General features: G+C 35.8%; 4 protein-coding genes and 1 non-coding gene across 6 annotated transcripts; 1 reads left to right on the forward strand and 4 right to left on the reverse strand.

The window, feature by feature from the left end:
• Window positions 1-49,397: 49,397 nt before the first annotated feature.
• LOC125228124 (troponin C, isoallergen Bla g 6.0101-like) lies at window positions 49,398-55,191 on the reverse strand. The gene is made up of 6 exons (XM_048132581.1): window positions 55,083-55,191; window positions 54,961-54,988; window positions 53,448-53,591; window positions 51,887-52,015; window positions 50,204-50,335; window positions 49,398-49,684 (listed from the first exon to the last, which is right to left on the reverse strand). The coding sequence occupies exons 1-6, from the start codon at window positions 55,083-55,085 to the stop codon at window positions 49,656-49,658; spliced, it is 465 nt and encodes a 154-aa protein (XP_047988538.1). The 5' UTR covers window positions 55,086-55,191; the 3' UTR covers window positions 49,398-49,655.
• A 4,885-nt stretch (window positions 55,192-60,076) lies between these two features.
• Window positions 60,077-66,437, reverse strand: LOC125228135 (troponin C, isoallergen Bla g 6.0101-like). Of its 2 annotated transcripts, XM_048132592.1 has the most exons (6): window positions 66,375-66,437; window positions 66,026-66,053; window positions 64,297-64,440; window positions 62,870-62,998; window positions 61,112-61,243; window positions 60,077-60,397 (listed from the first exon to the last, which is right to left on the reverse strand). In XM_048132592.1, exons 1-6 carry the CDS (start codon window positions 66,375-66,377, stop codon window positions 60,369-60,371), a joined length of 465 nt encoding a protein of 154 aa, XP_047988549.1. In that variant the 5' UTR covers window positions 66,378-66,437; the 3' UTR covers window positions 60,077-60,368. The 2 variants fall into 2 exon arrangements, with proteins under 2 accessions (XP_047988549.1, XP_047988548.1); XM_048132591.1 differs by lacking the exon at window positions 66,375-66,437 and having other exon boundaries at window positions 66,026-66,059.
• On the forward strand, window positions 63,716-63,787 carry Trnah-gug. Its single transcript has one exon. It is a non-coding gene; the product is annotated as a tRNA-His (tRNA).
• An 11,270-nt stretch (window positions 66,438-77,707) lies between the features above and the next one.
• LOC125228285 (troponin C, isoallergen Bla g 6.0101-like) lies at window positions 77,708-98,778 on the reverse strand. Its single transcript, XM_048132783.1, has 6 exons — window positions 98,617-98,778; window positions 98,303-98,330; window positions 95,552-95,695; window positions 88,819-88,938; window positions 83,652-83,783; window positions 77,708-78,010 (listed from the first exon to the last, which is right to left on the reverse strand). Exons 1-6 carry the CDS (start codon window positions 98,617-98,619, stop codon window positions 77,976-77,978), a joined length of 462 nt encoding a protein of 153 aa, XP_047988740.1. The 5' UTR covers window positions 98,620-98,778; the 3' UTR covers window positions 77,708-77,975.
• Window positions 98,779-116,749: 17,971 nt separating this feature from the next.
• On the reverse strand, window positions 116,750-119,644 carry LOC125228061. Its single transcript, XM_048132508.1, has 4 exons — window positions 119,563-119,644; window positions 118,683-118,902; window positions 117,024-117,575; window positions 116,750-116,818 (listed from the first exon to the last, which is right to left on the reverse strand). Exons 1-4 carry the CDS (start codon window positions 119,625-119,627, stop codon window positions 116,750-116,752), a joined length of 906 nt encoding a protein of 301 aa, XP_047988465.1. The 5' UTR covers window positions 119,628-119,644.
• Window positions 119,645-121,896: the final 2,252 nt, after the last annotated feature.

Genomic DNA, 121,896 nt, shown 5'->3' on the forward strand with positions numbered 1-121,896 from the left:
CATAAATTCTTTGGACGAATAAATCGTCAGGTGACAACCAACACCTGACGAAAAATAAACACAAGACATGACCTTAAGAATTGACGGTTTTATGTCACGCCAAGATAGTTTTAATTGAATTATTATAATGTTTACTTGTTATATTAAAACCATAAGTCATTTTTATAAGCAGATAAAATAATCTCGTAAGATATGTATCGTAAAACTCGTGACTGCAGTAAATGAGATTTTTTTATTACGAAACTATGACTAATAGATGAAATAAACTAGTAGATGTTGTTTGATAAATATTTCTACTTTTTGCATTTATTTACTTGTACTTGTAGTGTTTGACTGTAAAAATGGTAGTGACCCTGCCTGCTATGCCGCGGTCCTGGGTTCGAATCCCGGTAAGGGCACTTATTTGTGTGATGAGCACAGATATTTGTTCCTGAGTCATGGATGTTTTCTATGTATATAATATAAGTATGTATTTATCTATTTAAGTATGTATATCGTCGCTTAGCACCCATAGTACAAGCTTTGCTCAGTTTGGGGCTAAGTTGATCTGTGTAAGGTGTCCCCAATATTTATTTATTTATTATTTATTATTGAAGTGGGTACAAAATTGGGCGTTTTCCAAAATACATCTCGAATATCGAATTTGACCAGATCTTGACGTGTTTGGGATCATTCTTCTCAGAATCACGAGCTGATTCAATTCCGACGATAAAAAATGTGTTCCAAATTTTCCATACAAAATTCGAGTTTCCAATACGTCGTGCTCGTAGTAAGTTTATACTAAAATCGTGACGTATAGGAAAAACAAAATGAGGATACATTTTTAATCGCAAGGATCGAATCAGCTCGTGATTCTGAGAAGAATGAGCTCAAACACGTCCAGATCTGGTGAAATTCGATATTCGAGATTTAGTTTGGAAAACGCCCAATTATGTTATTTTGGTGAAGGTTTTTTGTAAATAAATATCATACACACAGTAACACATGGAAATGTTTGACCCAGTGGTTGGTTGATTGTACATTTCTCTTTAATTGCGCATTAAAATTTCAATAAATAAAATGGTAGATGTCACGGCGAAATTTATAGTAAAAAAAGTTTGAGAAATAACCGATATATTTTCTTTATCATCACTACATAGTATAAAACAAAGTCGCTTTATCTGTAGCCCTATGTCCCTATGTATGCTTAAATCTTTAAAACTACGCAACGGATTTTGATGCAGTTTTTTTTTTTAATAGATATAGTGATTCTAGAGGAAGGTTTACATGTAGGTATAGTACCCGTGCGAAGCCGAGGCGGGTCGCTAGTACATCATAATAGAGATCTGTAGTAATGGCGATAAGTCAGTTCAATATTTGAGACGGAAAAAATAGAAACAATCCTAACCAAACTGCCGCAATACAGTGAAGAAATTTAAGTTAATGATGACATCGCTAATATAATAATATACTTATAACCGCTTCTCATTATACAATAATTTGACAAGGTACCCACTTAGTGTGGTTCAGGTTAGGTAACGACATGTGGGTGTCCTGATTTAGTTTATTTAGTAATGTTCTTGGTCACGAGTATTTAATTATTTCTTTACATTACATTACCAAGACAATCGATTGTGGCAATCGCACTCCGGATCGAATTAGGAATTCTTGAAGCCGCAAAACACACCTCAAATTACATTTTAGTAGTATAACCTAACCAAACCACAAAATTAAAAGAACCCCGACCGAGACATAGTGGACCGATTTTCATGAAACATGGCTAAGAACACTCGCGACTAATTCAGCTTTTAAACAAAAAAAAAACTATATCTAAATCGGTTCATCCGTTCGGGACTTACGATGCCACAGACAGACAGACAGACAGACACGTCAAACTTATAACTTATAACACCCCGTCGTTTTTGCGTCGGGGGATAAAAATAAATAGTAGCGGCTATGCGTACTCTACAGTACTTTAAGGGTTTCAGATACTAATTTCCAGTTTGCGAAATAATAACACAAAGCCAAAATAATATATCCTTCAAGAATTCTTCGAATTGGATTATCATTTATTTGCACGAGAAAACAATATGAAACTGCGATTTTTCAATTAAGCACCTAGGTTTTACACTATAAGTTACAGTAAGGTAGGTACAGCGGGGCAAATTTCGACTGGGGCGCAATTGTAACTAATCCATTTTGGACATTGGACACATTGTAAAACATGAAAAAAATGGATCAGTTACATTTGCCCCCCAATTGGGATTTGCCCCGCTGTACCTTAACTCATAATGATCCAGAACAAGTATACCTATTTCCGATTGAACGAAATTATTACAATAACGAGTTTTAATTTTGTCACGGCCATCGGGTTACTTTTACCGAATAAACCAACATTAAAGGTATCGTACGTGGTATCGTGACTGACATATGCGTGTAATGTTGTCACTGTTACAAAACAGTGTCAATTCTTGACAGGTTAAGAAAACGTTTTAGTCTGTAATGATTTTCGTAAAAAGGTGCCGTATTATTATTACACATAATCATACATACATACATATAATCACGGCTGTATCCCATAAAGGGATAGGCAGAGCACATGGACTTGTTTCAGTGCCACTCTTGGCAAAAAGGGATTGAAAGAAATCCAAATTGTGACATTGCAGTGACAGGTTGCCAGCCTCTCGCCTACGCCACAATTTAACCCATATCACACAGTCGACTTCTACGACACCCACGGGAAGAAAGGGGGTGGTGGAATTCTGGACACATAATCAGAAGACGAAAAAGTCATAAAATTGATATTTTAAATCATATTTTTTCTATTCACGTAAGGTAAATTTCTAGTGCTCGATGCGCTAATGTGACACCTTTCTGACACATTTATTGACAGTGATTTAAAATGTAAACATTCAAGACTAAATCGAGATCAAATTAAAATCGAGAACAAATCACATTCTTAACTATAACAATTGACATCTAAATATATAAAAGAAGAAACTGACTGACTGACTGACTGACATATCAACGCACAACCAAAACCGCTGGTCCTAGAGATTCCAAATTTGGCACGTAGGTTCCTTATAAGGTGTAGAGGAGCACTAAAAAAGGATTTGTCAAAATTCACATTCTAAGGGGGTGAAATGGGGGTCCAAAGTTCAACGATTGGATTACTTTTAGTACGCGGGCGAAGCCCCGGGAAAAATTAGTCAAAATCATAACCAGTTTAATATTACAATCATCATACACCACTAGGTCGATTCATAAAAACTTGCAATAGTAAAAATATGTCAATTACTGTAATAATGTGTCGCGCTACCATTTGTGAATGCATAGAATTAAAGTTATGATCAATCTATGAAATTATGATCATTGATGTCTAAATGAGTGTTACATTTCTTTGTCACTTTTCAACAATCAAGGTTAATTATGAACGACTTCAAGGTTCTGAAATTACCGCATCCGGCTAGTAAGTCTGAAGAGGAAGGAAGTGTAAGCTGCATACCAAAGCCTTCGATCACGGTTTTGTATTATTATTTGAACATAGTTAATATAGTTATGCATCACCGTTAATGAAGTATTTTTATTTTAGTATTTTTTCTTCGCGCGAATGTCGATTTGTTTAGATCTTTTTGCTGGTTTTGTTTGGATATATTTATTTATTATAAAGATTAGGCATAGGCATACCCTCTTGTTTGTGGCCAAAGAAAACTTAAGATATTTATGAACTTTCGATTTGATATTACGTCATTAGAACCAACGGTTAGACATTAAAGAGAAAAAAAATAAAAAATAAAACGATAACATAATGATTGACAAAAACATTGTATTGTTATAGGCACATACCGTTTGCGGATTTCTGGTTTAAAATATACTTACCTATAAGTAAAAAGTTCCGGGACAACCCACTTATAACTTATGTCGCCAGAGCTGACGTGTGCATGTAGGCAAGTCGGTAAAATAGCTTCGGGGTAAATGTCCGCCTGGTGGACCACTGTGGGCAAAAAATATGACTCATAATGGGACATGAACGTTTGTATGATGAATCGGGGCATTCCAGAAAAGTTTTTGATAAATATATGGTATGATAAGGTTCGATATTTTTTATGGATTTTTATTACAGATTTGATCTTTTGTTTCTTCTTGGGGGCTTCGCCCCCCAAGCCCCCTTTATTTTTGCTCTTAAGGGTCACAAGGAAACCCTAACCCAACTTCTTTTAAATACTACGTTGGTCTTTCTTTTTTGCAACAACAGGTTACAAAAAGCGTGTCGGGCCACGCTCAGTGTAGGGTTCCGTAGTTTTTCGTATTTTTCTCAAAAACTACTAAACCCATCAAGTTCAAAACAATTTTCCTAGAAAAAATGAGACTTTTTTGTGGAATGGCCTGAAACTAAACATGAGTTTCTTCAGCTACTATTACTTGTTTGTGTTCTGTAGTGCATGTCCACCTTTTTGGTAAGCAAATCTTTTCTTTTTGGGAATTAGTTTCTAAATAGGTACCGGCGTTTTAATATATGTGTCATAAGTTTTTTTTGGTTTTTTCTTTACAAAAAAAATTATCGTTTTCTTTGAATGGTTGTGTTTCTAATACTAACATGAAACTCAATTAAAAAACAGAGGCTGCTACGCTGAATAACATTTCAATTTCATTTCACATATCAATTGGCATAAACTAATAGCAGTAATAATTATGTAGTGCGCCATTGAAAAAGTGAGCCAATTCGTAACAGCAACCATATCAAACGATAAATCTAAATAAACACCCGGCAATTACCAAAAATAACATTATTAAGTTACCAAATCGATAATTGTAAAGGCGGACGCCCGCGCACGCCTACGGCTAAAATTTAAGCCATTCATAGATACTTTAGACGTTATTGTGCGATGTATTGATTTCAAAATATCAATACCGTCACTGTTTTGTAAAGCAAATACGAATAATATCCTATTTTTATGTTCTATGGTAAAAAACGGTGTATTACGGAATATTGAGTCAATTTGGCTATCATTATGTAGATATTGTAGATATTATATTATACGACCGGTCTGGCGCAGTCGGTAGTGACCCTGCCTGCTGCGCCGCGGTCCCGGGTTCAAATCCCGGTAAGGGCATTTATTTATGTGATGAGCACAGATATTTGTTCCTGAGTCATGGATGTTTTCTGTGTATATAAGTATGTATTTATCTATTTAAGTATGTATATCGTCGCTTAGCACCCATAGTACAAGCTTTGCTTAGTTTGGGGCTAAGTTGATCTGTGTAAGAAGATGTCCCCAATATTTTTATTTATTTATTATAAGTATTAAATGCTAAGTAACTGAAACGTAAATAAGTCGTATATTCATTGACATTGCTAGCTCGCAATAGCAGTGAACAGTGACAAATCCAGTTCTGTCTCTTTCTCAACACAATTTCAGTCTGACATAATTATGCTTGTATGTGACCTCCCCTAGACCTGGTTCATGTCCAGCCCAACTGGTCAGGTCGGGCTAACAGTTTCAATGACACTGACCCGTTCACAACAAGACATCAATTATATTTGTCATTTTTCCGCATTTTGTTCCAGGGATCGGAACCCGTTCCCAAATACCATTTGATTTCGTTCGCAAAACGGTTATAAATTTCGTTCACTGGGAAGAAAATAATTTCGGTTTCGGTTCTTATTTCGTTCACTAAAAGAACAGTTGCTTACAGTAACGTTCAAATGAATGAACAGAATTTTAGCGTTCTTAAAACCATTATTATTTCGTTCCGAGCCGCGGGGTAGTAGGTAGCGTGCGAACGCACGTTTCCCTTTGAAGATTCAAAAATATGCCACAGAATTCTGACGCATTCAACGGCACCTTTCATCTCAAAAACTTTAGCACGCCAAAGAAATAGACATTCTGCACTCAGACAACATTAGTCTTCTTGATATATCGAGTACAAAATATTAATTATGATTATCTAGAGAAGTTACGTTCAATTTAGTTCCTGACATACCTAAGTATACCTACCTATATTATATTTTGTGTAAATTATGCTTTTTTGTTCCTTTTGTTTCTTCTTTTGTATGTTATGTTACCTTCCGTGATTTTTCTCACTTAATGGTCTCACCGGAAGACCAGCGCTGGAAGTCGCCAGCAATAAAAAACACAATTAAAGATACTGCACATAAGTAAATTCCATTCGAAAAAAAAGATTACTTGCAGAACGCCCTGCGGCGGTGACATACCCTTCACAAAAGCAGTTCTGTCTCAATTCCGACCTGACATATGTATGTGTGACCCACCCATGTCCAGTTCAGCTGGTCAGGTCGGCTAACAGTGTCAATGTCACTGACCCGCTCACAGCGGCCATAAATCATTCAACAAATTCCATCAGCAATTTAGTCATTTAAATTGGAGCAGTCGTTTGAATCAATCATGTGGGCTATCTGATTTGCCTTTGAGCATTAAAGGTGATGTAAGCACAAATTAGTTTGTTTTAGAAATTCAGATAGCAATGATTTTTTAGAGGACGCTGTTACATACCACAGTCGAGCAATTATCCACTCTGGATATTATCTAGGTACATTGTGGATATTGTTTTTAGTAAGTTACATGGTTTGTTTTACAAGTTCGCAAAGTAGTACATTTCTTAGGTCGAAACTTGAAAGGGGCTTATGTGCTAAAGAACGTCGTACGATACTTGTGCGAAGAGGGAATTCGTAATCCGTGCCAATTTTGACCACTCCCTTCAGTCGTGTATAATGTTATTGTTGTTGTTGTAGTCCTAAGGCACCCCAGAGGTGCACAGGGCCTTCACAAGCTCGCGCCACGACTTCCTATCTTCAGCGACCCTTGTGGCCTCGTTCCAGCTCAAACCAGCCGCTCGTAGCTCATTTTCGACGGACCGCTTCCATGAGTGGACAGGGCGCCCGGGGCCACGGCTTGCATTCTGCGGTTTCCAGTCGAAAACAATGCTCGCGTTATTTCTTTCCCCTCTCCGAAGAGTGTGTCCAATCCATCTCCATTTTCGTGTCGCGATTTCCTCGTCAATGGGTGTTTGCTGGCATATACTCCACAGGTCTTGATTTCGGATAGTATAATGTATAATGTACTGTCCGGTAAACCTATTTTAAACTATATGGGATGCATTTAGACTTACTGTGTTATGTTATAACTTCAAGTAGTTGTGTGAAATACGATATGATCTCAACAAAGTGATCTCAACAAAATTATTACTTTTAGCTTTAATTATTTTACATAGTTTCTATTTCGGAGTGTTCATATGGTATCTAAGTTCAGCAACAACATTCATTCCACAGAACATGCTACTAAAAACCTTAAGCGGGCTGTTTTACTATGTGCTTTGATTTTCTGATTAATTTATACGGCACAATCATTTAATTAATAGGTTGTTATCTAACTAGCCGTAAATCGGAAAATCAAAGGCAATCCTATTAACATTAAAGGCTCATTGGTAATGAAAATTGGATATGTACCGTACCAGTCCAATTAATTAACAAAAATTTATTATACGAATATATTTAGGTGAAGTTTATGACAGTCAAGTTTTGAGGTCAGTAGGTAATAACTTGCGTTTGCGTGCCGACTTATTGTATAGTGATTAAATACTGCTTATAGTCAATTAAACAGACCTTCAAACCTTCAATAACAGGGCGTATGCCCATCTTAAATAATTAAATAATAAATAACATTCTTACATATCAGACAACGATATAATTATTTAATAATTATACAAATACATAGAAAACATCCATGACTCACAAACAAATATCTGGTGCCGTAGCCGAATGGCATTTCTGCAACGCGAAACGAAAACGAATCTCCACGAAAGGTAGTCTGGCTCTGTCGCGCCAATACGCAAGAGCGATAGAGATAGATATCTACGAGCGTTTCGTTTCGTGAGCGTTTGTGTCATTAGGCTACGTACCCTGCGCTCATCACACAGATAAATGCATTTACCAGGGATCGAATCCAGGACCAGCGGCTTAGCAGCCAGGGTTACTACCAACTAGGCTTGATTGGTCGTCAAACTCGTCAAATCTTGAAGGTCAGTAATGCACATAACTTCTTTGGTGTTTCAGGTGGCCATGAGCGGCGGCAATCGCTTACTATCAGGCGCCAGCCGGAGGTATTTGCTCATTTTCCTCCTATATTAAAAGGACGAAGAAAGAAGATTTGTGACCTGTCGACTACTGAAATGAAAACTTTTACTTATATATGTGACATTATCTGGGTAAAGGGACCTTATTGTCGATGGCGCTTACGTTTATAAGTGATGTTCGTGTACAAATGCGACGCCGCGGGACGTAAGCGCCATCGAGAATAAGGTCCCTTTACCCAGATAACGTCACATATAGGTAGTTCATGTGGGATCGAAAAATGTCTTCAAATACATAAAGGAGTTATAGTTATTCAGTTTCAGTCAGCCAGCCAAGCCAGCCAGTTTTCCTGCCAGTCTGCCAGTTGTTATATAGTCATGATTCATTCCCTTCTGTCTTGTTGTTATTATGTGTATTTTGTCTTGCCTGTGTTCACGAATAAATTTTTATTCTATTCTATTCTATGCCTATTTTATATATCTTGCTCAACTTGGCGGACCACTACCGTGCTTGTAGACTAACCACTCGCCGTAATCCAAGATAACGTACCTATACCTACTGCTGTTAGATCTAGGTTTTATTAGGGACAAACAAGTTTCGCAAAATTTGAAAGTTGTTGCAGTGGTTGAAAGGTGTCACTACGTATTTTTTATAATAGGCGAGACGACTAAAAAAAACTAATTACTTAGTCCGTCAGTTAGATTATCAAAGAACTTTAGACACGTATTTTTGTTTTTTTCTCGTAACCGAAAAATGACGACGGTACAGTGTGTTGAAGTGTCGCGTGACGTCACGCCTAGGTACAATTTTACTTAGAAGTGACGTCACAAGCCCCCACTCCGGAACTTTGATGCTCCATAAATCTTTGTATTTTTTCATTAATTAGATAAAGCGAAAAATATGTGTTCAGTATTTTTGAACGATCTAACTGACGGACTAAACAGAATGCCATTTTTTTATGTAGTCGTTATCCCTATTCAATACAGGCTTTTACTTTTATCTTTTTTCGAAGTCAATACATGACAATACCAATTTTTTTTTTTTATTTCAACGATATTAAAATCAGTTGTACCTTTTCAGAAAGTATTTTGAAAGATACAATATACAGAAACAGAAATTTAAAAATAGAGGTATTACAGAATAAATACAATACGTTTTCGTCACCTGCAATAACCACAAAATGTACCTATTTACTTACAAAATAAGCTGTTAATCTGACATGTGATATCAAGTTCATATCGCCTGTCAAGCCCTATATTAACCAAAATGTTACTTCCAAAAAACATTTATCAATTAGATGTATCTTTCCTCTTTAGTTAGTTTGTTAGTTGCTATAATAATGATTTATTTCAAATAGTTTTTGTTTATAAAATTGGTAACTGACAATTTTTATTCATCATAAACAGAACTTCGATAATCCAGAAACATCAGCCATATTGTCAGGGTCACACAATTTACTGGATGTAGCCGGTCGCCTTTACTAGTACTCAAGTCATTAATGTTATTCTACTCATAGTAACTCAAGTACTATATCAATTCAATGGTCAATAAACAATTCATTGGTAATTAGACTATGGACTTTCAAAGTTTAGATTGAAATACAATATTTATTATATACATTTACGTTTTCTAAACGTAGGTGCATTCGAAACGTAGTGAATCAAAATCAAATCAAATGTTCATCCACAGCTCATACGAAATATTTACAACATAATGTTAATATTGACAACGTTCCAAATAAAATAGCAAATACTAAGTCTCTGCAAAAAGCAAACGTAACTGCGGTAGTTGCAATAATATATTTGCCAAAATATTTCTAATAGTTGAGTAGTAAAGTCCTTAATAAGAAAATGGTTCTCATTCAGAAAATAAGCATTGGACATACCAATAGTACGCTGAGACACAAATCGATGTGATAACATCTACGGACCCGTTTGAGGAGACACTAATGGGCTTAAATTGGAGCTGAATTGCATGTTAGAAATATTTAAACAGGTATTTAATACAGTTCTGGTTCTGGGCAAGAGGATCGCGGGGTATGAGCAAAGATACGGGTGTTGCGAATCGAGGTCAGTTGAAGTATGAGTATCACAACAATGCTATTTAATAAATACTTACTGTCTCTGTAGTAGACAGTATTGCATTGTATTAAGTTAATTTACATAATTAAACTAATTTAGTTTTCTTTAGCGTACAATCTTTTTAACTGGCAATCCAGGAAAAGTGACATCCTGCGATTCAGGCATACCCTTGTGCAGGTGTTACAGGCAACATCTATATTTTAAATATTTAGCAGTGTTTAGCTATAAGTAATATTGTAATATAACATGTCTAATCTTAAGTTTCACTGTATCAATAAACTATTTTGATTTTTTGATTTTGATTTTATAAATATTTCTAAATGTTAGCTATATTTTTTTAAAGGCAACAGGAGTGAAAATGCTAAGATGGAAAGGAGTCCTCCTTTTAATTTGGGAACCAATCGGAACGAAATTGTCGAATCCATACTAATAATGGGAAAGTGTGTGTCTGTTTGTTTGTCCGTCTTTCACGGCAAGACGGAGCGACGAATTGACGTGATTTTTTTAAGTGGAGATAGTTGAAGGGATGGTGAGTTCCCCCCCCCCCCCCCCCCCCCCACTTCCCTAAAATGAAGGGTGGGAATTTGTATGGATCATTCCGCAATTTTCGAATTTAACGCGAGCGAAGCCGGGAGCAAAAGGTAGTTTAAAATATAAATATCCTTAAACCACTCTCGCGAGCAACTTGCACACATTAATCCTATTCAAATTGCGGTCAACAGTTTCCGGCCTACAGTTGACAATCAACCAAGATTAAACACAAACCACATCAACTGTCTCAGAACGACCTCAAAATTTGGAAATCGTTTATAAGCAATTCCCGATAAGTTTGTTAATTTGCATCACGTCTCCAATTTGGATAAAAATTGGTAGGCTGATAGAGTCCATGACGCTGAACAAGATCCTCTAGGTTTCCCAAAATGTCCTAGGTTGATTGTATGAAACATTCCTTTTTTTGTTACCGAAAATGTATAGAAATCGGAGACGTGATCCAAATGTACAAATTTTTCGGGAATTGCGCATAGAATTTTTCAGTACGGGTGATGCTTTTTTTACGAACTAGTGCGAGAACTGTTCATTTCTTGTCGGGTCGAAACTTCGGAGGGCCATCTGTACTGAAAAACGTCGTACGATACACGTGCGAAAAGGAAATTCGTACCTTATTCCCTTCGGTCGTATTCTAATTTATCTCCACTCGTTTCGAACTTCCTTTTTTCGGCACTTGTATCGTAATGTACTATTTTACACGCGGCAACACACACTGAATCCATAGGCATTTTCATCCATTCACAATATTTTTAGTGTTCTAAATAAATGATTGTTTTTATTAAGTTTTGAAATTATGTGATCATAAAACAACATTTTACTGCGCAGAACTGAGGTTCCTGTTAAATACATCTGACACCATGGTTGTTCTGAGTTTGCCGTATGAGATGGCGGAGGTTTGTATAAATGAAGACTATATAACTTAACCTAGGCATTAAATTGGGATCAACTATTGTATATAAAATCTGCTAAGCCATTTCCGTCACCAGAAGAAAACGCCAATAAAAAATATTGGCTCATAGGTGTAGGTACGGTCAGCCAAGAAAGTGGTTTACTTACCACTTTTCGACTCTATTTTTAAACTAATGAGGTCGAAAAGTGGTTAACCACTTTTTTGGCTGACTGTACCTCCCATTGAAAATTTGTATTTCGCTCTATTTTCTAGTGACACATTTGTGACAAGAAATACTGGATCTGTACACCGCTCGCAAACTGTTCCCTAATCATAGTATTAATTACACTACGTTTGCTGCCACAAGGTTCACTATTATCTGGCAGAAACTTTTTACGCATATATTTGATTCGTATAATATTGGCAGAAGTCAAGTTTGGCAGAAACACCTTACGCAGAATATGCTTTGGCACAAATCATTTCGCAGATTTTTGTAATACCGAATCGTCTGTTGTCATAATGTTGATGAGCATAATAGTCTTCTCGTCGAACAATACATTTGCAGATAATATTTGTGCATAATATTTAGGCGGCATAAAGTTGTAATTTGATATTTGATAGCGAATTGGGTGTGTTGGGGATGCAAGATACCTAACACTCCTCCTCGCTTCGCTCGTCGTCGTTCCTAACGGTGACTCTGGGGCGGTTTTTCTTTTCTGATAGCGAGTAATAATTCTGCTAATGTAATATTATTCTATAAGATTATTATGGTACATACAATTATGCTAAACCAAAGTCGACCAAAGTAATGTTCTGTAAAACAATATTCTGCCAAATGTATCTTATGCGTGGTAGTAATAATGCCAACTAAGTTTTCTGCAAAATTACCATTCGACCGAAAGTGTTTCTGCCAAACATGTTATGCGAAGTGTATTTCGGAGTAAAATTATTCTGCCAGATGAGGGTAACCCGCTGCCACAAAGATAATTTGTATGCTGAGGCTGCTCTAATACGAAGTTTTTATAGTGTGTCCACATCCTTAAACGAATTTCGCAAACACCTTTCATACGCGTAGGCAATTTACTCTTATTCAAATTGCGGTTACCACCTTCCGGCCCGCACCTGCCTATTAACAGTTCACCGTATAGACAGATAAAGTCTAAGAAAAAAACGTACCTCAGTACCATACAGAAAAAGGTACGGGGGCCTAGATGGCATTACACCTTTGGGGTACGCTCAGCTAGATGGCGCTTATTTATATTAATATTTGACATTTTAACACATATCAAGCTAAGAATGTGGGCCAAATTGTCACAGGTTCAAAATTTTTAAGCCTGTGTCAAGAGATGGCAGTCTATGCACTGTGATTACACATTTTACTTCGACAGTAACTCTCTATAATACTCGATCCTCTTTGCCGTCAACTTACATTAGATACAGCCACATCAACTCTCTCAGAACGACCTCAAAATTGGAAATTGGTTAGGGAAAGATTTTTGAAGATAGGAAAATAATATTTTTTTCTAATAGAATACATTATAACGATCACGGAAAGGTGTCTCTTTTATTTTTATTTCGTATTATTAATTAATTCTTTTTTAAGAGACCGAAATGACGTTTGTGAAATTTAATGGCAAATGAGGTGACAATGCCTTTGCGCGTGCAAAAATTTATGAAATTAGAAAAAAATCGATATCAACTGTCAGTGTCACTGTCAGCTGTCATTGGTGTTTTTTTTTTATAATTTCATACATTCAGAACGCGCAAATGCATTGTCATCTCATCCACCATTACATTTCTCAAACGTCATTTCGGTTTTTTAAGTGACCGAATTAATGAATAATACGAAATAAAAGAGCCACCTTTCCGTGATCGTTATAGAGTATTCTACTTATCAGAAATAGTACATTACGATACAAGTGCGTAAAAAACAATCCCTTCGGTCGTGTTTTAATTTATCGCCACTCATTTCGAACTTCCTTTTCGCACGTGTATCGTACGACGTTTTTCAGTACTGATGAGCCTCCAAAGTTTCGATCTAGCATATAATGAACCACTTCTCGCACTAGTGCGTAAAAAAAACACCATCTGTACTGAAAAATATATTATTTGCCTATCTTCAAAAAACTTTACCTACCCAATTGTTATCAGATTCAAGCGTTTTTGAAATGTATCACACGCGGAAAGCACTAATTACATCCATAGGCATTTTTTCCAGGTACTATAAACCTTTTTAAATCTTTCGATCCCATTGTTATGCAGTTTTGAAATCACACAAGACTTCAACAGTGCTTTTAGTTAACTTCGCAGAAACTGCGGTGCTAGTATTGGTTAAAACGTCTGTTAGATTTTCCTGACACTATCATTTTGAGTTTGCTGTATTATGAGACGGAGCTTCGTCTTCACGAAAAATAGTTGTTGTCGAGCATCAGTCTTAAATTTGGAGCAAATGTTTTTTGCAAGAATTCTTTTCTAAGTATAGTTGACGACCGGTCTGGCGCAGTCGGTAGTGACCCTGCCTGCTGCGCCGCGGTCCCGGGTTCGAATCCCGGTAAGGGCATTTATTTGTGTGATGAGCACAGATATTTGTTCCTGAGTCATGGATGTTTTCTATGTATATAAGTATTTATATATATTATATATATCGTTGTCTGAGTACCCATAACACAAGCCTTCTTGAGCTTACCGTGGGGCTCAGTCAATCTGTGTAAGAATGTCCTATAATATTTATTTATTTATTTTATTTATAGTGTTTTTTCGATAGCTATCAAAGTTTACTACTATCTGAAATGTCTTGGCTTGCTGCACACAAAGGACAATTTTAAACAATGTGATATTTCTCTAATACGAAGTTTTTTTTAATCATGTGCCCACATCCTTAATTCAACCTAACAGATATCTTGCACACATTACCTACCTCGTATTCAAATTGCGGTCAGCAACTTCCGCCCGCACCTGCCTAACAGTCCACCATCAAACAATATTAGACACAGCCATATCAACTGTCTCAACGACCTCAGACTGACCCAATTGTGAAATTGAAGTAACAAATGAAATGATACGCCTGAAATGCAATTAAAACTAAGTGGTTCCGCTCAATTCATTTGCGTTCGGTTCTGTTCAATCATTCGAGTTGATCGGATGTTTTAAAAGGCGGTTCCGGTGTTCTTTTGCAAATTTATGCGCAGGTATGCAAGGGTAAAAACTGTTATGAACTATTATGTAGAACTCTTCAAATGCAGATCAGTGAGTACTGAGTAGTATGTATTACACTTGTCATAGGTAATATTATCTCGGTTCTGTTAAAAATAAATAGATGTATGATTATTGGTTCAGTTGTCTCATAGAAATTTAGTAAACTACTAACTAGTTAAAAACAGTTCGATATGAATTACAAACATACATCGCTGCTGTTAAGTTACCTACTCTTAAATTATTACTAATTTGTTTAGCAAATAAGAAATTGTGGTTCACGGATTCCGTTAATAAATTTTCTAGTGCTTTGGTTTTAGCACATTGTTAAACATTCATTTTTTTTAAGTATACATATTTTACAACTACAGATAATCCTTGGTTGTATTATTTTTGATACTTTATATTTATCTACTTTTGCGTCAATAAATTATTTTTTTGATTGGTAGTCAAATAATTTTGAGTCTCCAGAAGTTTACCCCATCCATCGCGTATTTAAAATCTTCATACTGTCCCCCTAAACAGTTGAACGGGACAAAAAATGACGACAAAACACTGACGATGACGCTTAGACAGACTGGATGATTAAAAAACTACGCCATTTTTGCCAAACTGTTGGAGCGTGCAGCATTACATCTTTTCTTTCAATCTATGGCCTAAATAACTGGATTTTGGTCTGTAACTATTGACAAATATTATACAATAACTATTGGTAATTGAAGTAACAAAGTGCTTAGAACCAGTCACAGTTTTTGCACAAGTGTGTACCTATTTTAAAAAATCTGCCAATTTCGGCATGATATTCGACGAACCTGTAAACACATATGTTCAAGTAAAAGGTTACCAATGGAAAAAATAATAGAATAAAACTTTCCTCAAAAATAAAAAATGTTAATATGTATAACGCTTTTGTCACATGTTCAATCAATAAATAAATAGTTTCCGGCCGGCCACATACTGCAGGTAAAAATGGCCTATTCAAAAGCCTCTTTATGAAACGAATGAGAAGTAGATTACTTACTGCCTGTATTCCGACGACGACAAATGCGAAAATGAATTGGACTGGTTTCCAATTAAGTTATAACGCGCATTAAATTACAACGAAACTTTCGTCATGCTTGCGTTTACATGCGAATGCAGATCTTACTAATCCAAGTTCTATTCATCAAACAAGCAAGTATGGTCGCGCGATAAATGATAAAACATGGGGCCGTCCCTATCTCACTTACAAATAGTGCGATGGTAATTGTTACAATCACCGCGGTCGCCTTTGCCCTTGTAAAGAGTGACGATATTAGCGGCACGCAGCCTTGTTCCCAGCATTTGGTCAGGTGGCTATGAAGGACAGGAAGGATGCACTTCAACTTGACGATTTCGGTGTACGACTGTACACTACGTCTTTGCCCGGAATTTTGCCATTTTTAGCTGCTTGACGGCCTGGTAAAGTTCCTCCTTCCTTCCTTTCAGTCTTACACAACTTATAATACCGATTTGTAGGGAAATGCGATTAAGAAATAAGGAATAGATACTAAAAAGTAGTCAAAAGGATTCGATGCATTCCTCATGAGAATAAATTGGATCTTTATGATGTAATAACTTCAATAGCTCTGCATTCTGCATAAAATCTGCATGAAGTTGATATCCAATAATGCATTTAGATTGAAATATTACGGTTAGATTCACTGTATTGAACTAACGAACAACCAAAACGGGTCACTTTACGTATAATTTCCTTACAGATGCGACCCAAGTTCACTGAAGTTGAGTATTTTTTGGAATAACTGTCTATACTAAAACCAGACCGAGTTGCCCAAGAATGCCCTTAATTTAAGCATGTCTGTCAATTTTATTGGGAAATAAAATCAAACCGCCTCTGCACTTTATAAATCACATACACTTTAATGGATACTAACTTCATTTCATGCTATGTTATGTGTAAACGATGTGAGATTGATATGAGAAAATATAATATGTTAAGAAAGACTTTATAACTAATGTAAACACATTAGTTATAAAGTCGGTCCATATATGGGTTGGTTTAGAGCAACTGTATAGAGAGAAGATTAAACAATTTAATTAAATTAGGTTTCTAGATTAAATTATGGCGAAATTGATTAATGTGATGAAAAATATCGCAATGTAGGTTTATTTTTTATTTATTTTATGTAGAAGACGATTCGTTTCAACGTTGCTTTATAGTTCATATTATTCATATAAATTATAATAATGGTATAAGACTCAATTGGCTATTGTATTCATCGATTGTGACGTTTCAAAACTGTCAAATAATCCCAAGACGATTTTGAGCTAGTTCATATGATTACCGCGTGTGAATTCGTATTATCGCGTATCTGTCATTTATGATTAATTTTATATGTAGGTATGTAACATTTATGCCACGCATTATTTACTGTATATTATTCCTATGACCTTTCCTCTAAACATTATTATTAACTACAAGCCACGAAATGTAGATTATATTGAACAATAAATTTTACCTCACTAAACCGTGTAATTATGTCAAGAACTTTCAATTGGCCAAATTTATTCGACCATGTTCGCTAATACCTAGTTGGAACATGGCCAACTAAAAAAAACGAAATAGCAAAATGCATTTTCAGGGTTCCGTAGCCAAAATTACAAAAGTTCGATGTATCGAATGAATCAGTTTGATGCTGTAGATCCCGAGCTATAAACAGGTTTCGTTGACCAATCGTCTCCCGTGTGATAACTTTATAACTTCGCACAATTGTTAATGGCCAACAATAATCTATCATAGAAGTCAGCTGGAGCTGTGTTGGTGGGTTGAGGAAAGTGGGTCTCCCTCGGAATCCCTAATAACGTTTGTTCGAAAATCACTTGGCCTAACTCATTTGGCCGAATTATGAAATGCCTAACGCTCTTTTGGCCTAACGATCATTTGGCATAATTTAAATTTTGCCCCAAAAATGACATTACCCAGAACCGATTCTCTGTTAGAAAGGTAGGTTTAGGTTAGGTTAGAACCGTGACCTCACACAAATCCGAATCGCTTCTAAAAAAGTGGGTTTAACGGCGTTAGGCGAAACAATATTAGGACATTTAAATTAGGCCAAATGATCATTATGCCAAAAAATATTAGGCAATGTAAAAATAGTTCAAAAAACTTTAGGGATTCCGATATAGATCCGAGGAAAGTCAACTACCGAAACACGTAAAAACAGTCATATAGTCAGTATCAAAAAGACAAGTAGTATCGTGGAAGAAAAACCTACTATAAGAAGAACGCGTGGAACACGATGACTAATTAAATTTTCTCCTGTCCCGCGGTTTATTGGTAACGGTATATCAGTAAGAAGTAAAAAGTTACAGTGTTAAATACAACCTGGCAAAAAGAGCAGAAGTTAAAACAATATCGTCATGCCGTCTCGTTTTGTCTCACATATTGATAAGAAAGGAATGACAAGACGATGCCACTTGACTCTTTCATTTCTACTCTTTTTTGTCAAGCTGTATCTAACAGGCCGTTGCCGTCCGTCACCCAGTGTGCTTTTTCTCCGTGTATGTAATATTTTATGTAGGTACAGCCACTTGGAAATTACCAGTAGCTAATTTAAATACACATTTTTTTTGTATTATTATAATTAAATTAATTACAGATAAGTATACCAACATCCGGTCCTAAAATTAAACCAATATTACTATCCGATTATAGCTCACGGTCAAATTTAATCTTATAAAATTATGACCATAGTCACGATCGCCATAAACTCAAAGGCCTCAAAAAATGTCGTAGGTAAGTAATTAATATTCGGAAACAATATAGGCTTACTTTATAAAGAATTTATTTATGTGGCCGAAAAGTGGGTTGGATCTAGGCCATTAGCTTCCGGGCATTCGTGGTTGGTCACGAATCAGGCGAGCTTGCAACACCGAGCTGTTCGGAGTCCTGACAAAATTGGATTATGTCATAGTTTTCATAACGACAACGCTTCCGTTTTGCTGAAAACAATTGTGTTACATTTATCTGTATCAAAATATATTATGAAATTGTTTTGTTGGATAATGTTTGTGTCACAAAGATGGATTGACGATAGCTCACAGGCAGCACGGTTGATAACTACTTAACATATTTATCTGAACCGCGTACCAATATATCTGGAAATGAAGGAACGCTCTATATAATTCAAATGCGCTTTTAATTAGTTGCGGTCTGTTGATGTTACATAGTACGTTAAATCAACACACTAATCAAACACCATAATGTAATGAAACTGGCATGCGAGATCTCGCACCGTGTAAATGGGGCTTAGTTGTCGCTCACTACGTCTGATTAGAACGTACCTTGAGGCTTTCTTGACAGAAAAAAAAACTTCTGAAAGCCTCTTTCGGATTACATTCGAGTTACGAATATTTGCGACTTAGCTGTGAAAAGTGTGAATGGGTAGGTGAGTATGTGCTGACCATGGAGCACAGGGATTCTACAAGACATATGCTCAAAAATACGCTCGACTAAACAACTAACGTGGTCCAAACTAGGTCTAATTTTTCTTCAGTATTTTTTATTTGTGACCGGTGGCCAGTTGCGGTTACGTTACGCACCGTCACCTTCGTTTTGCATACCTCAATGAAAGTATACGCGATCGCGTGGGTATCTTGCAGCTAAACCGGCTTAATGAAACAGTTCACTCAATGAAATTTTAGTCATGGATAATGAACTTTATTTATTGTATCGTCGTTCATCTTTCTTGATGTAGGATTGTACGCAACTGAAAATATAAGTGCAACCACATCTTTGAAATTTATTTTTCGGGCAGAAAAGTAAGAACTTTGTCTTCTCCAGGGGCCCATTTGTCGAAACTACAAGCACAGAATATATAATAGTACAAGTACAGAAGGCTCACTCTTTTGATGTCTTAAAAAATGCCGCCATTCTAAATTCTTACCTACATTAACAAACGGACCGCACGCGAGCAGACGACATTGAATTTTATTGTGTCGCGCGAAGGTCGTTACCACTGAATGGGCCGCGAACTCGCGGCCGTCGACATGTACTAGTATAGACGGAGAGCTGGCAGGATTTTGGAGTAGGTCCTTGAGGCAACCTGGAAAGGTGCTCAGATGCTTCTCTGATCATAGCCAACATCAGGTCTGCAAGTCTGGCAGCTGGGGAGCGGGGCTTTATCGAGCTATGAATTTTTAAAGATTTAATTTTTTGAGGCCCAAAAAAGGTGTTTGAGGCAACCTGGAATTATTAAAAAGTGAAAATAGAGTTCCTCAGAAGTCGCATAGTATTTATGCCAGATCATTTGGCCGGGTCCTTCACCGTGCCAGAACGGTACAAAGTGGTAAAAAAAAAAATTCCAAAAAAGGTTCTTGAGGCAGTCTGTCATTTTTACCAGTGAAAGATGAGGGTCTAAATAGCCATGGAAAAATAATGCCATGACATGAGGTGGGGTCCGTACCCTGCCATTCGATCTTGAAAGTCATTTTTTTAGTTTTTCGTAAATAACTCGTAAACGGTGGCCCACAGCAAAAAAATATGTTAAACAGAAAATATCTACATACAATTTCCTACAAGAAAGGTTATGTACGTTTTTTCGATAGGATCAATATATAAACGGATAATTTAGTAAGAAAGTTTTTTTTAATCGATTACATGCTCCGTTTTTCATCAATACCTCGTAAACGGTGGCCCACAGCAAAAAATTATGTTAAACAGAAAATATCTGCATAAAATTTCCTATAAGAAAGGTTATATAACTTTTTTCGCTAGGATCAATTTTTTAGTTGGAAAGTATTTTTAAATAAATATTTGAGCCGTTTTTTGTTGATAACTCAAAAACGGTGGCTCACAGGCAAAAATAATGTTAGACAGAATTAATCTACATAATATTTTCTACAAGAAAGGTTCTATAAGATTTTTCACTAGGATCAATATTTTAGTTGGAAAGTATTTTTGAATAGATTTCATGGGCCGTTTTTTGTTAATAACTCGAAATCGGTGGCTTACAGCCAAAACTAATGTTTCACAGAATTAATCTTCATAATATTTCCTACAAGAAAGATTCTATAATATTTTTCGCTAGGATCAATATTTTAGTTGGAAAGTATTTTTCCAACTTCCCGGACCGCCGGCGAGTCGATCAGGGACGCTCCGGGCCTTAGGCCCTACACGGAGCTCGGCCTTCGGCCTTCGCTCGGCTCCGAAGCTCCACCGTCGGGACTTCAGCCCGCCGGTTACGCTTGTTTAAGACACTTTTGTAAGGAAATTGTATGGGAGCACTTTATGCCCGCAGTGAAATTACTTGGATTTGGCCCGGGTGGGAGCCTAAAGGTGAGCTCCGTTCCTGCGGCCCTCCGCGGGGTCGGCCTTCGGCCTCCCACCCTGAAGCTCGCCCTTAGGGCTCGCGAAAATACTAGAAAAATTTATTTTGCCATAACGGCGGCCATCTTGGATTTTCGATAAAAATTTTTTGACATTTGTATTCTAGGGGCCCATACCTCTCCGCATGCAAAATTTCAGCGCGCTCGGACCAACTTGAAAAAAAAAGTCGGCCATTTTGAATTTTTTTGATGCAACTTTTTTCTACTCGGGCTCCTGTATGACATTTGATCGAGCACCCCCCGGCTATCTCTTACGGTTTAAAAGTTGCCATACAAAAAAAGTGGAATTTTTTTTCACATTTGTAGCATTTTTCAAAAAAATTTTATATCATTTTATTCTAGACCCTAGAGAGATTCTATGACCAAAATCTGAGCACTCTAGGATAAACTTGAAAAATCGACAAAAAAAAAGTCGGCCATTTTGAAAAAAAAAAATAGCGGCTTCAAAAACTACCCAGGGTCTTCTATGACATTTGGTCGAGCACCCCCCCCAATATCTCCCCCCGTTTAGCCAGGCCGTCCAAGATTTTTTGACCCAAGAGTCGCAGACCAGATTCCATATTTTTCCCACACGTCTCCCCGCTCCCTCTATACAAAGACACTTCGACCGTCGAAATCGGTTTAGCCGTTCTCCAGATATAGGGAGAGGTTAGAAATCAGTGGGGTTGCAGCTATATATAAGACCGTATGCCTGTTTGCCACCCACGGGATCAAGATTTGTTAAGTCGCAGTATACAGCATTTCTCGGAACTATCTAGCTACTTACGAAAGCAAGGAGCGCCGGACGATCGAACGCAAGTCCGTTGTCTGCGAGCGCTCGGCGCAGACTGAGCGGGCCCGTATCAACAGTGTATTTTATTCGAATTTTAGGTGCTTTAAAAAAATGTCTGTCGACAGAAAGGTATGTCCTATATGTATAATTTTTTTCTTATATGTCAACAAGAAGTTCTAGTTTAGGATAATATTATTTAAGAGTTACAATAAATGCAGGAATCGCAGGAAAAATACATAATGTAAACCTCTTTTTATCGAAAAATTGGGGAAGATACGGAAGGTTATTTATCCACCATTTCAAATAAATCTTAAAATGTCAAACTATGATTACCTCGTACAGCACGGGGAGCATGGTCGCGCGATAGACGATAAAATAGCAGGCCGTCCATCGCACTATTTGTAAGTGCGATATCCGGACGGCCTGATATTTTTTCGTCTATCGCGCGACCATGCTTCCCGTGCTGGATATAACAAATAGGATTGTGATTTGTGATCATTTATTACCCCAAATAACATATTTAACAGCACAATCACGATTCTAAACGAGTGATCCCACTACGAAATTTGAAAACGTCTACCGAAAAAACGGATTTGTTTTAAGTATAAAAAAACATATTTTAAAATATTATATTATGATTAACTAGCTTAAGATATGTTCTTTTAGAAACATTATCAATTGAGTCTTGTAAACAAACTTCTGAAACTTCAGTTCAATGTTGACAACTGTGCGGTTATGTTTTAGGATTCCCACCTTAACTTTCATGAGCACATGACAATGCTTGCTGCAGACTGTTACCGCAGGCTTGGGTTTGTTGTCCGCAACGCCAAAGAATTTGACAATCCCAGGGACATAAAGCTTCTTTATACTACCCTGGTGAGAAGTAAGCTTGAGACAGCCTCAGCCGTTTGGAATCCCCATGAAGCGCCCTACATCCTGCTGCTCGAAAAGGTCCAAAAAACATTTTTGCGTTTCTTTTATAAAAACCCCGTACATGTTTTTATAAAAGAAATTTTACCGATTCTTGTACCCAACAAAATTCCTTTTGGGGACGTTGGGTTTCTTCTCGTTAGAAGTTAGGCGTAATGTCGTGCTGATGTCTGTTGCATGTGGTATTTTGAAGGGGGAGTCAGATTGCCCGGTTTTAGTATCCCAGCTGGTAAGTCTATTTGTTCTCTCTGTGACGAAATATGCTTTTCGTGAATGTAGGTACCCCCTACTGGCGGTGCCGGCCGCTCGAACCGTGTTTTGCCGCAAGTAACCGCTAGTTCGTGCACTGCAAATAGTGAATGAGTTTTTAGACGTGGCACCTAATGTTGATATTCTTGCGAGCAGATGGGCGTTTATACGCGTTTATATCGCATTATACTCTAATTTGCTTCTGACATACGCATTATACAATAGTAGGGCAATTTTCACGTCACTGAATTGTGCGGCTGTTCTCATGATAAAATCTAACGTCTTGTTAGCCTTCTTGCAAATGCTTATGATGTGATCGTGCATGTTGAGCTTAGTATCCAACCCAATACCAAGATCTTGGATGGCGGAAAAGTGCTCCAGCGGAACGCCAGAAAGATGGTAGCTCGCTGTGATCGGGTTTTTTGACCTAGTAAATGTGATGGCTTTACATTTCTTAGCGTTAAGCTCCAGCTTGTTCTTAGCGCTCCACCGTGACACTGTATCCACCATCTGCTGGAGAAAGTCGCAGTCCAAGGAACTATCTATTGGCAACATTAACTTGAGATCGTCAGCAAAGAGGAGAAAATGCGCCCCAACAATACTACTGCAAAGGTCGTTTACCATAATAACTGTGTCGGACCCAAGTTGCTCCCCTGGCTAACTCCCGAACGCGTATAATATTCTCTAGACCGGAAGTTCGACATTTGCACGTATTGGCTACGATCTTTCAAGTAATTAGCAAAAAACGACAAGAGCTTTGGGGTGAAACCGAGTGCTGCAAATTTCTGCAGTAGTACGTCATTGTCGACCAAGTCGAATGCCTTTTTGAAATCGAAGTATATCGCATCTACTTGGTGGTGCGAGTCCATCTTTTCCAACATGTAATCAAAAAAACAGATATGGTTCGTGGCAGTAGACCGGGCTATACGAGCGTCATGTTTTGATTTTGCTGTTTATTTAATATTTAATTTTGTGTTACTTGTTGTAATTTTTATTTAAAATTCACGGTGCTTTAGTTTTGTATACTGTCATACTGTGTAATTTTCTTTGTGTAAATAAATAAATAAATCTATTTAAATATTATTGATCCTAGCGAAAAAACGTACAAAACTTTTATTGTAGCAAATTTTATGTTTGTTATTCCCGTTGAAGATTGATTTAGCTGTGGACCACCGTTTTCGAGTTATTTGCAAAAAACGGCTCGTGTAATCTATTTAAAATACTGTCCTACTAAAATAATGATCCTAACGAAAAATCTTACATAACGTTTCTTGTAGCAAATATTATATAGATTATTTCTGTTTAATATTATTTCTGGTAATGGGGCACCGTTTTTGATGTTATTAACAAAAAGCGGCCCATGTAATCTATTTCAAAATATGTACTTTCCAACTAAAATATTGATCCTAGCGAAAAAACGTATAGAACCTTTCTTAAAGGAAATTTTATGTAGATTTTATTCTCGTGAACATTTTATTTAGCTGTGGTCCACCATTTACGAGGTATTTACAAAACCGGCCAAGAGCGTGTCGGGCCACGCTCAGTGTAGGGTTCCGTAGTTTTCCGTATTTTTCTCAAAAACTACTGAACCGATCAAGTTCAAAACAATTTTCCTAGAAAGTCTTTATAAAGTTCTACTTTTGTGATTTTTTTCATATTTTTTAAACATATGGTTCAAAAGTTAGAGGGGGGGGACGCACTTTTTTTTCCTTTAGGAGCGATTATTTCCGAAAATATAAATATTATCAAAAAACGATCTTAGCAAACCCTTATTCATTTTTAAATACCTATCCAACAATATATCACACGTTAGGGTTGGAATGAAAAAAAATTTCAGCCCCCACTTTACATGTAGGGGGGGTACCCTAATAAAACATTTTTTTCCATTTTTTATTTTTGCACTTTGTCGGCGTGACTGATATACATATTGGTACCAAATTTCAGCTTTCTAGTGCTAACGGTTACTGAGATTATCCGCGGACGGACGGACGGACGGACGGACGGACGGACGGACGGACGGACGGACGGACGGACGGACGGACGGACAGACAGACATGGCGAAACTATAAGGGTTCCTAGTTGACTACGGAACCCTAAAAACGGCTAACGAAATCTATTTAAAAATATTTTCCAACTAAAATATTGATCCTAGCGAAAAATCTTATAGAACCTTTCTTGTAGGAAATATTATGACGATTAATTCTGTATATCGTTATTTTTTGCTGTGAGCCACCGTTTTTGAGTTATCAACAAAAAGCGGCCCATTTTAAAATACTTTCCAACTAAAATATTGATTCTAGCGAAAAAACGTATACTTAGAACCTTTCTTGTAGGAAATCTTATGTAGATTTTTTTCTCGTGAACATTTTATTTAGCTGTAGGCCACCTTTTACGAGGTATTTACAAAAAACGGCCCATGAAATCTATTTAAAAATACTTCCCAACTAAAATATTGATCCTAGCGAAAAATATTATAGAACCTTTCTTGTAGGAAATATTATGAAGATTAATTCTGTGTAACATTAGTTTTGGCTGTGAGCCACCGATTTCGAGTTATTAACAAAAAACGGCCCATGAAATTTATTTAAAAATAATTTCCAACTAAAATATTGATTCTAGCGAAAAATGTTATAGAACCCTTCTTGTATGAAATATTATGTAGATTAATTTTGTGTAACATTAGTTTTGGCTGTGAGCCACCGATTTCGAGTTATTAACAAAAAACGGCCCATGTAATCTATTTAAAAATACTTTCCAACTAAAATATTGATTCTAGCGAAAAATGTTATAGAACGTTTCTTGTGGGAAATATTATGTAGATTAATTCTGTATAACATTATTTTTGGCTGTGGGCCACCGATTTCGAGTTATTAACAAAAAACTGCCCATGAAATGTATTTAAAAATACTTTTCAACTAAAATATTGATTCTAGCGAAAAAACGTATAGAACCTTTCTTGTAGGAAATATTATGTAGATTAATTCTGTTTAACATTATTTTTGGCTGTGAGCCACCGTTTTTGAGTTATCAACAAAAAACGGCCCAAATATCTATTTAAAAATACTTTCCAACTAAAAAATTGATCCTAGCGAAAAAAGTTATATAACCTTTCTTATAGGAAATTTTATGTAGATATTTTCTGTTTAACATAATTTTTTGCTGTGGGCCACCGTTTACGAGGTATTGACGAAAAACGGAGCATGTAATCGATTAAAAAAAACTTTCTTATTAAATTATCCATTTATATATTGATCCTATCGAAAAAACGTACATAACCTTTCTTGTAGGAAATTTTATGTAGATATTTTCTGTTTAACATATTTTTTTGCTGTGGGCCACCGTTTACGAGTTATTTACGAAAAACTAAAAAATTGACTTTCAAGATCGAATGGCAGGGTACGGACCCCACCTCATGTCATGGCATTATTTTTCCATGGCTATTTAGACCCTCATCTTTCACTGGTAAAAATGACAGACTGCCTCAAGAACCTTTTTTGGAATTTTTTTTTTTACCACTTTGTACCGTTCTGGCACGGTGAAGGACCCGGCCAAATGATCTGGCATAAATACTATGCGACTTCTGAGGAACTCTATTTTCACTTTTTAATAATTCCAGGTTGCCTCAAACACCTTTTTTGGGCCTCAAAAAATTAAATCTTTAAAAATTCATAGCTCGATAAAGCCCCGCTCCCCAGCTGCCAGACTTGCAGACCTGATGTTGGCTATGATCAGAGAAGCATCTGAGCACCTTTCCAGGTTGCCTCAAGGACCTACTCCAAAATCCTGCCAGCTCTTGGACCAGTAGCGCGGCGATAGAATCGCGGAGTGAGCCGCCCATGCTACATGTAACAATTTACAAGCGGTAGTCAATGTCTAATATGACAAGTTGGAAAGAGACTTCTGCTTGTAATTTGTAACTTTCAGCTTTGAGTAATGGGCCCCTGATCCGAAAACAAGGCAGGATAAGGCACAAAGCATTCCTATATTTAAATTTACGTACTGGGTGAGAGGTCTTAGTAGAGTATCATTTATTTAATTTTTCTGCTCAACAGAGCCCAAAAGCGGCAACTTCCATCAGCGCAGACCGAAAGTCAACGCTCAGATTTCAATGCTACGCTACGCTACAACGGTCACAATAACAATAGTTGTTTGTTATACAAGGGGGCAAAGTTGTATTTTAACGCCGAGTGTGAAATTGAAAAACGAGCAAGTGAAAGGATTCTATAGTTGAACCACGAGCGAAGCGAGTGGTTCGAGAATAGAATCCTGAACTTGCGAGTTTTTTAACACACGAGAAGTAAATAGCGAGGAAACTACAACGCAAAAAATGCGTTTATCACTGCTTCCAGTAGTTCCACAGGTGGTAAATCATCTTTATTACTAGATTCACTTACTTTTATCAATTTTAAAGCAGTTAATTTGAATTCAAATAGATATCATACACGAAAGAAAAAACGACAAGGCCCACTGGTGGCCGAGCCGGGAATCGAACCCGGGTCTTCAGCTTACGCGGCTAACGTCTTCACCACTAGACCACCCGCCCGCCGCCGCCGCAAAAATATTCAACAAAATAATTTGATTTGTTCCCTAGTCGTGCAGTTAATTTGACTTTATTCAAGGTCAAATTACTTTACCCACTAGTGGATAAAATGCGTTTTTACCCGCTGGTATTAAAGGACAAAACACGTGTTTCCGAGCTAGTGAGGGGAAAAATATATATTTTTGAGTATTTATATATTTCACCAATAGGTACCTAAGTCTATTGGAAATCAAAAACTGCTATTGCGATGTAGCAAACTTTCTAGGAATCCATGTTCATAGAACACAACCACTTTATCATAAGTATCATAAGCCGGATAGTATCGCATTCTGCTTTTCCTAATGCCATTAAGTCATTGGAAGCTACACTATTATTCAATGCACCACAATAATAGTGTGGAAGTACAACTCTCAAGAAAAGGTTATAACGACTTATAGGTTTCTTAAGTAGTTACAACGTTTTTCATTGAAATGTTATGCGCGTTTACTTCCAAGCTATTAACAGTGGGAACTTTCTCGTCCATTACCGTATTAAATTGATAACAGATCCGGCACAATGCTTCGTAGGTTTTAATAAGATGATATTAACATTTTTGAATGTTTGTTGTGCAATAGGTTGTTGTTAATGGATGTAAGTGCGAAATTTAATCAAAGACATTCCCACGATAAGCATTAATAGAAAGAAGAAAACCGGCCAAGAGCGTGTCGGGCCACGTTCAGTGTAAGGTTCCGTAGTTTCTCGTATTTTTTTCAAAAACTGTTCAACCTATCAAGTTAATAATGATTTTCCTAGAAAGTCTTTATAAAGTTCGTTTTGTGATTTTTTTATATTTTCTAAACTTATGGTTAAAAAGTTAGAGAGGAGGGTGGCATTTTTTTAATATAGGAACGATTATTTCCGACAATATGAACATTATCCGCGGACCGATGTACGCACGTATAGACATGCGAAACTATAAGGGTTCCTAGTTGACAAAGGAACCCTAAAAAGTGATTTGTACCAAAATTGGATGTGGCTTTGACAATGGGTAATATTCCGATACAAGCGGAAAATAGAAAATCAGCAACGAGTCGCGATACATTTAAAAATGTACCTATTTAGTTTACTCATCCATGTCATAACTTTAAAGGATAACATAATTTTATTAGTTAGTTACATTTACAACGTTTTACAGTTAGGAACCTACTGAGGACCTATGTACACTATTGTACACGTTCGAGAACATACGTATTGTGAGTCTCACTACATTGCGCTATTTAATCAGTTTGCTGCATGTTTGTTGTTGTGTGACCTCAACAGTCCACAATGTACCTAACTAAAATCACATGCGAGTTCGTTCGCAGTGTCAATAGTCCCTAACAGAGTCATAAAAAATAAAATATGATTCGCACTATGCGTGGATGGGAAACTTGACAGCGGAATGTATGTTTCTCTGACGAGTTTTTAATTAATGTGGGTTTTGAGTCAAGTGTGAGAATTCTGGTCGCGCAACTATGCCTAATTGGTAGCAAATTGTGGACCCTGGCTCTGACGCGTTGCGAAAGTTTGGAAAACTAAAATAAGACGTTTATGACTGCAATTTATAATTATCACAGGCAATATAACTCCGTGAAAGACAAATAAAGTCTAAGAAATAAGTAAACATACCTCGGAAGCATATAGAAAAAAATATGCTCGTTTAGATGTCAACATACCTTTGATTGATATTCAGTTTTGTGGCGCTAATAATTAATAGATATATGTTTGATTTTATACACGTAAACTTTCGTGAGAAATATTCAAATAATTAATGCATCTACGGTTTTACTCAATTTGAAGGCCCCTCTTCAGGCATATATGAGTTTACGCGGCGGTTAACAGGTCTTGCAGTCCACGGAATTTAGCCACCGCATGACCTCCTAAGTATGCCTAAACAGGGGCCTCCAAATTGGACCAAAACATGTAAATAAATAAAATAATAAATACTGGGGACACCTTACACAGATCAACTTAGCCCCAAACTAAGCAAAGCTTGTACTATGGGTGCTAAGCGACGATATACATACTTAAATAGATAAATTCATACTTATATACATAGAAAAACATCCATGACTCAGGAACAAATATCTGTGCTCATCACACAAATAAATGCCCTTACCGGGATTCGAACCCAGGACCGCGGCTCAGCAGGCAGGGTCACTACCGACTGAGCCAGAACGGAAATGTACCAGCAGTAGCGATATAATAACGTGAGTAAAACCGTAGATTCATTAATTATGTTTTCACCTCGATAGCTCGGAAAGGACTTTTTTATTCTTTAAAAACAGATAGCAAAATCGCATTTTATCCACAAGAGTGCAAAGAATATTTGAAACCCGAACGTGTCATTAGTTACTTTTTTAAATATAATTTCTTGTAAAGGCATCTCCCAGACAGGACAATTTTGTCCCTGTGCTTAAATTGTCTTAACAAATCATGTGATGCGAACGTAAAAATAATTTCATATCGAATTGTATCCGACTAAAAACATAAAATTCAAACAATTTTATAACATGATTTTACCATAAGACACTTGAAATCGTACAAGAAATTGTATTTTTGACTCTTCCATTGTACTTATTCAGAACGCACCTTAAGTAACATTGCAATCTCAAAACGCGTGAAACGGAACGCACCCAAATAGATTTTTCTTCTTGATTCTTAATTTTAAACTTTTGTGGTGTCCGTGGAAATTTTAATAAACGCAAATTGACTTATTTCTGCATGTGCATCAATTATGTTCCAGTTGTTTTTAATGCGTGTTTCCTCGCTTTAGTGAGGTGAAAAGTTATGTGTTACACACGGGATGCAAAGTTATTTTAACTCGTGTGTATTGCAACACTCTCTACGCTCAGGATTTTATTTTTGAACTACTCGCTTCGCTCATGATTCTATTTTCGAACCACTCGCTTCGCTCGTGGTTCAACCATAGAATCCATTCGCTCGCTCGTAGTTCAACCCTAGAATCCATTCGCTAGTTCGGGTTGCAATTCCACACTCGGTTAAAATACAACTTTGCTCCCTTGTATAACAAATAACTATTGATTTTAACAATTTTACACGTAAATGATGTGAGTCAGATTGTCACATCGATCTAAACTACCTAGATGCACCATCACGGCTTAGAATGTGTCCGCAGCAAATTGTGCTTGAAAATGTTCTAAGCACAATTGGGCGGTCAGTAGCGCTTCATCCGCCGTGTCGGCAACATGCCTAAGTGCTCCGTAAAAAAGTGCAAAAATAACACCTTATATACGTTAAAAAAGGATGACGTATCGTATTTCAGGTAAGTAATTGTTAATAATTTTATAATGTTATGCATTTGTGGCCAAAATGGCTTCCTAACTTACTAAAAACATTTATTTTCTAGAATAATTGAAGTAAATTCCTTGATTTGGTCTCACGCAGTTTGTCTCTTTCTCTCGCGCTATACTAGTAATGAGCGGACGGCGACAAAAGATGGTTGAAGTGGAACATAGTTAAAAATGGAATGATGGAGTCGCTAATTTATATTTTTTGTAAAAGAAGCCTATTTCATATTAATAATGTATGTATTTATTTATTATTATGGACCAATAAGTCTGAAATAAATGATTTCAATTCAATAACATTAATACATATCTTATAAATTACTTTAATTATAAAAAGAAACAACCCGGGAATAGCAAATTCGTTTTTAAGTAATAAAAAAGGTTTTTATTCCAGATTCCCAAAACAAGACGTTGAAAGGGAAAAATGGCGTAAGATTATAGCTGAGGAGCGGAGAGAAGATTTACCCACACAAATCTTTGAAAGAAATTACGTAGAATAATAAATTAATGTCATCATTCAATTCTTCTTTGTTTTAATAGCTACTTAATTCATATTCTCCAAGTGCACCATCCCTCACACACACAGCACCACATACAATCCCTCAACTGTTTACCTTCACATAATCGCTACACATACACTCACTACACGCACACACACACACACACACACACACACACACACATGTATGTTATATATATATATATATACATACATACGTTTGTCAAAAATGCCCTTTTTCTAGCACCCTGTATGTTTTTTCCAAAATCTGTAAATGCCATTTTTCATAAATTTGAAATTGATGGATGGTCCCCTTAGACTATTTTCATGTAGGACTACGGGATCTCATACCGGCCTTACTGACCCGCTATCAAAATACACCCTGTATAAGTCCTCATAGTAAAAATTAAAAAAAATTAAATGCACTTTTACTAAGTTTTGAAAATAAAATGAAGTCTTCTTTCAGCAAAATATGCTATCTACGATATTTAAGGTACTTTCCCTCCATGTGGCATCGCCGTGGGACACCCTGTATATACCTCAGTTGACTCTATTTAATAATGCAAACATTGCAAAACGTGGAGATATTGATCAGTTGCAATTTTCCCCCAGTCCAAATTGTCCCGCCGTACCTTATATATTTTTTTGTTTGAGATAATATCAATAAAAATATCATACAGTAAAAACTCATTTTTTTTCGCTTAAAATACGCAAAATCTCGAAAAATGTTATACCAAACGTTTTGTTCCTTAAGAAATTTTCTATCTAATAGGATTTTTTAAAACAGTTTTTCGCAAAAATACCGCAAATTTCCTCATTCTCGCCTTTCATCTCATAGCGCGACTCCCATGATGCCTCTGTCCATCCTCGTTCCCAATGTAAAAATGGCGTTTAGATTGTTGCAGCGCGAACGAAATTAAACTTATGTTGGTTGCAATAAGACGTAGATTTGTTTAAAAATATGCACACCTGCGATCTGCGGTAATAAAATTTTATGGCTTTCGCGATGATCACATTCATTAATGTCATAACCGCCAATTGCTTGCATTTGAAATTGAACTTTAAGTACTAAGAAATAACGTTGTTTTTGTAAAAAATTAAAGTAGTTTTTACTACATTGCGAAGTTTTCGTTTGTCAACTAGACGCACACATTTGCAACTTGGCGATCGGACACTTTTGAGTGTCGAATTTGTAGGTGATAGTGTATCTTGGTAGTTTAGATCGATGGATTGTCAGAACGGAGGTTCTAATTGTTTTAACAAGATGACTGCCTATGCAACTTGACTAAAAATTTACTTCCTCTGTATACATTTTCTCTAAGCTAAGCATTTAATGACTCTCGTAACTTTTTATTATAAAATCGAGCTTAGGTAGACGTAAAGTTAGTGTAGGAAATAGACATTTAATTCACATCATTATTGAAAGTAGGTTTATAATTCATTGGAAACACTTTTCCTTATTAGGGTGTATAATGTGAAAGCCAACAGTTAAAGGCGTGGTTTTATTATCAATCTAGTGCTGTTAATTTTACTTTTAACTGCTATTTTATACCTAGAAACTTAGTAGTCGGTCTCAAACATTAACCCCACTAAAGTTCTCAAGCCGATAAAGTTTGTTTGTCCCTTTCCGACGTATTGGTGTGATAGAAAGGGACAAACTAACTTTATCGGCTTTATCGACTTTAGTGAACGTTTATGAATAAGGGGGTAAGGCAGTACTAGTAGGCCCAGGACCTATAGCCATGGTAAGTACGAGTGAAACACAAAGTTCCGTTTTGATTCGGCCCTTCCAATTAAAAACTATATTACTAGAGAACCACAAAACAAATCAAGTTATTTTAATTTGTTTAAGTAATTACAGTAGTAGCACAGTATAATAAAGAGTACTATCGTACAGTAATTATAAGCGCCGCCCACCCCCTCTCGGTTACCTCACAGTTACCGCCTGTCAAAAACGCGAACAGTCGACCTGTCATATCTCACTCATACAAGCATGGTACGCGTTCACCTACACGAGCTTAGAATGTGTGTCAGGAACACGCTTCTTTCATATGATCGCCAGTGTCCGAGGTGTGGTAGTAGGTACATGGGCCATTTTTTTTTCAAAACTTTAAAACCAAATTTAAGCGACTTACTGAAAAACCTTGAAGAGGCTGCTGATCATTCGTGAACCTTATTGAAATGCGATAGCATTCACTAATGGTTAGTTGAGTATATTGCTGTAGTATAAACCTACCAAATGTTGTTCACTTAATAATTTTTCTACCTTCATAAAAAAGTTTTTGTTATCATAGACTGACAATTGCTGCATACTTCAATGTTGTTATCTTAATCTTAGTGTAAAGTACCTAATCTAATGTAGGTAGTTTAAAGTTTAATTGAGCGCTACGCCAGCAAACTGTCTCACAGTGGTCTCACAGTTCGGCGAAAATTTAATTTAAGTTACTATGTAACTGTGTTTTTTCTTTAAATAAATTAAAAAAAAAAACACTTTTTCTCAAACATGCAATGAAATATTGTCTTTACGTTCCTTAAAATGGGCTGGGAAGTATCGCTTTTTGGGCGCAACAACTCGAGAGGACTGTAAAGGGATTTCATATTATTTTTTAGGCCTAGGCCTGCAAAGTAACTTTTTTTTTAAATTTCGACAACATTTTTTATTTCATTTTATGTTTGAGAAAAGCACTATACATGCCTCGGCGTGAAAACGGATTCCCGGCCTCGTATCCCTATCCGGCCTCGCTCGCACGCTCGCTCGGCCGTATATACCCACTTGGCCGGAAATCCTCATTTTCCCGGCCTCTGATGTAATGTACTATTTTATGGATTTGGAACTTTTTAATCGCGAGCTCTTTCATCCTAATAAGAGAAAAAAATGTCCCAAGGTTTTTTCCCTTACATTTCCCTACATTTTGTATGGCGATAACGGAATGGAAGGTTTGAAAAATGTATGTCCCAAGATTTGGATATTTTTTTTCTCCTATCTGGATCGAAAGACCTCGCGATTCTGAGTATGTTACAAAAAAGTGGGGTGGACAACTTTAAAAAAAAAAACCGGCCAAGAGCGTGTCTGGCCACGCTCACTGTAGGGTTCGGGTGTGTAATGATTGGTATAACTTTTTTTGGTATAATAACATTTGATATAACAACATTTCGTATATATTTAAAGGATATAATCATTCGTTTGACATAATTAACATTTGGTATAACCACAAAATATATACTTTTATTTTGTATAATCATTATTTCGTATAACACTTATTTATAATAACCGTTATATGGCATAACTATCTATTGATATACGACTAGTATAATATAAAAACAAACAGTATAAAACATTTCATGAATTAATTTTATTCTTTTTTGAAGGGATCACAGTTCTAACCTAACCTAACCTACTTTTCTGATAGCAGTACATATGTTTGAGGGTCACAGTTCTAACCTAACCTAACCTATTTTTCTGGTAGCAGCGCGTTGTGTGTAGGGGTCACAGTTCTAACCTAATCTACTTTTCTGGTAAATGATGGATCTAATCTATTGTACAATTGTTTTTTATTCTAACTGTGCTTTAGAAAGAATTTGTGGTATACAATTTATTTATTATCGGAAATAAGCATTATACTCAAAGTATGTTATAATAAAAGTTATTAGAAAAAATGATCATTATATTAAATAAGAATTATACAATTTGTTAGTATATTATTTGTTGTTATATAATACAATCATTATATCAAATGATCGTTATAACGACTAAAAATATATCAAAAAAAGTTATATCGATCGATACTCACCCGTAGGGTTCCGTAGTTTTCCGTATTTTTCTCAAAAACTACTGAACCTATCAAGTTCAAAATAATTTTCCTAGAAAGTCTTTATAAAGTTCTACTTTTGTGATTTTTTTTCATATTTTTTAAACATATGGTTCAAAAGTTAGAGGGGGGGGACGCACTTTTCTTTTCTTTAGGGGCGATTATTTCCGAAAATATTAATATTATCAAAAAACGATCTTAGTAAACCCTTATTCATTTTCAAATACCTATCCAACAATATATCACACGTTGGGGTTGGAATGAAAAAAAATATCAGCCCCCACTTTACATGTAGGGGGGGTACCCTAATAAAACATTTTTTCCATTTTTTATTTTTGCACTTTGTTGGCATGATTGACATACATATTGGTACCAAATTTCAGCTTTCTAGTGCTAATGGTTACTGAGATTATCCGCGGACGGACGGACGGACAGACAGACAGACATGGCGAAACTATAAGGGTTCCTAGTTGACTACGGAACCCTAAAAAATAGCCCACATACGAGTATATTAAATTATAAAGACCGCTGCTAGTCAGTATAAGCTGGTTCTCATAAGGAGAAGACGCGTGTATCCAGCAGTGGGATATACCAACGTACATAGACAACCTCTCCTGCCCATGTTCTAAGTTGATGTTGAAACAAATAGGTACATTTTAATTATTTTTCTAACATGAATGCTTGCTGGACCGTGTAAACCGTTGCAGGGTCTCAAAGCTTCAATTGCATAAATAAACCCTTTATAATTGACAATAAGAAGCATGGCGAATCGTCCATTGTCATCGGGGGATTCGGGCGTTTTCATTGTGTGGTTTCGCCACTTTACCTTGCTCTGGTCAAGTGAGGCTTAGTTTAGTAACCTTTTGTTGGGAGATCTGATCGCCCACGGGGTCAGGGTACATAGTCAAATGCAGAAACGCTCACTGTAATATTGTTTCCCCCTCACTAGCTCGGAAACACGTCCTTTAATACCAGTGAGTAAAAACGCATTTTATCCACTAGTGGGTAAAGTAATGTGACCTTGAATAAAGTCAAATTAACTGCTTTAAAATTGATAAAAGTAGTTGAATCTAGTAATAAAGATGATTTACCACCTGTGAAACTACTGGCAGCAGTGATAAACGCAGTTTTTGCGTTGTAGTTTCCTCGCTATAGTGAGGGGAAAAGTTTTGTGTTACACTCGGGTGCAAATGTATTTTACTTCTCGTGTGTTAAAAAACTCGCAAGTTCAGGATTCTATTCTCGAACCACTCGCTTCGCTCGTGGTTCAACTATAGAATCCTTTCACTTGCTCGTTTTTCAATTCCACACTCGGCGTTAAAATACAACAAATAACTATTTCGTAGATATCTATATCTCTAGTGCTCTTCCGTATTGTCGAAACAGAACTAGACTTTGTTTCAATTGGCGTCTAGCATCAACGATTGTCATTCGGCTAGGCCGGCTGGTGATGCTTGGATGGTTAGCGTTTTACTCGTATTATCAATCATTTTCAAGCAATTGAAAAGGGTTGAAAACATAAAGAGGAAAACATAAATTATGAAAACGGCGAGACAAGTTTAAGAAAGAATGGGGTTGACAAATGATATTGACACAATTCTAGGGATTTACAAGGCATACATACACACATACAATCACGCCTGTATCCCATAAAGGGGTAGGCAGAACACATGAAACTACTAAAGCTTCAGTGCCACTCTTGGCAAATAAGGGGTTGAAAGAAAACGAAACTGTGGTATTGCAGTGACAGGTTGCCAGCCTCTCGCCTACGCCACAATTTAACCCATATCCCATAGTCGCCTTCTACGACACCCACGGGAAGAAAGGGGTGGTGTAATTCTTAACCCGTCACCACACAGGCCACAACTTACAAGGCAACTTATTATAATCTCAAAATTTTGTTGCAGTCAAGCGACATTGCTCGCATTTTAATTTCAGGAGATCAGTATTGCTTGATTTATCAGTATCACACGCTCAGATAGATAGGCACATTAGGAACAATAATTGTGTCGCTTAACTTCAAACCTAGGTAAATCCATTCTGTTATAAGGTTGATTACCTTTCAGATCAATATTATATTTTTTATATATTCAACCTTAAAGCGGAATGGATTTACCCAAGTTTGAAGTTGAGGGACACTTTTTTTTAATCAGAAAAACTTTTTAATAAATGGGCCATTTTTTTTTTCAAAGTTATCCACCCCATTTTTTTGTAACATTGGTACTTTTTTACGCAATTCATACTCGACTCGTAACCGTAACAACTTTGTAACCGTAACAACTTTGTTCAACTATCTTCTGAAATCATTAATTCATTCAAGGCTGTAATCGCCACTTGTTGAATTCTCGAAACAAATTCATAAAAAACAATAATCATAGCTTAAACTACATCGTCGCTTCGAATTAAATCAAAATCCTGTCTGCAAAGATTGATATCATTACCGATAACAATGACCCCATGCCGTCCGGTCTATAATCAACATGTCTAAACTTCACATTTGACAGGTCATAGATCACCTAATAGTCGGCCTTAGGCTGTTCGTAACATGGACAGTGTGTCGATGGCCTTGTCCGCGAAGGAGTCGTGTGGAAGCGACCTTCGATGTCTGACCTTAAGAAAGCTTGGGCTTGGAGCTACTTATTAATGTGATCAGGAATGTGCACGTTGTGCTTTTGTTTCACGTCGTGCGGTATCATGGATTATTTATTGGCTTAAAGGTTCATGATATAATAGTGGTGCACCTCTATGTAAACCGCTTTTCAACTATTTTGACATTTCTTTATGAGAAAAGTGTTGATAAAAAAAAATTGTTCCATTTTTACTCTCTTGCCAAGCTGTATCTCTGCATTTATTGTAACTATTTGTTGCCAAGTCTTGTCTAGTGGGTGGAGGTTAGCTATCTGTAATGTCGATGTTCTAAGTTTGAATCCTGGTAAGGGCACTTATTTCATGAGCACCGATATTTCCTTGTGGTATGTATTCTATAAATACCTTTATTATTGTTGTCTGAGTACCTACCCACAACACAAGCCTAAAGCACGGAGTCTAGCCGCGGTGAGCACCCATGCCAGATGATGGGTCTCCATATGACTCGAAACATAACGCCGAACGCGTACATTAACGTGAGTATAACCGTATATTTAACTATTTGAACATAAGCCGGGCTTACCGTTGTAGGGAGGTACTCTGTGTAAGAAAATCTTACAATATTTATTCAATTTTTTGTGCAAATCGACATCGTGAGCTACAGTTACTACCTATACATTTTGAATCTCTTATAAAGCAGCTTACTTGTTCTACTGATTGTTTAAATCCGACTAAAGTGGTAAATATTAACTATTTACAAAAATTAAGAGCATAAAATCTACAATAAGATTAATAGCTTTTCAACGTAGCCGCTCCAGCGCTCGACCGTAATAATAGGTTAGCTAACAGATTTAGAAAACTAATAATTTTTCCTTCCACGTGGTTTCCGCTAGTCTAAGCACCGACGTGAGCAACCACAAGCACCGCTAACTAATCATGAGACAAATATTAAAATCAATGTTTTTACAAGCTTAAGCATTAACTAACAACCTATCCTACATTGCGATATATAATCTAACCTAACCACAAAATACAAATTTTGAAAAAACCCCCGACCGCGACATAGTGGACCGATTTTCATGAAATATAATAGTCAAGACAAAAAAAATCTAAATCGGTTTATTCGTTCGGGAGCTACGATGCCACAGACAGACACACACACAGACAGACAGGCAAACATACAGACGGACAGACAGACAGACAGACACTTCAAACTTATAACACCCCGTCGTTTTTGCGTCGGGGGTTAAAATAAAAATGAAATAAAATGGATCCATTCAAAATTTGTCGTCAAAATGTGTCAGTTACGAAAAAAGTGACGCTCTCTCGTTTTCCATGTCTTATCAATTCTTATGGGTGTACTTATGTGTAGTGAACCTGAAAGTTCATTATTCAAAGTTTGGTGAGACTACTGTTTTGCTACCTAACCTATCATCGAGCATATTATGATTATCTTAGCTTCTTCAAAAGTAAATACGGAATCAAAAAATCAAAAATACTGTAAATCTGTGAAGATATTATTTAGTAACATTGATGTAATATTGTGAAATTTAATGTTAAGGTTGGCATGGCTATTGAAAAATAAGAAAATGCGGCGATAAAAAAATAACTAGCGTTGATTTCAGTTTTCTTCGTTAGAACCCTTTGGTTCAAACAACAAATGTTGAATCGGCAATATATTTGAATCAACAAGTCATTTTATAAAAACAACCTGACACATATTGTTTTAAACATACGTTTGGCTGATTCAAACGGATAAACCGCAACAAGTCGAACTTGTTAAATTCACAATGCAAATTTCTCTCACTGTAACCCGGAATGTTATCATTATAAACATCAAACTCGTATTCGTATAACGTTGTAAATAGGTATTGCGCTATAAAACGTTTCAGAATTTACTAGACTTTGCCTTACTCTAGTTTTTGCTCCAGTTAAATATTTGCAAGATTTATTGCAAATCAGTCATACGTCATGGTTTTGACTTAAACAAGTTATTAGGACCGTTTTAATTATATTATGACCTGAATTTTCCTATAATCATTTTACGACAGTGGATTACAGTGTTCGTGACAGCGGCGCGTGCGTCCAGCTGACACGCGATCTTGGATCACATCTGGCCGATTGTATTCATCGCTTACCAAAGCACAAGCGAACCAAGGTTAAACCGATGGTAGGTAGTAGGTACTAGAACAATATCTGCAAGTACAGTGGGAAATACTCCGAAGGCTTTTTTTATTGCTTTGCTCGTAGATCTTTCGATGGCTTCCATTTAGAAGGATATGGAGGTCCTTCCCGCATTACAGCTTTTCTATTGCTTCGTCTCGCACAGGACGTTATCTCACTATCATGATGTGAATAACTGTGCAATCTGCACGGGAAGCATGGTCGCGCGATAGACGATAAAAGTATTATCACAAATAGTGCGATAGGGACGGCCTGTATCGCGCGACCAATCCAGTATGGGCCAGTATTATCACTACGGTTAGCTAATCCAACGACCCCTAGTCTAATACCGTTTGAGTCGGGACAGATTTTGGAGCACAGTGAAAGTGTTTGCATCTTAGGCTGGTGTTTGGATAATGTGGTATGCTGTATTGTGTTTTTATTTTTGTGAAATTGGTGCCTTCACCTCTTTTGTACCACCCCCAAAATAGTGAATCTCATCCCCATTTCTATGATGCTCCTGTGTTCCCAGAAAGGAACTCCTATGTTGTTTCTTATGCGCCGGCTTTTCCAAGAAACAGATAGTGCTCAAATTACAAGCATGCTACTACTGATGTGACCGTTTACTATTAGGTAGCAGAAAAAGGTTCGAGAGATCTCACGAAATTGCGTACTTGAGGGCATACTTACACTGGCTTTGTCTTAGCACTGGACTCGCCTGTGCTTGGTGGAAAGGAATATGAGGCTTGGGAAAAATTCGAATGTCATAATCCGGTGGAATGTAAAACTGCTATGTCCTCATATAAGCACGCTAGGGGTAAGGAAAGCACGCATTGAAGGCATAAATTAGAAAATTTTAATGTCTTGCAGATTTGTCACCTGTAAACAATTACATTTGTGGTTGAGGTTGGTTGGTGATGGAACCAAGAACCAATATCCATCAAGAATTAAAACCCAAATTATGATATTACCGCGATAGATTGCTAGCCTATTGCCCCCATAATAATAGAACCCATATCCCACAGTCGACTTCTAAGACACTCACCGGAGAAAAGAGGTTTGTGCAATTATCCTGTAACACCACATGACATGAGGACAAACACACACCACAAACACACACACAGTGTAATTTATTTTTCAAACAGACAGTATCCTATTAAACACATCCGGCAACTTGACATGTCGTTATAAATATTTATTACTAGGTATTAATTAGCCACATTAACTATCAGACGAAAGCGAACCTAACATTCCACGTAATTGCTGCATAAAGTGCTTTAAGAGGATAAAGGGACCACCTTATTTTACAAACCTACATATACACCGTGTTTCACTTAACACTAAAAACCTGAAAACCGTTTGTTCTGAATCGAGAGTAGAATCGATTGAGCTATATCTTGATGGGGGTAATATTTTTTGTTTTAATTTGTATTATTAGTTATTGTTTACGTGCCCATTCTAAAAATTCGTAATACAAGTAATACAACATTGTGCATATCATATTGGTAGAGGTTGTATACCTTTTTCAGTATTTAGGGGTATTAATACTGGCTGGTTTATGCGTCACCTGTCCAATTTGAAGTTTACTGTGACACAGTTTAACGTGCTTTACAGTGACATAGCTGTCTATTGGTAAACCTTATGTCGTTGCAGTAACGTACACAATTAATCAGTTTTAAGGTTTACGATGGTAGCTAGCAATTATTTTATTGAGTGTAGAGTTAAAAGTCGAGTAGAGCTGCACAGAAAATTAAATATTCAATTTAAAAAAATAATAATCATCAAATTAAAAAATGAATATTGTAGATACGTTTAAAAAATAAAAATCAGTTGGGGTGTCTGAGGTTTTGAGTGATACCGGAAACACGGTGTATAGTCTCTATTTTTCTCTCTAGATATAGTTTATTTATAAATTGGCACGCGTTAGAAAAAGACAAAAAGTAGCCTATGTCACTCTCCATCTCTTCAACTATCTCCACTTAAAAAATCACGTCAATTCGTCGCTCCGTTTGGTTGTGAAAGACGGACAAACAAACAGACACACACACTTTCCCATTTATAATATTAGTAAGTAAGTATGAATACTAGAGAAGTAATCAAACTTTGATCTTTGTAATACGTTTTTGTTTAACTAACCACCAAAAACCACTTGAAAAGCCAGCACATAGTCGTTTCGAAGGTATAGTAAATTAAAAAATAAGCAAGCTCCACCTCGGCCAAAGTTAAATACATTTGATCTAATGTAATGTTTTTGTTTTCAGATATGATTGGTACCTTTATTAGAAAACACAACCTCCTAATGAGGGCGCCATTGGCCAGTAGTCACGTCAGTAAATCGAGTATGTAATTTCAATCACGCCATCTTCCGCCATGCAGCGAATCAGCCAAGAAAGTTGGTGACCACAGCGTAATGGCACCATAAGTTGAGAGGAAAGAGGAAAGTCGCTTATTCATACAAACGTAGACCTCATTTTCCTCTATCGATATTGATATAATATAGTTATTCATTTACGACGAACATTAACCGTAACCATGCTCCTGAGTTTTTTTTAACCCCGACGCAAAAACGACGGGGTGTTATAAGTTTGACATGTCTGTCTGTCTGTTTGTCTGTTTGTCTGTTTGTATGTCTGTCTGTATGTCTGTCTGTCCGTCTGTCTGTCTGTGGTATCGTAGCTACCGAACGGATGAACGATTTAGATTTAGTTTTTTTTTTTGTTTGAAAGCTGAGTTAGTCGGGAGTGTTCTTAGCCATGTTTCATGAAAGTCGGGGGTTTTTACAAAATTTTAATTTTGTGGTTAGTTATTATATTATAAGAATAAGAATTAGAAGCAAAAAAACCGTTTTCACTAAAGTTTCAAAATGCTATTAACTCTTATAATAACAGGGTCAGTCAAAGATAAGTCGGTAGCGATTTTGATAGCTTCGCAGATGCATGCGTAGTATATAATTGTTTTCCATCGTATTTTCTCGGAAACGTTCGTATTTATCGTGCTGGTTCGGTCAACGTTAGTGCTTCATGTACTAAAACCGACTGAAATCGCATGAAACGTTCTTGAGTTTCCGTGATAATACGAACGAAAAACATTTAGTACTACACCTGTAAGCATGTTATTTTAAACGACAAACTTTGATGAAATTATGACGTTTGTCAGAATCCTTGGAGAGGCGGAACTATCAAAAAAATTTCAACTTCATCTTGACCTGACTATGCATACATTTAATGGCATCAAATTGCAACAATGTATTAATATGTAGAGAGGAAAACCAGGCCTACATTTCTATAATAGGGCGATTTCCTGCCGCCCGTCCACTTTTGTTTTAAGGAAACGAAATTTGTACCTTCGCGGTTTCCTATTACCAGAACAAGCATGATTTTAGTAACACATTCGGTGAGCTAAAACGAATGGTGTAGCTGTCATTTTTTAGACCTACCTGTCAATCTTATACTTAATGTAAAAACCTGAGGTAAGACGGTTCGTTACAAAATTGTACACAAACTCGACGGGCTGGATTTGAACTTAAATATACCTACACAACTACAATAATAGAAATGCTCTAGAAACGATATGAATCTGATAATTATATGTTAATTTTGATCATTTATTTGCGTGTTCGTTACAAATATTTATGCCACAGTAGATGAATATAATATCGTCGTCTAGAAGTATAGAACAATCTATACATACCATTTTTTAGGGTTCCGTAGTCAACTAGGAACCCTTATAGTTTCGCCATGTCTGTCTGTCCGTCCGTCCGTCCGTCCGTCCGTCCGTCCGCGGATAATCTCAGTAACCGTTAGCATTAGAAAGCTGAAATTTGGTACCAACATGTATATCAATCACGCCAACAAAGTGCAAAAATAAAAAATTGAAAAAAATGTTTTATTAGGGTACCCCCCCTACATGTAAAGTGGGGGCTGATATTTTTTTTCATTCCGACCCCAACGTGTGATATGTTGTTGGATAGGTATTTAAAAATGAATAAGGGTTTACTAAGATCGTTTTTTGATAGTATTAATATTTTCGGAAATAATCGCTCCTAAAAGAAAAAAAAGTGCGTCCCCCCCCTCTAACTTTTGAACCATATGTTTAAAAAATATGAAAAAATCACAAAAGTAGAACTTTATAAAGACTTTCTAGGAAAATTGTTTTGAACTTGATAGGTTCAGTAGTTTTTGAGAAAAATACGGAAAACTACGGAACCCTACACTGAGCGTGGCCCGACACGCTCTTGGCCGGTTTTTTACTATTAAGGCAGTCACGTGCACCGGCGATATTTTATTGACACAAAGAGAAACTCCTTGAAGACGTATTCAATGGTTTTTAAAAGTGATACCGACCTTTGACCTTTTCCAGCGCTGGTAGCTTAGCGGTAAGTACGTGCGACTTTCGTTCCGGAGATCGCGGGTTCGAACCCCGGCTCGCACCAATGAGTTTTTCGGAATTTATGTGCGAAATGTCGTTTGATATTTGCCATTCGCTTTTCGGTGAAGGAAAACATCGTGAGGTAACCGGACTAATTCCAATAAGGTCTAGTTACCCTTCGGGTTGGAAGGTCAGATGGCAGTCGCTTTCGTAAAACTAGTGCCTACGCCAAATGGTGGCAAATACCGGAATAACGCAAGGAGGATGATGATGAGGTGTATGAATGCATGTGTATGTAAATATTGTTGATCCCCAGGGGGAAGCTCAATCGTTGGCTGGATGCCGATCTCACAGCAGAGGAATTTGAAGACCGGGCTAAGTGGAGAAGATTGAAAGGAACCCTTGCAACCTGGAAACCGCTAGGTCGGTCGGTTTATGTTACTCGTAAGAAGGCCATTTCTTAGTCGTCCCCCTCCCCCACTTTTTTTTGGATTTGGAAATTTTTGTGTGATTTCCACTCAAAATCGCGAGCTCTTTCAATCCTAATAGATGAAAAAAAAAGTCTCAAGATTTTTTTCCCATTCCGTTACCATTTTTTCATACATTTTGTGTGGCGGTAACGGAATGGAAGGTTTGAAAAATGCATAGAAGTCTTAGGACATTTTTTATCTCCTATCAGGATCGAAAGACCTGGCGATTCTGAGTATGAATCGCGTAAAAAATACCCAGGAAGAAGGAACCACTTACCAATCACTTACAGATCGTTTCACGAAAGCAGGCACGAATGGAATGGACAAAACTTTGATTGTTTGAGTGACACCGTGTATACATAAACATTGGGTGGATAAATGAATTGGACATCCGACTAATCCTTCCTTATCATATAATAGCCATTAAATATTTAAGTAGCCTGGGAATCCATCTCCAAGTAATATAAAGTCAATAAATTTGTTATGTTGCTACTGAGTCGTTCATTAAACATAATAGGTGTTTATCACCGTCGCTAATTAACATTACCTGATGCAAAGATTTCAAATAGAATTATAAGGATAACGCAACTCATATAATCGAATAAACATTCTCATTTGAATAGAATAGAATAGAATAGAATAGAATAGAAATATTTTTATTCATGGCAAAATAATACATAAAAGACACACACAAATACAGATCAACAACAGAGAATTATTTACACACATAACATCACAAAAGGTAAGTAAGTACACATAGTTGCCATGAATATGGTCCCGACTCAGCATGGTGTTAGCCTGGGTGGCCAACGCTGATCTTCCGTCAGGGCCATAACGAATGATACCACGGAAAGTATACACATTACAAAGGAAAATAAAATTTAGAATACGTTAACAAAATGCAACAGTATTTGACGCGCCTCCTTAGCGGAACGCCACAATGCGGTGGGTTGATGAGCAGGCATCGCGGCGCGATTGGTTGTATTGACAAAAGACAAATAATAAGATATAGAATAGATGGAAGGTTTTAAGCTGCATCTAAATAACCTTATGTCATCCTGTACACTCTCATGAAACATACCATATACGAGTACATAATGATAGAGATAGACAGCTACTCTATCTACTCGATCTGTAATTAGGTAGTATTGTGGTAGAGAAGAAGTGGTTCTTTAAAAAATGTATAAATTTTTGGTGAGTAACTGGCTATCAATCAGTCGTAGGTATGGATTATGGTACCATGATAATGTCACATAGGTAGTACCCGTCATTTGGAGGTTTCTACAATCTTTGGTATAGACCAGGCTTGATACTCGCGCGCAATAACGCCACTCTGTTAGGACCGTTTTTATTAGACGTAATAGCTTTTTCCCGCGACTTAGACTGCGTCCTAATCTAATCTTGTTTTCCCATACAAACTTTTGACCCCCATTTCACCCCCTCAAGAGGTGAATTTTGAAAAATTCTTTCTTTGTGCTTCACTACACCTTATAAGGAATCTACGTGCCAAATTTAAAATCTCTAGGAAAAGCGGTTTCGGCTGTTCGTTGACATGTCTGTCAGTCAGTCAGTTTCTTCTTTTATACCTCTATATTCAGATGTCACGTCCTTACGAAAAATTATATATGTCAGTGACCTATGAAAGTTAGCGAAGTCAAACAATTTCTCTCCTTTGCTACCTTGTTCCTGGAAAAGCTTCGTCGTTTATATTTTATAATATGCTGTAATCTGCTATAATAAATTTAATTATGTTTTCATTTGGACTTGGTAAAGTTTTGAGGAATTTAGAAATGTTTATTTTGTAAATATTAGATATCGTTTATAAAAACTATGCCATAATGCAACAAGAAAGATTTTTAATTCATAAACTGCTAGTTTTGTCAATTGTTACTGTTGGTGCATTGAGACATTGAACTATTAAGGACCACTTGCACCAACTAACATTTTATATGAAATTTGACAGTTGACAGCCCACTAACCCTGAGTTAAGTGGTCGGTGCAAGTGGGCCTAAATGGAAAAGAAAACCTTTTCCTCATCCTTGTTTTACAGTTTTTTTTTACTATGTCCGAACTAGGCAAAGGCCTCCCCCACTTTTTACAGTCTTCCCGATCATCTGCAGTCTTGGGTAAAATATTTATCCATCATAAAATACCCAAACCAAACATGCCTAATTACACTACTACTATAAATAATAGGGAACTTGACTGTAGTTAAAATAAAATATTTTATACCATGCACGAAATAAAGCATCAGATAATTCTAAGAAAAATATGGACAGAAGTTATTTTTAAATCCAATATCTATTTAATGAGTCAGGCAGAAACGGCATTTGTGTCGGCAAATGTGCCGTGCATGTTAGAACCTCCAGGCCTCAGCCGGTCCGATGGAAAAAAGCCAGACGGGCTGACACTCGTACCGTGGGAGAAGGGTAAGTGCCTACTCTGGAACGCCACGTGTGTCAGCACGTTTGCCGCCTCGCACATCGGCCGGACAGTCCGGACTGCTGGAGCAGCGGCTGAACTAGCAGCATCACGGAAGCGCGACAAATATTCGGCGCTGCTGTCGCGCTATCTATTTGTCCCGTTGGCAGTGGAGACGTCGGGGTGTTGGTGTGCGGAGGGGAGAGCCTTTTTGATCGAATTGGGGCGGCGGCTCAGCGAGAGAGGCCATGACCCTCGTTTCGGGTCTTTTCTGATGCAAAGGCTGTCTATCGCAATTCAGCGTGGGAACGCATCGAGTGTGATGGGCACCTTTGCATCTGAGAGGGCTCGGAACGAGTTTTGTGAATAGAATTTAGTTTTATAGTAATGTTAGTTTTAATAGAGTAGTATTATATTAATTAGTATTTTTAAGTTAGTTTTACATGTACCGATGACTTTATAACTAGGCAGAAATACATAAAGTAACTCAGTTGACCGTGACGTCACTCAATTCGATTTCATATAAATTCCATATTAGCAAGTCGGTCAAATTCGTTTTGACAGTTCTTAAAAAGAAGCTGATTTGACTAGGAGGCAAGTAGCCTATTGAGCTGACCCTTGGCAGCCACGATCTTGGGAAAGTTCAATTTCCGCAATAGAATACCAACTATTAATAGTCAAGTAACTTACCTACTTACCACTTATAAACGTATCAGGAGTCAAAATATTTAATTTATCACATACACATAGCAACACAAAGCACACTCGTTAAACACCGCTAGTACAAGACTAGTACACGAAAGGCCGCCCTTTTAAGTACCTACATAATTCTTATCAACGAACAAAACGCACGTGAGAAGCGACCAAGTTTACAGTTTAGCCATTTTCACCAATTTCCACGAAATCTTTAGTTACCGGGGACCTCTTATTTCTATTATTTACTTTGGTACAATGACACTGATGACAATCAACAAACCCAAGGTAATGTTTTAAAATGAAAAAAAAAAAACAAGAAGATATCTATGCCAATCATGAGTTAACAGTTTCAAAGAAGTTAATAGCTGTGAAACGCCTATAAGTAGATTAGCAGTTTATCGTACTAAGCTGTACTTATAGCAAAACTTACAGAGCATTTTTTCCACATAATGTAGGTACAAACAATAGTAGATTCTGTCACATGGAAGTAAAATAAATTATTTTACGTTGAGAGCGATAAGTGTATCCTGAACAAAGCGAAGGATTTAAAAATAATCCTGTTCGTAGTAAGAGATTCAAGTGTTAACAAACTTACTAGTTTTTACATCACCCATGAGAATAATTTTTATGTTTTATAATATTAAAAAAAAAAATTCAAAAATCTTAAAAATGGAGCCCTAGTAAAAAATTGCTCCCTTCTAACAGGAAGGTAAAGAGCAACTTTGCAATCAAAAATACTAGCAACCAACTATACATGTCCTAAATCCATGTCGCAAGCATGTTTATCTGGCATCGTCTGTCATACTGGCACGGGCCCAGCGCTTCAGGTGTCGTGCAATCGGTCGTCATTCGTCAAGGCACGCCAAGTCCAAGGCAAATGTTGTGGCCAAAAAACTGGTGCACGAAGGTTAGAGTTGATCCGATGAAAGTATGTCTTACTGTACGGTGCATTACTGTATAAAATAAATAGGTATTAGGTTATTTTTTATCTTATGGTGTATAATTAGAACCGTGACGTCAGAAGATTGTAAGGTTGCCAGGTTGTTGCCTTCGGACCTTCGGACGTGGTGCAAGTTGACCCCGTACTGAGGGAACTAGGTATTAGGATAACCAATTTATAATTAATTTAATTTATTACGATAGTTTGAATGACTGATGAATTTATAAGGTGATGCACAAAGTCTAATAAAAGCATCATACCTACCATGCATGTCGCGTTTCGGAAGAACACTACAAATATTAATTGAATGAATGTCACTAAAAATATTATTTTAAGGTGACAGTATTTGTTATTTCGTTGAATGTCATCCTTAATAAGCTTACTCGAACCTATACAAAGTGTGTTTCTACGAACATTCATGCATAAAAAAACGATATTAGAATTAGGTAGGTAGGAAGAAGTAAAATAAAAGAAAAGTTGATTTTTTCATTATTTATTAAAATATTTTTCTAACTGCTCGCAGGTTTTCATTTTTTTACAAATAACTAAAGTACCTAATAATAAATACATTAAAAGGTATCATCAAAATTCAACCTTCCAGTGCCTTCAACGAAGCAAAGGCTCAGTAAATTTGAATTTTGGTCGAAACTTAAACTAAATATCACTTAGGTTATTTAACACTATAGTAAATTATAAATATAAATTAAAAATAATAAATTAACTAATAACAGGAAATTATTCACCAGTCATGACCTCAAGGAACTCTGTAACAACGAAACGAAACAAATTAATAAAAAATACATGGATTTAAATATCTACTATCACAAACGCCACTTACTATACACACATTCTGTCAATAAAAAAATAACAGCAATTAAAATTAATCTCCCTTCAGCAAGTTTAAACATGCACTTATTATACTGAAAAGCTTATGAATAAATACTATAAAGAACAGATACAGTTGAAGTAAAAAAAAAAACTATAGAGAAAATGATGAATTCCTTGACTTCAGTCATAGACCATCTCTATTCTTCATGTCATAGACGTTAATTTTGACATAAGTCTATCAGGTAGTGAGTGTATTTTATGCTCAAATTGTCAATGCAATATTGATAAAAGAAACTGTGTATTGTATTGTAACAAAGCATTGGTTTAGGAGATGTGTTATTAAGTTATTTTATTTGCAAGAAATGTACTCCCACCAATATTGTGACTGATCTCTTCCCAGTAACTAAATTACCTATCAAATGTTTTTGATCTATTTTGAAGTGGTTGTAACTCACCCTCAAAGTCAACAGTGCCCGAGCCATCAGAGTCAATGTCCTCAATCATGGCGTCCAGGTCATCCTTCGGGATCGAAGCGTCCAGTTCCTTGAAAATCTCACGCAGCACGTCTGTCGTGATGTAGCCATTACCTGACAATCAATAAGGCATATATGTCAATTTTAGGATCTAAAACAACGATCTGATTTAAAACTCAAAATGCAAACAAGAAGAGCTTCTATACATGAATACAAAATAAATAAATGAAATGAATAAAGGCTATCTTCAAGTTGAATCACGGACACAAGTTGTTGAGGATTACTTTCAAGTTGGGTAAGTGTGTATACTTAATACGTTACGATTGATACAATAGTAATACTGTGGGTCTAGTGAAAAAGGGTATAACTCAAATTGACTCGGTGAAAAAGGGACACAGTCCCACCTCGGACTCTCGGACTTGTGACCTTTTTCACCGAGTCAATTTGAGTTATACCCTTTTTCACTAGACCCACAGATTACAATTCTGGGGTACAATCACAGAACTTAATTTAGATAGAAGAAACAAATTCATATATTTGTATAGGGGCCGAGCGTGTCAAATTTTGTACTGAAGTTGATTCTTGCCTGTAATTTTAAATATGTCTCAGGCTCTTGATTGTTCATAATTTTTGTGTTGTTGCAATTGAATATCACGTAACGAGGCATTTTTTATGTTTTGGTTGACTTCAACTTACAAAAATTGACGCCCGAAAGCTGCAAGCTGCGAGTAAAGACGGACAACTCAGTGGATTTCACTGAGTTCATTTGACACGCTAAGTAGATACGTTTGCTTGATCTATGGTATATATGACATCTGTGGGTACAATAGAATCAATACTTTAAAATGAAAAAGCAACAAGTAAGCATTTAAATGGAAGTAAAATCTATGCGGCCATAACTTTCGATGGAAAATTAAGTGCGCAAGTTTTTCAGACACAAAAGTTAGCTGTCATGAGTACATATTGTTAACTTACAACTTCAAACATTTAATATACAGTGTACTGTAGGTTTAATTGCCATACGATAAATAAACCCATACTGATATTATAAATGGGAAAGTACATGTCTGTTTGCTTGTCCGTCCTTCACGGTAAAACGGAGCGACGAATTGTCGTGATTTCTGTTGTGTGGAGATAGTTGAAGGGATGGAGAGACTTAGGCTACTTTTTGTCTCTTTCTAACGCCAGCGAAGCCGCTGGAAAAAGCTAGTAAATAAATAAATTCAAAAGCTACGGTTAATTAAACGTATTAAAAAAATGGGACTGTAAGTAGTAACCAAAGAGGATCAAGTATTATAGAGAGTTACTGTCAAAGTAAAATGAGTAATGATCACAGTGCATAGACTGCCATCTCTCGACATAGGCTTAAAAGTTTTGAACATCAGTTTTGACAATTTGGCCCATATTCTTAGCTTGTGTTAAAATGCCAAATATTAATATTAGCGCCATCTAGACGAGCGTCCCCCAAAGGTGTAACACCAACTACATCTAGGCCACCGTACCTTTTCCTATATGGTACTGAAGTACGTTTTTCTCTGAGACTGTAGGTGTCTATACGGAGTTACATATATTATGATTTTGGTAGTAACAAAACACTATGTTTTTCTAAAAGTAGGTACAAAATTAATTTTCCATTTTCCTTTACAAGATGAATTGTCAAGTTACCTTCTTTGTCGTATAATCTGAAGGCCTCTCTGAGCTCGGCCGTCATGGCTTCACTGTCCGGTTCCTCCTCTTCTGTAAGAAACTGCGCTGCCAGCTTACAGAACTCGTTGAACTCCAATTCTCCAGAACCTAAAGATTTTTTAATTATCATTTTCAATATTTGCCCACCGTAGACTGTGTAGGCCAGGAGCCGTAACCAAATGGCATTTCTGCGACGCGAAACGAAAACGTAACGCCGCGAAAAGTAGGCTGGCTCTGTCGCGCCAATACGTACGAGCGATAGAGATAGATATCTACGAGCGTTTAGTTTCGTGAGTGTTTCGTGAGCGTTTGTGCCATTCGGCTACGTACCCAGGGTTCAGGCACACCGAAAAAGAGATAGCGGGATGACTTAGACTTATTCTACCCGGGATGGCAGAATTACAGATATAACAGGGTCGAGGGGAAGAAATCCTGAGACGCTTTAGTGCGTTTTCACATTATCCGATCCGATATCGGATGTCGGAAGGATTTCAAAGGCAAAAATCAAAGATGGCGGCTTCAATGTATGAGATATCGGTCCTACATCCGATATCGGATCGGATAATGTGAAAACGCACTTAGCCTAACTCCTGGAGAAGAAGTAGAACTAAACCAGGCTAGCTAAAATAAATCAATTGGGAAACACTTCCAAGAAGACACATGGGTTCCATTAATGTTATATGTCTTCTATTATCAGATTAGTTTAAAGTCGTTAACAGAAGCACAATAATTGATTAGTATTCTTTACTTACACAATACACGCCAATTTTGTTCATTTGTTAACAAACATTTATTTTTTTAGTTATATTCTCTTTCAATGATAACGCCATCTATACTTACAACAGAGAACCAATTGTAATAGTACATCGGCCCACGGCTAAGAGCGCCATCTAGCTTGTAAATGCGCAATATCTATGACGAAAGGCCCAATTCAAATAACGCTTACAGATGAAGCGCGGTAAGATTTTCCTTCGTATTTTGACCGAAACGTACGAACATTGTCTGAACTAGCAAGTCAAATACTAACTTTTCCGGAAAAATACGAATCTTTTCGCACTATATCTGTAGAAGATGTTAGAGCGATAAGATACCAATGTTTCAGTAGGTATCTGAAGTGACCTTGCATCAACTGAAAACGTCACTTTTTATATTATACGTCAAATTAGCGTATTATTTAGAACTATCAAAACGAATTGCTAATATGGAATTAATATGAAATAGCGAGGAGTGAATAGAGTGTCACACGGTTTACTCATTTGTGACGTGGCGTTATCAGTGAAAAGGGACCTTATTGGCTATGGCGCTTACGGCGTTATGAGCGATGTTCGTATACAAATACGACGCCGTGGGACGTAAACGCCATCGACAATAAGGTCTCTTTACGCAGATAACGTCTCATTTACTTCTTTCTCTTTATCTTATTAAATATAATTTATGTTTAAAAATAACTAGGTACTGTCACTACTGTCCATATTTTTCTTCTAATAATTTGGTGCGTTATTTCATATACTGCATACAATATTTAGGCTGGAAGTCTTACCATCTTCATCAACTTCTGCAATGATGTCCTTCAACGATTCATCATCGATCTCGTGCCCCAACATCTCCAGGATGGTGCCAATCATGTCTGTGCTGATAATTCCTTTTTTCTCGTGGTCGAAGGCGTCGAAGGCATTCTTCAGAACTGTGAAAAATAATAATTATAAATCATAATTACCTAAAGCGAAAATTAAACCAAACATATACATACTGTTGAAATAAAAATATGATTGATATAAACATGAAATGACGAGGTCGAGTCGTACAATTTCATGATAATAATTAAGTAGTAAAAATGTATGATGGCATAGGTTTTTTTTATTTCATTTTATACTGCGTCGGTGGCAAACAAGCATACGGTCCGCCTGATGGAAAGCGGTCACCGTAACCTATGGACGCCTGCAACTCGAGGAGTGTCACATGCGCGTTGCCAACCCATTAGAAACTTGTACACTCCCTTTTGCTGTGTTAAGTACACAGAAAAAAGGAGTGTACAAGTTCTAAGAAGAGTTTGGGTTGCCGACGACTCAAAGGACAATAAACAGATTGATAGATAGATAAATAGGTAATTCAAAAATGTCATTTTGTGTAAATCATGAAACTTAATATTACTATAGTGGCTCTGTGAGCTGTAGACCTCACGTACCCCATATCAACGTACAGTCAACCAATTGGAACCCTAGGCCACTCTACAACCATGTCAAAATGACAAGCAGTAAAGAGATTTCTTACAATCTGATTTATAACGTCACTGTGACATAGTTCTACAGTGGCCTAGGGTTCCAATTGGTTGACTGTACATCTAAATAATAATTTATATTTTGATAAAGCCCCCGACATATTGCACCGATTTCCATCAAACATGGTTAAGAACACTCCCGACTAATTCAGCTTTCAAACAAAAAAAAGTAATCTAAATCGGTCCATCCGCTCCGGAGCTACGATGCCACAGACAAACTTATACTTATAACACCCCGACGTTTTTGCGTTGGGGGTTAAAAAAAATCGTAACCAAATATAAATGTACTTGAGTGAATGTTGGTTGAGAAATAAATCGTCACTACTTTTAAAAAATCTCGTATCTCACGCTGTTCCTCAAAGTTAAAACGCAGTAAGTCTATATGCATTCCATACATACTTACTACAATTCTTTTCATTGACAGACGAAGACACAAGTTTTTTTTTAAAGTAGAGACGAAATGCGACTTGTAGAGCCAGAAATATTTTTGGCTAGACTGAATCAAAGACTTCCGCTTCCGCTCGGTGCTAAGCCTTTTTATTTCTTTTTCGGGAAAGATATCTAAAAAATGAATATTACTAGACAAGTCCCAAATTAAAATAGGATATAAATAAAATGTTGTCCTTAGTATAGTATCCGTATGAAGTTAGAGCATATTCTGCATATTCTGTATAAATTAGGTAAAAAAAAATAGACTTGTCATTCAATTAAGCTCACCACTTTATGCAATAGCCAAGAAATCATCGCATTAATATTTTTAAGAACTCTTACTTACGGGTCAATTGAGTCTTGTCAAGTTCCTCCTGCGCGCAGCACATAGAACAGAAAAACAACAATATTAAAAACCTCCACAACATTTTGAAGTTCAAACACTAAACAATAGTCACGCTTACGCACCATTTTTAATATAGGTCAGTACGGATCAGTTCACTGTCAAGCAAATACTGTCAATAGGATCCAGACTTTGTAGATGTGAATTTATATTATATGTATAACAAGATTGACGCGTTCCGCCTGGGAGGAATAGTTCAGGGGTGTTCAACTGTTTTGGAATTAAATAAGCTGATCACTTTTTAAAATAAAAATAACCGATTCGGGCAGGATGTATTTCAACCTTTTGGAACTGGTCCATTCGCTTTTCACCAAGTTTTAATAGCTTACATATAATACATTCTAAATTTTTACTGAAAAAATTGTATAATACTAAATAATTATATTTTTCTTCATAGATAATCATCAGTTCCAGTAACAACACCAAGAAAGTTTGGATAATAATTCATGGTAAGTCCAACTTAACTTGATCATAAACTTAAACAGAAATCTGAACATACCTGAAGGGAACTCTACTTTCAAAATACATAAAAAAATGTTAAGTAGGTATGTAAGTATGTTAGACATCTTAAAGATCAGGCAGGCAAGCATGGTCGCGCGAGAAATGGTAAGACATCTGGCCGTCCATATCGCACTTACTGATCTTATCGTGCGATAGGGACGGCCTGAGGCTTGCCTGCCTGATGTTAATTTCAGCGTAAGCTCCAACGCTAATTACAGTACGGTCAAACATAACGATTCTATCATAAACTTGCAAAAATAATGCAGGGAACAGTTGAGCACTCCTGTAGCTCACGTGGAATCGCATCACCGTCATTACCGTCACCAACTAGGTAGTCCATTGCTATCAAAGGGGCCGAATTTAGTGCCTCATAGAATAGAAGAAAATAATAAATTCAGACGCAGGCAACAGTTGAGCGCTCCTGGAGCTCGCGTGGAATCCCATCACCGTCATTACCGTCACCAACTAGTCCATTGCTATCGACGGGGCCGAATTTAGTGCCGCAACTACGTATATAACAACCCGACTCACTCCATCCCTCTCACTCTAAAGTGAATTAACTCACCTAGCTTATGTATTCAAAGAAAATATCTAACATACGATGTTGACAGTCTAAATTTGAATACGCTTAAACCTGATGTTCCGCCATTTTGGTTTTAGATCGTTTTCGGGGTACAGGGGTATAATGATGATTGATCGTTTATTTTTTCAAACCGAATCAAACTTTAATTGTACAACGATTGAGATAAAAATCTATTTTCAAATTGATATGCACAAAAGACTCTCATTTAGATTATAATGCTTAAGAAGGTTCCGGAAGTATTTTTTTACAGCTTGATATAAATAAACAGTTGATCGGTAGAAAACCACAATAATTAGATAGGGAAGTCGCCATTTTGCTATAAACAGAATAAATATATTATCTGAACTTGAACGCGAAAGTTTTTGCATTGACCTTTTCAGATTACCATATTTTAAGGTAAGAAAAGTCCTTCGAGTTCAATAATTATATCCAAAGGTAGGAATTAAATAAATAAGTAAAAAAAAATGGGCCCAGCGTGTCTTGCATCACATAAAACGCATGATCAGCATTCAAGATTAAGGTATCACCGGAGTAAGTTCAGTAGGTATCCAAAATTTTCAGGAAAATCTTAGGAATTATTTACAATTTAACCTTTCCGAGAAGGTCACATCCCAACAAATGTATATAAATTAACTCTGCGTAAAAGTAAGTGGGCTAATCTATCAAATTCTATATAAAATGGTGGGTTAACCATTTTCGTTGGTGCAAGTTAAGCTAGGAACATACTACGCGGACGTCCGCGGTCGATCGACCGCGACTGCGACCGATCAGTGTGCACGCGGTCTTCGGGACGTGGCTTCGGCTGACCAAAACATCCAGCGAGCCAGATTTCGATTTATTTTTTAGGGTGGCTAGTTATTGGACGCTGGCCAGTTACTGGCAACTTATCCTACCCACTGCAATTTTCAAGAAACGTTATGGTACGGTCGTTAATTATTATACAAATACAAAAAAAAAACCGGCCACGTGCGAGTTGGACTCGCCCATCGAGGGTTCCGTACAAACTTTCTTTCAAACTACCTAGTAAAAGGCACTAATGAGTATTATAGTGTATAGCGCCATCTCCCGGTCAATTTGCTAACTAATTTGCGCGACCTGATTTTTCAGGGATAATTCTTTATAATGTTAACCGATTTAAACAGTTTTTACTTTATTTGACAGAAGATGGTTTACGTAACATCTCGTATTAATATGAAGTACGATATACATCCGCAAGGGTGGGTAAATTGAAAGTAAAAATCTGAAAAGTTTTTTGTGAATTAAAAAAAAAGTATTCAAAATACAAACACGATTATATTTTTCCTGTAATATATAGCATAAAACCAATGTTCACTAAAATTTTCATAATTTTTCGTTGGTAAACTTCGGAGATAAGGGGGGGGGAACGGTATTTTTTTTACATTTTCCTTCAAAATTCTTTTTTTTTCCACAACAAAAAAATTATAAAAAATAACTTATTTACGTTCAATTTGAGCTCTTTCCAATACCCCACTTGATCTAGTAACTTCAAATTTACAGTTTGCCCCCCTTTCATTTTGGCCATTTTCTACAATTAAAATTAATATATTTATAAAAACAAGAAATGAGGCATAGGAGGCACTTTTACACGTCAACATCACACAGAAATGATTATAAATTATATTCGTGTATAATATTAAAGATAAAGTACCTAGTAATATTAAATTTCAACATGCTTTTAGTTTCTTATTAGTCTAATTTATAATAATAACATAGTCGTTGTCTGATATTTTTGTTCGCGTACCTAAGTGTATAAATGTAACTGAACAATCTGAACATTTCTCAAAACTGAAAGGAAGTCTCTTTCCAACTTGTCATAATTAAACATCGACTACCACTTGTAAATTGTAACATGTAGCTTCGGGAAATGGGCCCTAGGCCTAACGTGTAACATTAAGTTTTGAGTTCTTGAAGCTATGCAAGTTACAATTTACAAGCGGTAGTCAATGTCAGGGCCGTGGTCACGGGTGCCCTGTTCAGTGTTCACTCATGGAAGTTTCGAAAATGAGCTACGAGCGGCTGAGCTGGAGCGATTCACGAGGGTCGCTGAAGATAGAAAGGCGTGGCACGAGCTTGTGAAGGCCCTTTGCACCTCGGTACTCGCCTTAGGTCTACAACACACACAGTCAATGTCAAATATGAAGAGACTTCCGTTTGTAACTTGTAACTTTCAGTTTTGAGAAATGGGCCCATGGTCTACCTTTTTCCCCTTTTCCCTCTTCCTTATGAAATTACTTAAACTATGTGTACTTTTTGCGCTTAGTGACGCAAGGCCTGATTAAGGCCTGATTTATAAAGACGACGTGCGAACTCGCATGCGATTTTAGTTACATTGCGGGCTGTTGAGGTTACATAGAATTTTGCACAGCCATCAAATACCGCAATGTAATAAAACTCGTATACGAGTTCTCGTACCGTCTAAATGGGCTCTTAGACTGCGTGCGAACTCGCATACGATTTTAGTTACATTGCGGGCTGTTGAGGTTACATACAATTTTGCACAGCCATCAAATACCGCAATGTAATTATGTAATAAAACTCGTATCCGAGTTCTCGTACCGTCTAAATGGGCCCTAAGCCTATTCGTTAGGTATACAGGGTACAGCCGAATATATCTACAACGCTCTCTATGAACGAAACGCTTGATTAATTATCTCTATCGTCTCGCGTATTGGCGCGACAGCCAGACTACCTTTCTCTCGTTTGTTTTTGTTATCTAAGTTTCGTGCCATTGGCTACGGGGCCTGGGCATAAACATGTTTTTTAATAAATAAAAAATAATAAATAAAATATGTAGGTATACAATTATAACATACCTTTGGCCTTTGGACTTATTTCTTCCTTCCGACCTTCTACTCATCAAATTACTTACCCTCATTAAGATGTATCATGATTACGCGCCCCTGACGTAAAGATACTTGCCTAATAGACCTTGCCATTCACAAAGACGCCTGCCATGTTTCGTATTGTCAGACGATTAAAGTTTACACTTGTCAAATTCGCTCGCCATCGTGAATGACACGACCTCTATTAAGACTATTAAGAGTATTCTCGTACATTTCAAAGTCACTTCCAATCAGATTGCGGGAATTTCAGAATTTATGTTGGTTGGGACTTATCGATTAATGTCGAGTTTGTAGGGCGAATTTCAAATTGAACTCACCTAAACCAAAATGATATTTATAAGTAATTGCAAAGAGGATCGAGTATTAACCTCGTAAGGCCCACCATAGTTAGTTTTCCTATTTTTAATTTGAACCCTGTTCTATATATAAATTGTCAAAATTTAAATAGATTGTTACACTTACAAAACCAATGAAACAAAAGAAATGCTACGTTATTCGGTTCATGAAAGGTTCAAATTAGGTGATATGTGTTAAAATGTCAAATATTAATATTAGCGCCAAAGGTGTAATGCCATCTAGGCCGCCGTACCTTTTTCTGTATGGTACTGAGGTATGTACGTTTTTTTCTTAGACTTCATCTGTATATTGTAGTTATATATGTCTTTGGTAATTGATAAAGGATTAATTAAAATACGTAGAGCTGTTTTGTTTTCAAGGTCAATACGGTAAGTGTGTAATGGGAGTTTCTGCGACGCGAATCGCCGCCGAAACGCTGCAGAAATGTAGTCTGGCTCTGTCGCGCCAATATGCAAGAGCGATAGAGATAGATACCTACGAAATAAATATTATCGTGAGCGTTTGTGCATTCTCGGCTACGCACACATGGCCTTTTTATTATTTGTCACGTGTATTTTTGCGAGTTCATTCTTTTGCTACTCACGATTCACGATTAGTGGCAAACATATTATGAACTCTCGATAAACAGTGATCATTAAATTGAAATAGGCCAAACTTATTACCCTTATGACAAACTTATCCGAATTGACTTTAAGCTATACGGGGTGCTCAGCTGCTGACCTTTTCAGTTAATAAACAAATAAAAAACAATTAATATTTGGAATTCATTATTTATTAAAAAATATTCCCTGCGGGCAGTATTTGTACATTATTAGAATAATATTTACAAAGTGGACTAATAGCTTTCATCAAAATTCAATCTGTTTCTGTCTGATACGTTTGCAGACGATCCAAAATGAATCTTGGTCGGAACTTAATCTAAATATCACTTTACTTAGCTTAAGCATAAACATTACCTTATAGATAAATAATAAGAACTAATTTTCATAATTAATTGTAAAGGTAAATGGCTTATAGTAGACTTAAAACTAAACTCGACTGTTGGTTTATTCACCAGTCATGACCTCAAGGAATTCTGAAACAGTAAAAAAAAAACGTTTACAACTTGATTACCGACTGATATAATTAATTTTCCAAGAACCAAAATGATTTATGCAGTGTTTTATTTGGAACTTGCTTTGAACCAGTTGTAGTTCTAAATTTAAATCTTTACTTTTTAAGGGAACACTGGGCTATTTCAAAAAAGGGACAATAGACTTATATTGACCGGGTTATAGACCGTGATTACCTTTTTGATTTTTGTCGAGCTCCCGATATTTCGACGCAGTTGCATGCATCATGATCACGGAAAACTGACGAAGGCGGGTGGATGTTAAAGTTGCATAGACAGCGCGCGATCTACCCTCCTTCGCGCGCGTCGGCTGCGTTCACTTTCAGCGTTACCACTGGTCGCATTCACACTCGATGGTCTGTCCAAACACACTACACTCACAGTGTCACTACGTGACGCGTGTTTGGAATATCGGGAGCTCGACAAAAATCAAAAAGGTAATCACGGTCTATATCCCGGTCAATATAAGTCTAATAAAAATAACCGTGAATCATTCAAAACTCAGGGACAATAGTCGCCCGACAGTGAAACTTCGCCGTTCATTGCCTGTTCAACAAGAAGATATTGACGCTGAGTAACAATTTTACTTATAACCCAGAAATAGGCTCAAAATTGACAGTGTCAAGTGTCAATATCACTCTGTTGAAATAATCTACAGACTTAGGGGATTGGATCTACCTTCAAAATCCACAGTGCCCGAGCCGTCAGAGTCAATGTCCTCAATCATGGCGTCCAGGTCATCCTTCGGGATTGAGCTGTCCAGTTCCATGAAGATCTCACGCAGCACGTCTGTTGTGATGTAGCCGTTACCTGGTATCAATAAAACACTAATTTCAGTAGGTAGATACAGGGTAAAATAAAAATTACCGTTCAAACTTTGCATAGTGAATTTTAAGATCATAAAGAACAACTTTTATTATGGGACCAATGATGAAATCGCAAAAACAAATGTGTTTATATTATTAAATTAAAACGGGACTTAATCGCGTAAACCTTACGTTTATATTTAACCCGACGTTTCGGACATGACCCGGGACCCGGGTGTCTACCCGTGACCACGGACGTAATGTCATGTCCGAAACGTCGGGTTAAATATAAACGTAAGTTTTACGCGATTAAGTCCCGTTTTAATTTAATAATATGAGTGAAGATCGTGTTAGTTTAAACAAAGTTTGTCCCATAGAAATGAGCGGTATCATGATTGTCAGTGGAAATGTATGAAACAGCCAAATTTTTTTTTTTTGCGATTTCAGCATTGGTCCCATAATAAAACTTAGTCATTATGACCTCAAAAGTCACTATGTAAAGTTTGAACGGTCCTTTTTATTTCACCGTGTATAGCGCAATCTCAAAGAACTTACCTAGTTTACATTTATTTAATGATTTTTAGTGATATTTTTATGTTTAGGTAACAGTCAACCAATCGGAACCCTAGACCACTCGAATCCGCACGAAGCGCTTTGCTTCTTCTTTTCTTATCTATGCGCACTGCCAAGGAGTGGAATTCCTTGCCGGCGGCTATATTTCCGAGCTCATATAACCCGGCAACCTTCAAATCAAGAGTGAAAAGGCATCTTCTGGGCGAGCTCACTCCATCGTAGGCCACGTCTTTCTTTGGCTAGTCTGTGGCCAAGAGTAAGCCCATTTATTATTAAAAAAAAACTCTACAATTTCAAAATGACAAGCAGTAAGAGATTTTTTACAATCTGATTTATAACATCACTATGACATAGTTCTACAGTTGCCTAGGGTTTCAATTGGTTGAATGTACCTATGTTCTATAAAGAAACTTTTATGGTTATTTTCACTAAGCTGTATGCCAGTTATGTGCAATTGTGCAGCGCGTCATCGTTTTGGGTATAACAGTGTGCGTAGCCGAATGCACAAACGCTCACGAAACGCTCACGATGATATCTCTTTCGTAGCTATCTATCTCTATCGCTCTTGCGTGTTGGCGCGACAGAGCCAGACTACATTTCTGCAGCGTTTCGGTGGCGTTTCGCGTCGTAGAAATGCCATTCGGCTACGGGGCCTGGACAATTTTACTTGTACAGTCGAGTTCATAAATATGTGTATATTTTTTATCTTATTACAACAAGTTAAGGTGAAGAAATGTACACATATTTATGAACTCGACTGTACCTTCTTTGTCGTATAATCTGAAGGCATCTCTGAGCTCTGCTGTCAAGCAAGGATCCAGCTAACTTCTTATGGGTAGATTTACGCTGACAGCTTGAAGAACTCATTGAAAATCTGTAGAAATTATAGGACTTAAAGGACTAATACCTTGAGTAGAGAAGAGTCTGGCGCAAGTGGACTAGGCTGGAAGGATTTGAAGAAGTCGCCCAGGATCGTGAAAAGTGGAAGATTTTTCTAAGAGCCCTATGCCCCTAGTGATTGATAACAGGGTCACATCATCATTATCATCACCAATACCTTCTTTGTCATATAATCTGAAGGCCTCTCTGAGCTCGGCTGTCATGGCTTCACTGTCCGGCTCATCTTCTTCTGTAAGGAACTGCGCTGCCAGCTTACAGAATTCGTTGAATTCCAACTCTCCAGAACCTACGCACAGAATATTGTTACCGTTAAATTTCTGATTATGTAATGTACAGTGAACTGTAAAAGTGCATGGCGAATTTAAAAAAATATATATAAATGGGCTTACTCTTGGCCACAGACTAGCCAAAAGCACAGACGATGGAGTGAGCTCACCCAGAAGATGCCTGCCTGCCTTTATCTTAATGAATTAATCATTTATACTGTCTCCATACAATTTAGCAGCTCACTGTACTTCATACAGAACCCGATTCTCCTCACGCACTCTCAAATTTTTTATTTACATTTAAAAAAATATAAGTATTACATAAATCATGTTAATCTAGTAACTGAAAACTAAACTAAACTAACCACTTAAATATACTAGCCCGATAGGACTGGCAATTAAATAAATAAACGATTTTAACTTCATAATCGCGCACATTTTAACAATAATTATTATAACATTTAATCAAAAATGTACGGATTATTTAATTTATTTAATTATATAAAGTAGGTATTTGATAAATAATGTGAACTAAGAACTCCAGAATCCAAAAACAGAATAAATTTGAACAAATCCTAAAAAAATTATTCGCGTCAAAATCCACCAAGAACTAAATAAGTCTCTAATTTTAACACGTCTGAAACAGCGTACTTCTTTTTTAGTGTGTAAGATTTACCTGTTTCAGGTACAAACAGAACAAGATTGTTAAATTCGTCCGCCTTCACCAAGCCTCGATAGCCGTGATCGTCTAGTGGTTAGGACCCTACGTTGTGGCCGTAGTAACCCAGGTTCGAATCCTGGTCACGGCAATGCAAGTAGCATTGTCACGGAGAGGTGTATTTTTTTATTTTATTTATGGTTTAGTTTTTTTTTTGTTTGGATTTTTTTATTTTCGTAAATTTTTCACAATACTGAAAAAAAAGTACCGTTCAAGTATTATACGCGTACAAGTATTATACAATTTTTTTGGATTATTAAAATGAATTTATTTACTTATGCTATTTCTTTCAAGTAAAAATATCGTAATATTTTGTAAATTTAAATACAATGTTTCTTTTACATTACATTTATAAACTAAAACAATTCATATTATTCTGCACCTTGTAATAGGCAATAACTAATCATAAGTTTGATTATAAATATATATGAAATATTACAATAATAATATTCTAAAATCTATATATCTTCATTTGTAATATAATAATTTTGATAACAGCGCCATCTATGCTGATAACAGAGAACCACGTGCATACGTACATCGGTTCTCGGCTACCAACGCCATCTAGCTATTAATTGCGGAACTTCTATGACAACTTACCGTCCTCGTCAACTTCAGCTATGATTTCTTTCAAGGAGTCGTCATCTATCTCATGCCCTAACATCTCCAGGATGGTGCCAATCATGTCTGTGCTGATGACTCCTTTCTTCTCGTGGTCGAATGCGTCGAAGGCATTCTTCAGAACTGTGAAAAATAATATAAATCATAATTACTTAAAGCGAAAGCACCAGAACTATACATATATTACATTACATACTACTGAATTAAAAGTATGATTGATATAAACATGAAATGACGAGATAGAGTCATACAATTTCATGATAATAATTAGTGTAGTAAAAATGTATGGTGGCATAATTCAAAATGCCATTTTGTGTAATTTTATTACTACCCTATGTATGTTGTAGCAGTCTTTTTACAGTTGATTCCAAACGGGTGTTTCTTTTTATTTAATTTTAGGTACAGTATATACAACTGTGACTTTCTACAGTAAAAGGTTCCACATTGTCGCATATCCCAAACATGAAATTTGCTCTATGTAAAAATACTAATAACCTTAAGAGCGCCTTAATTTGATGAAACAATAAAGAGTACCTTTTGCTCGAGAACGTTTTACAAAATGTTATTTTACGCCTACTCATTTATGTCTATTTATCTTGGTGACGGATTGTTTACTAAAATTATTTAGGGTTCCGTACAGGGAAAAATAATGTAGGTAAGGCCGTTTTCACATTATCCGATCCGATATCGGATGTCGGTAGGATTTCAATGGAGAAAATCCAAGATGGCGCCTGTAATGTATGGGGTATCGGTTCGACATCCGATATCGGATCGGATAATGTGAAAACGCACTAACCCTTATAGAATTAATCGTGCGTCTGTCCGTCCGTCACAGCCTATTCTTACTGGAAGTGGGTAAAATAAAAATATTGATTTAGAAAATGGTCTATCTTTCACACCGTTAAATAAACTTTACCCAGAGCAAGACAATTATAATTATCTCGAGCTCTGCCAATGGACACTTTGCAGACTTCTTAAGTGTCATTAAAACATCCAAGTTTGCCTCCATTATATTGTTTCTCTTCCAAATAGTTGCCGGAAGTCGTTCTATGCCTCTGTGAGAGTTTGAAACGTCTCAATTAACTGTTACGAGGCAAAAGTTAGTGTTTAGAGGCGTGAAGGCAATAGTATGATTGAGGCAGATGTTATTTGATGTGTTATTAAGTGATCAAAAATTTTAAACACATTCCTGAGTATTACTTACTCTGGCAGTCGTACGCGAAACGAAAGGAATATTCTTAATATTTTTATGTAATTCCTCGGAAATATAGATGTACTTAAATCATTATATAAATAATTATTTTTGTTTAAGAGAACGGTAGCTTCTGAAACGAGACTAATCCGTAACTTTAACCATATATTATGATTTTTGATAAGTTTATTGACATTTTTTAGTTTGGTTATTTTTTAAATGTATAATTGTATATCTCTTGTACGTTATTTTATAATTGTTTAGTCCTTAGTCTTTTACTGTAGGTATATACCGTGTAAGCGTTTTGGTGCAACACTGTTAATTTATAATTATGTGAGAAATAAATAAAATGAAATGAAATAAGGATATCTCCTTCTGAAATGTTATTCTTCTAATGCAAATAAAAGCAAAATTTATACCGACTCCACTCAACATTGGACTGAATCAAAAGGAATACTCAAATCCTCAGACATTTGAAAATATTTCAAGATGATAAATCAAAGGCAATTTACTTACGGGTCAGCTGGTTTTTGTCAAGTTCTTCCTGCATCCAGCACATAGAAGAAGGAAAGAACAAAATTAATAAAAAAATACTGCACATTTTTTAGTAAACTGTCACCAAGCCGCGGAAAAACCGCTCGTCACTTTAAAAATTTTAGCCAAGTCCGTTCAACACAGACTCCTGTTTTTTATCTATATCCTCGTTTAATATAGCGACTCTTCTAAACAATGTAAGTAATAGGTATGAAAAATTATAACTCATAAGTTGGTACTGAATAAAATTAGGAATGTTTATGATTTCAAAATGTCGGACGTTTTCCAAAGCTTTTTTGATCACTAAACACTTGTTACTAAACAAACGCACCATTTTTTTTGAGGTATAGAAGTGTATACGTTGACTAACTCAAGCAGGTACTGACAATCAAATTGATCCTGTCTTTTGATAGGGGTATATATCATGCAATCGACGTATTCTGTTTGGGCGGAATATGTCAGGGGTACTGAACTGTTTTGGATTGCACTTAAACTTGCTTTCTGTCTGTTGTCTTTTTTTCTGTTACAATAATCGGATGTATGTATACTTGTATGTGCAACATACTTTAATGAAACTTTCCATATTTTCGTAAGCATTCTCTGGCATAAATACTGTTCGAATGCACTGAAATTAATTGTACTTACGTTTTAACCCAATTATTCTGTTGAAATGTAACTTTAACTGCCGGGATGACGGTATGAGGTTAAGTGTAATGCAAACATTGAACGTTTCATTGTAACTTTGTTTACGTAGCTTCAATATAAATATTTTGTTGCAGTAATAGTGCAATCACCGGAATAAAAAATGGAACAAAAGGCTACATAGATGGAAGTTATTGTGGAAACTAGATGGATGCGGCTGATGTCCTAGGACTCCCAGGTAAGGATTTAATAATCTATACTGGCTTCCAAATGGAGACTTCTGTTGTCGTATCGCGTTTTGGATCAGCTAACTGAACCAAATTGAGCTGCAGTAACACTAATTATGGAAATAATAAAATTAATTAACACTGACTGTTTGTCTCGAGTTGTTGTTAGGAGATATACAAGCGTTGCAAAAATGAAATACATCGTAGTGCATGAGGTGCAATAATATATATTGCAACTAGTTTTGTATAGGTACTTGATTGTTTATTATAAAAATGCCCCGCAAATACGAATAACATACATGCATGCGCGTATTTTGTTACCTATCAAGATAAACATTTCCAAGCCTTTTCAAAATTGCAATCAATCAATCAATCAATTACCTATGAAAATAAATATTTCCAAGCCTTTTCAAAATTGCATTGGAGGTACTAAAAATATAGCACTTTTGTATTTCATACCAAGTTTTATTTTTATAAACAATAAAATTCCACTCCGCCAAAATGATATCCTATAATAAAACTGGAAGGCCTGCGCAACAGATGGTTTGCTTCCCGCGCGTACGTACTCTCGGGACCATGGAGTAGGTATATACACTTAACGATAGTTCCGACTATAGGAAACGGCGACTATAACGCCTTCCGAACATTTTCCTGTGTTTTTACCGATATCATCAATACCTACATTATATCAATACATACTGATTACTTACCTACTAAATCTATAAATTTTTCGCCGCCAATAAGCCTATAAAACTGAAAGACCCGTGCAACAGATGGTTTATTTCCCGCTCGGAAACATGAAGTACGTTACTCTCGACGCCCGCCCCGTCCATAGGAAACAGCGACTATAATGCCTTCCGACTATTGACATGTGACACGGGTGATTTTCTGTATCTCAGGCTCGAATAAGGAACATCAGTACCTACATTATAGTAATACATACTTACTTAAATGGATCTATAAATGCCGCTTCGCCAATAACCATATAAAACTGAAAGTCCTGCGCAACAGATGGGTTGTTTCCCGCTCGGAAACATAGATTATATTACTCGTGCCGCCCAAGTAACATTTTAGTGCTATAATTTTGGTTTTCGACGCCAAAAGCTACTATAGATGTCGTATAAAGGTTTTCGGCGTGACCGCTTGTCGTATAAAAGCCTCCAGTAACACCTTTTAGCTCTATAAGCTTATACCGCTAAAAGGTGTTATTAGGAAGTGATGTAAACGTTTATATCACCATTTTATAGAGCCGCTATAGGCCTGGTCTATAACAGGATCAAATATGACTACTATAGATCTATATTATTGTATAATAGTGTTAGGAATCACTGCTATGCAATCAATTTGCGCTATTAAGGTTCCCGACAAGCCGCTATAGTTGTTGCGTTATACAGCTAAAAGGTGTTATTAGGAAGTGATGTAAACGTTTATATCACCATTTTATAGAGCCGCTATAGGCCTGGTCTATAACAGGATCAAATATGACTACTATAGAACAATATTATTATATAATGGTGTTATAAATCACTGTTATGCAATCGATTTGCGCTATTAAGGTTCCCGACAAGCCGCTATAGTTGTTGCGTTATACAGCTAAAAGGTGTTATTAGGAAGTGATGTAAACGTTTATATCACCATTTTATAGAGCCGCTATAGGCCTGGTGTATAACAGGATCAAATATGACTACTATAGAACAATATTATTATATAATGGTGTTAGAAATGACTGTTATGCAATCAATTTACGCTATTAAGGTTCCCGACAAGCCGCTATAGTTGTTGTGTTATACAGCTAAAAGGTGCTATTAGGAAGTGATGTAAACGTTTATATCACCATTTTATACAGCCGCTATAGGCCTGGTCTATAACAGGATCAAATAACCTACTAAAGAACAATATTATTGTATAATAGTGTTAGGAATCACTGTTATGCTATCAATTTGCGCTATTAAGGTTCCCAACAAGCCGCTTATAGTATTTTTAGTAGTCGTATTTTAACAGAAATTAAAACCTAACTATACCACTATTTTGGGATATAGTGGCTTTGGAAAACACTGCTACAGTATTTAACACTGTAGTAGTGATATGAATACCATTATAGAGCTATTTTGCTGTATAATGAAGTTTTCAGGATACGTTTATATAGCTTTGAAAAGCGTTAATAGTCGTTTTCTAATGCCTTTTATATCTCATCGCCGTATACGTCACAATTACTCTTTTATATCACAGAACTGTGGAATAATGGTTTCGGTATCTCTTTTAAAACACAATAACGTTATAGCTGAGTTTACTATATGTTTTATAAAAAAAACTGTTTAGAAGATCTTTCTATAGTAAAACATTGAAAACAAGTATTGTTTTCTATATAAAGAACTTATAAGTTAAACTGGATCATAGTTAAAGTCTCATGCAACCCTAATTGAATCCACAATGGCGGGCTTATGGCAGTGAATGCGTATGATAAGTGACATAGTCGAACTATAAAAGCGTATGTTTTACTTCTTGGATCCATAGTAGAAACTATGGTGCCAATAATTTTATTGTATTAAATTATATTTATTTATTTTATTCAAAACAGGTATAAATCGAGGGCGCACTTAAAATACTCCATTAAACTAATATTCTTTTAACGGTAAAATTTCCATCGCATACCTTTTTGCAGTAATGATGGAATTATACGAAATCCAAATTATTTTGATTGACACTAAACTTCACAAGTTCACACGCCACTTTTCATAAAGTTCCTCGTTTAGAACAGTTTTTGTTAAATATTACACACATTAAATTATTTTAGAAATTTCATTCATTCGCATTAAAAGGGACGGCAACTGCTATTACAGAACAAAAAACCTGTATAACGGAATCTCAAATGCTACTATAGCATAAATTGATACTATAATAGCGTTACTGTGTCCTCTATGTCAACAAATTAGCACAATAGTCATCATCACATCACCATTATAGACCTTAAACGTCACGGATGATACTGCTATAGCCCTATTATATCACTAAATGGCTGCATAATTGCGCCAAATCGGCTCTACAGTACCAATATAGACTATTTATAGGACTATTTAATGTGATTTAATTTGGTGCTCTCGACCACTATAGGACCAGAAATTGTTACTTGGGCGGTTGCTCCGTCCATAGGAAACATACATACAATCACGCTTGTTTCCCAGAGGGGTAGGCAGAGATCACGGATTTCCATTTACTACGATCCTGACAAACCACTTTCGCTTCAAACATTTTCATGAACCACTCACACACACACAGCCACTATAATGCCTTCCGACTGTTGACATGTGTCACGGTCAATTTCCTGAGTCCCTGGGTCCATAAGTAGCATATACCTACATTATAATAATGAACATATACTTATCTGGATCTATAAATTCCGCTCCTCCAATATACATATTCAACCTTAATGCAGAATGGATTTACCCAGGTTTGAAGTTAAGCGATACAAGTGTAAAACTGAAAGGCCTGCAACAAATGGGTAGCTTCCCGAGCGGTCTCTCGGAAACATGGGTGTATACACGTATTACTCTCGCCCCGTCTATAGGAAACGGGCGAGTATAACGCCTTCCGACAATTAACATGTGACGCGGACAATTTCCTGGGATTTTCTTTTCATGAATAAGTAGTAATAGTCTAAGATCCGTACTTAACCTCGATTTTCACCGACGTGTTAACCAGATGAAAATAATATTTTATTAAATAAAATAAGTTTCTAAACATGTCTTACTATGGCGACCGCAATAAAAATGGTCAAGATTATTTTTTAAAAATCTTTGAAAAATAAATATTTTTTACTAATTTCGCCGACGTGTTTACCAAATGAAACAAACTCCAGTAGAAAGTGTACTCTATACACATTATGCAGCACTTCAGTTGCCTACCTTTTTTTGGTCCCTAAGACCTGGCAGCCGCTGTCAAACAGGTAAGTTGATGGTAGTAGTTGCACCCTTTTGTTAGCCAATCCGGGCTAGTCTTAAAATGAGGCCAACTTAATAACAAATAAAGTAGTATAAGGTTGCCTGAGAAAAGTTGGTCATAAATCCTAGTTGCCAGGCTTTTAAGTTGAAAAATTCGGAGCGAGCAAAAATCCAACACAAAGAGAAGTTGCGCGTACTTACTCATCGTGATAGAAAAGGATACCACACACCGACTAAATTGTGAGAGAGTGCACGTTGAATTACATAGAAACACGAATAGTCAATTCCTGGAACTTGCGGGCGTAACACACCGGCGTTGGGTCCACTTGCACCAACCACTTAACTCAGGGTTAGTGGGCTGTCATCTGTCAAAGTCCATAATAAAATGGTGGGTTGATCCTCGGGTTCACCCTCTATTTTCGTTGGTGCAAGTGTCCCTAGTTGGATTTATAATCTTTATCGCATCGGTGCGTCCCAATCGCACTTACAAGTAGTTCGAAAAGGATGGCAAATCTATGTAAATATCAACTATCTTAGCAATAGTATGGACTTTTTATGTCAAATGGACTCCTTTCCAAAAAAGAATTTTGTGTCATTAGCTCTTAACTAAAATTGATTGTGTGTTGTATTGTAAGATACATTTCACCAAGCTTATTTTAGCTTGGTTTCCATGTTAGTTGTTCGTATCTATCACGATGAGTACCGACCTCTCTCTGTCTTGACTTTTGCTCGCTCCGAATTTTTCAACTTAAAAGCCTGGCAACTAGGATTAATGACCAATTTTTCTCAGGCAACCTTATACTACTTTATTTGTAATTAAGTTGGCCTCATTTTAAGATTAGCCCGGATTGGTTAACAAAAGGGTGCAACTACTACCATCAACTTACCTGTTTGACAGCGGCTACCAGGTCTTAGGGACCAAAAAAAGGTAGGCAACTGAGGTGCTGCATAATGTGTATAGAGTACACTTTCTACTGGAGTTTGTTTCATTTGGTAAACACGTCGGCGAAATTAGTTAAAAATATTAATTTTTCAAAAATTAAAAAAAAATATTCTTGACCATTTTTATTGAGGTTGCCATAGTAAGACATGTTCAGAAACTTATTCTATTTTATAAAATATTATTTTCACCTGGTTAACACGTCAGTGAAAATCGAGCTTAGTACGGATCCCCTACTATAAGTAGTAGGAATAATTTATACACACAATTATTAAATTAACACACAATTATTTACTTCTAATACATACATGGGCCTTAACGTCTATTGCAGACGATTTATGGTGTAATATTCGAGGAGCACCTTTTCTGATGACTTATTAGACCGATGCGAGACCGACATAGTCTACCGCAGGACTGACAAGAGAAGTTTGCGGAAATCGGCGCTGAAACACCCTTGGCGTCGCTTCTGTTTCTTATCAGCGAGTGCAGCAAACCATGACTCGTCGCAAATTTTGCGACCCTCCACAATGCATTTGCGCCACTCCTAATACAAAGTTTGTATTAAGGTACAGCGGGGCAAATCTCGACTGGGGGGCAATGGTAACTAATCCATTTTTTCCATTATTACATTATGATGTTGAGTTCTACATGTATCCACTGAACACGCCTACCATATATAACCGGTGGACACTCTATTTAATAATGAAAAATTGTAAAACATGGAAAAAATGGACCAGTTACATTTGCGTCCAGTCGAGATTTGCCCCGCTGTAACTTACAGATAATTTACGTGTCTATTACCTACTACTTATGGTTAAAGCGTTATTTCGAGGAATCTATCGTTTTCGTAAATTGCTTAAATTTTAAGCGTAGTCCTATGCGAAAAAATATTTATTCAACATCCCATTACCCAGTTATCTTACATAAGTCGAACAAAAACAAATTACATACTTAAACCTAGATAAAAAGCTAGACGCATTAGAAATTACCTTCATCTTTTATTTATCTAACCTTATCTATTTTAATAGATATCAAAGGAACAATAATTTATTTTCCAGGCACTCGCTCCCCGTGCACTAGGTTTTGTACATATTCCAAGATATATTTTGAACTTTTCGTTGTGTTACAAAGAGTTAAATGCTAAATTCAAAAACAGAACAATTGCTTCTGTATTTTACGAGTACAAAATATGAAAGGATCAAAACGGTTGTGTACTCCTGCGTCTCGTGTGGAATCTCAACACTTCCAAGTGCATTAATTGCTATCAACGACAAATTTAGTGCCGCTATTCGTGTCGCCAGCCACTCATCAACCCCTCAAACGGCTAGCACTAAATCTATAGATTACTTCAATCCAATTGATAATCTAACACGTGTCAATACGGTCTGAAATGAGACATGTTTGCATCTGCCGACTTCAGTTTCGGTGTTAAAAGCGACCGCGCCTTAGAAGAATAAAGAAATATAGATATCAATTACTTCAAGTAAAAATAGACCTTATAAATGACGCTTTGCGTGAGATAACAGTGCTACATAGTAGAGACTATAGGCTTTTTTATCTTTTAGAAGTAATCGGGTACTTTCATAGAAGTACGCTTGGAATTACAGGTAGAAAAATGTAGTGATGACAAGTAGCTTACGGGCTGGTTTTATTCAAAAAAGAACCTAATTATATGACGTTTGAGGTTGAGGTTCATTTATTTTCTACGTCACAAATGTCACAATTACACATGAAAGACAAGGGTGTATCGGAAGTATCATTAATAAATCATTGATTGATCATTAATCATTATTCATCAATGCTATACCTGCTTAATGATGTGTACTAATTTTAACCGACGCATTTGTAGATTAGGAAATAGGGGTGAAGATGGCAATCAGCTGTGAATCCTTTTTTAGAATCTTATATATTTTTAGCTCCAGATGTATAATTAAAGCTGTTATTATTAAATTGCGCCTAGAATACGATTGAGCGCATAAATCAGCAGTTATCATAAAGTTTGTACAAAAATTAAGGAAAAAGTTAAATTCGTTTTTATTAATTCCTATTTTGTTACCAAGATTTTTTGGATGAATTGAAATTTTAGGAAGTTTTATTTCGTCATTAAGGTTCTTTAGTATCTATATTTTCTTAATTATAACACTTATCCTGTATATATCGTACGAAAGTCGACTTATATTACTAAATGTTGGTAAAAAATAGGATCAATTAAAATTTGCTGACGTGGCTATGTACCTACTAACTTTTTGAGAACTGTTGAAATGAGTCGTATTTAATCAATACGCATTACTGAAGGTAAAGTGGACAGTTACTGGAAATAAACTTATACATAGTTTAGTGAATGAATCATTATTTACGTAATTAATTACGTAAGTAGATATTGTATAATTCGATCAGTGTGCGTAGCCGAATGCACAAACGCCCACGATAATATCTCTTTCGTAGCTATCTATCTCTATCGCTCTTGCGTATTGGCGCGACAGAACCAGCCTACCTTTCAGCGGCGCGGCGTTTCGATTTCGTTTCGCGGCGCAGAAATGACACCGACGCTACGAAAGCGATACGCCGCTGGCTCTGTCGCGCCAATACGCAAGCGCGATAGAGATAGATATCTACTAGCGCTTCGTTTCGTGAGCGTTTCGTGAGCGATTGTGCCATTCGGCTAGCCACCCAGTAACGTCATAGCTTGGATCAACGCTGGTTATGGGGCACAACTGGTTATAAGTGGCTTATATTACTTTTTTTTTATACCACGTCGGTGGCAAACAGGTATACGGCCCGCCTGATGGAAAGCGGTCACCGTAACCTATGGACGCTCAAGGGGTGTCACGTGCGCGTTGCCGACCCATTAGAAACTTGTACACTCCTTTTTTGAAGAACCCCATACTGTAGTTCATCGGGAATACCTCGACAGGGAGTTCATTCCACAGCCGGAGCGTTCGTGGGAGGATATTCCTCTGAAACCGCACGGTGCGCGACCATTTAGGTTGCAAGGTGTGTGGATGAGCGCCCTGTCTACTTAGTTAATTTTGATGAATTACCAAAAATGAACATTTTCTTCTATAAACAATATTTTGGTTGATTTTCTAAGTACCTAGTCTTAGTAATACCTAAGACCTGGGTATACCTATAACTATAGAACTCCGTGAAGACAGATAGTTAAATATGCACATATCTCTGGACATTAAGTAATTTCTAAATATATGTATAAAAGAAGAAACTCTGACTGACTGACTGACTGACTGACTGACTGACTGACTGACTGACTGACTGACTGACTGACTGACTGACTGACTGACTGACTGACTGACATACCAACGTACACCCGAAAGCGCTGGTCCTAAAGATTTCAAATTTGGTATGTAGGTTCCTTTTATGGTGTAGATAGGAGCACTAGGAAAGGATCTTTTAAAATTCACCTCTTAAAAGGGTGAAATGGGAGTCCAAAGTTAGACTTTAGTACGCGGGCGAAGCCGCGAGCAAAAGCTAGTTAGATATACAATTGTGTGTCACACCCATGGAGTGTGAACGATTGTCAATCACTTGACTTATCCAGCTGTACTACTAGTTAATATAAAGGTTCTCAGTTAAGACGATACGATACAGGTCAATTCTCCATACAAACGCTCTCGCCTATTTCCTCCCTGGTTTTTGAAGATAGAGCAATGATTTTTTTAACACAGATTATTATTATTGTTATCTGTGTCGGACCGTTTTGATTTTTTTGCTATTTTTATTTTAAAAGACGCTAGAGCCAATCAAAAGTTTCTAAAAACGGCCTTTTTCAATATGGCTCAAAAAAGGTGTGATACTCAAGATCGGTAACAATTAGCCAAAAAAAACGGTCCGACGCAGATTATTTCATTCTTATTCAGATTCTTAAATTTCGTTTCCTTTAAAAAAGTTTTGAAGGAGGAAACAGTCGAGAGCGGAACCTCGATTTTTTCGCAATATCTTTTAACTGAGTTGTTCTTATTGGACATTTTTTTTTTCGATAAATCTAGTTAATAACACTAGTATATTTAACTGAAATTCTCAAATTGAAAGGGACTCTTTTCCATTTTAGCATTTTCGCTTCCGTAGCGTCTTAAATGTTACATTTGTACGTATTTATTTCAATAATATTCATTTGACAATACTTCTACTGTAACGTACGGCGGCTGCCGCCAGCCAACAGACACGCAGTAATATTTATAGTCCATTTGGAAACTTGTTATAATTGCTTCAGCAGAAGCAAACAACTTCAGCTCCACGCGACGCGATTCAAACTATAAAACACGCTAAATATTAGCTCCATTTACGATATGGATCGGATATGTCACCAGCCAAATTGGCCTATTTGTTTGGAGAAAAAATATTTTTGACACTGATATCCGATTATAACTAATATTTGACGTATCGTAATGTTAGAATCGGACTGACATTTACTACAACGTTTGAAATGCCGTTGTCTCTTAACAACTTTTAGTTTATAACTGAGACAGTTACTTCTAGTAGTATGTTGTTTTCACAAGTACACGCGTAAAACCTAAAATTATTTTTATTTTTAATGTACCTACCTATTACTTTTTTTCTGGTTTCTTCATACCTAGATCAATCTAGGGCCAATTTAGAATTTGTATAAAAACGGTCTTTCACCTGCTAATTTTGATCATAACAGGTTGTTAAAAAATCAAAAAGAAACCGATCGTAGGAGCATAGCTAGGATTACGACTTCTATCGGATTGTGTCAAAATATTTTCCATTATGATTGATGAGAAAAATTAACTGTATGAACAGTATGAAGGTGCGGCCTTCGCGTTCCTCCTTGATATTCTTATTATGCCCCCCCCCCCTCCCCCTCCCACTTATTTTTTATTTGGAAATTTTGATGTGGTTTCCACTCAGAATCGCGAGCACTTTCAACCTAATAGGAGAAAAAAGTGTCCCAAGTTTTTTTTCCCATTCCGTTACCATTTTTTCATACATTTTGTATGGCGGTAACGGAATGGAAAATTTAAAAAATGTATGGAAATCTTGGGACATTTTTTTCTCCCATCAGGATCGAAAGACCTTGCGATTCTGAGTATGAATCGCGTAAAAAATAACCATATTACAAAATAATTACCTTTGTACGAAGAAGAGACGACCTCTTTCCTTTTACTCTAAATAATAATAATAATATACAGTATGAACAGTCAACACATACATAATTATTATCTCTCTTTCGCGGTGTAAAATGTGGTTGACTGTTATAAACGATGTCGTTATTTGCGTACTAAGGCGATTAGCTGTCGACCGCGGCGACCAACATTATTTATAATATTGCAGCATTTTGCTACGTAAATTACAACTTTATTGAGATAATTAATAATTGGGCCATTTTTTCAAAGTTGTCCACAGCTTTTTTGTAACATGGGTATTTTTTTACACGATTCATACTCCGAATCGCGAGTTCATTCGATCCTTATAGGAGAAAAAAATGTTCCAAGCTTTCCATACATTTTTGAAACTTTCCATTCCGTTACCAAAATGTATGAAAAAGTGGTAACGGAATGGGAAAAAACCTTAAGACACTTTTTTCTCCTATTAGGATTGAAAGAGCTCGCGATTCTGAGTGGAAACCACATAAAAATTTCCAAATCCAAAGAAAAAGACAACTTTGAAAAAAGAAAGGGGCCAATTACCACACGGTTGAATAATTAACTAATATTAATATGGTATAATATTATTTCCCTAAAGATCGCCATGTTGACGAGATTTTGGACTCTAACTTAGTTTGCCTAAATAATCTTCAGGTTATACTCGTATAACCCATTTTTACTTCTTGAAATAGGATTAGTCTTTTACTGTTGCAAGATGTCAGCTAATGTAACTAATGATATTTTATCAAAATACTGAAGAGAATATATGTAACTACAGAAATTAAAGGAATACATGCTCTTAGAATATTCTTTTATTCTTATAAATAACTTACAAGTAGTTAAATAAATACATTAAAGTTTTTTCTAATAATATTTTCAAATTTATTTTCCGATGTATAAAAAATAAATAAATATTTATTTGTAAGAATAATAACTTTGTAAAATTGGTATAAATATGTATAACATAAAGATGGAAAAGTCTGTAAGTATAAATAAATATATATTGTGTAAAAAAATAATAGATACGAGTATAATTATAACATAAACGTGGCCAGTGGTCGTTCAGTCGTCGCCTCCCGTCATAACTTCCATGAATTCTGAAATTGAACAAAAGTTTTATAAGTGCAAATCGGGAGGAATTTCTGCAGCGTTAACAAGTTGGTATGAAATTTTAATAAGCAAAATAAGTTACAGGAATTGAGGAAAGTCCACCGTTTCAGTCACAATTACGGCAAGTCAAATGTACTGAATTATTCAGGGGATATCACAAACTTTACTTAATTTGATGTTGTTGGAAAACAAGTTTTTATCTGTATGTATGAGATAAATTTGTGAAATGAATTTATTATTTTCGATTTGGTTTCATTTCACCCATTTTTCAAAATTCAAAGATTTCAAAATGCAGGGTGCATTTTGAAACCTAAGATTTTAGTAAAATTTGGGATTACATTCATTATTTACCTGCTGAAACGAATTATATAGATACTAGCGTTTGCCTGCGACTTCGCTCGCGTTAGAAAGAGACAAAAAGTAGCCTATGTCACTCTCCATCCCTTCAACTATCTCCCCTTAACAAATCACGTCAATTCGTCGCTCCGTTTTGCCGTGAAAGACGGACAAACAAACAGACACACACACTTTCACATTTATAATATTAGTATGGACTATATAACTAAATTTTCGAAGTCGCCCCAGGGTGTTTTACAAAAAAAAACCCGAATATCGAATTTCACCAGCTCTGGACGTGTTTGCTCATTCTCCTTAGAATCACGAGCTGATTCGATCCCGATGATAAAAAAATGTGTCCCAATTTTTTTTCCTTTACATCACGACTAGGTGCCATAACACCAAAGTCTCCAAATACCTAAAAGAATCGAATAGGAACTTTGGCCCTTGATAAAGATATGGTTTTGACCATTGAGTATTTTGTATGCACGCATACGCACATACGCATTTTGGGAGAAAACTGTTTTGAAATTTAGAACAAATAAAGAGAATGGAATTATGATATTTAGGTGCAAGAAAACCAAACCTATTTTTCTAACTACATAATTAAGTAAATACATCCATTACTCTTAATGAATTTTAGTAATCTATTATTTTAAGCTTGTTTGTGCGACGTCCAGTTTTATGAATCAATAAAATAGTATTCATATAATAATTAACACAATAAAATAGGTATGTATTGGAGTAAGTACTTCACAAAACACGCATCGTTCATTCATCGCTGTTGCCGATCAATACTTTCCATTATTTTTTACTACAAATAAGCATGTTTATGGATATGCGTGCGAGACTGCCATTTTATTATTATACCGTTTTTTATTTATTATTCCTCGTATTTAGTTACAGCTTTATTGTCTATTATAATATGCTCAGTTATGATATTTGGGCGTAAAACTTTAACAAAACTTGCTAAGTGGACATTTTAGATTACTTACAGCCATGAAAATATTAATATCCTTGTAGTAATGTACATTAGAAATCTTGGATTCAGGTATAGAATCAAATTTAACACTGATCTGACACTAATAATCTTGGTTTTATTTTAAATTTATGTCAGCTCCAAGGTTTTTTAAAGTTTTGCTCCCATAGTTCCAATCACTGATTATTATGTATAATCAAGTGTTTTATGTACAAGTACAATATAATGCGAGTCATTGCGAGTCGCCAGTATATAGCAATGAGCGCTAGAATTTATAATAAAATCAATAAACGGCTAGAAATTTATAACCTAAACCACTATGAGTGTAAATTCAAGTTACAAACCTCCGACGCCAAACGAAAGCTACAAACACTAAAGTACCAGCGAAACATTCGGCTAGCCACCCAGGAAACAGAAACTCTTTTAAGCTGTCTAGAATAATTTAACTCATAAACTGTCACTAATATTTGCAAATATGTATTTAAAATAAGATACATATAGTTAATGTACACTTCATTTTAACACTTTCGCTACCAAGAACCCGACTGTCGGGCACACCGCTCGTAGAAGCGTAGCCGATTACATGGGTTTCCCCGTATGTAGCGAAAATGTCGTAGCGCCGCGTAGAGCCCGGTTTCGAAAGTGTTAAAAATTACACATGTTTAGATTTAAGTTTTGATGATAGAATTCTGTCAACCACTATCTATAATGTAACCATCAGCGGAGGAATCGCTGACTCCCGAGTCACAGGTTTCGACCTAGTTCGGGAGACAGAGGCATGACTAGGGTTGCAAAAAAACGGTTTTTTTTCTGGCTTGAAAAAAAAACATGAAAAAAACCGTGAAAAAAAACAGTTTTTTTTCTGGAGTATGTTTTTTTTCTAAAGTACGAAATCTCAAAATTTGCAAAATAATTAATACTTTTATACGGTTTTTTAGACTTAATGTTAACTATTAAACGAATTTAATCAAATACTTTAATTTCTGGTCATATAAAAGTAACATTTACGAAATCTGTAGTTGATAGTTATCACTATTTACTGTTGGCAACACCACCGCCTCTCCACGCTACACGCAACATCGGGAATTCCCCAATAAACGTTTGTATACTGAATGTTAATTGAATTAAAATGTACGTTATTGTTATTGAAACACGTTACAACTCACGAAAAACCGTTATTGTCGTATTATTTGTTCATCTGAAAAAAACCATATTTAGAAAAAAAACCATGGTGGTCGGTTTTTTTTTCATGTTTTTTTTCACAATTCTGAAAAAAAAACATGTATGTATGTATGTAAACACTTTATTGTACATAAGACAAGTTAGGACATAGAAATACAGTATAGTTAAACATTTGGTTTTTTTTCTATTTACAACCCTAGGCATGACCCTGGTGAACTGATAAAAACCTAACAATAAGCTTTTCTGTACCTAGAATAATATTAATATTGTAATCCTATACTGTTAGGTTTATAGTGAATAAAGATTTTTATTTATTATTTATTTATTAATGAAACAGGCATCTTCTGGGCGAGCTCACTCCATCGTAGGTCACGTCTTTGGCTTTGGCTAGTCAGTGACCAAGAAGCACATTTATAATAAAAAAAAAGAATAACAGCACATAGCCGTACAAACAATTATGTAAATGGAGGAAAAGCTTCATTAAGAAACTAACAGAACATTAACTTAAGTTCACAATTTCTTCATAATTAGTGCTTGTTCTTAGAAATGGACTTATTTCTTCTTGCCGCTTTAATTTACTTTTGATATGCGGTTATTAATCTAACATTTTGTTTCCTGCTCAGTTTCTCGTTTTTATTTAAGTACGTTTATTTTACTTCGGTCTGGCTTTTGAAATAAAGATAATATTATATTTCTAAGTATTCATTTTTATTGTCATTGAAACACATGCTGCATTTTTTATCTCATAGATAATATTGTACGCCTTTGTAAGGCAAGATATGGCGAAAGCGAAACAACATTACCTAAGATCTTTATGTACCCATATTTATGCAATAATAGTAGATTTCGTTATAAGTGCGAGAAGTATGTCATTACCTCACGAGTTCCGAGACATTTTGCCACGAGCGGCACGCGAGTGGCAAATCTCGGGACGAGTGAAGAATGACATTCTCGCACGTGTGACGAACGACGTTTTTTAATACAGTTGCGAAAAAACACTACTACGAAATAAAACAATCCGCACCATCAATTTTCCCATGGACATTGACGATGACGGATTATTTGACAATTCAAAGGCGTATGTTTGAAGCTTTTAAACTTGCGTGCATATTTTCGAGTTTGCTATTCATCTAACATAATTTATTTCATTGGGTGCCATAAAAACATAAACATTTACGATTTGGGACGATTCTTTAATGTACAACTACATTTTAATTTAATCGATCCATTTATGCCCCGACATATTGAAAATAACGTAAAATAATAATGAGAAATCGCGTAACATATTGAAGTTTTTGAACGTGCATTAAGTTAAAACATGGTAGACGCCTCTACTTTGACAGTAGAAGACGCGTTTCGTTCCAATCATGTTCTGTTTACACGACTCATTATGACCTATTTTTCAAAGTATAAACCATTTTATAAATTATCTTTAGCATGATTAAAAGTAAACAATTACATATGAAAATTAACGTTTTAAATATTAGGAACTTAATAGTATGTTTATAGTTTTATTTTGTGTTAGTAAACTAGACTAATATGAAAACAGCTCGGTAAGTAGTCGTAAAATGGAACGTATACTTCTTTTTACGCACTAGTTCGTAAAATACAACTTCTCGCACGCTAAACAGCCAAAAAACGGGCACTTTTTGAGCAACTGTATTAAAAAATATTTTTCACCACACCAACTGTTAAAGGCTTACTTTGCAATTCGAAAAAAGATAGAAAAATTGCATTTTATCCACAAGAGTGCAAAGTAATTTCATAAAAAATTTAACTTGATGTCTTAAGCTAGCTGGTAGAATTTACCTATAAATGATGATTTGATGATTTTCAATCATAAATATTAAATAAATTGATGGATTTGATTTAAGTAATTTGATGTTTTATACTTAGTATTTAGTTCGTGTTGGTGTGGTGAAAAATTTTGTGTTTCACTCGGTGGCAAAGTTTGTTTAACCTTCGTGCCTTGAAACCCTCGCAACGCTCAAGATTCCACTTTTTGAACCACTCGCTACGCTCGCGGTTCAATATTGGAATCTTTCGCTTGCTCGAGTATTGGCACGTGCGGTTAAACAACTACTTTGCCCCGTTGTAAAATAAATAACTATTTGATTTTCGGTTTTTCTGATTGAAGTCTTTCGATATCTGTATTCACCTTAGACATGATAATAAAAAACAGCAGTGCACATTAAAAAAGGTCAAAGTCATTTTGAATTAATTAAATCAAATATTTCGCCAAATCTAAACTTGGGTTTGGCACGTAATATCGGCCGCGATATAATAAATCCTAACTTATAATAGTAGATGTCACAATCAATTTAGTTAACAATGACATAGTGCGTGTATTTTATGCCAGAATACTAAGTATTTCAACGTATTGAAGTGTTACAAAATTATTTTACTATGATTAATGAGTTTGATCTTGTTGGTAGACTCGCGTTGAGTAAATAATATGAGGTGGTTGTAAAATAAGTACTAAATTTAACTTTTACGAGTAAATAATGTTTTGGGTTTTATATAACTTTAATTTTCAACTCTGACTAAATGTAACTTTGACTAAATGTAACAATGAGGACGCACACTGACATTTTATCAAGTGCATAGACATGTAACTCATATGTGAAAGAGAGAGAAAAAAAATCTTCTCGCTCTCACGTATGAAATTCTTTATCTGTGCAATGGACTAATAAGGTGGCGCCATCTGTCGTAACCTTTGAGTGTGCCTCCTCATTAGACGTTAACTGAGCAATTTTAGAAATTAATGTCTCGTAGTAATGGTTTTTAAATGTGTCTAAGTCATTTTTTTATTCAGATTTACGTTTCCTAGGTAAAATGTTAAAATAGTAATTTTTGGATAAAACAGTTCAAGGAAGCGCGTTGCATGCCGCCATCAATCTCTCTCTTCGCATCATCTGGTGCCGTAGCCAAATGCCGAAACGAAAACGAAACGCCGCGAAAGGCAGTCTGGCTCTGACGCGCCAATACGCACGAGCCATAGAGATAGATATCTACGAGCGTTTCGTTTCGTGAGCGTTTGTGCCATTCAGCTACGCACCCTGATCTCATGGGTGTCCTACCTAGGTGCGTGATATGTATGTTTGTATAAAAGGGCTAACGGTAATACAGACCATCAAAGTCAACAGTGCCAGAGCCGTCAGAGTCAATTTCCTCAATCATCATGTCCAACTCCTCTGCGCTGATCTTGTCGTCCAGTTCTCGAAGGATCTCCCGAAGCACCGCCGTCGTGATGTACCCGTTACCTGTAAATATTTATTAACATCACGTATTTACACATTATTATTGCATTGATCGTGTCATGTCTGCGCGTCATTTGACAAAGGGTCGTCTTTGTAAATTACACGATGTATATAGCCGATACCTATTTAATTACACTTCTTTTAAAACTAACTCGTCATGCCACTGTTTCTATCTGTTCTGTTCGGAAATAGAAGAGTCGTGAAATGTATGGGTATTCTACGAGTATAATACATTCTTCCTTTTTTTTGCGGAGACAATGGAGGGCAATAAGGAGAGTATAACTTGTGGGCTGAAGGCTTTATGTGAACATAAGGTTAATATTTTAAGACGCTACGGGAGCGAAAATGCTAAAATGAAAAGTAGGGTAAACGCAGCTATTAATGCTCCATCGAAAATCGGAAGGTATTACCGATCTAATAAGTAATTCGACATTTATCCGTTGCCACTAGTAACGTGAGGGTAGGTAGGTTATTTTCTAAAAGCGTTTATTTCTTGAGTATAGGGTAGTGTTACATTAGTTTGAGTGGTAGTTCGAGAAATGATAATAATACGTCAATCAAGTCGTGGGTACCGAAGAAGAAGGACATTCCATACTGGCGCTTGCACTTCCAAGTAAGGATTTGACTTATCTGGCTAAGACGTTTATGTTAACAATTGACTATTTTACATTTACTTTTGTTGTTAATTATATTCAGTCATTTATAAATTATAGATTGGTTATCACGATTTGTTAAAAAACATCCATTAACATACATAAAACATGAAATTAAATTTGGGCGGTGATAGCTTCATCAGTTTTAGTAGTAGCAGCTATCAACGACCCATAGGTCGGTAATGACTATAACGTCATGTTAAGTTTTTTCTTTCTTTTACAATATTATTCTTTAGAAACATAAGTATGTTTATAGATTATTTGAGACCCAAATAATAGTTTTTTTCAAAAAGCTATTAACGACATACACATTTCATTTGTTAGTCATATACCTCGAAATCAAAAAATCCTTGTAGCTTTTCACCTATTCGCTTTTCGCCGCGATCTCAAAATGTCTGAACCGATTTTTTTCTTGTAGTATGATTTTTGGTGGCTAATTACAATGGTGTATAAAATTCATAGTATATTTACTTCCCTGCCTGTCTTCACTGTAGTCGCTTTTCACCTCGATAGATATTTGTTTGTAATGCGTTATTAGATATCGTGATATTTCCTTCAAGCACTTTACCTCTATAGTTTTGTTTTGTAAATGCATTTCGCATTTGTAGTTTGTCTCCTGGTTATATAACCTCGTTGTGAATATCACTGATATTACTAAAAAAATAAAAGACACTATTTGCTGTCTGTCACAGAATGCAAATGATGATGTTGATATATGTCCATTTGACCACGTATTATATCCCAGTGATATAGCCTGTTTTCAAACCATTAATACAATATACGACCCAGGTAAAATGCGACTAAAAATATTTGCGGCTAACTGAAGAGGCTATTAGTATAAATGCTACATAAAAATCTGCTATTGTTGTAAAAATCTATTGAAATTATACGCGGTTAACTAAATAGGCTATTGATAATATGCTACATCAAAATTTGCTACTGTTGTAAAAATCTACTAAAAATATATGCGAGTAACAAAATATACCATCGATATTAAACGCTACAACAAAATACGCTATCGCGGCAAAACGCGAATAGGTGAAAAGCTACTAGGATTTTTTGATTTCGAGGTATACGACTAACAAATGCACATTTGTACATAGTTTTCTTCTTTTGACGTTGTAAAGTTTACTAAAATAACAATATTTTTGGAAAACGGATATTGTGTAAGACATTGTCTGTGAAGGAGTTTTACCCATAAAAACTGATTTTATGTCAAAAATTTTGAATATCACGTAATAACAAAGTGTTTAGTAGCCACAACAATAATAAAATAACAATAATAATGTTGTTTAGTATGGGTCGGTCATACATTTTACGTTAGTGCTTACATATTCTTTCAACGACTCATAGAAATCGCTATTACAAACCATGAGAAGGTATGACCGACCGTTCCTAAATAAGTAGGTTATAATATTAAGGATATTATTAAAGCCATACAATTATTACAAACATACAAGTTTTAACAAAAATGTGGCTTTGGTACCAAGAAGAGTTGCCTAATACAGCCTCTTGGGTTGTGCCTCTCTTGCAGCACTGTAGGAAAAAATATCACGACAAAAGTTAAATTTGTTTTACAAGGGGGCAAATTTGTTGTTTAACCGCACGTACAAATATTGATACCTACTATCTAATAAGGATACTCAGCAAGCTAAAGACTGCAATATTGATCCATGAGCGTAGCGAGTGGTTCAGAATGTAGCATCTGAGGGTTGCGAGGGTTTCAAGATACGAAGGTTAAACAAACTTTGCCACCGAGTAATTTATAAAAAAAAATCTCACACAAATGCGAACAAATTAATGGCTGTTAAACATCAAACTAAATTTAATGAAATCCATCAATTAATTCATTATCAAATTTCAATTTTATGACAATGCTGAACATGTTTTGAATAAATTACCCGTTACCTGTGGACTATGCCACTATACTAGGTGTTGCTGTACTGTGCACTCGCTGGGCGTTCAGTTAATTACTCATACTTATAACACAATCGGTAATAGCTGCTTAAAAATCGTTGATAGCTTCATATGCATTTTTATGGGTCGCTAATGGTAGCAATCGACTCAGTAATTTAAAAATTGATTTTTAATATCATAATGTTTAATTTGAGTACAAGTAACACAATATTTACCTTTTTTAATTATCATAGTATCACATATAATAGGAAAATAAAATGTTTGAACAACGTGTATACTTAAAAATTAGACCCGATTGCAAAATTGCCTTAAGGGGGGCGTTAATAGCTGCGTTTACCCTAGTCCCTTTTTCCATTTGGGAATTTAAGTTAAATATACTAGTGTTATTAACTAGATTTAACGAAAAAAAAATGTCCATTAAGAACAACTCAGTTAAAAGAGATTGTGAAAAAGTCTTTAAAATCGAGGTTCCGCTCTCGACTGTTTCCTGCTTCAAAACTTATTTAAACGGAACGAAATTTGAGAATCTGAATAACAATGAAATAATCAGTATCGGACCGTTTTGATTTTTTGGCTAATTGGTACCGATCTTGAGTATCACCTTTTTTTGAGCCATATAGAAAAAGACCGTTTTTAGAAATTTTTGATTGGCTCTAGCGTGTTTTAAAATAAAAATAGCAAAAAAATCAAAACGGTGCGACACATGTTTTATAATGTGTTTATATGTTTTTATATTGTTTTGTATGTGTTTTTGTATTTTACTTTTATATTCATATTATAAACAGCCTAACTTAAGAGGAAAGATGAATAAAGGAAATAATATCTGTATTGAAAAAATCATTGCTCTGTTCTTCTAAACCAGGGAAGAAATAATCGAGAGCGTTTGTATGGAGAATTGACCTGTATCGTATTTTGTAACTATCAATTTGGTATCTTTAGTCGTATAAGAGCTCGAAAATACAAAACACACTTTCAAAAATGTAAGTTTAAGTACTGCGTACATACCTACATAATTTTATATAGTATGAAAGATCTACAAAAGGGTAGAAGTACGCACCTATGAAAATTACAATCTTACCCTCAGTATTTTCTTTAATAATGAAACCGAAATCACTCTAGAAATCACCTTCCCAAATGAAACACGTTAAATAACTAACAAGGGTCAGGGCAGGCTTTGGGTCTCAGTAGGGTCTAGAAGTTTCCGACGACTAAATTTCATTCAGACACCTTTGCTTCAAAGAAAAGGTATTTAAGATGAAAGGGACGAATCTCACGTAATCAAATTTTCAAACAATTATATTCCGATGTTTTCTCCTCGGATATTGATATTTTTGAATATTATATTGACGGCAAACCCACCTTTTTGAATAAAGAGCATTCAAAAAGTTATGATAACAGAGCTCCACACATCATTTTTACAATGATAAAAAAAAAACGAGCGTGACATTTTTTTTCTAAAATGGTAATAGTATCCAAAGAATAAAATGACGACATGTGTATAAAACATCGCTTCTCCTTTCCTTTTTATAACTTCAGCCTCTACTGTTTAATATCATTTTACGCGTTCAAAATCCGAATTAACATCGAAGGCCTTAATTAATTGTATAAAGGTCGGAATATTTTATTACTATGTTAATATTAATTCATTGCATTATAGATACGGGGAAAATGCTCGGAATATATTCGACATGTTACCTATTTACACTACGGTATAGTCAAGAATAAAAATATGGATGTAAGCATCTTACTCAAATCATGTCCCGTTGCGTCTTAATCCTAATATGTAATGGGAGCGTAGTAACGATTTTATCGATATAGTATTTTATGCAACAGGCGTTTAAAGGAGGTCAAAAAAGACGAGGACAAGTCAAAATACTTATAGGAAACAGTGCGAATTTCACGAAAGTTATTCTAGAAAACTATTAAAAAAAGTAAGTGCATGGTCGTAGAAAAAGTATTGTATGCAACGGTGTTTAACTGAGTCAAAAAATACTCGTGGCGTCTTAATAACAATTTTCGGCTTCGCCTCAAATTGTTACCCACGCCACTCGTATTTTTTGACCTTCTTTAAACGCCTGTTGCATAAACTACTGTATATTGGCACTTTTTTTAGAAAATAAAATTAAAAATAACAATAACAATGGGCTAACATAGGCGCCGCTACCTTATAGCCAGTTGCTTTTTTGTATTTGAAATAAAAAAAATTAAAAAATATTTATATTAATTTTTATCAAGCAGAAACGTCTGCTAACGAATGTCCACATTTTTATACTTACTATAGGAAAAAATGTAAAATTTACGCTTCCGTCGGGACTTGAACCCGCATCTTCTGCAATCTGTGCAATGCTCTTAACCAGCAATTGAGCTACGGCAGCCGCGCCGGACATCTTAATTTTTTTAATTTTTTCGTTTAATATAAAAATTTAAATGATAATAATCATTATTTTTATTGTAGATTCTTTGCTTACCTTCTTTGTCGTATAACCGGAATGCCTCTTTGAGTTCTTGCTGCATCGCCTCGGCGTCCTCTTCAACCATGAATCTTGACGCTAATGTTACGAACTCTTCAAACTCCAGCTCGCCGGATCCTGTAGCAAGAATAAAAATATAAAGTTACAGCGGGGCAAATCTCGACTGGGGAGGCAATTGTAACTAATCCATTTTTTCCATTATAACACTATGATGTTGATTTCTACACTGAATACGCCTACCGATGGACACTCTATTTAATAATGCAAACATTGTAAAACATGGAAAAAATGGACCAGTTACATTTGGCCCCCAGCCGAGATTTGTCCCGCATTACCTTACTGTAAATGTATTTAAAACAATTTTTACTATGAGTTTTTTGCCTTCTAGGATTTAACTTGAGAGAATAGTCATATATATCAAGAGAAATAGTTATTACTTAATTTTTTTGTTTACAAGAGGGCAAACGTGTTGTTTACCGCTCGTTCTATTACATATTTAAACCGAGCAATCAAATAATTCAACATAAAAAATAAGCAAATTAGTACAAATGAATTGCAAAAATCACCGCCCCCAACCGAATATCGTATTTGGCATAAATAATTAGCATTATAAATAAATAAAATATAATTTATTTCAGACCTTGAGCCAATATTAAAATACAACAAATAACACAAACAAATTAAATTATAATGAAATGTAAAATTAAATTGAATGTAAAATTAAATTGAATTACAAGTAAAATTAAAACAAAATAAATGAAAAAATAAATTAAAATGTCAACTGAATTATATACAATTATGCTATTTGGCCATTATATTATTTAGCTATTGTTTGACAATAGATTTATGTATATTGTGTAGGTATGTATAAACTGTTTACGAATGAAACACGGACTATGTAGTATAAACGTGAATTTATCCATTTTATCCCTTTAAAACATTTCTTTCAGCTAACCTTTGTGTAGTAAATTAGTGCTAGTAAGATGCTCAATCAATAACTAAACTTACCTAGCATGATTATATTAATTATGATCTCGTATACATAACTTAACAATTCGAATGAGTATATGAACCTCACTGTAATAAATTGTACTATTATCTTTAATCATGTATAACACTTTAATTATTCAAATTCAATGCGAAATACCATAAAATGGCTTCCGCTCACTCCACGGTCATATTTCACTGAACTTTGACAGTCCCAGCGAAACCGTTTACACAACTAAGTAAAACAACTTCGATTCGAAAATATTGCAGAAGTTTAATCTCTAATACGCCAAGGGAACCTTTTTTATCGAAGCGATAACACTACCATTTGGAAAAATAAGGTCACATGTGGCTTTATACACGGTGTAACATAAGGAAACCGAATAATTTTAACAGTAGGTATGCCTGGCCCTTTTAGACTGAATGACATATAATGTTTTCTAATTGTTTGATAGTTACTTATTAGGTACCAATTTTAAAAAAATACCCTCATTTTTACGTAGTAGAAAGGGATGGCGTTGATGCCATTATGGGACAGTCTCTGACTATTCTTATTGATACCTAAATATCAAAAAGTGACTTGTTGTTACACTTTAAAAAAAATAGGATATAAGAACAAAAAGTGAAAATTGTTTTATAGTTCCAGTTTTACGAATAAAATTTACATTATATGAGAAAAAACATTGAATAAAACTAAACAGAAAAACTAAAAATGAATCCTTAAGTTAGGTATGATCATGTCAAGATGTAGTCAATTTTGAAACCTGTCAAGTCAAAGATACATAAAGATCAAAATAGGATGGGAAAGTACTTTTCTTAATTAAGGGTAAAATTTAAACTAATATTTTATTTTCTTCTTTTGGCCAGAATTTTGTGTTTAAAACATTTCGATTTCCTCATGTTATACATGGTGTAGTTTAGTCGCTTAAGATCTTTTTCGTCCGAGAGTAGGCAGAGGGAAAGAGTATTTGCGTATCTCCGGGAGCACTCAGAAAATTAGTGGCGGATCGTAGAGCATCGTTTAATAAAAAAATATTTATCATCATCATAAGTGTCAGTTTTACGAAACAACATTTAGGTACTTTTTTTTCTAAAAAAAACTTCTTCAAAAAACTTCTACATAAAGCAACAATTAAAACTTAAAGTATAGGTAGGTAGGTAGGCGAGAGGCTGGCAACCTGTCACTGCAATGTCACAATTTTAGTTTTCTTTCAACCTCTTTTTGCCAAGAGTGGCTCTGAAACTGAGTAGTTCATGTGCTCTGCCTACCCCTTTATGGGATACAGGCGTGATTGTATGTATGTTGTATGTATGTATGTATAGGTAGGTACCCACAGATGTCATAGTGTTGGTACCTGGAAAGCTTTTTTCTTCTCGTGGCCTCAAAAATGCGAATCCTATCTATCTTTCGGTATTAATGTGGAGTCGTTTAAGATCTTTGTATTCCGAGAGTAATCAGACTGAAAGAGTATTTGCGTACCGGGAAGCACTCAGAAAATTAGTGGCGGATCGGAAAGCATCGTTTAATAGGTTTGCCTGCCGTGGACGTTGTCTATTGATATCGGAGCTTTCACCATGAGATATTGTCATTTTAGAATAAGAACGAAAAATGTGGTCAGCCCAAGATGATTTCGCAATGATTGTGACAGCCTCACCGGTGCAAGTGTTACTCTAAACGTTAAACTTCGATGAAATTCTGACGTTGACCCTGCAGAGGCTAGGAATTCAAAATTGTTGCCAACTTATTTAGGGTTATCTCTATGCAATTTTTGACTTTAGTCACCGATTGCGGTCCTTGTTGCCTTTTTCCATACAATGATTCTCATTATCCGAGACTTTTACGCTATCGAACAACGTATTCTTAATTGTCAAATATCCGTGGTAAAGGCTCAGCAGCATATAGGAGTCCAAATTGAATTAGAGTTGAAAACTAAAATTAGTTCTGCAGGGATAGTCGACCATACGTTTTCATGAGACCTATATTTAGTATGGCGCTTATATGGGAATGAAATATAAATACAATTATTTTCAAGTATGCAAGCCGTATACATTAATAAAGTAAGATAAAATACTACATTAATAAATAAGTCGTGTCTGCCTTGGGTGAGATAAAATACTGACAAAATCACTTCAAATAAATACATTTTTGGCTTTTTCGCTGGCTTGGTTGAAGTCTTGGTGGCTCAGTTGGCAGAGCGCTGGAGTATCGATGCCGTGAGTTTTGACATTTTCCACTTTTAAATTTTTCTAAGCCTAACGGCAACAGCTAAAGTTAAAAATACATTTTGCTTCATAATGCTTTGCATTTGCTTAAACAGAAGAATAGTAGGTGGTTACATCACTTCATTACTTCATTGGACTTGTGATCTTTTCATACTTAAGTGATTTGTTTTAAATAATCAATATATCTTAAATTATGTGTTTTTGGACTACATGTACTATTTAAAACTTTATTACTCTGATTGTTCTCTAGAATCGCTGATTTAACTTTTTAAGGTTATTGTCGCCCACGGTGTAGAAAAGAATAAGGATTGAATGTCTTTATCTGAGGCAAAGTACCTACAGTTAATATTAGGATATTTTTTTTATAATTTTAAGTAATGAACATTTTTATGTGATCAAAATCAGCTGTTTAATGGTTTATTGTGTGTAAGTAAATTTTAACCGAAATCTAAACTTCATTATTATCGGAAATCAAAGATTTGTCGAGTAGAATCAAAACTGGGAAATAAATAAAATAATTAATCTCCATCAAACTGTCTTCGTTTCTCTCAAAGCTTTTAATTTCAAAGTCAAATCCCAAGTTATTGGGACATTTATTTAAAAAGGGGTTGTGTCTACGGAACAATTAATTATGTTTCTAGAGTTATTTGTGATCAGTACAAATCACAGAACACCCCACTAGAAGCCAAATGCAAGCGATATTGTTCGAGACGCAAATCACCAATCCTTGCGGGGTGAGGCGGGCGCGCACGGTGCTGCCATTGGTCGTTTCAAATAATGGCGCGCCTTTATGATTAGCAGTAGGGATGGGAATGGGACATGTCTATTATAGACAATGGTACCGGTACCAGTACTGTGGTGAATTTGTTTTGCAACAAATTATAATATTTTAATTAAATTATAATAAGGCCTAGTTACCCTTCGGGTTGGAAGGTCAGATGGCAGTCGCTTTCATAAAACTAGTGCCTACGCCAAATCTTGGTAGTAGTTTCCAAACGGACCCCAGGCTCCCATGAGCCGTGGCGAATGCCGATGCCGGGATAACGCAAGGAGGATGATAATTGTGATAGCATCTCAATAAAAATCATTCTAGTAACTAATAACTAAACTGTGCATTTTTACTTACGTTTACTAAGTTAAATAACCAACTAAATATTCTAAACTAATCAATGAACTAAATACCACTACAGACTCTACAGATTCTAGATAATTATTCACTATTACAAATCTGCTTTCTTTTATAGTTCATAAAATGGTAGCACATGGTACGAACGGCAGTACGAAGTTCCCGCAACAGACATAAACTAACATGGCCCCATGCCTAGTCGTTTACGTGAAAGGGATAGCATATCACATTGTTAACTCGGTAAAGAGGGATGGACGCGCCTCGGCGCCGCTCAGCACAACCATATTGACCAGTATAAATGAACTCCGCGGACAATAAACAATATTCAACAAAATAATTAATTTGACTTAACTGTGGAATGTTGTTCCATCTTTTTTACATGTAGAAGTGTTAGAAGACTTGCCACACTACTTTATGCTGTAAGAGACCATTGTTTGCAACCAAAATTGATTATTTAAGATTTTTTCCCGAGCGGACACGGACACTGTTAGCGGGTCGTATACTTGGGCGCTACTGATCGGTGTCGCACGCGTTCAAACTTTTATAAACCTGATTTGTCGTATGCTTGGTGACCGCGAGTCGCCCTGTAAGGGCCATCTTGTTGTATTGATCTGTGAGTACAAATACAATGCAAAAATCAAGAAATTTTAAAATGATTACTTCGTATTTATAATTTTATAACTCAGTTATATCTACTTACAATACTCGTGTTGATATATTAAAGAGTGGCCAATGGAGCATTCCATGTGACTATCCCGTACAAAAGCATTATATTTCTTATATTTATATTTTTTATTAAAGCGATTTGTTTTTCGGCGTTTAAATCAGGCAATTACTTTCTGATCATAATTTTGCACAATGTCCGTCATACACCAACACCAGTCAGTTTTCATGGAATGCTCCAATATTGAATTTCGATAACTAAAATTAAATTATTAAGTACGTTCTCTTGACCCAATTTTAACACTACATTGCATTATATCTTCCAGGATTTTTGTGCCATTATTAAATATTAAACTAAATTTCGTCGAGTAATAAAACGAATTTTGCTCAGGTTAATGTGTCCGGGAAAATAATTTAATTGAAAATTGAATGAAACTAATGCATATTATACTTATATTTGCAATATTCATGTAAACTAATAAGACTAAACCAAGAATATTTTTGTATTTTCAAACGCTGAATATACCCATTAAATTCCGTGAAAATAGTGCTTACTGTCCTCATCAAATTTTACTTCCAAAAAACATTATGTTACTTTAATTGTGTACTCCAATTTTGCTTGTAAATAATAAGTTTCATATTTATCAAATTATCTACTATTATTTAAAAAATAAATCACAAGAGACCGCCAAAAGACTCTAATATAATACTATCTGCCCAAAGCCTTCATAAATAACATAAAGTGAGTGTATAAAAATAAACTATCACATTCATACCGAAATATGAGGTCCTTATCTCCCTTCGTATAATTTACTTGTCGCTTGAACTCGCTTTCAGTTAGATAACCAAGATTTAAGGTCACCTAAATTTAAGGCAACTGTAGTATCTATGTACTCCGGTATATTATTTTCACATCATCCAAATTTTCTTCCCAGCTAGAAAGATCAAAGTGACACTTTTATTCCCTGCTCATGCCATTTTGCTCGCTTGTGATACTATCTACAGTTTTTTTAGCAGTATTTCTTTTTTTTTCATTGCTTTTTAAAACGAAACGACATTTTGTACCATACTTACCTCTAGACTAAGGTAAAAATAAGAAATCTTTTATGGTGAGTCTTACGATGTTAGATCTCAATGGTCTTGATTGAAAACATAGGACGAAGGAATAAAGCTGAGTAGTAAAACACTTGGGAAGCACATAATTATTTTCAAATTATGGAACCTTTTATGTAACGAATTTCAGTGACTGTTTTATTGTAAAACAAAATCAAGGTCTTTTATGGCACAGTCGCCTTAAAGAGGCTCTTTGTTGTCGACGCTCGGGGCGACCCGTTGATTCTCGGCAGTCTTTAACAAAGACTATGCTTATTACACCAATTGCGCTAGTATCAAAGACGTAGCTTTGCTCACTGTTTATTGTGTTATTATTTATTAACAACGATTTCAAAAGTAAATATAAGACAGTTTACATAATTTTAACTTAATATTATTAGTTACGCCCCCGTGTGGTGCTACATTGCAAATTTCTTCACCCGCTTTCCTCCCGTGAGTGTCACAGAAGTCGATTGTGGAATATGGGTTCAATTGTGGCGGGGGATATGGTATTACAACTCCATAGACCTACCATACTAACGCTTCGGTCAACAAGTTCCTCACACTATGACTCGGTTGGTCAACGAATGTATTCTGCATGTGTTAGTGCTTGATAAAAATGGTATAAAGAATACTAACCATCTTCGTCCACCTCCTCAATGATCTCCTTCAAGGTCTCGTCGGTGACGCCAAGACCCAGCATGCCAAAAATGGTGCCAACCATAACTGTGCCGATGCAACCCTTCTTCTCGTGGTCGAAGGCTTCGAACGCCTTCTTGAGGACTAGAAATAAAGGAGGCAGATTAATACGCCGAACAATTATAGTTGTATTGAATCGCGATGATGAGTAAGTAATAGGTATGATGGTGGTCATTATCATGAATCATGATGATGACGATATAGGTCAACTTCGAACAAAACAAATTTCTCGTGAAAACAGGGATGACACGACAGTTTTAAGCTTGTTTGCTAAGGAGTACCTACTCCCCACAATTCAGTCGGATTGTCGTTTTCGGCGTTGATTTGAAATTTTGAAGTTTGAACAAGTATTATAAAATTTTCGAAGTTGGACTGCTGATTTTTAGGTACTTACATACTTAAATTACAAATCCTCAGCCTTTATCTTATAGTATCAGTTTATTGAATAGTATAGGTAATGGTAGTTAGCCTAGCTGTTCAAGTTTTAATTTCTCTCTGTTTGATTTTTACTGAATACGACACCGTGTATATTACCGTCGCTTGCCCAGAGACAGTCGGTAACTAAGCAAACTATTTGCGGAGCGGAGCTTTTTCGGGTAACTACTGCCCCGATATTATAAGATTCTGTCATTAAAATATAGATGCTCACGTATTTTACTAAAGGCACCTTATGGCACGTGGTATTTTTTTCGTTTATACAAAAATCGTTTTCTCTGATAATTTACTTTTCACCTCAATAGCTCGGAAAGGACTTTTTATTCTTTAAAAACAGATAGCAAAATCGCATTTTATCCACAAGAGTGCAAAGAATATTTGAAATCCGAACGTGTCATTAGTTACTTTTTAAATATAATTTTATTTTGATCAAATTAAAAGCGGTCTGCAAGTTGCAACTAAAATCGACCCGACCGCCCGACGTTCGGTTTTAAAAATATTACCAATGACTGATTGGTGATAGGCCTATGGAATTGATTGAAAAACTTCATATGGGATGGAAAAAAACCTTTTTGGCAAACTGGACACAAAAGACTACGGAATAAATTGCTAAGCGGATTAGTTGCTCAAAATGAATATAACATAACATTATTGTCATGACTGTCATGAGTAAAAGGGTGTTGGCAAGTAATCTAAAAATCTCTCATGCTTAGCTAGTACCGATGCCCCTGATTGTGCACATTAATTGCTATTATTACAACGATTCCACATACAATTAAAAATTAAATGTCAACATAAGAACAGTGTAAAACTTGAGTGGAAAAGTAAGGAGAGCTCTCTCTGGAAACAAGCATAAAGGAAAACACGTTCCGTTTACCTAGGTTAATTAAATTAAATGGTTATTACTCCCCAGAGTAATTCTTAGCTGCAATCACACTAGCTGGAGTGAAAATCAGATGACGCTACTATGAAATTGCGTTGCACCTTTGAAATTATTCTGCACGCTTAGTTTGAATGGAAAATTGAATTTATATTATACGTAATACGGCAATTGAAGTAACGACTAGTTAGATAAGTGATGATACAAATCATACCTAAAATAAAGGACGCTGCTTCCAGTCACCTTATGGCAACTTAAAATATACTTCAAAGTACTTTACAACAAATAGGTACTTTAATTAAAACTGAAAAGCCGATATGAAAACAGGGATGAGTTTTTTGAGATTAAATAAATTTAGGCATTGATCAAAGAACAGCCTATGGGTTTTTCGTAGATAAATACATACTTATATACATAGAAAACATTTAGAGCTCATCACACAAATAATTATTAATGATTAATTTAATTAATTACCTACTATTAATAAAATTCAAAGTGAAAAATTAAAAAAAGTCTCAGCTCAGAATGGCAATCGTAGAAATTTGTCTCAGGTAAACAGCCTGATTTGGAGATTTCGCACAAATAGCTACGTAAATTCAGGCCCCGTAGCCGAATGGCATTTCTACGACTCGAAACGAAAACGAAACGTCGCGAAAGGTAGTCGGGCTCCGACGCGCCAATACCCAAGAACGATAGAGATAAGTAGATAGATATCTATGAGCGTTTCATTTCGTGAGCGTTTCGTGAGCGTTTGTGCATACTGTTACGCACTTACTTGAATTTAAAAAACGTTATCTTGTCACATACCATAATATAGATTGGACTCGAATGAATGTAAAACCAATATCATATTTTTAGAATCCACAATCTGCCGGATTACCAGGCGAGCTACTGTGGTTAAAATAACTTAAATTTGAACAGTCACTAGCTATTCACACTCCGTAAATTGCAAATTCATGTTTTTAATTAATATGCTTTATTATAATTATTAATGAAATGGACTCGATAATGTGAATGTAATAATATGATAATCCACTATGAATGAAATTATCTCAAATAATGGTTGTCACATATAATCGAAAAGTTGATTATGAATAATACTATGATATTGTCGAGATATTATAATTGGGAGTTTTCAAAAAGTAGTGTTCCCACTTCCCAATTACGATATGCATAAAATCATTACAGATATTAACTTTCCCTTGTTTTACTTTTCAATATCACTTATAGTTTATAAACAGTACCAAAACCAAATTTTCATTGAAATGTAATGGTTAAAAATCGTCACAAAACGGACAGTGTTTGTCTTTTTCTAGTAATACACGCCAACTTTTTCGTGAAAGCTCCCAAATATGGTAATTTATAATATTACTCACTTGCTACCTGGTCCTTATTAAGGTCATCCTGCAAAAATGAACTGCACGTTAGCTTCCAATATTGAAATATACATATATATCACAAACTTTTATTGAAACACGACAAAATATTAGTAGATTCCGGAAATTCTGAAGCTCACTTCACTATTTATTACTTTACAAATAATATATTTATTTAATTTTTAGTCTTTTACTGATTTCAACCATTCATCTTTCACTATTTTAATACTCTTTTTAATGAAAATGAAATGTCGGAGTTATTTGAAAAAAAAAGCACTTAACAATTTTTTAATCATTTCGAATTAAAATCTCACCATTTTGTTTTAAAGGAATTGAATAATTTGGTACGCAATACCGAACCAAAGAATGAGGAACACAAGTCCTTTTATCTGGATGGACTGAGCGACTACTCTAAGACGCGCGACTATGTCACCCAGGTTGCCTCTGGTCTAGGGACGTGGTACTGCCCCTTTCTGCCCACGATTCGCCGCTTCTTGGCTTCGACAGACGCTTTTAACTGTTATTGTTGAGGTCATCATACATTATTCTGTGTTGCCGGATGATAGCTGGGCATGTGTGCGTTAGGGTGGCGGGTCGTCTTTATTATTAAAAAACAAAGAGCTTTTTCCTATTAGAATATTACAAAAACCTAGAACTTTTAAAAATAAAATATAAACAAATATTACCTATAGGCCATTCTTACTTCAATTAACTAAGCTTCGCGGTAAGCTCAAGAAGACTTGTGTTGTGGGTAGTGGGTACTAAGACAACGATTCATAACATAACATAATATACAAACACTAAAATAAATACATAGAAACATCCATGACTCAGGAACAAATAATTGTGCTCATCAGCATCACACAAATAATACTAGGCCAGACTAGTCGTCATGTATTACCTTTGCTTTCTGTATTTCGTTAAATACGAGTATTTATTTTTATTTCTTTAGATGACAACAGGGAAAGAAGGAATGTTCTTTATTTTCTTTATGTACCTATTCTTGAGACAAGTATTTTACTTAATAGGCTACTACTATAGTATCCTAGGCCTATAGACTCATCGAATTTAGCACAATAAATGGTCTTCTGTAGTATTTGACATTAAAAAAAACCGATGTTTGTAGATTTTGGGTATTAAAAGCGTATGATGACTAAGTATTTTCGAAGATAGATATTTAAAAATGTGTGTTTTGGCCACCGAAAACGCTGTCAGCGATGTAGTGACGTCATCAAATTCGAACTTACTTCATGTCAAAACAATCACTGACATAATCAGGTAACTCTATAATAAAATATGGTAATATTTTATTTCGGTTAATTGGACAATACTTAATCATATAAGGCAGACTTTAAAAAAGGGTCAAGTAGCCTATTGTTTAGACAACAACTGTGAAAAAAGAGAATGTGCTTTATTATTTATTATTTTTTTGTGAATGAACATGAACTACGAACGTACATGTATATTTACGACTTCTATTTGTTACCAAATATAATATTTCTCGTTTACATTGTTAATATTATAGTACTCTGACTCCCGCTAACTAATTGTAAAGATAAACAGAAATGTCCAAGGTCTCCCCGGGGGCTTTCAAAGTAAATCATAAATAATAGAAATGGGTCCCTTCCTTAATAATGTTCAATTGGGGAAAGCTCTCTCAGAATTTATACATTTTGTTATTTTGTAACCATGTGGAAAAAGTATATTAAATAAGGTGGAATATGAAAAGTTGTCACTTTTATTACTGGCTATCTTTCATTTATTCAACAAAATAAAAAGTATGCTAGGTACAAAAATCAAATTACAAATTCATACATGCAAAAATCTTAAACTAACTTATATTATAAATATTCTAAACTACATACTACTAATAATGAACTAGGATAACCCAATCATAACAAGAACACCCCATCCAGCTGTTCCGCCTGCGGCATAATGCCGATTACGCTAGCAGCATTTCCCCGCTGTATCGCCAGGGCAATACGCTGCGACTACTTACTACTTGCGAATATTTTTTTTATTAAAAAAAAAATAAAACTTTATTTAAGTACATTACACAAAAATCCTTATTAAAGATAGATATTTATATTTTTAATGAAAACTTTTTGGTAAATAGGTTGACAATTTGTATTATATAGTACGACTTGCATCAACATTCAACATATCGTATTAAAATTCTTCCTCTAATAGTGAAAATATTAATGGAGAACTGTTTTCAAAGGCGCCTAGCCTTCAGAGATAACATACACCAGAAAAATTTCGACGGATCCCTCGGCTGGATGGATGGTGTAGCAGTTTATTAAAAACAGAAATATTACGGAAATATTTTCAATATAGTACTGCCACCAAAACGCACACATAGTAATATTGAATAAATGGTTAGTTCTAAATGAGAGAGGCAATGGGGGGCGGGCGAGGGGGGAGCCAGGTGTTCCCGATCGTGGACAGTGACATATTTGTTGCGATCCACGCTTTCCACTGGCGCCGACGGTTGCCAACTGCACTTGAATGCAGCAAAAGTTAATGACGTGATGGAAAATACAGTAGAGGAAAAAAACTATCATACTGGTTTTACCTATATCGAAAACAATAAGTCGAAAATTCTTAAGATTTGATTTTTGTATCAAGAAAACAACTATTGGATCATCATAACATACAAATATGTATATGAATACCATTACGAGTCTTAGAAGTCCCTGCACTTGGCCCGTCGGCAGCCACGAAAGCCTGATGCGGATTAGAGACTTTAGGTACACACACCAATCGTGTATGTTACTAATATTGATCTCGGTTTAAAACTCTAGGGTCTTTCGAGCCCGGTCATTTATAAGGCGTGCGTGGAGATATAGAATCTATGCGATTTTTGATTCTCATCGGGTGGCTTATTTCGTACTAAATAGTCATCGGCTGCATACAAAACAAGGCACCGGTGAGATTCAAAAATCCCACCAATACCACCTCTGGTTTTTTTTGTACAAACTCATAATGTCTGATTATCAGAGAACAGAATAATACCAATATGTAATTACTTAAAAAACATCTGGAATCAAATCAATGCAAAGACCACGAGTATAACACATAATGCGAAGGGTCCGTTCGACATTTACAAGCTCTCTTTCAACAACCGAGCGGAGAGGAGCCGAAGCCGAGATTCGCGGGAACGTAGCCGAATCCAGAAACGGATACGTATCTTTGACGTGACCGTGTAGTACGGGATCTTAGCACCGCCGGTGCTAAGGCTACGTAGCTACGGTTCCGCGTGTAACACGTATATCACAAGCCCTAATATAGATCCAACAAGTAGAGGCCGTTTGGATTATTATAAAAAACACAAAAAAGCGAAACCTACATTTTTTTATTTTTTATAGCCTAAATGGTGTCCCACTGCTGGGCAAAGGCCTCCCCTTCCTTTCTCCAGAATATAATATAGACGGATGATTTTATCAATCTCCGAAGTCATTGGTATGAAAATTACACCACTTTATTCTACTATTTGAGGCCCACAGGGCTACCCTGCTTAACTCGGGCATACGAATTGTTATAACAATGAACCTTAAGTTTCCAAAATAGTCTTTTTCATATGCACCTATATTGTAAATTTCATCGACATCGCAACAGCCGTTTAAAAAAAAAATTAGTATGCAAATGTGTCCAAAAACATATGACAGATTATTTTCCGCTACCTACTGTAGTTTTTATAAGTACTGTCAAGCTGATCTGATCCATAGACACTGGGGGTGGTCATAGATAATTCCTTCTTAACTCAATGGTAAGAGCTCAAAATCAAAAACATTTATTCAGCAAGTGAGCCACTGGGCACTTTTACACGTCAACAATTACAATAAATAATATGCATTCAACTAAAGTACAAAGCTGCTATGATTAATAAGGGATGTTAGAGATGTATAGAGTCTCTAAATGTCAAAGTACATGTAAAAAAATTAGACATAATGAAAAAAAAACTGATACTAATAAAAGATGTCACAACTAAAGAAAAAAAAAATAATCTACTTTTTTCCATAAGGGAATTTTCCAATATTGTACCTACCCATGTCATTCTGTCACCGTTCCGGAGTCAAATCGAGTCTCAAAGTTCTTGACACAGTAATGGGTCTGACTGATAACCTTATAATAATGTGTTGTTATTCAATAATATGGCGATCAATCAAGCGTTGACACGAAATAGAGCCTTCGCCCACTTAATTTAACTCGGGAATAAATCAAATTAAAAGGCGCCTAGCCTTATCAGAGATAACATACACTAGAGAAATTTCGTCGGGTACCACGGCGGGCGGGTGGTCTAGTGGTGAAGACGTTAGCCGCGTAAGCTGAAGACCCGGGTTCGATTCCCGGCTCGGCCACCAGTGGGCCTTGTTGTTTTTTTCTTTCGTGTATGATATCTATTTAAATTTATAATATGTGAACTTAACTGAAACGCCTTACATCGCCGTTGCCGTTGCCGCCATTTGCGTTATCCCGGCATTTGCCACGGCTCAAAGGAGCCTGGGGTCCGCTTTGACAACTAATCCCAAGATTTGGCGTAGGCACTAGTTTTTACGAAAGCGACTGCCATCTGACCTTCCAACCCGAAGGGTAAACTAGACCTTATTGGAATTAGTCCGGTTTCCTCACGATGTTTTCCTTCACCGAAAAGCGACTGGCAAATATCAAATGACATTTCGCACATAAATTCCGAAAAACTCATTGGTGAGAGCCGGGGTTCGAACCCGCGACCTCCGGAACGAAAGTCGCACGTACTTACCGCTAGGCTACCAGCTACTTTAAAATTAACTAATGTCAGTTAATCTATACTTAATATTATAAATGGGAAAGTGGGTGTGTCTGTTTGTTTGTCCGTCTTTCACAGCAAAACGGAGCGACGAATTGACGTGATTTTTTAAGTGGAGATAGTTGAAAGGATGACAAGTGTAGGGTTGTAAATAGAAAAAAAACCAAATGTTTTTTTTTTTTCAGAATTGTGTAATAAACATGAAAAAAAAAACCGAGCACCATGGTTTTTTTTCTAAATATGGTTTTTTTTCAGATGAACAAATAATACGACAATAACGGTTTTTCGTGAGTTATAACGTGTTTCAATAACAATAACGTACATTTGAATTAAATTAACATTCAGTATACAAACGTTTATTGGGGAATTCCCGATGCTGCGTGTAGCGTGGAGAGGCGGTGGTGTTGCCAACAGTAAATAGTGATAACTACCAACTACAGATTTCGTAAATGTTTCTATTTTTGTGTTAATATAGTTTATGGCCTGTTTATAACTGCTATTTTTGGTACATGAATAAATGATTTTTTTTTTTTTATTATAAGACCAGAAATTAAAGTTATTTGATTAAATTCGTTTAATAGTTAACATTAAGTCTAAAAAACCGTATAAAAGTATTAACTACTTTGCAAATTTTGAGATTTCGTACTTTAGAAAAAAAAACATACTCCAGAAAAAAAACTGTTTTTTTTTCATGTTTTTTTTTCAAGCCAGAAAAAAACCGTTTTTTTTGCAACCCTAGACAAGTGACATAGGCTACTTTATGTCGCTTTTTAACGCGAGCGAAGCTGCGGGCAAAAGCTAGTAGTTAATGAACTAATTTTAGGAGTGTCTCGCGTAATTGTAACAATGTTTTTTAACAAAATTGCAGTAATGCAAGGACTTACCTACATTATCCAATATTAACAGAAAATATCAATAATAGGTACTAATGTATGTAGGGAACAAATCAAATTATTTTATTAAATAGTATTAGTAGTAGTAAAATACTTTATTGTACCAGAAACTAATACAACACACAAGAAAAAGAGCTTATCACTAGTACAAAGGCGAACTTATCCCTTTAAGGGATCTCTTCCAGTTAACCTTTTATAAATATTTTTTAATTTGTTTTTTTTTATGTAGTAATACTATTATATATACATTATAAACTGAAATAGATACAGAAAAAGCGATCAAGCCCACTGGTGGCGAAGCCGGGAATCGAACCCGTGTCTCCAGCTATCGCGGATGACGTGTGAGGTACTAATGTATTTAAATCATTACGATTGATAATGATTCAGTTATATTCCTATAGAAGTATAACCATATTTTAGGCAGATAGAAAAGAGACTGTGCTGGCATAGAGTTCCATTTTGAATTATTTCTGATACTCTAGATTATGCCTTTGTTTAAATTAGGTATACATTTTATTGAAGTAGTGATAACACAGAGCAGTATATGACACAACAAAAAGTAAACGATCAATGTGTAAAAAATCACCTAACCAGCTAACCATTATTACAAAGCTTCTTTTTTTACAAACAACAAGCACCAGGTTCATTGTTCCGGCGAGATAACTAAAATCAAATACACGTTTCAATTCCACCCCCATCATATTTCAGCCGGCCTCGCCTTCATCGAGCAGCCAGCAATAAATTATTTTGGACCTACATTTTGATATAGGGTTATTACTTTTTTATGTCACGAGCGAGTCCCTTTAGAGGTGATCCTGGACATATGCTTTTACAAACGAGATGCGTTCGCTATGGCTATGGCGCCCGCTTTAGCGCTCCAGAGGGCTGTGAAATACGTTCGACGTGTTGCTTCCCTGTCACACATGTACAAATTTATAAGTGCGACAAAGAGACAATGTTGTATGAGAATTGCAGTCCTTCGTTTTTGACCTTTGTTTGAGTAATAAATGTGTTTGGAATTCTTATTTATGTTTTTATTTAATCTTGATTCAATAAATAAGCACAATGTATAATAGGCGTAATGAATACCATAAGGCATTTGTCTGCCAGTCATCCTCTTCTTATCTCGTCTCTTGCTGTATGTACTCTCCTCTCTTCTTGTATGGACCTTAACCTAGTACCTTGAAATAACAAATAATAATATGTGGATCTGCAAGTGCGCAGTTGCTTTGATCGTCAAGTGCCCTTATAATTGTCAGTTAAAAACTCAGAAAAATGTTGTACAATACAAGACACTCCGAAAACAAAAGTAGAACACAAGATAAATAAACCATTGATTCGATGTCGACTGCAATGCCTCGTAAACTTGCAGAGTGTTCTTGACTCGGTCTGAAAACTGTTGCATTTGTTATTTTTCCATTTCCGTCGCAACAAGGAATCAAAAAATGGAATGTGAGGAGTACCTAAATAAGATATTATTTTTGAATGCAGATTTCAGTGTCCACGTGCCTTAAAACCTTCACGACGTTCGTGATTCCACATTGAAATCTTTCGGTTGCTTGGGTCAGGTATCAGTAATGGCACGTGCGATTAAGCAACAAATAAAAAATAAACTATTAATTGGTTTAAAATGTTAGTCTCATTTGCAATTTTTTTTAAATATTTCAAATATTTTTTAACTTTTACTCTGGACTACAGGTGCTTTAATTTCAAAACAAAAAAAAAACTACCTAATGAGGAGGCTGTAGGTTATACTTATAATCTTTATATTCCTACAGTTATAGAAAACTATTGTAGTTTTTCATATTTTATTTACGTCCCATCCATTAGGTTTATAAACGACTGTCACCACAAACAATAGTAACGTCCAACATAGTTGCCAGAAGGGTTTCGTTTTACTCCGCTGCACTGAAACCCGATTTGTGAAGTCAGATGTCTGTGTTCTAATGATGTTTTATTTTGAAATCGTTCTGAACGGATGCAGACTTAGCTTATTTTTAAAAACTGTGTCAAATCACTATTATGATGGCCATTTTTATTACTATAATTATAAATACATAAGTATATTGTATACAATATAATGTATGAAGGTGTATGAAGAACGGGCTCCATTCAAGGAGAAGTCCTCCCGCGCCAATGTGGATAAGGATTCACATTGGTGGAAAAGAAAAACAAGACACGCAGGGCGCCTCGATAGACTCTGTGTGGCACTGCAGAGGAGGTTAATTCTGGTCTACGGGTCGCAACACCGAGTAAGGCGCTGTACGTGTCTCGGCTACATTACTCCTCCGTGGCCGACGAGGTGGTGGACTATGTTCGCCGGAAGACTGACTACACGCTGAGGGTGCAACAACTATTATATAGTCGCGTCACTAACGTGCACTTCAGTTCGGTCGTTGTGCGCGTGCCGCGGCTGCTGCAGGACACCATCGCGAGCGCAGACTTTTGTCCGAAAGGTGTTATTTTTTCGGCGGTTCCGGGGCAACCTGCCAAACTCTACATCAGGGCAAACGACGCAACGGAGCCATGCTGACCCGCTTATCATACAAACGTATTAGAGAAAATATAACTTCTTAAAATAAAAGGAAAAATAGAAAAAAATACTACTCCGAATCAGAACACCGGTTTAATAATATAGGTCTAGAGATCCAGAAGGTGGTCGTAGGTTAGGATCCTGGCAGACCAGCATGGTTGGCTGTCGCACTATTTGTGAGTACGATACGGCCTGATGTTTTATCGTTTAACGCGCGACCATGCTATCAGTACTGCTATAGATGTAAATGTTTCCATTTATCCTGCAAATTAACAATGTGTAATATTGCTTGCAGTCGTTTCTCCTAAAAAATAAAAATAGTTTTTTTTTTATTATATTATTACACTGTTCATTCTGCCTGCTTTGTTTGTAAAGGTGACAGTAAGGATCCCTGTGTGCACCCATAGGTACTTACATACCAATGACCCCGGTGATCGCTATACATTCATATTGACCTTTTATTGTCTACAATGTAGGACTTATGACAGTATAGTTCCTCTTATCCATTCCATTGAAATTTTATTCCTGATTATTCGTGATTAATGTTTTATGACTAGGCTTGGGACTTTTGGATGCTCGCTATGGTTCTGGCATCCGCAGAGTCGCCATTATGTTAAAAAATTTTTTTCGAAGTCAAAGTCAAAGCCTGGAAATAAAACATGTTAGATGTCATGATCTATAATACGTATACCTATAACAATATGCAATTAATTTTATCACAAATCTATTACACACACGTGTCGAAGTTCACAGTTGACGCGATATGCATAATATATACTATATACGTATATACTACCTACGATTTACTTTACTATGCATCCTCTTTGATACTTGTGTTTTGTTTAACAGACGACTGACATCTATTTCAAATAAAAACACTTGAGTAATAAGTTGTCAGTTCAGATGAAATATCGTTTACGCAATTTGTAACAAAATTTTAAAATGAATAATTTTACGACTTGCGAAATTAAATCCTGGTTAGAGCCGTATCAGAAATTAAAATATGATGAAGAAAAGTCTAGTATATTTTGCTCTTTATGTGATGTTCATTTCTAAGCCGGAAAAAAAGTATTTATTGCTAACCATATTAAAAGTGTATCCCATCAAAAAAACTCTGGTGAATATAGCTTGTTGTTGGATTGGATAGAGATATTGTTGTTAGATATTTTATTTCCAGGCTTTGACTTTGACTTCGAAAAAAATTTTTTAACATAATGGCGACTCTGCGGATGACAGAACCATAGCGAGCATCCAAAAGTCCCAAGCCTATTTATGACAGATACAGTCGAGGGCCTTTGAAAGATCACAGAAGACAAAACATCCACATTTAACAGCCTGGACAGAAACTTCCCAGACTCCACTAATTTTTGGTGCCTTTATTACATTTTAGATACAAATATAGGTATTTAAAACGAAAGTCTATTACATTTCGGGCGTTATCTTTTAACAATTTAATGAATCATGGATATTATCGATGTATTTTTTAAGTATTTATACATAATTATATTACATTACATCATTGTCTGACTACGCACGATACAAGCCTTTTGTGCTTACCGTGGACCCTAGTCAGTCTGTGTAAAAATATAGTAATGGTGAAACATTATTGTTCAATGTAGTTACAATGTCATATGTTATAGTATAGTATATTATTGCAAATCAGAAACGATATCAATCAACAACTATGCAACTAGCTAGAATTTGTAACTCAACAAACCATTAGGATCTAACATTTACTATCTAATTAACTATTAGAACGATCTAAATTATTTCATCAACGCGCAAATAATTTTAGCACGGCAAAAATTAAATATGACATGTAGTTGATCCATAACTAACATACGCATTCTATATTAAGAACTACTCCCAGTTTTCTCTTTCTATTTATATTAGTAGGTAAGGGACGGTAAGAGGTTTTCGGAGTCGTAAATTTGTTTGAGATTAGATTTGATAGCTGATGCAGAAGTAACGCTTGAGTGCGCAAGCGCGTTGGGTTTTGGCATGCGTGCGCGTTGGTCGCGCCATATGCAATTAATGTCTGATGCGCTCGCGACCGAGTCACTTGTACAGGTGTTCCGCAATTAATAGCATGTCTGTTTATACCTAAGTAATGTAGTTACTAGGTGTAGATATATGTGTAGGTTGGTCACAAAGTGTCATACCCAAACGAACCAAAATACGGATATCGCGACAAAAATATTGCCTTACCAGAGAAAAGTTTATATATAATACCCAAATGTATGATGTAGCTAATATTTTTGTTCCTTTTTTTATGGAATAGGAGGCAAAAGAGCAGACAGGTCGCCTGATGGTAAGCTATCACTGCCGCCCATGGACACTCCAAAACACCAGAAGTGTTGGAGGTGCGTTGCCGGCCTTTAAGATGGGTGTACGCTCTTTTCTTGAAGGATTGAAGGTGTGAAGGTCCTTTATAAAAGGTCTTGTACATTATTGCAGGCCACTAAATAAACCTGTACAATGGAGCTGCTACGGAGCGAGTGAAACATTTAAGAAATACTATTTCATTTATAATATATTCTTACTGAAACTCAGGCAAACGGTGTAAACGTTGACATTTTAAATTGCTCTTCATTGCGGTAATGGCACACTTATCTTATTTACATATATATTTACACATATATGACATATTGGCAGTAGTTTATGAAAACAGTATTTGTAATAAAAGTAGTACACCACTTAAAAAAATAAAGATTCCAATGTGAGGTACCTAAGTGTAAGAAGAGAATTAAGATACGCTTTAATTAATATGTCATTTTTAAATGAAATATTAAATTGAAAATTCTACAATTACAAGCATAACCCAACGTTTAAATATAAAATACTTTGAAGCTAAAGTTAGCTTATCTGGGATTTAAAATATGAATGCTGAAATAACAGACTTTTCAGAGTAATTCTCTTTTAATTAAAATTTGTAGTGTTTTCTGTTGAGTGGTCAGAAGGTTTATTTTATCTACCCTTTTTCAAAAAGGTGTTTCGGAAACATCAAACATATTTTTCTATTTTTTGACAAAAATATAAAAATACAGTGGTTGCAGTGCCAGCAAATAATTATATCGATATAATATCCTTTGTGATTTCTTGGGATTAGTTGTCAAAGCGAACCCCAGGCTCCCATGAGCCGTGGCAAATTCCGGGTAAAGCAAGGAGGATGATGATTCTTGTGATTTCTTTGTAATATACGGGTTGTTACACCAGCCACTGAAAACCTCTAACACACATAATATAAGTAGGTCTAGGTCATGCGGACCAATTTTTCCATGGAACCTACTCAGATATCTCAATTTTTTTTTTATGGGATAGGAGGCAAACGAGCAGACACGTCGCCTGATGGTAAGCGATTACCGCCGCCCATGGACACCTGAAATACCAGAGGTGTTGGAGGTGCGTTGCCGGCCTTTAAGATGGGTGTACGCTCTTTTCTTGAAGATTTGAAGGTCGTATCGGTCCGGAAATACCGCAGGCGACAATTCATTCCACAGTTTAGCTGTGCGGGGCAGGAAGTTTCTGGAGAAACGCACAGTTGAGGACTGAATAGTTATGGATGGGAACCCATATAAAATTTCAAGGTCATACAAGCAAACTGTATGATATACCTTAGGTAGCCATTTTTTTCGCAATTTCTGTGTTAGTGCCACAGTAAAAGGTTTATGTATGTATGTATGTAAACACTTTATTGTACATAAGACAAGTTAGGACATAGAAATACAGTATAGTTATGGTGTACAAAGGCGAACTTATCCCTATAAGGGATCTCTTCCAGTCAACCTTTGAGCGAATTGAGAGGAAAAAAGTAATAAAAACATGATAGACAAACGAACACTGTACAGAAAGAAAAAATAGTTCAATTCAATTATTACCCCAGTAATAATTAGAACATGCAGCCTATTATACCAATATATACAAATACATAAATATACATATATACCTTATATTTAAACAAATATATATATATATATACATACATAAATACAAATATATACAATATCATAATTAAATTAAATAATTAGTACTCAACCAGTACACAAGTCATTAGATAGCCATAACTTATGCAAATTCCTCTTGAGTGATGCTACCGATTGGGACTGTCTAATAGACAACGGCAATTTGTTCCATAATTGTACAGCGCGCACTGTGAACGACTCCGAGTATGTCCGGGTCTTGTTAGACGGTACAGCAAGAGTCAGGTTTGCACTAGATCTCAAGCGATGACTACTACCAACTGCCAGGTATGTAAATCTCTCGGAGAGATATGGAGGAGAGGCTGGATTAAACAGGACATTGAAAAGCAATGTCAAAATGTGCACGTCCCTACGCCGACGAATCGGTAGCCAACCAAGCTGAGAACGGAACTCAGAGATATATGTTTATTATGTTTTCAGTGGCAGGTTTAACACCTTGTAGATTATTCATTGTAATTTTCTTTGCTATGTTTTTTAACCCCCGACGCAAAAACGACGGGGTGTTATAAGTTTGACGTGTCTGTCTGTCTGTCCGTCTGTCTGTCTGTCTGTCTGTCTGTCTGTCTGTCTGTCTGTTTGTCTGTCTGTGTGTGTGTCTGTCTGTGGCATCGTAGCTCCTGAACGGATGAACCGATTTCGATTTAGTTTTTTTTATTTGAAAGCTGTGTTAGTCGGGAGTGTTCTTAGCCATGTTTCATGAAAATCGGTCTACTAGGTCGCAGTCGGGGGTTTTTTCAAAATTTTAATTTTGTGGTTAGGTTATTACTAGTCATTTTATTAAAATGATTTATGACATATTACCTACCATGAAACTGGAATAAAAAAAATAAAATACTGTAATAAAAAAGACCTTAAAAAACCATTACAATGAACTCTACTTTGCTGATTGTTCGCAAAGTCTAGACTACTTGAAGTCAATGTGGAGATAATTTACAAATATAAGAAAAATTCTACCATAAATCACAGAGGTGATATATTTTTACAAGTGGATTTGATGAGTAATGTATCAATTTGACGTCAAGTCATCTATCCGAAATGATAAGTGATAACGATCAGGGGTATTCAGTTGGGGCTCTCGGTGATTTATTGCTTATACGGTACCCAAGTTGACATGAATGTGAATATATTGAGACGTGCGTCAAGACAAAAAAGACCTCGTAATGTCCACTGTCTTAGGAAGGTCATGTTTTAGGGAAAGAATATTCAGAACATATTCGTATTTTCAGAAAAACAACCATCCATTTTTTTGCGTTCAAGGAAAATTAGACCGTTTTTTGAAACTGATGAGGTTAAATAAATGCCCTAGTTTAAAAACACTGGGTATTTTACTAGGCCACGTTCAGTCTTAAAAATGGAACAGGACTTACTTCTTAACGATAGATAACGATATTGACTCCTGCATTAATCTCCTCCTAGACTCCTAATTAAATACCGTCTAGGGTAAGGTACCGGCGGCGCCTGAGACGGCTCATTGCTATTTTTATTTTTGTCATTTCTAATATAAACTTGCAGTTTTGTTTATTTGGTACTATACGTACACAGCATTTTTAAGCTCAAACTTCCAAAAATAAGAAATTTTCAAAGTAGGAAAGCTTAAAAACCGGCCCATTATAAGCCCCAGTGCCTTAGTCTTTACCAAAGACATATAGACGGATAAAGTCTAAGAAAAAAACGTACCTCAAAGCCATAGAGAAAAAGGTACGGTGACCTAGATAGAGTTACACCTTTGGGGAACGCTCTCCTAGATGGCGCTAATATTACTATTTGACATTTTAACACATATCAAGTTAACAATATGGGCCAAATTGTCAAAACTGAGGTTCAAAAGTTTTAAGCCTGTGTCGAGAGATGGCAGTCTATGCACTGTGATTACACATTTTACTTTGACAGGAACTCTCTATAATACTCGATCCTCTTTCGTCTTTACTTAGAGTTTTACTGATCGCTGGTTACATACATCACACCTAGCTTTTAGAGTGCCTATAGGTGTATACCCGAACACACAGTTTTACCGTACAAAAGCATTGCATTGTTAATGTACCATTAAACCCACATCACGTGTCCGCGTAATCGCATCGTACACGCATTTCTCATTAGCGATAAACATAAGCGGTGTTTTATCTGCCAACCCTACCAATGTCACTGCCAAGTGCATCGTTCTAACCTCGTCGGATATTAGGGTTGCCAATTATACTGCCGGTTTCGAGCTATTGTTGGTGCCATTGTTAAGTATATTTATTTTTGGCAGCTTTGATAAGCGGTTGTAATGAACAATTATTGTACTTCCTGTGTTCTTTTTATAAACAGCTGTATCGCTTTCATTGAAACTGCATTGTATCAGCCAATAGCAATTAAGAGTCGATCTTTATTAACACTATCTTGTTTCAAGAAATCAAATTTAATAATGATATTAAATAAATCATTATACCTAATTCATTTTAATTTAATTTCTCGGTACACGTGTGCGAAGGAATTTAAAGGTATATCCTATCGGCAATACGCAAGCGTGGGGTCTATACCCTCTCATTCATGAGAGGAGGCCTGGGGGGTTACCATGACGTACTAAAGATGTTCAGTTTAGGTTGAGAGAAAGGGACACAGCTATAGCAGTTACATAGCTCCGTCCCTCTCTCTCAACCTAAACTGAACGGCTTTAGCACGTCATGGTAACCCCCCCTGTGCCCAGTAGTGGGACGTATACAGGGTGTCCCAAGACTATGGGACATGAACGGAAAGTACCTTAGATATCGTAGATAGGGTATTTTGCTACAAGAAGACTTTATTTTATTTTTAAAACTAAGTAAAACTCCATTCATAGATTTTTAAATAATTACATGGTTAAACCGGGAATCAAACCCGCTACACGAGAAAAAAAAAACATCCTGTAATTTTGTCATACCGATCGATAGGCTTCATCATAAAGATTATCTTTCTCTAAATAACATAGTGTCGGAGATAAAAGGAAGACCATGAATTTTAACATTTTACATGGCAGACTCCTTAGCCTTAAAATTTGTCCATACATTAAAAAAAAAAAAAAAAATTTTTTTTTGAATGCAGTTTTACCAAGTTTTAAAAATAAAATAAAGTCTTCTTTCAGCAATATATCCTATCTGTGATATTTTAGGTACTTTCCCTTCATGTCCCATGGTCTTGGGACACCCTGTATAGGCTCAATTATTTATCTTATTTATGTCCGTACACAGAAATAAAATTGATGACTATGAATTTCGACAGGTATTTCATGATATATGTAACAATTTCATCATAATATATCTTACTTGTCTTTACAATCGACATAGAAAATGGCGCGTACGCGCAGATCACCCAGGGATTTTATTCAGGGAATCAAATGGAATATTTTTTTATATTTTAGCTAACTAAAAGTACGAGTAGGTACTTTTAACTTTGTTTCAAAAATGTCATTTATAAAATAAATACATGAAAAAAAAAAACAAAGAAAAATGTATGCAACGAAAAGTGTATTTATCATTATTTATTAATATTAAGTAAAACAAAAGTAAATTTTCCTTCTTACAACAAAATCGGTAAACAAGTGTGGTTTACAATTTACAATCTCTATATTTAATGCAAATTAATACCTAGGTACTTAAATAGAAATTCTCAATAAGCTGCTTAACATTGATTATATTTATATATTGTTATTTTTCATTTTAATGTTTAAACAATGAACATAAAATAATTTAATTTGTTTTATTTATATCAAGTAAAAACACTACTACTATATAAATTACAAAGTGAAATAAATGCAATATAAGGTACAGCGGGCAAATCTCCACTGGGGGACAATTGTAACTGATTAGTGATGGATTCATTTTTTCCATTATTACACTATGATGTTGAGTTCTGCATGTATCCACTGAACACGCCTACCATATATAACCGGTGGACACTCTATTTAATAATGCAAACATTGTAAAACATGAAAAAAATGGACCAGTTACATTTGTCCCCCAGTCGAGATTTGCCCCGCTGTACCTCACTAAATAAAAGTGACCAAGGTCTCCAGTTGCTCACGGCTGGAATCAAACCAGCGTCCACTGCTATCGGGGCAGGTGACTGAGTCATTCGGCTACATAATCACGGTGACTAAGGTCGAATGTTTCCGAATAATACCTAAAGTATGCATTTGCGTTACTGAAGGATTCGATTGCATATAATGCACTGGTAGGCAACTTGGAACCGGAGTTTGTAATAAACATCTAAGAAAAAGTGGACGCCTTGGTCACTTTTTTTTAGATGTTTATTACAAACTCCGGTCCCAAGATGTTTTACGTCTCTTACACATATTTTCTTATTACTTATACAGATTGATTTTGTTATTTCTAAAAATACTATGTGGGATGTAGGTTACAAATGTTACAATATTACTACTAGGAAAAATCTTGTATCTCGCACTCCTACTTATAGTTGTAACGCATTATGTAAAAGAAAGGATTGTTTATTTCTGTGTGTTAAACTTTATTAACATTACACGTTCATCATTATCATTATATAATCATTGCTCTAAATTATGTTCAGTTGTATTGAAATAACTTTGTAAGTTCTACCATTATTGCTGTCTCGATAAAAAGAGAACTGCCACGTTATATTGTTAGCAGTGAATTTAAACCGATGTCAAAAGCAGCTGTGTACGATTGATTCACGATGTGCGCTTACGCAGGCCCGGTCACCTCGTCTCGTGACACATTGTCCAAATAAATATGCTGCAGAACATCTGCGCTTAGCATTCTACTGAAAATAGTCTTATTATTACTATAAATTAAATACAACATTAATCTCCTCAGTGAAGGATCGTTTAACTTTGTACAAAACAAAAGCTCATTGGTCCGTCTAACATACTGTGAACAAATCACAAACCTTTGTAAGCATTGAACAGTTATTTTTCAATGCTTACAAAGCATTATTTTTCGCCCAAATTAAAACCCAAATTGTAGGGAGTAATTTTTGTGGACCAAAATTGAAAATGGTCCGACTGTGCCAATATTTTTTGGCATCTATGTTATTTAAAATATCTTAGAAACAGTTTCTCTGGGTTGCCATGAAGTTACTTTGACAAATGGCTGAAAAGTTAGAACCTTAATTGTGAGCGTCGTTTGATTATCACGAAAATCATGAAATCTGCATTTCCAATCTCAGCACTATGTGACCACTTTACATGTATCTCTATAGTGAAAAGTAAATAAAATCTTTTTAGAGCTTATGGCACTCAAGTATTGCTCTTTAATAACTAAAAGACACTGACATGTTCATATTCCAAGTTCTGACTAAACGGATCACTTAAGCTCACAATTGGAGAGTCATCCTCAATCGAGTAATACAAGTGATCGCTATTACTACACAACGAAACCGGTGCATCGGAGCTAATTACGGATACTGTTGCATAATGGTTGTCAAATCGTTCATTAGCATGTCTCAAACGCCAATCCGCTAATTGCTCTTCAGTTGGATGCAACGCAGAAATGTAGCTTGGGGCGATACTGTGGCAGCTTCGCATCGAACCCGACCGCGTGAAATCACGATCCAATGATGCCGGAATATCAGCAAATCCCTTGCAATGATTCAAGGAAGTCTCGCTCTGCACTCCACGCAATGGCACCTTCGGAGGTAACACTAAGGCTTCCACCGTTTTATGCTTGACGAACAATAGTCTTTTGCTTCCTTTCAATAGAAAAGGATATTTCCGAATAAACATATACAATATGAGAGCCCCAAATAATAGAGAAATAATTGCTATTAAAGCAAATAATACATATTTTGTTATAACGGAAAAATTATTGCTGTTATTCGATGAAACATCAAGGCAATGTAAGTTCTGTACAGTACCTGATTTTAGATCTATTGGGCAGAAAGTATACTCATTATATATATCCATGTTATACAGTCTTATTGTGTCTGGCAAGACGCTTACGCAAAATATTTCATTCGCACATGAATTTCGATACCAAATGAGCCCGTGACCTTCAGTGCGTGATATACTTAGTTCAACCATTGAAAAATTATCTCCTGCAAAAATAATGGCCGGTTTGACCCACAAACTTTCTTGCGGAGTATAATAATCTGACAGTGAATAATTACCTAGAGAAAGAGAGCTGAGAACGTTCATCGAGCATTTGTAGTTTTGAAAAGGAGATACAGCTTTTGAGACAGAGTTTTGGGAAGTTTTCGAGGTGCACTTATATTCATCTACTTTTTCATTTTCAACAATTTTGTTTCGCATATCAACTGCAACTATTCGTTTTGGTTCATTTGCTTTGCAAGCAGCGACGAATTCATGAAAAGTTTTTCCTCGTGCGGATTCTGGAGAGTTGCATACAGGATCTGCCAGTAGTATAGCAAGCCCGGTTAACCTTCTTAGTTCTCTGTCCGAACAATTACAATGCCACCAATTTTGTATTAGGTTTAATTTAACCTTTGGCGTAGAAAATGATGTCATGACATTTAATAAACCCGGTTCTAAGTGGTTTAGGAAATTATTATTCAAATTTAAATATTCCAAATTAACCAGATTATCGAAAGCTCCTGGTTCTATATAAGAAATTCTATTGGAAGCGAGATGTAATGACTTGCAGTACTTCAGTCTAGTAAAGCTGGCTTTTCCTAGGTTTCCCCCAAAGTCGTTGCTTGATAAATCGACCCAGGTTAGCAAAGAAAACATGGAAAATTGTGATGATCCTGTAAGATTTTCTGGGTTCCAATAGCCGCTATCTATTACAGTTAATGTTGATAAAGATAGACTTACTGCAGACAGGAAATTTTCTCGCATGTCAACAATGTTACATTTCTTTATGAAAATGGTTTCTAAATTTGCGAATCCTAGCAATGCGTATCGACTCCACGATGATATGGTTATTTTTTCTAACAAGAGTAGTTTCAAATTTCTGGTGAAGGCAGCAGAGAAGGCATCATGTGAGATATGGTGAAGGTTTCCACCTATGATACCGATTTCGACCAACACCGGCCGTAATCTGTTTAACCAATTACGAGGCAGGGATTCGTTAGTAAAACGGGGTTCCGTTAAAGTGAGAAATACGTCGCGGCAATTCATTTCTGCAGCCTGTAAAAAAGGAGTCATAATGTAAAACAAATATTCATTAATTTATTATTTGAAGTAAGGTGATTTTATTAGTCAAAGTCAGTGCATGCCTAGCACTGAAATTGTCAATATCATAGGTACTATGTATTCTAAATATACCTATATTTCTAAGGAATAATGTCATAAATTGTTTTTTTCCTTCTATTCATCTCCGAAGCCTTTTGGTTACTTCGTATTATAAAATTGTTTGTCCATTTATTAAAAAAAAAAAACTCAAAAATTTACAAGAGAGACAAATGCTAACTAGAACCTGAGCGGCAAAACCTAATATTCGAAAGCTGAACAGTAAAGGTTTTGCTAGATTACTAAAGTGTAGTATACAAACATAAATAATTGTTGTTATCACATTAGACACAGTCAGCTTCTAATTACTCGTTCTCGTTAGAAATCTACCAATTTTTCTAGCAAATTTATAAAATGTGGTCTAAAAGTAAATAATTATAATGTATCCCGCCATTGTAACTTTCGCAATCGAAAGATTTAAATGTTTGATTGTAAAAATAAAATCGAATTTTCGGCTTAACCCTTAATAGGGCATGGGGCATATGGTAAATATATGGCCATACCATAGTTTAGATTTTATTTGACAATTTGACAGAATTCAAATTTGACTAATTTCCGAAATTCTCCTGCCGTATTAAGGGTTAAACGAGTTTTATCCTTTCAGAACCGATTCCGTGACTTCGGCACCACAACTTTTCAATTACTAGTACTACTATTTTTTAACTGCACAATAGTTTTTTTGTCTAAACTATTGACTCATCTTGGAGGTGGCACGTTCGATCACAAAGTTTTTTTTTAATAGGCAGCAAACGAGCCGCCTGATGGGAAGCAGTCATCGCCACCCATGGACATAAGCAACATACCTTTGAGAACCCTAAATACCTGCTTCTAGAAGAACCCCATATCATAGCGCAAGGGAAACACCTCAGAAGGTAGCTCATTCCACAGCTTGCACGTTCTGGGCATAAACGAGGCCCGTTTGTTCTTGGTTTTGCCACGTGTCGAGAATTTATTTCATGACTATATTTTAATAAATACTGTAACTCAAAAATATCAATATCATACCATAACAGCCAACACAATGTCATCCTCATATTCCTCATAAAACGGTGCCCCGTGGCAGATAACACGACAACCGGAGAGCTGACACCGGGACCCATAGTTCGGTCTAGGTTTGCTTGTGTTGAAGGCCACCATTAGGATGAAGATGAAACTGGTTACTGTGAACACTCCGCATACTATGTGGGTGAAGATTTGGAGCCATCCGCCGTTGCACGAGGTGTTTCTAAAAAAATATGTTGTATTAAAAACTTTCAGAGTAACTTTTATCCTTTATGACAATTATGACTAACAGCGAAATTTATTGCGATTATAATATTCAACACTATTGTCAGTTAAAATTAACAAGTATTTATAAGTAAGTCTATTTAAAGATGTAAAACAACAAAAAATATACTGTTTAGCGTTATACGATACATTTTATCTGTTTTATAAAAATATTGGGAAAGTATAAGTAATAAAAAATAGATAGATGAGATGGGTAGATGTTTGCTATAGGCCACTCTAAGGTGATTGAGAATTGAGGGAAGGCATGGATAAATTCGCACACATCCAGCAGGCCTCCGTGGCGCAGTTGGGAGAGGGATGGCCCCGGCAAGGCCAGAGGTCGCAGGTTCGAGTCCTGCCAGAGGTGTGAATTTTCCATTTTTCCTTTGATTTAAAATACGTAATAAAAAAAATTAACAGTAAAATTACGTTGGTAAGTACGTGATTTAGAAGGCAAAAATAAACAGAAATATAAATATTTAAAATAATCAACTAAACAAATTTTTAAAAACAAATGTTGTTCCTACGTGTCTTCTTCGTAATTTGTACCTCTTTGATTATTTACATTACACAAATAAATGCCGATAAGGTACTTATTATAACAGGTACCCATACTTACCTTATACCGTCTGAGATTCCTCTGCTGGTTTTTGAAAAAAAATTATTTACCAACGCTAAATGCATTATACTCGCGGTAATACCTGAAATTTTTAAAATATTTCCTCAAAATATCGCTAAAAATGGTCTCGACATAAATTTAATAAATTTTTAAACAAGCAGATATTTGTATCGAACGAAAAGTTTATGTTAAACAAAATTTGAAAAATATGCGCTCATACTAAGATTTAAACCCGTAACGACTGAGTTTCGTTCAAAAAGTGTACATTTTTTTAATTCAATATACAGAGTGGGGCCTGTAACAAAGGCGAATAATTAAACTGTAGGCTATTCTCCTTATACTGATTAACATTTGTTCGGCGACTTTTAAAAATAACTTGTATTTTGATTTTTATCACCCTTGAAAGCTTTTTCTAAGAGGTAATGTATTGCGAATTCTGTTAATTCTAAAGTGTGACAGATATAAAGCTTCGAAAATCGAATTTTGGAATACGAGTACTACAGTAACTAATGGAGAGCACTGACCGCTTAGAAAGTTTGATCGCACTGGAGTAATATTACACATTTCGTTATCCGTGTCGAGATAAGAGCACAATACAGTTATATCAGCCCATTAGCGATCATGTAGGGATTAGGACGACAAACATTAAAGTGATTGAACGACGAAATTTTCGAGAACCAGAGGCTTATTCTAACGGTAATAATAGTACCTGGACGGCCGAGCTTCGCTCGGAATTCGAAAACTAGAAAATTCGCGTTTTCCAGGACCTAAGATTAACCCGAGGGTTAACCCACCATTTTATATGGAATTTGACAGCCCACTAACCCTGAGTTAAGTGGTTAGTGCAAGTGCGAATAAGCTAGATCGATTTTTCAACCCCTAAACCACCACATAACAAATTTCAGCGAAATCGTTAAAGCTGTTTTCGAAATCCCTGGATTAGGTCTGTGAGTGTTATAAGTTTTGGATTACCATTATCTTGCATAATTTTTTTTTCATATTTTACCTTCGCATAACAACGCTAGGCAGAATCCTCTTTTCGCAGAATGACTTTTTGCATAAATTTCTTGGCATACAGTCATTTTGCAGAATTAGTTAAGGCAGAGTAATACAATGGCATAATGTTAAATAGTATAATAGTCGTATAATCGATTAATTGTTTTGTCGAAAATTGTGTCGCATTCTATTGACTTGGCATTCCGTCATATCGCACAATTGTCCTAGGCAGAATAATACATTGGCATAATGTTGATGCGCAGAATAATGTCACTATGTTTTATTTATTTTTTACATTAAAAAGGAGTTACTGGTTTACTCACTGTCAACCTAACACGCTCCTCCTCGCTTCGCTCGTCGTCGCACCTACACTGACTCTGTGACATATAAGAATTCTGTGTCGTGTGAGTATTTTGTCAGGATAGGGATTCTAACTTAATCTACATTTCTGGCAACATGTCAAAATAAATTCGGCGGATCGTCTATTCGGTGCAAAATAAAATTACAGTCAGCAACATGAGTAGGTATTATGCGACATAAAATGCTGCAAAATTAAAGTCGACGATATTAACAGTATGCGATTACTAATTCGGTGAAATGTAATATATACTATATACAATTCTGCTATATTAAAATCGACAGTATTAGTATTCTGCTATCCAGAATTCTGCCAAATGAATGATATGCGATATGACAGTTATGCTATTTGTACAATTATGCAAAAGTATCATTCGGGTAAAAATGTTTCTGCGAAAGCTGTTATGCCAAATGTATTTCGGACAATCGATATTCTGCAAAATAAAGGGAACCCATAAGTTTTAAGTAATGTCTAAAATATTCACCGTCGTCGGCCGGCAGACCCGCGATTTTTAAGATTTTATTTTTTATTTATTTCTTCGTGTCAAAATACAATACCATATATCGCCCGCGCCAAAATACAATACCAGCAAAATGCATTTTAACTGAATAATATGATTCAAATACAGTCCGATAACAGTTACGCAAAAATTGAACTAAAAGCTCATAAAAGTAAAAAATATGATCAAAAAATAATCATCGATTGAATCTGAATCATTGCAGACAAAAAATACACGAAATAAGCTTTTGAATAACTTACAATCAGAATAAACCTCCAGACAGATACTAAACTTCCGTGTTATTAAAGCTAAAAATCTGACATTCATAACAAAAACATTTTCTTGTACCTAAGGTAACAGACCCAATTATGGACAGTTTAAGAAAAAAAATCGCCTGTTTTTGATGTTTCACTGATAAATGTAAAAATTCTACCGCTAAGCGTGTTAAATCTTGAATGTCCTATCCTTCCTTTACATTTCA

This window comes from Leguminivora glycinivorella, chromosome 7 (assembly GCF_023078275.1).
Source record: "Leguminivora glycinivorella isolate SPB_JAAS2020 chromosome 7, LegGlyc_1.1, whole genome shotgun sequence".
Classification (NCBI taxonomy): domain Eukaryota; kingdom Metazoa; phylum Arthropoda; class Insecta; order Lepidoptera; family Tortricidae; genus Leguminivora; species Leguminivora glycinivorella.

Bases quoted from the DNA above. Each gene is read 5' to 3' on its own strand.
- LOC125228124 (XM_048132581.1), bottom strand. The intron at 53,592-54,960 runs GTAAGTAAGAGT...TATTTTTCACAG, and splicing joins TGACAAGACTCAATTGACCC to TTCTGAAGAATGCCTTCGAC. The intron at 49,685-50,203 runs GTGAGTTACAAC...TCGTTGTTACAG, and splicing joins GGGCACTGTTGACTTTGAGG to AGTTCCTTGAGGTCATGACT.
- LOC125228135 (XM_048132591.1), bottom strand. From the start codon at position 66,059: ATGCAGGAAGAACTTGACAAAAACCAGCTGACCC. The intron at 61,244-62,869 runs GTATTGGTGATG...TATTGATACCAG, and splicing joins CAGATTATATGACAAAGAAG to GTAACGGCTACATCACAACA. The intron at 60,398-61,111 runs GTAGATCCAATC...TTACTGTTTCAG, and splicing joins GGGCACTGTGGATTTTGAAG to AATTCCTTGAGGTCATGACT.
- LOC125228285 (XM_048132783.1), bottom strand. The intron at 88,939-95,551 runs GTTAGTATTCTT...TTCTTGCTACAG, and splicing joins TGAGGAGGTGGACGAAGATG to GATCCGGCGAGCTGGAGTTT. The intron at 83,784-88,818 runs GTAAGCAAAGAA...AAATATTTACAG, and splicing joins CCGGTTATACGACAAAGAAG to GTAACGGGTACATCACGACG.
- LOC125228061 (XM_048132508.1), bottom strand. From the start codon at position 119,627: ATGCATTTAGCGTTGGTAAATAATTTTTTTTCAAAAACCAGCAGAGGA. The intron at 118,903-119,562 runs GTAAGTATGGGT...ATATTTTTTTAG, and splicing joins GGAATCTCAGACGGTATAAG to AAACACCTCGTGCAACGGCG. The intron at 117,576-118,682 runs GTATGATATTGA...CCTTTTTTACAG, and splicing joins ACATTGTGTTGGCTGTTATG to GCTGCAGAAATGAATTGCCG.